General features: G+C 43.9%; 2 protein-coding genes across 4 annotated transcripts; one reads left to right on the top strand and one right to left on the bottom strand.

The window, feature by feature from the left end:
• Positions 1–13,960: 13,960 nt before the first annotated feature.
• On the bottom strand, positions 13,961–96,958 carry BANP (BTG3 associated nuclear protein). 3 transcript variants are annotated; one of them, XM_083370213.1, is made up of 13 exons: positions 96,888–96,958; positions 87,209–87,337; positions 86,339–86,433; positions 84,334–84,533; positions 75,073–75,195; positions 74,452–74,627; positions 64,369–64,608; positions 57,042–57,209; positions 52,031–52,161; positions 48,617–48,688; positions 46,809–46,853; positions 19,591–19,734; positions 13,961–14,787 (listed from the first exon to the last, which is right to left on the bottom strand). In XM_083370213.1, the coding sequence occupies exons 2-13, from the start codon at positions 87,276–87,278 to the stop codon at positions 14,716–14,718; spliced, it is 1,536 nt and encodes a 511-aa protein (XP_083226339.1). In that variant the 5' UTR covers positions 87,279–87,337; positions 96,888–96,958; the 3' UTR covers positions 13,961–14,715. The 3 variants fall into 3 exon arrangements, with proteins under 3 accessions (XP_083226339.1, XP_083226340.1, XP_083226341.1); XM_083370214.1 differs by having other exon boundaries at positions 48,617–48,679; XM_083370215.1 differs by lacking the exons at positions 86,339–86,433; positions 87,209–87,337; positions 96,888–96,958 and having other exon boundaries at positions 84,334–84,748.
• A 7,174-nt stretch (positions 96,959–104,132) lies between these two features.
• Positions 104,133–113,187, top strand: CA5A (carbonic anhydrase 5A). Its single transcript, XM_083370377.1, has 7 exons — positions 104,133–104,370; positions 105,820–106,017; positions 109,586–109,704; positions 109,961–110,056; positions 110,519–110,581; positions 110,812–110,967; positions 111,764–113,187. The coding sequence occupies exons 1-7, from the start codon at positions 104,256–104,258 to the stop codon at positions 111,971–111,973; spliced, it is 957 nt and encodes a 318-aa protein (XP_083226503.1). The 5' UTR covers positions 104,133–104,255; the 3' UTR covers positions 111,974–113,187.
• Positions 113,188–115,042: the final 1,855 nt, after the last annotated feature.

The raw sequence follows: 115,042 nt of genomic DNA, 5'->3' as shown, positions 1-115,042 counted from the left end.
GTAGCCTGCCTTTCCTTGACCTCTCCCCTCCACTCTGCCTAGGAAATTCCAGCAGGCAGAAAATTTGGTCAGAGGGTCCATCTCGACAGCCCAGCCTTTGCCCCCCAGATGTCTCCAAAGTATTTCTGAGATGGTCCAGAGGAAGACAATCCAATAGACCTCCAATTTCAGAAAGCCCAAGATCCTGAAAAGGCTCATTAATCCATCTGCCTCTAACTCTCCTCTCAACACCTCCATGTTCTACACAGCAGAATCAGGTTGCTTCCTAGATTTCAGGGGACTTCCCTGAGATTTGGGTGTTCACTGGGATCTTGGCAAGAACCGCTCCGAAAGGAGAGCCTTGCTTTCCACGCTAAGCACGGCCTCAAGTTTTTCTATCGCGTTTCTACACTCCAAGGGGAGAGTGTGCCATTCAAACTGTCAAAACAGTGCAATAATTATTATAAACTATTATGCCACAGACCATCAGCCATCCCTCGTTAAAACAAACACAGGAAATGATCTTACAAGCAAGCCGAAACCTGTTTTTAATATTCACCTCGTTTTAGGGGAGGGGATCTTCCTTCTTTCTTGGGTTTGCAAAATATGGTCCTCGGCGTGCCTCTCTCCAAGCTCCCTCAGTGGGCTGAGTTTGGAGGGGCAACACAGAATACAGGCAGTCCTCGACTTACGATCACAGTTGAGCCCAAAATTTCTGTGGCTAAGTGAGACAGTTGTTTGGCGAATTTTGCTCCATTTTAAGACCTTTCTGGGCACAGTTGTTAAGCGGATCACTGCAATTGTGAAGTTAGTAACACAATTGTCCCAAAGGTGTTTTTTTCAGGAGGCCACTGGACCTTCTTGTTTTTTTTCTTTGAAGCCGTTTTGCTTCTCATCCTAGAAGCTTCTTCAGCTCAGAAGCTTCTTGGAGGAGAAGAGAAACGTCTTCAAAGAAAAACAAGAAAGTCCAGTGGCCTCCTGAAAAAAACACCTTTGGGACGACCATGACCTGGATGGAGGATGGAGAATCTCCAGAGACATTTAGTAACACGGTTGTCAAGTGAATCTGGCTTCAGTCAGGTATGGAGGGCAAGCATAGGAAGGGAGGTCTGGCAGAGGGGGAGGGACGGTCAAGGGCAGTCAGAGGGAAGCGGGAGCCAGCACTGCAAGGACGAAGAACCACCTGGCTTCAGGGACTGAAAGGTCTTGTGCAAGAAATTATCAGAAGCTTCTTTATCTCAGCTTTGAACTTGATGACCATCTTCTTCGAAAAAATCCACCACGTTGGCTAGGAGCAACGTTGATTCTACAGCTGCAGACCATTTTTTAAATAGGAATTGTTGAGACCAGAATGTTGGATACAAAACTGTAGTGTGCACTTCCTTCACAGATTTGGAGCCTGCAGAGTTTCTCGGGAGGAGAGCAAAGAGGTATTTCTAAGAAGAGATGTTATGAATATTTTGGACACATGGAGAACGAACGGCGCAGCAGTCCCGTCTGACCTCTGTAAGGAAAGTAGAACAACGGCTCAACATTCCAGAACATTTATGGGACTAGCAGATGTTCTGCAGGTCTGCCACTGACGGGCTGAAGCAGTTTCTTCTGGACTTTCTAGGTTCACACAACAGTGTGGATGCTACCTGATCTTCCAAAATGTCTAAGCACGGTGGAGAAAGGTTGGAAACTGGCCAGACTGAGCCACAAACCCATCATCCACCTACTTCTGCTGTTGTCAGCTCCTAAGATTTCTACAAGTCCTCCTAAGGTTTAATCAATATTTGGTTGTCTATTCCGCTAAAAGCCAATCAGAATCGTTACTAATTCTGTTGGGTAACAGATTCCCAAGCATTATTCAGTAGAGAAAAATCAGATTCCCATCTATCTGAGAGCCCTTGACTTATCTGCAAGTTTTGGAGCATGCCTCTTGAAGATGAAATGGAAATGATCCTTTGGTCACTTAAGAAGCTGCAAATGAAATACATAACAAATTAAGTCCATCTGTCACTGTCAGCTGAAGTTCATCCTCAGAGGGCATGCATTCCAATTTCAGCAGTCCATCAAAAGAAGCAGAGAGATTTATTTCCAAGCATGCTCCAATTTTTTTTTAAAAAAAATAAAAATAAAATAGAGAGACCTTCGTGTGTACAATGGAGAAACAGAAACAGCATTGTCAGTGAGGTGGAAGGCTGCGGAGGAGGCACACTGGCTGCCCTCAGCATCCTCCGATGGAAGAGATCCAACCTTCCAAAAGGTGGGAAGTATCCAAAGGCAGGAGAATAAAGAATAGGCTCCATCTTTACCAGCCTCAGTTGATAAGCAGGAATTAAAATGGGAAGCTATTTTTAATAAACGTTAGGTCCTTTATCATGGTTCTGGAGAGGAAGACACAATGACTTCCATTTTCCTTTGCTACTTATTTTATTTTTGGATATATCATTGGGAATGAAGCTACTAGGGTCAAAACGTGCTGCCCAAGAAGGACTGATTTATTTTGGGGAAAGAATATGTTGTTGTCTCCTAGCAGATTACCGTCTGGTATTCGTGACTTTGGTTGGATACTGTGATTCAGACAGCCGGATGTCATTCTACAACAGGGAAAAATTCCTAACAACATTTTGTCAGTAGTGCAGGAGACTGGTGCCATTAAACCTGAAATTCATGCCTATGTACGTGAGTCTTTGTGATAATCAATAGAAGAGAATGAGCTTGGTGGTTTTCTTGCAGATGTTTCATGACTCAACCAAGGAAAATCACCTGTGCTAGAAGGAAGTGGGGTTCAGGAGTGGAAGAAGAGGAGGAGGGGGATGATTGTGGGGTCCTTGGTGCTCCTAGAGCTTGGCTGTTTGCTTGCAGACCTTTCATGACCCAACAGGGAACATCACCAGTGCTAGAAGGAGGAGAGGTTTGCAGAACTGAGAAGGAAGAGGAGGACTACGGGATCCTTGGTGCTGTCCGGGCATGATCATTTACTTGCAGACGTTTTATGACCCAGCTACTTATAACATCTGTACTAAGATATTTAAGATAACCATTTAGCCTTGTATCAACAGGGTTCCAGCCAGCCAGCCAGCCAACTGCATTTGAAGTAGATATTTCAGCTTCCAGGCTTAAGGTCCTTTGACTGCCTGCTTGCAGGAAACCTGAACGTAGCCCTTGTGTCAACTTTTGAACTGCACTGGGAAGGGAATCCAAAGTACAGAGTCTCATTAGTACCAGGTTCAACTTCAAAAGAAATATTTCATCCTAAATCACGCCAACTGAGCAGAATAACAAAATGATGGAAACGGAAATTCACCTAAGCTTTTTTTTTTTTAAGCGTAAGAGGTTGTTAATCAGAAACCGCCACATTTGACTTCAGCAATGAAAACGTTTCCAAGACAAGCCATCTGGCTAATCAATAATACATGCATAAAAATGTCTTTCTTTCCCACACAGGAACAAGGAGGAGGACAGACCAGGTTGAGCAGAACTGATCTTTGTCTGTCTTTGCTTTGTGGAAGTTGGGTAATGCCGGTCATCAAGAAGAGAGGAAGCATCGCATCTGTCCACACTGGGCTTTCCGGTGTCTGTCTCAGCCTTGACCTCTTTGCCTGCCCAACAACAGAGTTCACCTCTCTTGTGTCAGAAAGCCTTGACTAGGTGCCAATAGCATCATGGCGAGAGCTGGGGGATTAATACTGCAAGGTCCTTTGGGAAGGGAGATCTCCAACTTCTTCTTCTGCCTTCCATCAAGTGGGGATGTCAAGAGAGGAGAAGATGGGCTTGGTTCGGTTATGTGAGTGATTATTTGGACGCGGCTGCTTATGGGGGCTGCAGCGTTTGGAGAGGGGGGGGGACCAGCAGATTCCAATAAAATTGCACAAGAAAGTGAAGCAGCAGCCAAGCGAGAAGAATCAATTTCATCTGCTCGGTATTTTCAATGCTGTGAAAGGGTTCAAGCCTTCCCCTTTCCTTCTGAAGACCCCACCCTGCGCCCCGTCCTTGTGCCAAGGTCTAAAGCAGCTTCACAAACACGGGGAACAGAGCCCAGCAGAGGCACCCAGGCCTGCCGTATTTCTCAATGGGGTAAAGCAAGGAATCGCATCCAAGAGTCTTCTGCTTGTAGGACCCTGCAGCTGAGCCCTCTTTAACTCTACTTTCTCATCTTAAAGGAGAGAAGAGCGGGCTTGCATGATGTTCCTTTGCAACATTATCCTGGGGATTTTTCATTTTAAGAAGGCTGCCTTGAACTTAAAGCCATGGACCAAAGCCAGTCCTTGGGCAGAGCGTCTCACCTATTTTACAAGCCAATCAGGCTCAGAGTTGAATTAATGGTGGCTACTGTTTATCACCACCAAAAGAGAGAACACAAAATAAAGGAGTGAAATCTGAGAGATCACCAGGATGAGAGATGCGTTACGGTCCCTGACAAAGAAGAACAGACATTATTTCCAGACAGAGATTTCAATGGAGACAAGAAGATAAGAATTGGAAGCTGTAATGCCTGTGGTCAGGGAAGCTGCCGAGAGGGGAACTTGTGAGGGCAAGGAAAGAGTCGGGTGCCAAACACGTGGTCACCTGCTGTGACAGAAACTGGTGGAAATCGAGCCACTCATTAATGCAAGGATGGGCTGAGTTGAGAGCCAATGCTAAGATGATTCAGGAACACTCAGCATCACGGCAAGGATTCTAAACAACAGCCAAGGGATCCTGATCCATCCTTGAAAACAATGATGGAAATCTAGTTATCTTTGCTTTCAGCTGGGCTTGGCTTCCATCGGTTAGGCCAATGTTTTTAGACCTTGACAATGCTAAAGGAAGTGGCCTTCAATCACAGAATGTCCAGCCTGGGCTTGGAATGAAGCCAGAAACCCCTCTAGATTTAGGTTCTCCAACTCAACTTTTCTCATTCTGGGTGGGACATAGGCCCTTAATCAAGCGGTCTCGGACTCTAAGGGCATTTGCCGGTAGTGGCTGGCATGTACTTTCGTAAAATATAAGGTAGATCTCCAGACAATCCATGGTAGGTACATTAGTACCAGTAACAAAAACAGAGGCAACATTTCCAAACTGCGTTGCTGAAAAACAAGTAAGTCACTGAAGTCACGCATCGAACCATCCATTTTTATGTAGGGTAATGTATAACTCGAACATTAGACAGCAGGCTACTACGGCTAGTTCAACAAATCTTGGATAAATGAACATGCCTTAGCCTTTTCCATCTCTGCAACTCATGGCCAATATTTAAGGGGGCAGCACAGACATCGGCACGTATCCACTTATTTCTAGAAAGCAAGAAATTTTTAAAAAATATATCAAAGAGCACCAGGTCCTCCAACACCCAACTACGCAGAAGGAGTCTGAGAGTTTTGCCACTTTCAGTCTCCTCCACATTTTGTGTCCAAGCTGATCAAGTGTTTGGCATTGTAGAGAGGGAAAAGGTAAATATCCTGACAAGCCCACATCATTAAGTCCTCCTCAGCAATGTTTACACTGACCCTTTTATAAGCCTTTCGCTCTGAGCCAAAGAACGGAGCCAGCCCAAGAGGATGTGGAAACACAACCCAGCTCACTCCAAGAGTTTGATGAGCCTCAATAAAAACGATATCTAATCAAAAACACCTCAAGTGTGACTGCAGCTGGATTAGCTGGGATGGAGAACACAACCTGGAAGACAGTTTTCTACGCTGCAATGTCCAGAGACTAGCCCGGGGCTTCAATCGAAGGAAATCAATTAAGCAATGAGGGTGCCAAAGAGAAAGCCACAGAGCATGACCAGTGAATCCGGGCAGTCACACAAACAAAGACACAACTTCAGCAGAATTCCTAGGACCAACAAAATTACCGTGCAACTCTATTGCATGGCCCAGTTGCCAGCACGTCTTGTATAAAAGCCAGAAATGTGGCTTGCATCTATGGAGGCAGCCAGAATTGTGTGAGTAAATGTGCAAGGCATAGTTGTGACTTGGAAAGGTTGTGCATCCAAGTTCAGATATGTTAGAGAACCAAAGGATTGCACTAAGCCCAGCCACCATCCCTCAAGGCGTCCCAGAGTCTGCAGGCTTGATGCCCTACTCAAGACGATCTTCACCATGGCTGCCTTCAGCATCTCTGTTGCAATGCGGAAAAGTGGTTACACACCCGGCCATCCTCGGCGCACAACTTTGTAGGACAGTAATATGTGGATGTCATTGTTGCCTTTCGCGTGGCTTCTCCCTCATTCCAATTTTTGCAAATCAAAGCCAACAGTTCTAGTTCAAGACATTCTCCGCTTATTTTCTGTAGTTGCACCCAGGCAATAATGGTGTGCGGAGTCCTAACACAAAACCCAGTCCATCTGCTGGTAGCTCAGCTACTATGAGAAACATGTACTAACCATGAGTTATTCTTGGCCAGAGACAAAGCCAAGAAGGTGGCTTCACTTTGGCAGTCTAGAGTTTGATCTGGACACAAGAAGAAGTCCTAATTTATATGGCTGCTCATTGGTGACCTGGGTATGAGTTGGGTGGCCACCTAAACTCAATAAATACAGTTCATTGAGTGACCGTTTGAAGTTACAATGGCACTAAAAAAGGCGAGTTATGACCGTTTTTCACATTTATGACCGTTGCAGCATCCCCACGATCATGTGATCAAAATTCAGATGCTTGGCAACTGACTCATATTTATGACATTTGGAGTATCCCAGGGTCATGTGATCCCCTTTTGCAACCTTCTGACAAGCAAAGTCAATGGGGGATTCACTTAACAGCTGTGTGACTAACCTAACAACTGCAGTGACTCACTTAACAGCTGTGGCAAGGAAGGTCGTAAAATGGAGCAAAATTCACTTAACGACCATCTTGCTTAGCAACTGAAATTTGGGGCTCGATTGTGGTCGTAATTCGAGGACTATGTGTAATGCCAACAAGCCTCTTCGGACCCCTTTTTGATGCAACCTCGATTGTGGGACATTGAGATCAACGATCTTAAAAACTTTATTCCCCGTTCATACCTTTATGGTGGAAAAACATGTCGCTTTTAGGGAAGGGCGCATCACAGGGCTGCCAAGGTAGGGCAAGGACTGCATTGAGAAGTAAGATCTGCTTCTCCCATGCCTCATGTCCTCGTTCTCATTTATTGACCTATATCATCATTTTAGCCCTTGTCTATCCACTGCAGGAGGAAGGCCTCTTCCGCATCTTTCCAACCTGATCTTTCTTTTGCCAAGTGGGCCCACCATACGTGCTGATATCGTCGCTCCATCTTGTTTTAGGTCCCTTTCGTGGATGCTTTGGATCAAGTGGGATCCATTCTGTGACTGCCTTGGTCCACCTGCCCTCAGTCCTTCTTGCTATGGGACCAGCCTGTTTCCATTTCAATTCTTTTACTCGCTTGAGGATACCATATACTTTTGTTTGTTCTCTAATCCAGAGGACTCCAGGGACCGGTTCCGTGGAGAGAGGTTTTTCCACGGACCAGAGGGTGTGTGGTTTTGTGTGCTGCCTGCATCCCAGGGATGGGGCTTTGCTTGTTTGTGCGGCCCAGTTGCTGGCATGCCACGGCCCGGTACCGGTCCACGGACCAGGGTTTAGAAATATATATATTTCTAAACCACTCTTCTTCCTCATCTATCCTTATCCACATCAGGGTGTGTGTGGCATTTTATTAACTGCTAATACCCAATACAGAAGCTCATTTGCATGGCACATAATCATTAGATATGCTCTTTAATATGATCTCTACCCCATGACATCGATAAAAAGCCATTTGATCTGAGAAGCTTCCCACCATGACTAACCCATGAAACGGATTCATTGCGCCTTCTCCATACGTACAGGGGGGAGGGAGGGAGGGAGGGAGAGAGAATGCGTGCCAAAAATGCATAACTAAATAAATATTTGGGAAGAGGACCAGGATAATTGGGAAAGCCTCATTTCTTACAGACCTGTCTGTAAACGCTCGATCGCGGAAAGTCTGTCTAGCGCCACACGCACGAGAGTAAGCGCCACAAAAGACGTCGGTGTTGCCGCTTTGCAAATGAAGGACAAAAGCATGGAAAAGTTGGCTGTGAAAGGATTTTTCCTCTAGAGTTCCTGCAGGAAGTTTTGGGCTGAGACATGCTTTGATTTTGACTTAGATGATGGATCAATCCAGCAACTGAAGTTCACAAATCATAGGTTACAACATTGTTTCTCAACCTTGGCCTCTTGAAGATGCGTGGACTTCAACTCCCAGAATTCCCCAGCCAGCATTGAAGTCCACGCATCTTTAAGAGGCCAAGGTTGAGAAAAATTGGTTTACAACAAGTGGATTTAAGAAGCAATGTTTTGGTGACTACAAATGACATCGGACATTTTTTTAGGATGCCAAGAATCAGACGAAAGACCTCAAATAAGTAGAAAACACCCCAAGCAGAAATTTCTTACTTTTTCCTGAGGACGGTGAGGAGATGATGTATACGCTTATGCTCATTTTTGTTCTTATCCCATTTCAACATGGTAGGCCATTGTGTTATTGACTTTCATCATTTACAGCAGAGGAGGCTCCTCCCAAAATTTAAGGGGCTCCTATGTGTCCGGGGTGGGGGCGGGCGAGGGGGAATGGCTCAGAGAGACCTCAACCCTACCCTCTGTGCCTTGGGTGTTTTGATTGACTATTGCAGAGTGTCCTACAAGCTGCAGCTTGTGCAATGTGGAAGCTCAACTGTAGAAATCAACTGGGTTAAACTGGCTTTTGCATTCTGGCTTGTTGACTTAAGAATTAACAGTCAATTTGTATCATCGCTGCAGATGGCAGAGCTTTTAAGTTTGGGGAAGGCATTTGTTGCTTTTCGGAGCTCCGTTTCATTTCCATCTGGATGGAGAGTAACACAAACATCGCATTGTAAATAAAAGTAAGAGCTTCTAAAATCATTTGGAAACATCTCACATCCCCATGACGGAAACAGATGCCCCTCCTGAGTCTTTTCCTGGCCACCCGCCCCCCAAGAGAGACCACACCGAAGGAAACCACCCCAACCATCAATTTACCTGCTTCAGCGCTGGCTCCCCGTCCCCCCCAAAAAAAAACATCTTGCCGAAGTGGATGGTCTCAAGGGAAGGGTGGGAGAGAGGGATTTAGGCTCGGAAAATGTGACTGTCCTTTTGGTCTGTCTACCAAAGCTTCGTAATGGAAAACAGGCGCTTAACGCAAGCAACATGGAGCATGGAGGAGGGAAATCAAAACCAGGAGAGAGAGAGAGAGAGAGAGAGAGAGAAAGAGGGAGGGAGAGAAAGAGGGAGGGAGAGAGAGAGAGAGAGAGAGATATGGAAGAGAGCAATGATGGGAAATGGGCAGAACTTGGTACAATCAGCTATCAGGAGAGGCGCAAGTGACAACTCAAATTTTTTTGGGGGGAGGGGCTTTAAAAGCAGGGTGGGGGAGGGGCAGGCGGGGAGAATCCTCCCATGGAAACCTGTGTTTCCCTCTGGAAAAATATTGTGGGAGGGATAAAAAGCGATAAAAATGTGGTTTTGGGGGGGGGGGTTTGGCCTTATCAAGCAAAAGCAGCATCTAATTACACACCTTGGCTCCATACCAGGAAAACAAACGTCTTTAAAAAACACAAATGCAGGAGAATTTCGGGAACCAGCACAGACGGCGTCTGCCCCTTCTCTTATTCCCAATACGAGATCCTGCAAGATCTTGACCCTTAAATGACCAAAATGGTCAAAAACCCCCGCAGCATCCTAGACACATTAGCACAAGCCTATTCATTTTTTGTGAAGGACTGTTACTTCCTCCAATCCGAAGGAGGGGGTTAAAACACCCCACCCCCCTTTCCTGCTTAGTCTGCCTGGTTCCTGACACTTCAGCGGGCTTTACCTGCCCACTTTCCGGTCTCCCTTTGCAGTTTTAAGGACTGTCCAAACAATCCTTTGCTCTGGCTGAATGTGGAAGAGAGCGAATGGGTTTTTTGGGGGGTGGGGGGAAGCACCCTGCGATTAAACTCCATCAAATGAGACAAAACAGGACAGCTTGCAGAATGAATTGGCTTTACATGATGCCAAAACTGAACCACAGATAGCTCCGAAAGTGGCCCCTGGAAATGTACTGTTCAGAAACGAAAGCATCCATGCACTCGAGAGACATTTGGGCAACTCAGCCTTGGTGCGCGTGTCTGCAGGTGTGTGCATTGAGGGGAGATGCTTCAGCCCCTTTCCTTCCATAGGATGATGAGAGCGAGATTTCCCTCCCTCTCTGGCACGTCTTTTGACAGCACATCTCCATCACGTTCCCCCGCCCCAAGTCTGAAAGAAATGCCTTGCCGCCATCTCCCCTTCCGAGGAGATGCCGGATCTTAAGCGGGAGACTTCACCCCACAGAGCTGCAGCTGCAGCTGTAAACCCCCAAACCCAAATACAGCCAAAACCATGTGGAGAGATGGCCTGGATACTCACAGATTAGGGGCCTCTGATTTCCACTTTCTTTCTCTTTAAATTCTCGGCAGGTGTCAAGGGACGGGGGTACCGGATGGTGAGAGTGTTTGCACAGAGGGCGAGGGTACCAAAGTTTTGTTCTGCAGCCACATGCCACAGTCTCCACGTGGAAAGCTGCTTCTCCGTTGCTGGAGAGGCCCGCAAGCTGCGAAAGGGAGCCTCGCGTTTTCTTTTGCAAAGCTACTTCGGAGACTGACACGTTTCCTACTCACCGGAGTCGGAAGTGATGGCATCACATATCTCTATCCTCAACGGTGCTGCAGCCCTCGCTGCTCCTTCGGCAGACTTCCTTTGACATGGGAGCCCAGTGCGGCAAGGAGGGTTGTGACGTCCACCCACATCTCTCTGCTCTCAGCTGGAAGGTCTCAAGTTCCAGAATAGGGATTCCCTTCCTCTTTGCACATGTTTAACCCTCTTTGGGCTGGAAACAAACAGGAAACAGCCTCTGTCGATTTCGGAGGAGGAGGAGGAACCGCTTGGTGAGAAAGGACCAAGACATTTCTGCTTTGCAAATTCCAAATTCCGCACTCCAAGATAAACTATTGGTTTCTCCTCAGTTGGATTAACACAACACGTTTAATTGGGTTACTGAATTAATCCGTCTTCTGCATTCATATATTAAATCGAACCTTAACGGGGCTAAATCAGCTTTGTTCTCAAATTACATCATAAGTCACCAAAACCCAAGGTTAGCTTTTTATACAAATTCAGCTTTGAGTCAATGCTGTAAACATAGTCAAGCATCTCAAGAACTGCCTTGAAGTCACAGCAATTCTCTCCCCCCCCCATTTTTTGCAAGAATCAAAGGAACAAAACCACCTCCTGTCTTTGGGGATCGTGATTTCTGCATTCTTGTTTATTTTGCAGCATGTTTTGCTGCAGCCTTTGTAAAACTGCAAGCTGGTATAAGGGAACTCAAGAAATGCGGTTGTAGGAACAGGTCCCAGAGAAGAAAAAATGGGAGTTGGGTAAACTCCAATCCAGCGACAGGGTTGCAAACCCCACCAAGGTGGGGAAAACATATATATCTTTCCTCACAGATGTGTTTCTGTAATTCAGGGGTCTCCAAACTTGGCAACTTTAAGACTTGTGGACTTCAACTCCCAGAATTCCCCACCCAGCCCTACTAGTAACTTGGTTACTTGGTTTACACAATACGGGTGGGACAGTAGCAGATTTCCCACAGCTGGATCACAAACCCTCCAAAGTCCATCTCAGCCTGGTCTGTTCTAGATCGGTTTCAGGAAAGAGAGAAAGGTTTAATTTTGAAACAAAGAAATTTATTTCCTTCCCTTTCCAAAAAATGGAATGATTAATCACAGAATTAAGGGGAAAGTGCTGTGGAAAGAGAGAAGAAATGCCAGATGACCATATTCTGCTGTAACTTTCTGAATCTTGCAGGGAATTTAAAGATGGTCATCCCATTTTTAACCGTTTTCAAGATTCTGGGATAGCTTTTAAAAAGTTTTCTCCAGGTGATGTCTTAGGGAACCTGTATTGTGCCTTGAGCCTTGAGCCTTGGTGGAGCAGTGGGCTAATGCCTCCTTAAGTAACACCAGCTGCCTGAAATTAGTGCAGGTCCGAGTCCCACCAGGCTCAAGGTTGACTCAGCCTTCCATCCTTCCGAGGTAGGTAAAATGAGGACCCAGATTGTTGGGGGCAATAAGCTGACTTTGTAATAATGCCGCTTGGGGTCTGTGTGAAAGCCCTAATAAGCAGGCATATACATAGAATGAAGGCTACTGCTAAGCTTGTAAGCCGCCCTGAGTCTTCGGAGAAGGGCAGGATATAAATGGAATTTAAAAAAAAATAATAATAAAAAAAAGATATAAGTTGAGCCTGGTGTTCTTGGTGCAACACTGGTTTTCCCACAATCACATCAGGTAGTCAACATTTCATTTAGTGACCGTTCAAAGTTGCAACATCGCTGAAAAAAAGTGACTTATGACATTTTCCACACTTACGACCGTCGCAGCAGGCTCCTGGTGACACGATCACAGTTCAGACCGTCAGCAACTGACTCACATTTACGACGGTCGCAGTGTCCCGGGGGTCACGTGATCCCCTTTTGCGACCTTCTGACGAGCAAAGTCAATGAGGAAGGCGGATTCATTTAACAACCGTGTGACTAATTTAATAACTAGTGATTCGCTTAACAACTTTGGTAAGAAAGGTTGTAAAATGGGGCAGAAGTCACTTAACGAATCTCTTGCTTAGCAACAGGAGTTTTGGAGCTCAGTTGTGGTTGTAAGTTGAGCAGTACAGTGAAAACAACCTCTTGCTTCCATTTTAAAGAAGAGGATTTTGAGTCGCTGGGGAAAACGGCAACGTCCAAGATCAAACAGGAGACTGGAAACCTGGCAGATGGAGGCTCTTTATCTTCTCCTCCTAGATTAGAGTCTCTATCAATCTTTCAGATTTGCTCAGTCTGGTTTCTCCATTTGAAAACAGAGTGATAATTTATGACTGAGCACGGTAGGGGGGAAAAATGTATCCCCTGCCAAGCCCAGGACTTATTTTCCTTCGATCAAATAAATTTTCTGCTTGATTGCAATTTCCTGCATTTATCTGCAGTTAAAAACTTAAGCGTTTGCACAAAAAGAAGAAAAACCATCTTCTAGCCAAACTGCAGAAGACAACACTAAACATTCCTGAGATGTCTCTACAAAGGGGCTAAACTCTGGCCTTCCGGTGCCCAATGGGGCTTCGCCAAGCAGGGATGTCTTCTTTGCAAGTTGCCACCTTTACACCGTGGCTTCCTGTGTGAGAGTTGCTGCCAATTAACCGTACTACTAAAACAGCCTTGCTAAAGAGTTGGGTTGCCCCAACCGAGCCTACTGGCTCACTCTTGTCCATTACGAACGCTCTCACCTTCCAAAGCCTCATTTCCCAAGATGCCTTTGCACGCGTGCCTACTTCTTGTTTAGAGAAAAAAACAAAGCCAAAGCTCCTATTTAACAAATTGCCTGGGGAACTACAGAAACAAGAATTGATTTGGAGCCCAAGTTGGGGATCCAAGCTTTTCTGTATTTTCTGACTTTGCATTAGGGCATCTCTTGCCATTTTCTTGTCTTCTGGAAAAAAGGGTGTTGGAAGCGCAATGCCCTAAATTAGGGTTACCCTTATCTAAAAACTCCCTTTTCACGACCCTATAAATCTGGAAGGACAAATAAACCAGGATAACCCTTAGAACTGTTTCTCTCCTCAGTCTATTCTCCCCCACATGACTGGTTCTTCAGAGAGGAACACGCGCAAAGAGAAGGAAAGACCCTCAAATCCTCCTTGAAGGAGCACAGAAACGATCTAATGTGAGGCAGAAAAATAAGTCACGTAAGTTATACCTCTGTGAGACCAGGCTGAAGCTGCCATACCTAAAGATAAAGCAGGTACATAGGTAGGGTGGACAAAGTCAGGAATTTTGTCTAAAAGAGCCCTTCGGGGTGGTACTTACGGAAACACAGACAAGGAGGTCATCTGAACCAATAAAGATAAGCTGCAGCTGGCACCGTGGGTAACAACAGCTCAAGGAGGGATTTTCAAAATGATCTTCATAAATACACATTTATTTTGTTAGAAATGCATAATTACAGTGGAGGATAGTAGTTTTTCCCCTTTTAAAAAAAGTAGTTGCAAGAATACCCACCCCCCAAAAGAGGCAAAGTTTCTGTTTGTATGCTTTTTCTCTCTCCTTTTTTTATGATTACACTGAAACAAGAAAACCAGCAGCAAAAGAAGCTAACATTTATGATCATGGGCCTGCCTCCATCCCACTTTCTTTTTCCCCCCAATATCATCTCTCTCTGTTATTATAAACATAGCAAATTAAAAAAAAACTCCTTTCAACAGCAAAATATATTTGCACTCTTGATTCTTTCTGAGTAACAAGGTAGGCATTTGAAGAAAACCCCATCTCCCAGAAGATGTCTAGGGATAGTGGCAGAGATGAGTCACAGAGAAGTGGTGGTTCATTACATCACTCGAAATAGTTGGGTTAATGAAAGTTAGCTAGATCTCGCCTCCTGCAGGGCTGGTTTGTTTTTTTCCTCGGTTAAGCCACGTATCCTAGGAGCTTTGCAAAGGAGTGGAAGGATGGCAGTTCCACGGCGCCACGTTTTGGTCCAAGCAATCAGCGTGTGGCTCCATACAAACCAGGTCAGAGGAGACAGATCACGCTCGTATGTACAGGAGGTGTCCAGGAAACATCCTGCGGCTGAGCAGAAGCAACGAACTTGCTCTGCGACCGGAATCCTTAGCTGTCGTCCATGAGCTGACCTAGTGGCGGACGTGTCCCCTTGTCCTACTGAATCTGAATGGCTCCGTGGTCTATTTGCATGTCTGGCTGGATGGCTGAGTGAAGGGAGTCCGTGTTCTGAGAGAGACAAACAAACAAACACACTAGAGTTTACCATCGGATGGCTTGGCTGCCCCTTCGGGGGTGATGGCTTTTGGCTGACACCCTGAATAAGCAACAGCACCCTAAATACGGTTCAATTGCCATTAAAGAAAGTATTTCCATGCTGGGTCCGAACCAAAATCTCCATGGTCCAGCTCTCTACCACCCAACTTCGGCTAGCCAGACACCAAAAAATGTACTAATGATAGAAGTCTGAAGCAGCTTCCTTTATTTATGATCTGCGTTGTGTCTCTGCTGAAGAACACATCTCCCTCTGAGTTACTGCCGAGAGAGAGAACCAAGAGAGCAATTGGTAAGAGTGATTGGCTACTCTTTGTGACACTGTGTTTGGACCTGCTCTGTTCCTCAGGAACTTTGCTTTAGATCAGAGGTCTCCAAACTTGGCAACTTTAAGACTTCGGGACTTCAATTCCCAGAATTCCTCAGCCAGCCACGCTTGCGGAACAGCTCGGAGAGTGAAGAGGTGATGGACAGGACAAGCACTGGATCCTAAACAAGCGGATGCCTTCTTCTCTCGTACACTTTCCTAGAGGAGCCCACTAATTCCTAGTTAGCGGTCCCACAGCTGAGATTAGCAGCCACCCTCCCTGCATCCCGCCAAGCAGTCGCCTTCTACTCGGAGGGCAAAGAAAGAAAGGGGCCACATCACATTTTATTAACATCACTTTGAAATATAATCGCCTGCTTGTTGTATCATCTAAGGCAAGTTGGCGAAGTTGTAGGTGGCGCCAGTTTGCTTCTGCTTTTCCTCACTGGCTGCTCCGTGTAGAAGAAGGCTAATAAATGGGCACATTCTGACCACGTGGAAGGGGAATAATAAGATTACTTCATCTCCTGCTTGTGTACGGTTCCCTGGGCAAAGAGGTGAAATGGCCTACACTTCCGGTCTGGGGGACAAATGCCAGGAAGGTGTCTTGGTGAAGTTAATCACAAGTAGTCCTCAACTTGCAACAGTTCATTGAGGGACTGTTCAAAGTTACAGCGGCACTAAAACACGGGACTTATGACCGTTTTCCTTACAGCCACTGCAGCATCTCTGTGGTCACCTGATCAAAATTCAGCCGCCTGGCATCTGACTCACACTTATGACGGTTGCGGCGTCCCAGGATCATGTGATCCCCTTGTGCGAACCTCTGACCGGCAAATTCGATGGGGAAAGCCAGATGCCCTTAACAACTGTGTTACTAATTTAACAACCGCCGCGATTCCATTAACCACGGCAGCCTAAGAGGTCATAAAACGGGGCAAAATTCACTTTACAAACATCTCCTTGAGCTACGGAAATTTTGGGTTCAATCGTGGTCATTAATTTGAGGACTACCTGTAAATAAGACATCATTTTTCAGGCTCGGAAATTCAAGATGAAACCGCAACTGTGGCTGTTATGAGGTTCAGGAGAGGCCCTCATCCCACAAAGAAACCGTCCCATGGCAACTTTTCCCTCCCAGGCACTCCGTTCCCTAAGACAGAGGTCCCCAACCTTTTGGGCGCCAGGGACCAGTTCCGTGGAGAGAGGTTTTTCCGCAGACCGGAGGGCGTGGTTTGTGTGCTGCCTGCATCTATCTCATGGATGGGGCTTTGCTTGTTTGTGTGGGCCGGTTGCTGGCATGCCACGGCCCGGTACCGGTCCACGGACGGAGGGTAAGAGGCTCCCTCCTGGGCTTCAGTGCCTTGGAAGCCCCATGTCCTCCCCCTGCCCAGCAAAGCCACAAAGGCTTCCGGTCTGAAGAATTCATGCTGGCACTTTGGTGTTATGTCCTCGGCTCGAGTGGCTTCCCCACCCTCTCCCTTCTTTGTACCTGGAAAGGGGCTGAAGAGAACAAAGGATAAAGGCTGCTCTAATAGCCTTACTTCCTCCGGTTTTATTGCCTGAGGAATTGGTGTGATTTATAAAGAAGAGCTGGCTGCGAATTCAGAAGGCGAGTCTTTCTGCAAACGCTTTGAAATGAATTACTGTCTAATACTCTTGACTCTCCTGCCCCTAATAATGTGTTATTACAGATTTGCAGGTCGTCTCCATTGCTCTTTTTTCTCCCCCCAATACACAACTGACTAATCAGAACATTTACAAACGCCGTTTGTGTGCAGCTAAAATATAACGCAACACCTGGGGGGAGGGGGGAAGGAATCGCTAAAATAAATAGCTCCTTCTCAAGGGCTGGGTTAATCATCCCACGTCTAACCAGATGTGGAAGGTTTTCCGAAGGGCCGGCTTTAAGAGGAAAACATTTCCGCTCGCACCAATTTCAGCAGAAGGAAGGAAAAACAAATCTTGGGTGGCACGCCAGTGTTATTACTGTAATTTAACATGTCAGGGAGCATTAGAGGGTCTGGAGGGGAAGAATGCAATCAGTGCACGAAAATAAACTTCAGCTGAGGTGCAGCCTGGCACCCTTTGTGCCCGAGGCACTCTGCACTGGCACTGCCTCCCAAGCGGGGTACTTGCTAGCCATCCAAGGACCTAATCTGGGTCCAGCCTCTGCTGCTCAGTAGGCTGGGCATCAATGTGCCGAACACCCGAGGCCTGGAGGATCACACCACCATCACTGGGACCACGGTGGGATGTCCTTAGAGCTGACTCCACCCAATCGGTATTGAGGCGTGACGAGTACTGACTTTACTCCGTACTTACGATCACAACTGAGACATTTCCGCTGCTAAGCAAGGCGGTTTTTAAGTGGGTTGGGTCCAATTTTATGACTATTTGTCACATGGTTAAGTGAATCATTGCAGTTGTTAAGTGAATCACGGAGTCATTAAGTGAATCTGGCTCCCCCGATTGACATAAGCCAGCGGGGAAGGTCACAGATGGCAGAGCCCCGAGACGCTGCAACCGTCGTGAATATAGGCTGGTTGTCAAGCACCTACATTTTGATCACACGACCGTGGGGATGCCGCGACTGTCGTAAGCATGAGGACCACTTGCTAAGTCGCTTATTTCAGTGCTGTCGTATCTTTGAACAGTCACTAAACAAATGGTTTAAGTTGAGGACTCCCTTCATCATCCAGCGGAATGAAAGCATGCCAGCGTCTGAGCTGTGCAGTCTTTTCTGACTAGTACGGAGCTGTGAGCTGCCCACAGAGTTTCGTGTAACTCACAGGCCTAGCCCTAGCCCTTACAGCGACTGGACCTGGTCTGGCCAGGGATAACTGGATGCTTCCAGCTGTTTGCCACCTGGACATGAAGCACAGGAAAAAACAAAAGATGCCGCGATGTTTCTCCCGTGCCCTTCCCCCTCGCGCCATCCTTAGACAGCCGTCCTTTTCATAGTTCTGGGTTCCTTGTCACGCCTCTTGCCTTGCCTGCTCAGCAATCCGCCCGGTCAGCTCCAGCCCGCTTGTCTCTAGCCTAATCAGCAGTTTGACATGCTCTCATCCATCTTTAAGGGCCAGCATTCCTTTAGCTTTATCTGCAGCATGGTATAAATCTCTGTGGTTAACCACAATATTAAAAGCTAACAGGGTGCAAAGTGTCCGAAAGAGAGCAATTCCATCCTGGCTGCCAACAGATGTAAAGATTTATCGCCGGGCTTGAAACAGCAGCTCCGGTTCAACATAAGGGAGAAGAGGAAAGATGAGATGGTGGGCAATTTGCCTCCCGACTGAATTCAATGGGAGGAAATGTGCGGGGAGACCCAGAGGGCTTTAACCAGGAGGGCAGACGCACTAAGTCCAAGGACAAACAAGATGGCAGCATTCAGGCCTCTCAGTCTCCTGTCCTTGCAGAGTTCCTAGCCAGCCGTTCAAAGTGAGGGGAACTCGGGGGGAGGAGAAGGGAGATTAAAAACATGATAGATTCACCCTATCATTTCATACGGAGCCACAGATCGTGGGATGGAGAAAAGGGAGGGAGGGAGGGAGGGTTAAAGGGGGAAATGCATATTTATAGGGGAGAGGGAACGGGGGGGGAGTGTGTGTGTCTCCGTGTGCGGACAAGAGGGAGGGAAGGACCGCCAGTGCCAGGACACTTGGGGCCCACCGAGCTCCTGCTCCTAACAGGTCCCCCAACCTCTAAGGTAGAGCAAGGCCACCTAGGAAGTTGCACCTTGTTAATGTTGCAGGCAGGAGAGCTTGGAAAACAGAACGTATAAAGGGTGGGACTAATTTCTCAGTTCTGCCAGGAGGTCTTAATGCTGACAATGCTGTGAGAACACACATGCCAGGGTTAGAAATGATGGTTGTGAAGAAAGGAAGACGAGGAGGAAACAAAATAAGAACGCTATGTAATTGTGAGCTTCCTTCACATGCCCTGCCTGAATATTGCACAATTCGATTTTTTGGGGAGCGCCATGTACAGTTTGGTATTTCAGTCTGACTTCCAACAGCCTTTCTCAGCTCTGTTGAGTCAGCTTCAACTACAGATTCCAAAATTCCAAGGCTAGGAATTATGGAGAGCACCACGTTGGGGAGTGCTAGCTTCACGGAAACATTTGAGAGCAGGTATAGTTGCATTGGGCTGTGATGACGCAGGGGTTAGAGTGCAATATTGCAGGCTAACTCTGCCCACTGCCAGGAGTTCGATCCTGACGGGCTCGAGGCTGACTCAGCCTTGTATCCTTCTGAGGTCGGTAAAAGTGAGACCCAGATTATTGGGGGCAATGTGCTGACTCTGTAAACCGCTTAAGGAGGGCTGTAAAGGTTTTAACAAAAGGAGCTGACGCATTTAGAAGAACAAAAGAGAGTGCTAGGTCTTGTGTCATGGAAGCTGTGAGATCCCTCTGCACATTCCCCTTTCATGAACAGGAATGGTCTACGCACTGGATTAGCAGCGGAGTGATCTGTCACTGGGGCCAGCTGGACGTACTGGACCTGGATATCGCTACCCTGAAGCGGGGATCCATCGACACCAGCGGCTGCAGGATCAGAAGAAGCAACTGCAATCAGCTGGGCACCTTGAAGCACCTGTAGGAAGGAGAGAGATTGAGAGAGGGGGAGAGAGAGAGACAGAGAGAGAACGCATCATCAGTGGGTATCCTTGCAAAGTCGTGCCACACAGATCCGTGCACGAAATTTCTCTTTACCCAATCGTCAGTAAAACTACTGAATTAAACAAGATTGTCCAGAAAGTATCAAAGAAATCACAATATGTTTATTTGTCATAACGTTCACCTTGGAAGGAAAAAAAGATGCATTCTTCCCACCTCAGTGGGCACCACCTATTCCCCTTACTTTTGTTAATGTTTTATGCTGTTTTGTTCTTAAAGCTGGTATATTATACCTGCCCACATTAGGTTTTTTAACCAGGTAGACTGCTGGCTGGGGAATTCTGGGAGTTGAAGCCCTCTCACCTTAAAGTTCTAAGGTCGAGAAACACCGCCTTAGATTTTTAAAAGCCAGTCTACCAATCAGGTTAGTAGAATTTGTGTAAATCAGCAGGAAATATATATAAAATATAATTTTTCCTTCTCTTCTGTCACTTACAATTGCACAAGTTTTTAACAAAAATCCGTCACCTAAATTTACCCCTTTCCCAAGTATTTTAAAACTTGGTCCAAGCTCTGAACTAAGCGAATATTCTTAGACATCTGCGTAAACAATGGCTAATGGCCACCACTGCAGAAAATAACCCAGCTTCACACTTTTTCCATTGACTGTATCTCTGTGAGTAGGTGTTGATTGTATCAGCCAACTTTTATTTAAATTCCAATAGGCCAGGAAGATTATTAAACTAGAAAATGGAAATCCAATTTCCTTTTATGGTTTTTTTAAATAAAAAAGAACATGAACAGACTGTCATGGTTCCGACAGATGAAACTCTTCAAAAGAACTTCAAGGCGTTGTTTACCTTAAAGAATCTTTTATTCGAGAAACAAAGTATCGACATTACATAGTCCAAACCAGAAACTAAAGTCCCCTCCCCTGGATACAAACTAACAAAGCACAATTCCCTCCTCCAATAACAGTCATAAATCACATTCCCCAATTAGCTTGAAGCCCGGGCTTTCTACCCAGCTCTCCAGCCCACCAAAACTCTATCAACTCTGGGCCCAATGACCTTGGGTTCCCACTGCTGAGTTATTATTGTTATGACTAGCTGGACTCTCATCCACATCCCCCCTCCCAGCATCAACTAACTCTAAAAGCAATAGTGAAAAATGGCTGCATTTCCATCTGTTCTCAAAACAAGAACATCCGATGTTAGCAGCGTTGACACAGACTCTCTTTTGTGTATAGGCCAGCAAAAGAAGCAGTGTAATTGTGACCCTTAGTTGCACACTCTCTTGCCTATGGAGAGGAAAGGTATATATTCTATAAACCAGGGATGTCCAACTTTGGCAACTTTAAGCCCAGCCTGAACTGAGTGCACCACTGAAGGATCGGGATGAACCGCCTGGAGAACATTTATCTAGGTGCTCACCGACTTGACTGCACATAACCCATCAATTGTATTACTCCCATGGAGGATCTATTTTTCCCCTTTGAATGGCCAGGCGCCTAAAGAACTGAGTGTGTGGCAGAGGTCCCTATGGTCTGGAGCACAGTCTTTGGAGATCTGCAGGGACTGTTTAAATATTTTGTTGAAATACAACATTCCAGAGCTGTTTGTAAGCACACAGAAGACATAACAAGAAAAATGCTGAGAATGGCTTATAGATGTCACCCAGCCCCTTCCCTCCATAAAACGAATTTGCTTGCTGGATGAAGATTTTTACTTTTTTTTTTAATGGTTCAAGAATTAGGGAGCATGAAAAGCAAACCCATCGGAGAGCAAAATGGATGGAGTAGGGAAGCCTTCTGGCTGAACCGTGGGATTGAAATGAGGTTAGAGGAGCAGGGATCATAATTAAAATAAATTTAACCCAATCTGGGTCGGTCACCGGGACCAGAGGTTTCAGATTCATGCTGGAGCCCATCCTCAAGGAACTTCTCTGTGTGCTCTGGGCTGTTTTCTGTGTGGTATTTATATGGTGCCTGTTTGTAGCTTTCTAGACGTAGATTCAGTCATTAACTTAATAGCCAGCCATCGACACCCCAATCTAAAAAGCAACACACAACAGATTGGATCCTGCAGCATTATCCTGGGACATGCTTATTTGCCTCCATTCGTAAAACAAATCTAATTTATTTAATAGCTTCCATTCCAAACTACCATCTTGCCTGCAGAGTTATTGAACTAGATAAACACATTGGTTAAAAAGAGAGTTCCTTCCCCCCCCCAAACTTGTTCTTTAAAAAGAATCTGGGGAAAAAGCCAATATAGTACTATCCTGCGTTGTTTTCAAATGTTCTTAGTCAAAGCACGGGCCAGTCCAGTCCAGACCACAACTCAGTATATTTGCTTTCTCTCCAGCTGGCTCAACATCACCTTTTTATCAACCAACAAACAGGATCCAAAAGCATCGCTAACCAGCCAGGCAACACAAATAATCTCTGGATTCAGCAAAGAAACTTATCACAATTGCTCTTTCCTTTGCTCTTCATTACAAAGACCAGGGGTCTCCAAACTGGGCCACTTCAAGGCTTGTGGACTTCAACTCCCAGAATTCCTCAGCCAGCTGAGGAATTCTGGGAGTTGAAGTCCATAAGCCTTAAAGTGGCCCAGTTTGGAGACCCCCTGATTTAGACTATCTAAATGTATTTTCTACCATCCATAAAACCTTGCCATAGGTCTGAATTTTTAAACTTCTATTGGCAGGTCATCTCCGAGCCGCCACATTTGCAGAGTGACCTCAGGCTTTGCAAATGTGGAAAGGCAGCTACTGAATTCCCTATCAATTTTTCTGAGCAACATTGGATCAAAAATGGGGAGAACGGTAGCTAAACCTGCCAAGATGTAGCAGCTGACTGTTATTGCCATTTTGCATATTTGGGGGGGGGAGACAAATGAGTGAAGATATCCATGACCCATTCCTCCCCCTTCTTTCCCCCCCCCCCAGTCCATTTACACACAAAAATGCAATTTGCATCCCTTTCCCCAGCTTTCTTCCATTTGGGACAGAAGCAGGCAAGCTTTGAGCCTGCACACTGGAGCCATTGCTGGCAGTGCTCACCTAAATTACTTAACTGTTGTTAATTTTAGGGCTTGTAATTTTTTTATGCTATTGTAAGCCGCCCAGAGATGCTAGAGAGAGATGGGTGGCGTATACATGTAAACAAACAAACAAACACATAGGTTCTCCTGCTTGAGCAGGGGGCTGAACTAGAAGACCTCCAAGGTCCCTTCCATCTCCATTCTATTATAGGGTTTATCCCAGCCAGTCTGGGAGGCGAATCCCACCGTCTTTCCTTGTCTTGCAAAAGGTAAAGTAAGTGTAAGGTTAAGAAACTACAGCAGAGGCGCTTCATTCAGCTGTGGAGCACATGCATCTTTGCACACTCTGCTCTTGTTGTGAGAAGACGACACACCTGTTTTGTGAACTTTGCAGCCGCGCACAAAAAGGGACGTTAGTGATACTGGGAATAGCAACCCAGAGAGACTCTCACTTGGCCGCCAGGACTCATCCTGCTTTAACAACTTCCATCTGCAACGTCTATCTCCCACTTCATTATCATTCCAGGGGGAAAAACTATTAAAAGATAGTAAATTTTCTTCCCTTTCTTGTGTCCACCCATTTTTTTCTCTCCAAAGGCATACAGCTTCCAACCTCAGTAAATTCTCAGGTCACATTCTTGCTTCCTCAACATTTATTGCTCGGGGTTATTTTTCCGGAATCCCCCTTCTATATGGCTTACTCTTAACACTAAATATTTTCCATTCCGGAAAGTCTTTTAAAAAGCAAAAACATCTTCTCTTGAAATGGACAGATTCTCCCAAGGATACCGTGAAATAGGCTTTATTTATTGCTATTTGGGGTATTGGTGTGTTTAAGCAATTAGGGCTGGACAAATCCTAGGAGGGAGAAATATTATTTTCAAACTGGCTCTGAGTGCAGAATGGCTGTTACCCAATCAGTTGCTGCTAAAATTCCGCATCCTCTCACCCAGATAATGAATGCAGAGCATTTGAATGAAGAAGCTATAATAAAAGAAACAGGAAAATACAAACTGCCAGTTAGATTGGGGAACCTAAATGTTTGATAGCAGAAATGTTCTTCAATGAAAAACAGCTCTCGCTGTTAGTAAGATTCATGTGCTGAATCCACAAAATCCCCAAATTTAAGTTAAATGACCGCAACCCAATTTCTTTCTCTCCCCTCCCCCAAAAGAGCTGCCCTGAAATAACTGATAGGTAAGTGTCCAAATCCAGGAGTTGGGTGGGAAACATCTGTGACACAATGAAGCCAAAGGACTGAAGGATGACATCATATTCCAAGGTCAAGAAAAGGGGATTCACTTTGTATATATTTATATGCGAATGCCTCCTGAACCAATAAAAGCAAATGACAGGCTAGGCCTTCGTGCTGTCTTGCTAATCGGCCTCTTGAGAGAAATTCTTGATTAAATTAACTTCATCGGAGTGCAAGAAAGGGGAATGCCTGCCAAGGACTGTGCAAAGTTGGGAAGGGAACATCTCATCGTCAGAAACCAATTACATATTTGATGGGAAGAGAGAAGGGGGGGCTCGGAGCCAGGTCTCTGTGGGTTGAGGCCAGTTATTAGGGAAGGGCCTGGTTGGACTTCTGTTCATCGAAGGAACAAGAAAATAGAAAGCAGAGTTACCACGCCAGGGTTAAAGCTCGGCTGAGACCCAGCGAAAGGTAGCTGACAAGAATCCCAAATTAAGATCCAGGAAATGTGAGGATTGAATGTTTGCCAACCAAGGGAACTCACTGGACTTTTGGCAAATTTAGTTTTCTCTAGATAGTTGTAGCAAGGTTAAAGAGTTCATTGCATAGTTCCAAAGTAATTTCAGGAAAAGAACTCAAAGTGAGTAATCTATTTAAATATATCATCTATCTATCTATCTATCTATCTATCTATCTATCTATCTATCTATCTATCTATCCATCCATCCATCCATCCATCCATCCATCCTTTTATCTTTCCTCATTCTATTTTTTAGGAGGACCCAGGTTCTAGTATTAAGAGAAGAGAGAAAACCATCTCTCTCTGCTTCTCTTTCCTGTGTATTTTGATATACCTGTGCCATGTCACTTCTTGCTCTCCCATGGTCAAGGAAGAACGTGCTTCAGCTAGTTCCACATTTCTTATTTATTTATTTATTTTTTTGCTTTGGAAAACATCCACTTTGTGTTTATCTTTTCCTGCTGGGCCTTCCATAAAGAAATAAAAGCGCCTGTCATTTGTTGAATCTACTTAGAATCCAGTAAAATTTTTACAATCTTATTTTATTGACCTTCAAAGGGCCACTAGAATCGCTTGGGTACAATGTCCTATTTTGCAGTCCCTGAGTTTACATTCAAAACATCCCTTCTTTGCCAAATTCCATCACTGGGGGCTGGGGGACACAGAAACAAATAGTAAAACTAAGTGAACTTTACAAATGTTTTAATTTATGATATCACTCGCAGTAGGAATTTTTCCAAAAAAGACTTGCAAGCAAAATGTGATTTTTGTTGCCAAGGTAACAAAACATTGTTGTAACGCCAAGCTGCAAAACTTGGAAACGAGTAGTACTATGAATGGAGAAAAGGACTCAGGCCACTGGAGATCTTGCAGGATAATAATAACAACAGATTAGTAGACGGTCCTGATACCCTTCCTCTTTCATGATCAAGATAGATGGGATCGCACTGACTCCTGTCCTTTCTACTTCAGCAATTTCATCATCGTCCCAATTTGGATTTTAAGAAACAAGCCAGCCTGACTGACCAGCCACAATGTAGAGTCAAAGGACTATCATATTCCACAAGACAGATTTGGCTAAATATGAGCTGTTAGAAAAAGCATCAACGCAGCAACACACCCATGTTTCTTAAATCAAGACACTATTTGTTTTTCATTAACAAACATTTTACAACTCTCTCTACCAAGCTGAAGGAACGAGCCAGCCAAAGTCCACTTTCCTCTTCTTATCCTTACAGTGTCCTGCATCAGTGTTAACTTTCTCTACCGGCAGATGAAGGCTTTCTTGAATGCTGCCCAGATTCTTTATGGGAAGCCAAAAGCTATGGCGTGTAAATCTCAATTTATGTTGAAGTTCTGGACCTAAAACTTTTCATTTAGAATACACATCTGGTGTACCCGGTAGACTGCCAGTTCTATAACTCCATTGAATACCCTCCTGAGAAATCTGTAGCACCAGAACCCAAAATAAAGGCAAATCGTGTCTATTTAAATTTGAACAATGCTTCTCAGCATTTAAGCTCAAACTAGGTTTATCTTTTCTCAGGGAGGCTGTATCAATGAAAATAAACCTGAGCCGCATCATCCATAAAAATCAGAAACGGAATCCAGAAAATGTGTTAGCAAAAGACAGCAAAAATAATAATGTTTGTCCCATGGTGCTTTTTCAAAAGGCAACTGGACGTTGTTTTTGTTTTTCCTCAAAGACATTTCGCTTCTCATCCAAGAAGCTTCTTCAGTTCTGACTGAATGGTGAGAACTGAAGAAGCTTCCTGGATGAGAAGCAAAACGTCTTCAAGGAAATGCAAAGACCAGTTGCCTTTTGAAAAAAACACCTTTGGGACAATCTTGACCTGGATGGCTGAGAAACTCCATAGACATCATTACTGAAAATGAAAGAGGGGAATAAATGCAATGCAAAATAAAGCATTTCCAAACCAAAATTGACAATTGCTAAGGATCCCATTAACTGAAAATAAGTCATCCTCTGCCGGCCTCAGTTTCCCATATGTGTCAGACAATATTATGGTGCTTAAAACAATTATAGCTCAACGAAAATTAAATGCTATTCATTTGCGGTTCTGAAGTTTAAGGATACACTTCTTTTTTAAAAAAAAATAGGTGATGTTAAGAATTAAGAATGAAGGCCAATCTACGTGTCCCAGGATCGAATCTGGGTTGGTCCCTGAGTTGGTCACTGGGTTGCTCCAGGCCATCCTCAGGAAACTTCTCTCCTGCCAGAATGTGTGAGGTGACGTTCTTACGTTCTCCGTGCGCTGTTTCCAAAGGGTTCTGCTTTTCAAGAACGGAAGGGATCATTTCTGCTTGTTCCCTTGTTGAACATTCATGTTTTCCTTGGTCTGTCGAAGGCTGCCTGCACGAAGGGTCTGGCTTCTGGTGACTGCCGTCTCTGACATCTGGAAGGCGTAATCATGTTCCACCTCACAGAGTGGCAAGAACAAGTACAACACTTCATAAAAGGGCCTCAAAATTATACTGCTACTAATTGAGCATATGGCTCCTGAGGAAATTCCCCATGCATGAAACTCTCCTTTGTAGTCCACGGTTTTAGTACTAAGGCCTCTCGCAATTTTGTGAATATTTGACACCTGGGACCTCCTAGGCAACTGTGATTATTTTAACACTGCATTTCATCTGCTTCCATTCCAGCATCTGCTTTCAATGTGCAGCATGGATTCAGGGATGATTTCTTTTCCCTATTCGCTCCACCAGATATTGCAGTAACTTCTTTCCTTGTAATTGGAAGAAAACGACATAAATGTGTCTGCCCAGGTCAGTGAAGATTCCCAGTCATCCAGGTAGTCTGTAAGTTGAGTCATGGATTTCTTTTCTTGTTGGTTCGAAATGTTTCGCTGCTTATCCAAGGAGCTTCTTCAGTCTGAGCAAGATGGTTAGGGGGACCCCATAGGATGGTGTTATCCATTCAGTCGTGTCCGACTCTTGGTGAGTCTGTGGACCTGGTCTTTCCACATCTTCTGATCTTGAGCTACTTCTTTGACTTGTCCAATGCTCTGGCTGGTGTCAGCTTTGATGGTGCCCGGCCACCATGTTCTTTGATGGCCTGGTTTCCTTTTACAGCTAACTCTTCCCAACATAATTGCTTTCTCCAGTGAATTCCCCGCATGACATGGCCAAAATAAGTGAGACCCCATATATGTCCATCTTGATGCCCAGAGGACAACATAAACAGAGCCAAAGTAGGGCAGAAGAGAGTAGGATGACTTTGGTCAATCAGTTGGCTAAATACAGCCAAAGGGTTTGAGGCAGAAATGCAAGACCTTCACTAGTTGAGTATGTAATCCTTTCCAAACACTGAATGAAAGTTTTTTTTTAATGTACAACATGGCTGACACGTACATATAGTATATGCAATGCAAACTATCTGCCTTTCAAACATCTTTGCTAGAAGCAACATTAGCAGCCACATAATGTAGAATTAGAGTGACCATTTTCTTCCATTAAGAACTAGAGGATGCACAGAGATGTGTGTCTTGCCTTGGAAAAACCTAGCTGTAACTAAGGCTTACAAAGAACACATTACAGAATGAACCTTTGATGACCCCTGATATTTCTGCCCTGAGTTCCAAACTTGCCCAAGTGTTAATTCCCACTCATATACAAACTTTCTCTCTTTCTGTGCAGATAATTGTGCTTTGCTCCCAGTGACATTTACTGTGTTCTCACAAGGGCCTGCTCCACACTCATTAAATGCTTTCTTTACAAAGAATGCCTTTGATAGCAAAGCCAAGTTGCACGAATTTGAAATGCTTTTAAAGTAAGGTTTCAACATGGAAAAATAAGACCCTCGCCTTTGACATTCAAGAATTACTAGTTGATCAAAATATGCATAAAATACAGACGGGATGCAATGGAGGGTGACAAAAACAGACACAATTGGTTGGCAGAAAAAAGGGCATTCTGGATGAGTTTCTCTGTATTTTGTCCAGCAAAGTAGTCCCAGCCAGTTTTATTTCTAGACCTGGAATTAGGAATACAAATATACCACAGATATATCTTCACGTTTATGAATATGATTGTGGATTATTGGGTTTTTTTTAAGTCATTGTCCTGTTGATGAATTTTTGCAAGATTATTTCAGGTTATCAAACAGAAGAGTAATAGATCCTACACTGAGATTCCCAAAGAAACTTTCACTAGCTGTGGATCTAGGAAGCATAATTACACAGACTATGGTTTATAGGAAAACTATGATGGCTATTAAGAATCCACTAAACCAGATATGTTAAACTTGCGATGTCGCACGACATATCGGAGCTTTTTCACCATTGCCGGCAATGGGGTGGGCGCGGTTTCTTCATGACGCATCCGGGCATACAGGCCGGCAGTTTGACACCCCTGCTCTAAACTCACCGTGACCAAGGTTTCCTGATCTTATGCCAGATACTTGTTACACTTAGCTGACTTCCTTATCTCCATATCTCCATATCTCCCTATCTATCTATCTATCATCTATCTATCTATCTATCTATCTATCTATCTATCTATCTATCTATCATCCATCCACAGTAGTTCTTTTTGTAAAGTTTAGAGCAGAGTGCAACTCACTATTCCTGTTGTTAATGCCCCCATTTTAGGTTACTCTAGTGTATAATCTTCATAGTGCAACTCACTTCGTTGCAAAAGTTCTCTGGTTTATAAGATTCATTTTGTGTGTGTGTGAAAGAGAATGGACAATTAGCAATGGACCACTAAATAGAGATTATTGTATTTTTGATGGATGATTAAAGAGACTGGGCTGAATTTTAATTTGGTGTTGTTCAGCTGAAATCATGTTAAATGATTTGTTTTTGCAGAATTATTGAGCTGGACAATGGTAAATACTTAAATTATTAAGTTGAAATGCTGGAAATCTTACACTGTAGCATATTTTAATGAAATTGATTCTTTGTCGCTAGAAAGTGCTTTTGCTTTGAAAGGTTGTATAGAAATGCTGAAATAAATAATGGGATTTCATTTCAGTTGAGCAATTTCCCATAGGTGATTAGAGAATCAGCGTCTCTGTTGTTCACAGGCCTGCGGGCAGCTGTTGTAAGTCTGTTTGTTTGTTTTTTCTGGCATGTTTGTTTTTATCTCAATATATTTGATTGCATTTAGGATTCTGTAGGGAAAAATGAAACATTTTTCTTTGGATCCTGCAACTGCTAATTTTGCCAAAGGGAGGGAGGAAGGAAGGAAGGAAGGAAGAAAGGAAGGAAAGAAGGAAATGAAACAAATGCTTGACAGAAAATTAACCTTTAAGAGAAAGCGAGAAAAGTGCATTTTAGATTTTGGAGAAAATGGATAGCTGTGGTAAAAGAACCTTCAATTTCTTTTAAGTGGGCTGCAATATAGTTTTCTAATTTGGTGGGCGGGTCCAGATAGGAAGCTGCATTCAGAATTGATCCAAAGAGCCATGGGTGTCCTGCCTAGGTCTGATTTCACGCATCATGCTAAGCCAGAAAAAGTCTTATTTATTTATGGCTCAAAATAAAACGTAAACCATTCATTATGGCTTAGGCGAATTTCACGGATCCTCTCCTAACGTAGCCCACAGATCGAGGCCTTTGTAACTGGCAAACGAAGTTGATCATCCAAGAAAGAGACCAACCTTCTGACGCTCATTTTAAAAGGGTTATTCTAGAGGGGGATCCTCAGCCTGGGATCCCAGGACAACAAGTGACCCATTAAACCAGGGGTGTCCAACCTTGGCCCCTTTATAACCCGTGGACTTCAACTCCCAGAGTCCCCACGGCTGCCCACCCCTGCATTAAACCAAGGTTCCTGATAGGGCTCTAAAATTTCTCAGAAACTCTGATTGGACGTAGCTGAGACGTAAACAGCCTATGGGAAGGGGGAAAAAGGAGGAAGTATTCAAAGTTGCAGGATCCAATCTGGGTTGGTCACGGGGACCAGAGGTTTAGTCTGCTGAGCTTTCGGACTTGGTGCCGGAGCCCATCCTCAGAGTATTCAAAGTGTGGATTATTTATTTATTTATTTATTTATTTATTTATTTATTTATTTATTTATTTATTTAATTATTTAATTGATTTTATATACCACCCTATTCCCAAAGGACTCAGGGCGGTTTACAGGGCGAGTTAAAACAATACAAATAAGTACACTTTAAAATAGAATTAAATAAGACTAGCCCACAATTAAACAAATTAAAATTAAAATAATTAAAATTAAAATAATTAATTAAAATTAAAATTAAAATTAAAATTAAATTAAAACCCCCTCAGTCCAGACCAGCAAGATCAAACAACCAAGTTTTAAGGTCCCAGCAAAACGAGCAAAGGTCTGTTTTGTTAAACAAAACTTAAATAAATCATGGTTTTTCATGGTTTTTGGATAATACTCTGTAGTTTCTGTCCATTAACCCCAAAGGTAGGTGGCAATTTTTCAGGTTCTTAGGGAACATTAAAAATTGAGGCAGATGCAATTGTTTGCAGACTTAAAGCCTATTTGTGCACTCTGGCTTTGCAATCAAGGACCGCTGAACTCAGGTGAACCTGAGAACTAAAGCTGTTGGTATGGTACTGCTTTTATTAGATCTCAGGGCTGATTCACAATTCTTCTAAAATAGATCCAGGACATTTTGCAGAGCAAGCTGACTGTTGCAATATGAGTTCTGGACTCAGTGCCTTTTGCGGAAATGCTGGCAGCATTAGTGTGCTGGCTCAAAAGAGAGCCCCGTGCATCCCAAAAAATACCCATAAATTTCAGAAAAGGCTGGCCAGAGAAAAACTGAGCCTCCCCTTCCCCATGCAGTAATGCTGATTGATTTCATATGTAAGCTAGATCATCATACCTTAAAGGCTTGTGGTCAACAGCACACGCAGGAGAGTGGTCTGATGCTGTTGGGTTTGTTTTAAAAAGCATTTGGAAATGGGAAAGGAAGATTTCTCTCATACTGAGAGAGCAAACTTTTCTTTATAAAATAAGTGATGCTTGTGTGTAATCCCTAATACTATTTCTTTCCTTCCTTCCTTCCTTCCTTCCTTCCTTCCTTCCTTCCTTCCTTCCTTCCTTCCTTCCTTCCTTCCTTCCTTCCTTCCTTCCTTCCTTGTAAAAATATCCTTAAAAGTCTATTGAGATTCTCATTCATCCAGGTCATGGTTGTCCCAAAGGTGCTACTGGATTTTGTTTTTCCTTGAAGATGTTTTACTTCTCATCCAAGAAGTTTCTGAATGAAGCTTCTTGGATAAGAAGCAAAACCTCTTTAAGGAAAAACAAAGAAAGCGAAATGTCTTCAAGGAAAAACAAAGAATGTCCAGTTGCCTTTTGAAAAAACACCTTTGGAACCTAATGGCCTATAAACTTCACTTTCCAGATTCCTTTCCATTTCTTTACCTCTTCCAAGCTATTACATCCAAGTGAGGTGGGAAGAGGTACCGAAGGCAAGAAGTACAGAAAAAGGGAAGGGGGGGAGGGGGGTCTGTCTGGAATCCGAAAGGGATATTATTTCCATTACTGAATGACTGAATTTTATGAAAAACGTAATATTCTTTCACACGCACTCCTTCATCTTGGTGAGCAAAATGGGACAGGATATAATAAAAGCCATTGGAAAGGCCTCTTGCGCAAGATCCTTCTCCAACACAATAGCCTTTCCTTTCCGTGGGTCCTCCCCTTCTTTCTTATTTTTATGGGCTCCAACTGGCTTCCAAAACACACTGTCTCCCCTTCCTCCTCCCGTCTCTGCCTCCTGATAGGACAGCGGTCCCAAGTCGCCTTTCCATGTCTCTCCGATTTGGCCTCACTCTGCTTGCCTTGCAGACCACGTCCATCCCTCTACATTTTTTCTCACACATTTTTCCTGATACACCCTCAGGCCTGCCAGAGAGGAAAACACTATGGCTGAAAGGGAGCCACTAGGAGGGATCAGACAAACTCTTGGCAGGGTGTGAGAAATAACAGGAACTTGCCGTGACTGCAGGATTAACCTTACACTCTACTGGGCTTCATCAACTCCCATCAGATCCTGTGAATATCACAGTAATTCCAAGAAAGCCGAGGAAAGCAGACATCTGATTGGAAATGCTTTCTCCCTCTTCGTCTACACTGTCCCTCTAGGAATATTTCCATAGCCTTTTTGCTGGCTGTGTCTGACACAATATGGTCTCCCCAGATCCTTCCTTTCAAACATGCTCTTACTTGGACAAGCCACTGTTCCTCCAGAGACCACGATGTACGGGAACACTGGAGTAGGGAAGTCAGGGGCCGCATCGCTGTTTTCTCAGCCAGGAGTGGGAAGCATTTTTATTCTGAATTAATGAGAGTGGGACGGGATTTTCTAGGGCCTGCGTCATGCCCACATCTGTGGCACAATTTCTGTCTGTGTGGCTGGGATCTCCTGCCAAGATGGCACCATTTGAAATGGCCTTTTTCTCTTTTCTGCTGCTCTTTTGTGAAAATAGGCCACGCCACCCACTTGGCTGCCTGACCCCACCAATTGCTGGCATTATTCGGGTGACATGGAAACCCAGCCTCCTAGGACTGGCAGCCACCCTAGAGAAGCACTCGGGAAGCAAAATGGCATCTGAGAACACGGAAGGAAGCCTGGTGAGCTGGAAGGAAGCGCTTCAACCACCAAAGCGACATCCAAGAAAGAAGCTCTCAGACTGGAAGAAGGGGCCAAATCTGAGAGATACGTGTGCAGATTGAGCAGCTTTTTACCCTGGGCTTCTATGGTTCCTCTGGATCAGCTCTACTCCTGCTTCTGAGTTCCAGGCACTGCATAACATATGACCCGCGGGTTGAATCTAGGCTTTCAGAAGACAACAAAGGGATGATGAAACATATTTCAGCCACGCTGTATTAAATCCTTATCTAAAGGGCAAGATAAGGATTTGAAGAATAGCAAGGGTACGTAAGCTGTGCATGGCCATTCAAGAAAGCACACTGCGAACTCTGCTCACACTCAGTGAAGTTGCCAAATCAAACATGAAGAACCTTTCGTGCTATTTAAGCAGCAAGGACTTTATAACCCAACTGACAAGGTGTGTCCACACATTCTGAGAAGCTACAGCAGAGAGTGGGGCAGGACGGAGACACGTCCATGTAATCCACTCCGTGGAGAGGGATGAGAAGTTCACAGGCAAAAGTATTTCTGCTTTTTTTTTTTAATTATCACAGTAAACCTTTGTCTTGAAGAGAAGTAGAGAAACTGAATACCTCATATAAATACAATGCGGCGGGCAGGACATGGAATGTGAAGAATAACAGTATTAAATTTTTACGATATACCAACCCATAGTTCTGTTCAGCCTTTTGAGCAAGTCAGTCCCGCTCTCCATCCCTGTTTTGTTGTCCTTTGGGGCTACATAAAAACGAGGGCCAAAAACATGAGACAGAATTAAGACAGGACTCTTTGGGCCAATCTTCCATTTCACGCTCATCTTTAACATGATTTTTCTGGGATGTTTTTTGAAGCTGATCTATCCCCAAACCCTTCATTTATACCTTTCTCATCTCCCATTAGTACTTTCCATTTCTTTGAGTAGGGAAACGGTTTGGGGTTTTTTCTTGCAGGACTGATGCCTAGATATACTCCAAGGCCCCTATTTTGTTGTGCCTCCAACAAAAGAAATGTTTTACAACGATAAAAATATGTACAATGGAGCAGATTTTCCCTGGAGTTGTTGACCTAATAAAGATCAAAAACACTACATCCACCCCACCCCCCAAGAGGGTCAAGAGAGAAAAAAAAGCTATGAGAAAAAAGAAAAAAAACTTTTGATTAGGCAAATCGTATAATCATCTCCGTTCTTATTTGTTCCAGTGTGTATGTTTTATTTCCAGTATACACTTCCAAGGATGGTTTTAAAAGCCAGTGGAAATGTTTTAACCTTGTTGTAAATATTGCAAAGAAACTAGGTTATGTAAGGAAGAATCTTAGATTTCCTCAGTCACCATTTTTTTCTGGTTTGGAGGATTCTCTCTTAGATTTATTGCCCAAAGGAAGGAGTGGGCCAAGGATACTGGGCATATCTCCATGTATCAGACAGAGATTTTAATCATCAAGAACAGTTTTTCTAAGCTGAGAGAGATGAACTTCGATCGCAAATGTTTGTGGGATCTGGCAAAACTATCAACCCTGTTTCCAGGTTTTAGATTAGTGATAGTTATCTCAACACAACACAAACTGGTTTCAAATTATGAGACAGATCCTACTCTGCAGGACACGCAGAGGCTGTGTCCAAGCTGATGCGGTCCCGTCCCAGTCTAATCAGCTGGACAGAGGTTAGTAATGAGAGATGACAGGAAACAACATGAAAAGAGCTTGACAACATGGTTGAACTAGACTGTATCCAAGAATGACACAGCTCCTTACCACAACACACTGACTGAACGAGGAAAAACAGTCAGACCAGCAAGGAAGCTTCATAATAATGGAGCCCCCCCCAGCCCCCCAAAAATCACCTTCTACACTAGCGGATCTCCAAAGGGGTCTTTGGAATTTGTCCTTCTCAATGTGGTCACAGCCAGTTCTAGCAAAGTCTTGTGCTGATAAACAAGGTCATGTTTTATGATACAGGAACATTAAATGGGCCCCTCCGATATCAAACCCAGCATTGACTTACAATGCGAATAATTGACAGGCACGACCCAAATGAATTGGCTAACCAGAGGCAAATAAAATTAAGAATTATTAATAAAAGATTAGTAAAAGAAGGTTCCTGCTGAGCTATTTTGCCCCCTTAATTGATCCATGCAGTTGATAAGGTGGCAGCTGGAGTTGTTTCTGAAGTTCAGTCCCAAACCAGGCAGGCTATTTGCTTTAGGAACTCTTAAAAATGGCTTCGCGGGTGAACACCCAGGGACTGCTAATAAAATACAATGTAGAAACGGCTTACTTGCAAAGTACAAATATTAGCACAACTTTAGTGCTGCAATCCTGACTTGAAAAAATATTGTTTTAGAGAAAATGTTTGAATTTCCATGGGCCCAATTGCTACCACAGCCTGAGATGCTAGGCTTACGGCAGGCTTCCAAGACAGATAACTTGCCAGTTTCTGCAGCCCCAGCCGTGTGGAGGGGGACAAGAGGGGGGACGAAGAGAACCCCCACTTTTTCTGCCCAAAAGTTCCCTTTCCCCCATACACTGAGCAAACATGCAAGCGTGCATTTGAGTCGTGATCCATTTCTTGGAGGAAGTGGGCAGAAGTAGCCTTTGTCTCCATTCTGACCGTGGTAAGAAAATAGAAGTAAATAAAGGTAAAGGTTCTTGTCTAGTCATGGACAACTCTAGTGGACGGTGCTCACCTCTGTTTTTTAGCCGAGGGAGCTAGCATTGTCTGAGGATGCTTCTGTGGTCATGTGGCCAGCATGACTATGCACCAAGGTCCATAGAAAGCTCTTACCTGCCCACCCAAGTGGTATCTATTTATCTACTCGCATTTGCATGCTTTGGAACTGCTAGGTGGCAGAAGCTGGGGCATGGAACAGGAGCTCACCCCATCGTATGGCGCTTGGTTCTTGAACCCGGGCTTCCAACTGACGAGCTCAGTGTCTTTAACCGCTGAGCCACCATGCCCCCATAGTCTTAAATAGAATATTAAATGGGAGAAAAAAATCAATACCTCACCCAGTGCCATTGCACTGGAGAAGCCAAGTGCATTCCTCATATCTAAACAGGTTCCATGATGGACCTTTGGCTTCCCTTGATTGCCTGTGCAGCTCCATCCATTGAGATTCCTTCTTTGCTGGGATGCTTTAGAGATAAGGGCAGATCTTGAGCATGTGGCCTTTTTGCAACCGCAGAACACCCCAAATGGACGTGATCAAAGGAGTTCGAAAAGGGAAAAGCAAATCGCAGAGAAACACAAGCTACATGGGAATGACCTCATCTATGTTTGACTCTGCTCCTGACCACTGCTGACATTTATCCCTCGGAGAATGCAGCCCTTGAATGTAAACATTTTTCTCACTACTTCCCTACGGTTGTTGCAGCTAACCCTGCTTAACTACAAGCAGGTGGGTTTTGCGGGCCTAGGAATGAAAGGATGTGTGGCTGTGGTGACACTCTGCTGGATCTTCTTGACTCTAGGAACGGACCTTGCTCTAACCTTATGTGCACTCCAGTGATAAATCACAAGCAACTTGATAGTCATAAGAGTATTCAACCTGGGCATTTTTCTTTAAAATCCAGCCTGTGATTTTCAAAAAGCCAATTTTTGCAATATCAAATAAAATATGGAGCTGCCCCTTTCATCTTTGCTTATTCCAGGAGGATAGCAAACCCAGCTGGATCTCAGACTGTCATTAAAAAAAAAAGTTTTACAGCCAGGCAGCCAAATGTCTAAAAATAAAGGAAGAGTTTGCCGCTGGAGGATAATTTTTAGGATCCTGCAATGGGTAGCAGCTTTAGAAAAACAATCTGTGAAGAAAAATAATGCTTGGACTGAGGACCACACAGTTATTGTAAAGCAGCAGTTTGCTTTTTCCCAAATGTAATGCAAACTGGCTCCCATGAATATCTGTTGTGTAAGAGTCCCACGCTGTCAAATGCTGTTTGTTTCGATAACTCAAGTCCACATTCCAATGGCTACCAACAGTATATATTTGCTGCTGTCATACAAGTAAATATATTAATAAAGAAAGCTAACTTTAAAATACAGTTCACAGGTTCCAGAATTACCTTGATTCAGAGCCCAAAACTTTCTCCAGTATACATATGGAACTGCTGTACAGGGGGTCCACCCAAAAGATGCTTCCACTAAAAACAACATTCAAAGAATTGGGGGCCGTTACTGAGGTGACATGATTGGGCTGGACAGTGAGGTGCTTTCAGATATTTTAACTGTAAGTCACAGTGTGTGTGTAATGTCACTGATCTGTAAATTAGTATCTCTCTCTCTCTCTCTTGAAAGCTCAGATTAATTACACAGAACTGCCTGATTCACGTGGATTCAGGCTCTAGGCTTCTGTAGGGAGTGGAAGAGCAGATTTATGCTGCAAACCTGTATTCTCTATCAAACTGATAATAGATGCTCCCTCCGGCTGCTGGAGCATTCATATTTCCTAATTTGGAAAACTTTATGATAAAGATATCCTTAAGGCATGGTTTCCAGGGTATCTGAGGAGTCATTTCTCCCCATTGGAACTAGCTCACCCCATTCATTCCAGGGGAATAAGCCTACTTTTGATCCTGTCTGCCAAAGAATCTCGGCAGGCAGGATCCAGGAGACGAGGCTGTTCTGCTGTGGCCCCGGCCCTCGGGAATATTCTCCCGCTGGAGGCGAGGTCTGCCCTGACATTCCTGCCCTTCCAGAAAAGCCTGAAAACTTGGCTCTGCCCCCTGGCCTGGGTCTGCTATGATGGGGGTGGCTGATGGGGTTGACAAGATCCTTGTCCCAAGGCCTCCCATCGTCTTGGTTTTTAGTTTTTCTATTTTCCTGTTTTTTTAAAAAAAATTGTTGAATTGCCTTGAATTGCCTTTTCTACTTTTGATTATATTGTCCCAAAGTCACTATGTCAAGTGAGATGGGGCGGCATAAAATAAACAAACTGTCTGGAGCAATGGATGGTCATCATGGAAGACATCTGATGGCGAGTTTATAGCGTTGTAATAGTCTACTTTCCAGCTGGAGGATGGTAACTGTTGAACCCAGGTCAATAGGCAACAGCTGTGAGAGGGACAAAGGAATACAAATGACAGTGCTCTTCCACTCCAATTTTTGTAAAAAGAGGCTTCATGTAATCATTTCCTACAGTGGCCAAGCTGCTCCATCCCAAAAGTAATCTTGGCCCCCACAGGTGCTCGATTTTTGTTGGTCAAACTTTTGTAGTTTATGACAGGAAGTCTCAAGAAAACTTCCTTCCTAAGTTTACTGAAATGCATCCAAGACAAATTTGTTTTATTTCAAGGCAACCATCTAAACAGCACTACAAAAGAGGGCTCTGTCTCAATATGTAGAGAGTCGCGTTGCATCAACACGTAAACTTTCGCAGCACTCCAGACAAAATATTCAAAACTACGAATGTGAAAGCACGGTGCAGTTTTTTTGCTTCACTTTTTTCACGGGTAAAGCGATGGAAAATCTGGCAGAATAGGGAAAATGCTCTCAAGCAGCCAAGCACACACTTGGTGTGCAGAGGCTCCGGGTTCAGTCCAAGGGTATGCAGGGAAAAGGATCAGGCAAGAGAGATGGAAAATCTGTGCTGGAGCTGCAAAAGCCATCGCCAGTCAAAAAAATACAACTTTCAGGGCGGAACCCTGAGCTAAATGGAGAAATAATCTGAAGAGCCCATTTGTCTTCATCAAAGCATCCTAAGCATCACTCAACTATTCCTGCCCACCGTCTATTTCTGATAATTTTGTCTACCCCAGTGTTTCTCAACCTTGGCAACTTTAAGATGGGTGGACTTCAACTCCCAGAATTCCCCAGCCAGTGCACAAGCTCCCTTCTACTGATCTGATCCAGACAATACATTCAGTGATGGGTGAACCATGAGAAGAGATTATGGTTGGCTTCATGCAGGCCATACGCTACGCCATCCTGGAGAAAGAGCTACGATGCCTACAAATTTTGGAAACCTTTAGACAGAACAATGCAGAGGAGAAGCTGGCTGTTGCTGAAATTCTTCAAAACTAGTGTAGCATCTTCATGCCATTCCAAGTAGACCCAAAGGTGCTTTTTTTCCAAAAGGCAACTGGACTTCCCTGGTTTTTCCCTTTGAAAACATTTCACTTCTCATCCAAGAAGCTTCTTCAGTTCTCGTGGGGAATGGAAGGGTTTATGTCCTTTGCAGTCATCTCCTCTGAAGGTGGGTGTTAGCTCTCTGAGAGTCTTTGAGGCCACTTGGGGGTTTACCTGTATCCTCAGAGTCACCTGAATCGATGGGTGTGGAAAAGTTCTTCAGTCAGAACTGAAGAAGCTTCTTGGATGAGAAGCGAAACCTTTTCAAGGAAACCCCCGCAAAAAACTCCTGTTGCCTTTTGGAAAAAAGCACCTTTGGGACAATCATGAAACTGGATGATTGAGAATCTCCATAAACATTTTAATTAAACTGTCATCAAACAGTCAACTAAAACATGACAGGAGTTTAAAAAATAAAATGGGGCTGGAGGTTTTTGGTTTCCTTTTATACAGAAATATTTTCAAAATGTTATAGAAGCACTAGGAGGAGAAGAGAGGAAGAGACATTGAAATGATTTATAAAATGTTCATTATTAAGTACGCTACGTAGGAATGAAATAAGCACTGTTCTGCAAGAAAAAGAATGTTGTCGCTTTGCCCTCTTTTGGCAGAGAAATAATTTTAATACACAGAAATATTTTTTTTAAAAAAATGAACAAATAAACAACAGTACATCAATTAATATAATCCTAGTATGTCTAGCTTGGCAAACAGCTGAAAACTGATGCCCATCTTTCCTCTCAAGACAAATGTGTTCCTCATTTGCAGAATGTTCTATTATATTTTAATTAACAAGAAAACATTTCCCATGTCTCAAACAACCTCCCCTGCTTTAAAAAAAATCCCAATTATTTCATGAGAAGTATTATCCCTCGAGTTTCTTGGATGTTCCAATCAGTTTCAGGGTTTGTCGACTTTGGAAATTAAAAAGGTGAAAGAAATTAATTGGAATATGTATGCTTTTATTGGCTTTGAAGAAAGCCGCACAGTCTTTTAGCCAACGAGGTCAGTTGCTAGTCCCATGACCACTTGAGACTGTAACCACCATAACCTTGCATTTGCTGCACGTCAATACGGATCAACAAATCAGAGACTAATCCTAGATAAATTTAAAAAAAGCCTGCCTTCCTTCTTCCATAGCTTTCCTTTTCTCTTTCCCTCTTTCTTTAATGCCTTCCTTCCTCAGACTTGTCTCTCCCCTCCCTCCCTTCCTGTGCACTTGTCATGTGCATCTGTTCTGCCATTCCTCACTGAAATTTTTCCACTGTATCACACAGAATCACAGAATAACATGCTATATAATAACACAGGCAATGCTGCATGACGCACCCAAAATATCATAAAGTCGTAAGTTGTGTGGGATTTTCTATACGAATGGTTGGGAAGTAGCAAAATTAGCCCAATTATCTTAGCACTGAAGCCTATCTTAAATCGTCACCATGAGCATCCTCAAAATCCAGACGCCCTGGCACAACAGCAACAAAAATGTGGCAATTGGGATTTGGGCCCCTGTAGAAGCCACATCAAACATTAAAGGAGCACAAGACAATGGCAAAAGCAGAGAATCCGAAAGCCAACCGAAAAGCCTCGTTCAGGCCAGGGGTTCTTCACTGGTTACCTGCTAAGCCATTTCCAGGATCTAAAACGTAAATCAAGAAAAACTCATAGAAGGAGAGATTCAGGTGCTCACTCCGCCTTCCTGCTATATCAGTAAAGCAGCAGCCAATGGATGGGTCCACCTGCACAGGTCAGATACGGGCAAAGCATCGGTGCTGTTAGACGAGTGCTAAGCAACCCCACGGTGGTACAATTCATAACAGTTTAGGGAAATAATTGGATGTGCCTCTGCCTCTTGGAAGCAATCCCAGCCTGAAAAGATTAGAGTGCAACGTGTGCTCGGGTGCTTTCTCATGTGAAGAAAGTAGGGAAAGAGGACAGCCAGGCCAGAATCGCTAAAAAGCATGGGAAAGTACGGGGTCAGCTGCAAAGGGAGTTAAAAAAGGGAGGGGGAGATCCAGAAGTTGAGGGGTTTCAGTCTTTGGGCAAAAAGGAGAGGAGCTGCACCTCATTACTTAAAAGTGTGGAGGGTAATGATCATCTGATCCTCGCAAATGATTAACGTTTAAGAATGAGAAAATCCTGCCAGCACACACAAAAGATTGCTTAGAGATTTCCCAAGAAAAATACAAACGGACAGTTTTTATTACAAGAGGGGAGCTTTTATTACACGCACACATTTGATGGAACCTGGGCCGAGAAAAGCACTTTGGAAAGCAAAGAAAATGATTTTCCATTCATTTAAAAGATTATTGTGCCTTATCACATCTTGCCTTATTAAGTCCACGGCGATATTAAAACAAGGTTTGAGCGAACAAAGAACAGAACAGACTTCATAGGAAGAAGAGAGCTTCAAAGTACTGTTAATATTCCTGGTTGTGTGAACGGGATTTCTACGGACCGATACGCCCGCTCAGTACAATGCCCCTAAAATGACAAACAAATTAGCAAGCGATTATCCCTCTCCAAAAAGTTACTTATTCTGCCACTCCGGAATATTCCGTGCGCTTTGGCACTCAGGAAGCTCACCCAATTAAGCCATCTGAAAGATAGCAAAAGCGCTTAGACTTATATGCCACTTCACGCTACTTTACAGCCCTCTCTAAGCAGTTTACAGAGCCAGCAAATGCCCCCCAACAATCTGGGCCCTCATTTTACCGACTTCAGAAGGATGGAGTCAACCTTGAGCCGGAGAGACTCAAACTGCCGAACTGCTGACAGTTGGCAGTCGGCAGAATTAACCTGCAATGCTGCATTCTAACCACTGCGCCACCACAGCTCCTTAGATAGAGAGCAGTGAACGCTTTCTGTGGAACTAGCTATGTGCATCTAGGAGAGTTTCTGCAGGGCACGTGGAAGAATGCAGGAAGTTTTCTTGTTCATTAAAAACAAAATCTGTCCCATACGTACATATCTCAAAAGAAATGTGGAAGATTAGACATCTTTGCCTTGGGGTAAAAGATACTTTAGTAAAAAATATTTGAGGTGACACCACAATGAATTATGGCTTGGTTCTGCCTTCCTAGAAGGCTGGGGCTGGGTAACCTTTGAAGCACAGACTTCGCCAGTTAGAAAATGTAGTGACTGTATTTTAACATCTTTCTGGCATCAAAAAGTTACCAAGAAATGAAAGTAGGAAGGTTATATAGGGAGAAAGAATGAAAACAAAAATCATAGTTTCTCAAAACATGGTTCCATCGTGTTTATTTGGAAGTATTAAGATGTAATTAAGACTGGGGATGGGCTTAAAGGTTAATAAGATTACAGTAGTGACTGCGATTTTTCACTTTGTGAAAAAGTGTTACGAACATTTAAATGAGAACCTCTTGGTGATTTTTAAGCCATCAAGGGGACTGATGGGATTACACTGCCAATCAGGTCTCAAAGAGCAATAGAAAGACTCTGTCATACAAATCCTTAATCCTCATTGCAAAGGTTTCAGTAGAAGAAAAACCAAGCAGTAAGGACAATAGGGTGGTTATCATAAAAACAGAAGGCAACTGTTGATCTCTGGAACCAGAAGTATCTATTCCATCTAAAAAAAAAAGTCCCCTCTTTAATACGTGTCAGCCTATTTACCGCTTAACACCCTCGCCATCTTAGACCAACGACCACGTTAGCTGAGGCTGATGGGTGAAGATCAACCGTATCCACCAAGACCTGCTTGTAGTACTACTGATACTAATTTCTATGCTTTGGCACTTAAAAAAAAGAACAACTTTTGGATTTCCAGTGTATAATATTTAGTGGCTCACTTTGTTGTTCTTCTAACCATCTTGTTTGTTTCTGAGTCTCGATTATTTAAAGCAGATGTTCTGAAACAGTGCACGGCGTAGCTGCTGCAGAAGTGTAACACAAAAGAGAGACACCATCTCTGTGTCTGTTGTGGTGGGAAAAATCCCCTTCTAAAGGCCTCTGTCCTTTTAATATGAGTTAGCGTACCCCAAAAGATCAGAAGAGGTCCAGGATTTGTCTTCCTAATTACCTCTGCCTTTTCCCCAAATCTCAAACAGTGTCCCCACCAAAGATTTTTTCCCCCAGCAGTGTCCTCAGTTGGACCGAGAGACCTCATGTCTATCTCATACCCAAATATTGGGTCCAGAGGCCCGAGATGAAGCATAAGAAATATTATCATTTGATTACACTGCAGAGGGTCAAGATATTATTATTACCCCTCTATCTGGATAGGAAACCAAACATACGCGGTGCGAAAAGAGAATGAAAGCCACTATTATTTGCATATTGAGCAACATCACTATTTTCTTAAAAACACTGTTAGCTGAAGAGGTATGCTATTCTTTTTCTTAACTGCCCCATTAAGAAGGCATTTGGACAGATATATTTAATATATTGGTTCTTGGCTGAATTTTCTTCTGGTGACTGTTGGCATGAGTGCATTCCACCAACACTGCCATATTAAAAGATGTTTAAGTTTTCCAGTTTGGGGAAATGGTTGCCTACACGCTACCGAAATGTGGGATCTGTAAGAGGACACCCATTTTTAGGACATAAAAACAGAATGACGTATTCTTATAATTCTTGGACGCTTATCCTCCTGAACACTCACTGCTAGAACCTTCCATATACATGTTCCTCCAACTTCATTATTTATAAGTGATTTTTAAACTGCAAAGTTTGAACTGTTTAAGCCCTGTAACCTAACACTTTTCTGAAAGCCCATGGATGTTTTTGAGTGTCTCACAGGACTGGAGGTCAAGATTACCTCACTGGACAGAGGAAAAAAAGCAGAACGCTGTAGCTGAATAGAGCCGTCTAATCAGATACTCTCTGGTTGAAGAAGTTTGGGGTGGAGTGTGCTGATCTTGAATTAAATAAGGATAAACACAGAGTGTCCTTGCGCCAAGGATCTCCACAAGGAGGCTGCTACGTTCATATATCACTGGGGCTTTTTGTAAAAAAATTCCTGTAGGATGTTCGATTTAAATCTGATAGCCGTACACTATTGCACAAGCAGAAGAATAAAACAGATATTTGTGTCCAGAAAGCAATTTCAATCACAAGAAAGAAGTCTGGTTGCTTTTTTCTTTCTTTCTGAACCCAAAAACTATTCCGAGTCCATGCACTATTTAAACTTTTATCAGTCCTTTGCATCAGCCAAATCAGATTTCAAAAACGCTGAAGCTGGAGTGGGGTTCCCTCCCCCCAGCACTGCCACAAGCCCTTGACTCAGGGTCACGCCAGATCTCAACTGGACTCCAATCAATTTGATGGATTCTGACAATACTAATAAAAGGCAACATACAAGTTGGAAGGAAGAACACGGATCCATGTCATGGAAAACTCAGACTGAAGTCGGGCTGGAAGGAGATTTCCCATGAAAAATTGGACCTCTGCGTAAACAGGCACGTCTGCCTCTTGGCATGAGCTAATTAGAAATAAACACAGATTAAAATGAGTTGTGCGGTGATGGGGATATCAGCAACCTTTGGTGGGGGGAGGCCTTGGGGTGGTTAGTTTGGTTGTTATTTTTTCGTTTGCCTTTCCCTAAAATGCAGATTGTCCTGTAACCAGAAGTGAACAGGGATGTTCCCGACTGAGTGGTGAGGTCACTAGAACACACTGCAAGCAGTCATTGACTTACGACCACGATTGAGCCCAAAGCCTCTGTTGCTAAGCAAGACAGTTGTTAAGTGAGTTTTCCTCCATTTTATGACTTCTCTCACCATGGTTGTTAACTGAATCACTGTAGTTGTTAAGTTGGTAACACGGTCATTGAGTGAATCTGGTTTCCCCATTGACTTTGCTTGTCAGAAGGTCGCAAAAGGAGATCACATGACCTCCCCCCCCCCGGGACATGACAGCTGTCATAAATAGCCAAGGTTCCAACAGAGGATACGGCTGTTAGGCTTGGTGCCACTTATTTCATTTATTCAAGGGTGGCCACCCATCTCGAACAAAATCAATGAAAACCAATTAGAAACCCAGTATAGATAAGTGCTCGACGTACCACCATAATGAAGCCTGTCCATTACGGTCGTATGTCATCAGTTGGGTCACTCATGTGACCAATATGATTTTACAGCCTTAAACTAAAGCTGGCGGTTGCTTCTTACATTGAGGTTTTGCCGAAAACCAGAAGTAGGTAATGAGTAAAATGCAGACATTTCTGAAAATCCCTCCATATTTCTCAACCTCGGCAACTTGAAGAGGGATTTAGACTCCCAGAATTCCCCAGCCAGTACGCTGCTTGGGGAATTCTGGGGGTTGAAGTCCGCCCTTCCTCAAGTTGCCGAGGTTGACAAACACGGCTTTAGAGGAAAAGAGCTGGAGGAGGAAAAAGAGCGGGAAATCAGAAGAGAGAAGAAAGCAGGCAGTGAGAACAAAATCTCTGAGGATCTACCGCTATTGCCAAAATCAAGCCCCTCCCGTCATTCCGTGGACTCTCGTCATCTCTATTAGTTCAAACAGAAAGTTTAATTATTTCTACATTTCGGTCTTCCTATTAAACATGGACCGAAACACGGAACGTCAAGCTAATAGAACCCATGTGGAGAGTTCCTCTGTCACCGCCCTGGTCTAGCATGCCAGAAAAACAAGACATCAGTCCAACAGAGTCACCCAGACACAACATTCAAGGAGGCAAAGGCAAGGCTGAAGAAAGAGCCACAGGTGATAGACTACGACAGACTGCGGCATTTGGAGACTCTTGGGAAGGCTGACGCTGGGGGCAGATGCATGAAGAAAGCCAGATTGGTCCCGGCTAGGAACCGGGAGACTGGGAATTCTAGTCCCCCCCCCTTAGGCATAAAAGCCAGCTGGGTGACTTTGGGTCAGTCACTCTCTCTCCCAGCCCAACTCACCTCACAGCGTTGTGACTGTGGGGAAAATAAGAGGAAGGTATGTTGGATGTGTCCTCTGCCTTATTTGTAAAAATCATACAGGTAGAATATAAATAAACAAATTTAAGATACTTTAACAAACCTAAAGTACATCATAACTGATGTACAATCTTAAGACAAGAAGGCAGAAAAGAGACATCCCCAGATAGTCTTTGGAGAAAAAGTGGACTCCTCACCACCAGATGCTGTTGGCCATCAGGATTGGGGTAGATGTTGGAATGAAACCTAGAGGTCAACTGCTTTTAAAGCAAAGGGGCCTGCCCACCCTGGAAGAGTGGGGTCCGAGCATAAGCAAAGGGTCTTCCGATCCACAATCCGAACCATATCCCCATATGTCTAAGAGAGAAAGTGTCTATAGTTCCTGGGAGGTGGTGGAAAATGTCTCTTTCTCACAGTGCTTAAGTCGAATGCCTGCTATCCACCAACGTCTCCATGTCTGCACATCTCTGTCCACGCCGACAGTGTCAGATAAGAAAAGAGCAATGTAACACAATGACAAAGAAGCCAAAACTCCATGAAATTTAAGGTAAACACACACAAGGATATTATATAAGCATGTTTGCCAGAAAATCAGCTTCTCATAACCCTTCCCAAAATTAAAAAAAGGTTCTATTCTGCCCAGTTTTAGGAAATTGCAAGAATCAGATGGTTTGCATTAACCAATGGCAGCAGAGCTGAAACTTTAAGAGCAGCGCAAGAGCCCTACCTGGCCGTCTTGCCCAACGTGAACCTGGTGGATCTGCAAGTTACCCTGTGAAAGAAAGAAACGTATTTATTTAGTTGATGTAACTGAAGAAGCTTCTTGGATGAGAAGTAAAATGTCTTCCAAAAAAAAAAAAGCAAGAAAGTCCAGTTGCCTTTTGGAAAAGTACCTTCCGTAGACACTCATTTAATGCAAGTGATTTTTTTTACCCAAAACAAGAGTTCTGCTCCTATGAAGAAAATTATGCTTTTGCAACGTTAATTAGAGCTGTGTTGGGGTATTCAAGACAACTCTCCAATTCTCTCTTTCTTTCTCTTTCTATGCCAAGACTTTTAGCAAGGAGAAAAAGGACAGGGCTTCTACTGCCTCTGAATATGAAGGGGCTGCTGTAGATAACATTTAAAACTTGCTAAACAATAAACAGGACAAGCTTTTCACATGCTAGCCATGTATCCTATCTGCAGATGTGGAGACATTCCTGAATTTAAAATCTCTCTCAGCCTAAAATTAGCAGAGCAACAGGGTATCCTTTTGGCCATTCCAGAGTCCAACTTTCTGAATGGGTAAAACGTCTGCAAACTTTAAAGTTGGTATGTCCATTGTGGATCTTTTCCTTTAACTTGCAGGCAAACAAAAACTGCATTAAGGAACAACAAAGGTGTCAGTTCTTGGAGAACTTTCTGAATCTAGAAGTATGAAGAACGCAGGGGAAAAAATCCATTTCATTGTAATATCTCTCCAAAACCTGAGTAACAGAAAAATTAATTTCACCTAAAGAATATTCACACAGAAGATAAAATTTGCTATAAACATGAGGCTGTCAACAACTACTTTGGCTCCATCCAAGAGACTATAAATTGGAATTAGCTCCTATCCAGATGTTATCTATCTAAGCTGGATAAAAGATGGACCTGATCCTGCTTCCCTTCACATCCAAGGTTACTCCCTCTGAAGTCATAGGGGTGTGCAAACACAGTCGTTTCTTCCTGCAGTTTGCATTCCTTGTGTTTGTCTTTCCTTAACACCAGGAGATCCTCAGTCACTCTGGTTAGTTTGTCCACCACCTCAGGCAGAGTTTGAAATTGTGTGGCATGAGGGCTTGTTCCGACATTTCTTATTCTCCTGCTTTATCTTTATAAACAAAACACACACACTAGCTTCCAGACAGAAACTCAGGTAGTCCTCAAGTTACTGATTCAATTTTACGACCGTTTTACCGTGGTCGTTAATTGGGTTGTAGTAGTTGTTCAGCAAGCCACACGGTTGCAAGTGCAAACCTATTTTATCCACAAGGCATCTTTTGACTTTTTTTGCGGCGAAAGGGCAAAAACAATTGCAAAATGTGATCGCGTGAATGTGGGACACTGCAACCGGTTGTAAATGAGAGCTTATTGCCAAATGCCCAAAACGCAATCACATAACCACGGAGGGTGATGTGAAAATTGTAACTTCAAGGGCAGGTTGTAACTTTTTTTTGAGTCTGTCGTAACTTCAAACGGTCATTAAGCTAGGTCAAGGACTGCCTGTAATATAGTTCAGCAGAAATAATACATTTAAGCAACAAAGCATGCCCGCTACTCATTATAAAATGTGCATAGCTCAATAGATCAGCATGGATCTGACACATAGTCCAACATCCTACTTCAATTTAAAATCAGTGAGGAACTACAGGTGCATTTGAACAGGAGGGCACTGCTCTTCCTCACAGCGTTACACATTCCGCTTAATGCTTCTTGTCCTTTCCAGCCACATGGAAGAGAAAGGACTCTAGATCACGTTTTCTCCTTCCAGATAGTCTGTTGAAGGCTCACCTCGCTGTCTTGCGTGATCTGGACCTGCTCTCCTTGTGGCACCTGGGCTATGTGGAGATGACCCTGTGGGATCCATGAATTTAAAAAAGAAAGAAAGAAAGAAGAAACATGAGAAGCATTAGTCAAAACCTTAGGAATACTGCCAGCTTAAAACAATAATGCTCAGTGGTGGAAGAAGCAGGCACAAAGAAATCAGCATTTCTTGCTAAAAGAGAAGGAAAGCTCACTTCAGGGAGGTACACAACTAACTTTGTTTACTTTTTATTCTTTTTTTTATTTTATTTTTTACTGTTCTCAGTATCCAGGGATTTTCTAACTCTGGTGGTAACAGGAAAAGTATAATTAACATGTTTGTTGAAAGCTATAGTTGTCCTCCTGCTCTACTGCTGGGAAAATATCCACTTGGATATAGCTTGAACCTTCCTTATTCTCCTGAAAAGAAGGATGAAAAGAAGGACTAGGGGTGACATGACGGCCGTTTTCTAGTATCTCAGGGGCTGCCGCAAAGAAGAGAAGGACAAGCACCAGAGGGCAGGACAAGAAGCAACAGATGGAAACTGATCAAGGAGAGAACCAGTGTAGAAATAAGGAGAAATTTCCTGACAGCGAGAACAATTAATCAGTGGAACAGGTTGCCTTCAGAAGTTGTGGGTGCTCCAGCACTGGAGGTTTTCAAGAAGAGAGAAGGCATCCATTTGTCGAAAATGGCATAGGGTCTTCTCCTGCTTGAGGGGGGGGGTTGGACTAGAAGATCTCCAAGGTCCCTTCCAACTCTTGTTATTCTCTTATCCCTACCCAAAGCGTTATGTTCTTCAGGGCAGCCTATCTGCAGAAGCACCAATTGCATTCATGTTCAGGGTTTCCATCGGGCGCTTTAGACAAGTTCTGCTACAGGTGGATTTAACCTAAAGTCGACTTTGCTTTTTTTGCGGCAGGGGCTGTTTTGAAAAACAAGACGCCCCTGAAATTCGGACACACTACCCTCTTCTCTCAGATTTTAGTCTAGTGCTGAGCTCAAAACAGCCCCAGTCCTCAGATCTTTCAGTCAATCAGCTAGAAGGGATCTTGGAGGTCTTCTAGTCTAACCCCCTGCTCAAGTAGGAGACCCTCTACCATTGTAAAAACCTCCAGTTGATGAAGCCCCCACAACTTCTGGAGGCAAGCCGTTCCACTGGTTAATTGTCCTGACTGTCGGGTAGTTTCTCCTTAATTCCAGCTTGCTTCTCTCCTTGATGACTTTCCATCCATTGTTTCTTGTCTTGCCTTCTGGTGCTCTGGAGAATAAGTTGACCCCCCTCTTCTTTGGGGCAGCCCCTCAAATACCGGAATAGTGCTATCGTGCCAGATCTTTTTCTCTGCTGGCTGTGTCCAGTTGAGGTTTCTATGCTATATTGTGGAGAGGCGCGCAAAGCCATTCAGGAGAGCAACATTCTTCCACTTGGGTGGAGAAGACAGTTCCCTGAGAAAAGATAAGCTTTTCTCTGCCGGTGAATCATCCTCGCTTTGCAGCTGATCCTGAGGGAAGTTGTGCCAACTGATGAAAGCAGAGAATTGCGCCTGGATGGCTTAATAAGAAGGATGTGATAAGATCGCTGAGTGGCACAACTGCTGCCTGATTGAAAAAGGGGGGGGGAAATGGTCAAGGGAAGTGGGGGGAAAAATTACACCAATTTGACTAAGAAGAATTCTTTTGGGCTCATTTTGTGCTGCTGGGTAGGAGCCCAAGATTAAATGTATCCATGCGGAAGTCTGTCAAAGGCCTTCTTTTTCTTATAAAGCACTAAAAATTTCACATGAATTTCAAAGACATACTGATCCTCCTATTTTAAATAGTTTCATTTCCTTTGGAAGGAAACTGTCTATTTATAGCGGCGAAACAGCAGGACCAAATATCCAAATGACAATAAGACCACAGAGCCAATCCTGGCTGCAATTATAAGCAAGTTGCCTTCCCTTCCAAATACCAAATCTTCATCGGCTTTTAGAGAAAAGTTGGCGAAATGACCTGCTTTGGTTAAAAAAAGGGATTGTGCTGTTTGCAAATTAAGGGGACTCTTTGAGAACAGCCAGAAAAGGCAAGTTCTTCTATCTATGTGTCCCTTTGCATCCCATAAACACATAAGTTCCACATACAGAAGCTGAACCACCTGCAATTTAAAACATGAAATATTAAATGGGAAAACATAACCCCAAAACCCGTACTAAATAGGAATTGCTGTGCAACAGCAGTGGGAAAGAGTCTGCCCAGATTGTTGGATGCAAGGTAGGAAGCAAATAAATTTCATAAATAAATGATAAATAACAAGAGTCATTGTTGTATCTTTATTATGCCGGACTTTCCAGATGTGTCTAGTTGGTTACTGGTTGTCTTGCCAGCTGCTGCATTGCTATGGGACACAGAAAGCCAAAATAGGTGAGTCTTTTCCCTTGGTTTCACCTGATATATCATTAATGTTCTTAGATTTTTTTTCCCTTTTATCTCTCCACCCAAGAAAGCTCTGGAAAGCTTCTCTGTCTGCTTGGCATAGATATGGAACAGAAGCACGATTGAAGTAATCAAGAAGTGATCTTACCCAGACTTTGAAGGGGAATGGATTAAAAATAGGTCCTGGGCTGTGACAAAAAGCCTAGTTTGAGTTTTGTCGGTTGTCTTGGGCAGATAGAAAAGGTCTAAATCAAGTAATTTTCAAAAGGAATCCTTCATATGCACAAGTGGAGATGTGGATGAATGATACTGCCTTGAATTTTAAGACAAGCTAATCTTGTTTGCAACCGATCAAGAACTTTTGGGTTACGGACCCCAATTCCAGCATTTCCATGCCCTACCGGGAGGATCCTTTAAAAAAAGCCTGAGTAACAGCTGAAGTGCCACACTTCATGTTTAAACTTCCTGTCTTCTGTATCTTTTTGGGTCAAAGTGTTAACTTTACTTAAACTTTTTAAAGAAAAGAATTTAATGCCAATGTTTATAAACTGGGCTTATATACACAAATTTAACCAAATACACATGGAAGAAATTCAGCCAACAGATGTCAAAAAATTCTTCAGAAAGCACTTTGGGGAAAATGAAGGCAAATGGATTGCCAGTATCACTAGGGAGAGACTTATGTATAATCCATCAAGACTGCATCCTGCACGGGATGGGACAATGGAAAGCAATGATCGGCATGCAAATTCATGCGTGCATATACGATGACTGCAGAGACTAACTTCAATGATATATTTTTACATGCACACACACAGATCAAGGACCACACCAGAAAACTGATTTTTTCCAAAACACATGTGGACATGCCTTAATTACATAAACCTTAGGAAATCATATTTTGGGAACAAAGGAAAAACTAAGTCTAAACTGCGTGAGCCTAAAGCAGCAGTAGAGCACAGAAGAGACAGTCAAGAATGAATACTTACTACTTGAACTTGGCCGTCCTCTCCTATCTGGTGAATCTGGACTTGCTGGGCGTTGGCCAAAGCATAATGAAGCGCCTGTGGTTGGTTGGCCTGAATTTCATTTGGGGCCGACACTGTGCTTTGCGTGCTCTCTAGAAAACAAAGAGAAGTTCACGGGGTTTATCACAAAGCTCCCCACCTCGGGTAACACCCAACGTCCAGATTAGATTTCTGCAACTTGAAGCATTCTGAGAAGAGAAGTCTGCCCAGGACTGGAGAACAGTAGGCTGGAGAGACGTAGAAAGTCATGTCATAACCACTGCTGTGAAACAGAAGTGATCCATCCTTTATTATAAAAAATTAAGTGTGAACCTTACTTAGGTTACTTATTAAGTGATAACCTGCATTATTATTGAAATCCAGTAATAACATTGGCAACGTCTTTTTTAGGTGTGTCTGTATCTGTGTGAGAGAAAGAGATGCACACGTACCTTGTAACTCCCTGGCAGGAGTTGAATTTTTTTTCCCCCAGCTTTGTTTTATTAACCTAAAAATGGTTCCAGATTAATTAGCAAAGTTTCCAACTGGGAAAGCGGGACTTTTCCCCTCGGCCCTAACCTTCCTTTTCAGTTCACTGATTACCTTGAATCCATCCAATTGTGACTTCACTTTTCCAATGTGCTGTTCAAATGTTTTCTAGAAATTAACAGTTAATCTGGAGGTCCAAATCTATAGTTCTGAATATTATTTCTCTCCCCTCGCTCTGCAACCGAGGGCCAAACTCACAAACACAGCTGAATGAAGGGCATCAAGAAAGTGACTAATTCTTCAAAGAACTATCATTTTTGAAAAATCCATTTATTTGAATAGCTAGATAAGGAAAAGAGGGAAAAGAAGGCAAGGCTTGGTAAGACCTCATTTGCCAAGCATGAGCTACTTAAAGTGGTCTATTGTAACATTTAATTCTCTCATTTTGTTTCAAATATGTCTCTGGTCGTCTTAGATTTTCAAAACCTTGATATTCCATATAGGTAAGAATAAGCTTTGCGATTTCATCCACACATCTCTGGGTCTGATTCTTACTTTTTCTTTTTATTTCGATGCTTGCGGACAAGACAAGGTGGTTATGAATCAAAGCAATAAAAAAAGGAATTGCTTTAAGTATCCAGCAAACATCTCCTTCCTCAGGTTCACACTACATAAGCTCACAAGCTTAGGATCCATCTTCAATTAGAAAAATGGTCCCCCGGGTGCCTACTGACCAAAGCAGTCCCAGGATGGATGGATGGACGGATGCTTTTGAGTAATAACATCGGAGCAACCTTGCATGATGTTTGTAACAGAACAATACAAACCCGTATTTGTCACTGACCAGCTGTTTCCTTACAGATGTTAAAAAGCTATTTTTACATCTGCAAAGTTAACCAAGAGATGCTGAATACCACAAGCATAACACTCACACAAATGTCACACATCCAACAACGACATCTCTTGGGAAGCAAGTTTGCTTATAAACAGAATTTTTCAGCATCTGGCTGCAGTGTCATGACCTCAGATAGGAAAGGGAAGAAAAGGATTTAGTAGGATCTAAATCCCCAAATCATCATTATCATTCAGAGATAACCGCCAGATGCAATACCACTTTTTTTTTAAAAAAAAGAGCTGTTCATGCATTATTTTAGTATAAACAGAAGAGAGAGAAGAATACACCCAGAGATGTAGACTGCCAACAATCTAACCTTCTCTTTTTAAATAATAATAATAATAATGTTCAGGTGTTAAGAGAATTCATAACTCATATGAGGACCGTGAGTTGATCATGGGTTATTCTGTAGGAAACCTAGGTTTAATCATATCCCAAAAATTCAACCTCATGCCCTAATGGCGGTGCATGTAATAATTTTGATAATTTGTAGCATCATTCCTTCATTCCTTCTGGGTAGGTGCTGGATATTTAGAATAATCGAACAATTGCTCAGTAAACTCTGGTTCGAAAATGAGGGAATAACTAAATGGAGAAGGAAATCTCTCCTTAATTCTAGGTTGGAGCTCCCTCTGACAAGCTTCCACCCATTACTTCTTGCCTGACCCTCTGGCGCTTTGGAAATTAGGTCGACCCCCGCTTCTCTGTGACAGCCCCTCAAGTACTGGAAGGCTGTCACCACGTTTCCCCTAGTTCTTCTCTGTGATAGACACCTCTCGCCCCCTCAGTCGCTCATCGTATGGTTTAGTCTCCGGTGCCCTAATCATCCTTTGTTGCCCTTCTCTGCACTCCTCCTAGGGTGCCAACATCGGGCAAACCTGAGGCCACTCTATCGCATTCTCCTCGTCTCTCCATGTGTTCAGTTTTTATTGGAGACAGAGGGGTTGGCGGGCGGAAGAACTGAACTTCAGCTGCTAGAATAGCTACAGGGAGGGGAGCAGGCTTTCAGAGAAATTCTGGAATGTTTAAAATAACACAGGGAAAAGATAGAAAAGATAGCAGACCCGGTTCCGACTGCTCGAAAGGGGATCTGGGAAACCAGCGCCAGTCTCCCCCCCCCCATGCCAGCTCCTTGCCACCCTCATCTGGAAAACCATGAAGCCAAGGCGCACGGAGAGGCCGAAGCGTTCCTTCAAGCACAAAGCGCAGCCTTTTTTAGAACTGGCCAGGGAGCCAAAAGAAATGTGGGGAAATTTCATTAGCGACCACAAGAAACTAGTACATATTGTGACAGTTGTAAAGCTGCTCAGCCAATTAAACACAGAGCAGCCTTAATTGGTGTCTTGGCGTTGTGGGAGGAAGAAGAGAGACCGAAGCTGCTGCCAGGCAGGCAAAATTGCGCTCTTCTCTTCAATCTCTGCTTTCTGCCCGGAGCTTGAAACTTTTTACAGTTCAAAGCCACAACAGCATTGGAAAAAAGTGGCCTGTGACCATTTTCACACTTACGACCATTGCAGCACCCTGGGGTCACGCGATCAACTGCAGTGATCCACTTAACAACTGAGGCAAGGTCATAAAATGGGCCAAAACTCACTTAACGAATGTCTCGCTTAATGACAGAAATGTTGGGCTCCATTGTGGTCATAAGATGAGGGCTACCCGTAGAATTTTTTCTTCTATGTCGTCCTGGAGGCAAGGAGTGACCCAAACTTCTTCCCCTGGAAAATGTTATCCGCGTAACCTGATAGTTGCCATTTATCCGAACAGTAGTAATTCACACTGCTCTTAAAGCAGCCACCCGTGTGGCTGGGAGTTTTCTTCTGAAACCTTTTTGATATCGTCCTTTCTGAACCGAAGTGAATTAATTTAAACAACAGCTCAGTTGTACTGATCTGTATCTGTGATTTTCACTTTTCTAAACAGCAGTGGTCTCAACCCCCCCTCTTTCTTTTCTTGCTAATTAGGTTTCTCAATGAAAGGTGTAGGGCGGTTTTCTTAAAGAGGGCCTGAAGCTGGAGAATCTCATATCTGTCCCTACTTGGAACCAGGTTAGAGTTCAAAAGAACTACAAGTTTATTTCCTGCTACTTACTCACAAGAATCTGAACTACTAATGGTCAAGGCAAATTGGCGCCAGATAGGGGCCAATGGACTTCAAGGGGGGGGCTGGGCTCCTACGGGGTGTAGAGACTCCAAACCAATAATGCATTTGACCCCACACCGAGACTCGGCCTGGTCCTCTCTTACAATGCTTAGATGATAACTTGGAGAGACCCGATGGTCAGCGTAGGGGGTCCTGGACCAAACACGCCAGCGACCCCACTCCCGGGAGGGCTGGTCTGTGGGACGCAGGGCTTGATTTCTGATGGAGTACGCCCCGGGTCCCAATTTGCCTATCTTTAGCGAGCTGGTAAGGTTGCCCTCGTTCCTTCAGTTCCTTATCTTCCAGCATTTCTCTTCCAGCCAGTTAGCCTGAACTTCTTGTGACCAGTTTGGACAGGGAGGAAGAATGGTTTAATCTGAAATATTTTGGAAATCTCATTCAGCCTTGGAAATGAGCTTGCAGGAGAACAAAAGAACTGGTTGAGGTCCAGTCCACAGAGCAAATAAAAGGCATGCATATGAGCAATAAATGAAAAATAGTTATCCCGGCGCACGTCTTTGATGTGGACTGGGACCCAGCCAAACGGGTCTCTCGCCAGGGGAGCCAGGATCTTTCATCCTCCTGTCGTCTAAAGGGAACTTCACTCGTTTGCTAGCGGAATGCTGCATTTGGAGCCATCCGACCCTGTTAACTAGCTGTGAGGAGACAGGAGAGAAAGCGCTTGCGCCCACGTCGGAACGTCAGCCGGGTTTTGTTCCAAAGGGACCCGTGTCCCAGTTTGCCTTAACTGACTGAATGAAGATGGCCCACGTCAAGAGTTCTTTCTCAGAACCCTTAAAGCCGTCGCGGTCTTTACCCCAGCTGAAGGAAGGTTTAGGGAAGGGGTGCCCGGTGTTAACTTGCAAGCGTTGGCATTTCTTTCCCAACCTCCCCTGAGAGCTAGGGTGAGAACCGCCCTCTGCCGAACTGAACGGGGCGAGAGGGCAGCGCCCGTAAAAGTGGGCAGAGCTTTGACTGAACTGTTATGGCTGCCATCTTGGCCCTTTTCACCTCACCCTGTGGACATTCCAGGGCAAGGGTGCCGAGACAGGTGGTCCTCAACTTACGGCCTTAAACGAGCCTCAAATTTCTGTTGTTAAGTGAGTTTCACCCATTTTACGACCTTTCTTGCCTCCGCTGTTGTGTGAATCACTGCAGTTGAGCAGTTAGTCATCCGGCTGTTAAGTGAATCTGGCTTCCCCTTTGACCTCGCTTGCCGGAAGGTGGCAAAAGGGGGATCACGGGGACCCAGCAACGGTCGTAAGCACGAACCGGTTGCCAAGGGTCTGCATTCTGATCACATAATTTGGGGTTGCTGCAAAGGTCATAACTGTGAAAAACGGTCATAAGTCCCTTTTTTCAGTGCTGGCCACTAAATGAAGTGTGTAAGTCAAGGACCACCTGTGTTTAAAAATGCGCCCTAGGACAAGGAGGCTTCACCTGGATGGGAAGGGGGGGAGGCATTACCTGAGCCACTGTACGAGGAAGAGGAGGGTGTCCGTCGCGAGAAGCTCTTTACGGCCAGACTTTGGCCCCGCTGCTTCCGCCGCCAGGCCGTCCGGCACTTGGAGTCTATGCTCTGCTTGATCCGGTACCAGTCAGACTCGGTGATGCCAAACTTGTAGAAAAGGTGACCTGTGGGGCAAAAGGAAATCCACATTGGATAGAAGACTCCGGCAGCTGGCAAGGTTTGAATCACACAGGCAGTCCTCGACTTATAACGGTCCATTTGGTGACTGTTCAAAGTTACAACGGCGCTGGAAAAAAGGGACTTCTGGCCGTTCTTCCACACTGACATCGGTCACGTGATCGAAATTCAGACCCTTAGCAAATGACCCACATTTATGTCGGTCACCGTGTCCCAAGGTCACGTGATCCCCTTTTGGGACCTTCTGACGAGCAAAGTCAATGGGGAAAAGCGATTCACTTAACAACCGTCTGACTAACTTAACAACCACAGTGATTCCCTTAACAGCCGGGGCAAGAAAGGTCACAAAATGAGGCAAAACTGCTTAATAAACATCTCACTTAACAACAGAAATTTTGGGCTCAGTTTTTGGTCGTACGTCGAGGACTACCTGTACAGTCTTCATCAAGCAATGTCTGGGCCATCTAATCAAGCTTCATTGTGCTTTATACCACTCTCTGGGCGGTCTACAGAGCCAGCGTTTTGCCCCCAACAATCTGGGTCATTTACTGACCTCGGAAGGATGGAAGGGTAAGTCAACCTGGAGCCGGTCAGGATCGAACTCCTGGCAGTGGTTATTAGAAAATCTTCTTTAAAGCCAACTGAGGTGAAAGGTTGAAAACTACGTGTTATAGAAGAGGCAGCACATTCTCCGTTTTGTACTCTTTGCCTTCCTTGTGCACTATGTCTTGCAATCTTATTAACAGACTGCCAGGGACTTTGGAGGTCTTCTAGTCCAGCCCCCAGCTCAAGCAGGAGACTATATTCTATCCAATTCAGCAGAACAGCATTTCGTCTAACTGGCAATCCACTTGGAAGCACTAAACAGGAAGCTTTGGCATTTCAAAGTCACAGAGATCCTGCCAAGGTGACACTCTGGGAAGGTACCAGGCCTTCGTCCCCGGAACCTGCTTCCTTGATTTCAGGTTTATTGAATTGTGACCATAAGCAAAGAGGAAAACCAGAGTTGTGGTGAGGAGCCAGACAACGCTTAACTATGCAATGCCACCCCCAAGCCTGTTTACCCCCAAGCAAAACACTCTGGCTTCAGTAGAGCTCTTACGTGCAAAGTCACCCAACTCTCCTCCTCCTTAAAATGGGCAGTTGGTTGTCTGCACGTGGCAAGACTGAACAGATTAACAGAGAGCCCTTTGAAAACCAAAGGCAAAAGGTAGCAGCTCCAGTAAAGAAGAGAAAGCGTTTGCAGGGGAGACCAGCAGTATCACAGCAAGGCTGTGGTTCTCCTCTTTCGGGGCAACTGGCCAGCGAAAAAGCTGTTTTTCTCTTCAGGGCGCAAGGTAGGCGCAACTCTCAAAACACTTCAGCTGCTTTACGCTTTCTTCTGAGAGTCTGTCAGTCCCCAATTTCAAAGGACAGGGGCCCGCTGTCTTAATGACCAAATAAAACCTCTTGGTGATTCAGATATCAAGGGCTTTCAAATGCAGCATGAAGGCAGTGCAAATCTTGTTACTATACTTAATCTAACACGTCAGAACAGAGTTTGACTGTTGGAGCTGTACTATAAGAAAATGCACGTGAGATGAAGTTCTGTTTTTCAATCCGTTCTGCAGCGCCAAGTATATTGGCAGTTTAGTACCTAGTGCAAACTATAATTTTCTTTTCAGCACCGGCAATGAAAAAAAAGCTCCAGGCTGTTCCCACAATTGTGCTTGGTGCCTCCACAGTCCGATTCAACAACTGGGAAAATCATTACTCCCTCTCTAATTCTGAGTCACAGTGGATGTCTGGGATATTCTTAAAATGATGATGGAACATTCACTGCTGTACAGTAGTGAATAAAAATTGTGGACCTCTGAAAATATGCACAGAAAATTGGAGAGAAGAAGAATTAAACCTCCAACGTTAGAAATGGATGGTTCTGCACGACCCCCAAGCAGCCCTGAAGCTTGCAAGCCCACTGGAGACGAAATGGTTATTCTGCACGTATTAAACAAGGCGCTTTCAACATTTGCAATCGGGAGTATCCAGACCTAACTTGCAATGTTCTTGTTCTCATTTAATGTAACTGAATCGCTGATTTATGGCAGCAAGTTGAAGCTCAACATTTGGAAAGGACGCTGAAAAAGCATTTCATTAAAAGAAGAAAGCTGGATAATGGGAGGACCACGTTGGTTTGGAACAGTGATAAAATCCCAGTGTTTCACGCTTTGTGAGTGTTATAGCTTGCATTATATCGAAATGGCAAGCCGGCAGCTTCGTTAGCTTAGCTCAATTTCTCATTAGAGCTCATCAGGCAGGGACTGTTTTGAAGAAGCTCAACAGTTTTCAGATTTAACACTCGATTCAGATCCACGCTTAACATTAGCAATACGGGCCTTGCAATGTGCAGCCCACGCATCGATAGCTTTTATTAGCAATTCTCGGCTTGAGGGGAACAAATATTTTGCAGCCGATACCAAATTAAAACGCAAGGCAGACTAGCCAGAAAATACAACCTTGTCTTTAGAATTTACCTTTACCCCCGAATTCCCCTCCTAATTTGAGCTTTCAATATGACAAACGCCCCGAGGTAGCAGTTCACACAGGAGGTCCCTAAGCCTTCGATGTGCTGAGCAAAACAATGAAACCTGAGTGGTCGGATTAAGAGAAATCTTTTAAAGAATTCCGCCTTTTCAGGATGCGTGATCTCAGCTACTTGAAAATAAATGCCGCTGCTCCATCGCCGTCCAGAGCCGGAGTGGACGAGCATCCCTCTCTTTCACGCATGGGGACCTTCCTTTGGCGGAATAACTCAGCTGGGTGAATCCCACAGCTCCAGCTGACACCCACGCTTGCTCAAAAATTAACACAGGTAGTCCTCGGTTTACGACCGCATCCGAGCCCAACGTTTCCCTCGTCCCCACTTGACGACCTGCAGTTGATCAGCTAGTCACACGGTTGTTAAGGGAATCCGGCTTCCCCCGCTGACTTTGCTTGTCGGTGGGTCACAAAAGGGGGGGTCCCCTGACCTTGGGACGCTGCAACAGTCGTTAAGTATGAGTCAAGGTGCCAGGGGGCTCAGTTTTGATCACCTGACCCACGGGGAGGCCACAAGAGGTCGCAAGTGTGAAAAATGGTCCTAAGTTGCTTTTTTCAGTGCCGTTGTAACTTTGAACAGTCGCTAAATGAACTGTTGTAAGGGAGCAAATCAAGGGAAAGAAACTGCTGGCAAAGCTCAAGCTGTCCAATTCCAAGATGTTCCCCATTAAGTCCATCAAGGTCAGGGGTGGGCAACTATGGCCCCTTTTACGACCTGTGGACTTCAACTCCCAGAATTCCTGAGCCAGCTATGCTATGAATTCTGGGAGTTGAAGTCCACAGGTCGTAAAGGGGCCACAGTTGCCCACCCCCGATCCCGATGCTCTGCTTCCCCATCCTAAAGTCAGCAAGCAAGGGCAGTGGCAGGTCAGACCAAGGCTACCGGTGCTACCTTACAGGGTGTGTGTATTTCTGGGAAAATTGCTTTGCCAAGAAAAGCGTATTTTTTGTGTTACAGGCTTTGCACTCTGCAGTTCAGTCCACCAACGTTTTCGCTGTCCTGTTCTCCTCTCCTGAGAAGATATGGTTTCCCAACCTCTGCAGATCGCAAGCCTTCGGATGAAGTTCATCTTGCGCTAACGAGAAACAGAAATCTTCTTATTTTCCTTGTTATACTGTGATAGGTTTGTATAATTTGCTTTAGGTTGCAGCCCTCTGTCTGGGCTATTTTAAACCCTGATGGGTTCCAGATGAAACAGGCCCTATTGCTGATGGATTAAGCTGATAGTAGGTTTGCAGATGACAGAGCCAGACTACCATATTTTCTATCCTTGTAGGGATTAATAATCACATTAAAGGAGGGTTTTAATATTATGGCTGCTTCTGTGCCCTTCTGAGAAAGGTTCTCTCTGTATTTTTGCCCAATTTTAGTCCCAAACAATTCCACCCTAATTCTGCTTGCTCTCCCCTTGCCTCCCAACGCAGCTCTTCTCTGCAGGACAACGCTTCCATTTCTGTACAGAAACAAACAAGCTCTACTCTATTGCTTTTTCTCCAAAGCATTTACCATTTATTTCTTTGGACTGGGGGGGGAGAGAGAGAGAAAGAAAGAGGGAGACAGACAGACAAGACACTGGGTCTGGTTTTTTTTTACTTGTTTGCTTAAGGAAAGGAGCTTTTTGTCCTCCCTGCAGTGTGTCAGCCCAAGGATGAGTGACTGATATCACAGCCCCTCCAGTTCATAATAACTGGACACCAATTCTCTGCCACTGAGAGACCCTTGGGTAAATTGCCCAAGGAAAAAAGGCAGCATTAAGTCCCAGGGGAAAGATTTGCTGGAATTCCATATTCTCTGGCAGCACAGTGGGAAATGTCCTATCCTCCCTTGCTGGCCGTACTTTTATCTGGCTCTAAGCCAACGCTGGACCTTGTCCTACTTATTCCAGATAAGAAGCATTACCCTTGCTCAAAGTCATTAGAAATTATTCGGTTGGAGAAGGGTACATTATTCACAGAACTTGGCAGATGAAGGAACTGTTAGTCCTGGAGTCAACCCCTTTCCTGTGTCTTCCTTTCAGTTAAATAAAAATAAATCAGTTCCGAGGAATATATTTGTTTGCCATACTCCCCCTCAACCTTCCTTCTGGACTTTTGATAGAACTCAACCGACATCGACAAAGTCTGTCTTGTTAATACACTAACTTCAGTTGATATTAAGAATATTGGGCAGAAATGTCTAAGGAACATATTTGTAGTCTTTGTGAGAGAGTAAAACTATATTTTCAGCAACAAAAAAACCCTGCTAACCGTTGCCTATTGGATTTCACTACTCTACTCTAAAAAATGTTTCTTTAGTAGCCTTAATGGAAAGAGTCCTTAACCATCCAGTTTGCCTGAATCCTGCCTTCATTGATCAACTGCCCATTATGGAAAGCAACCGAATGAAAATATACATACACCTCAAAAGATTAATAGCTTGTGGGAAAGCTTGTGCACAATATCAAGAATTCTTAATAAGCATATTTCCCCTCATTTGGAAAGTGCGGCTGCAGAATATTGTATGCTTTTCAAAATATTTTCTATTAAATACAGATTTGGTTGGGGCTTTTTTCCCAGAAAGAGAAAAGGATCAACAAGGATCTTTCCACTGACGGGTTGAAAGACGAGACTTAACCAAAAGGCAACTTGGCAATCCTGCAGTGTGGCACTGGGGAGGCGGCCTCAGCATCCAGGATGAAAATTATGCTCTTCCACAGGTTATCGGAGAAAAGGTAAGTGGGTGGTATATTATTCAATGGGTGGATTCATCAGCGCTTCAGTTCAGACATCAGCGTAACCTGTGGCTTCCCCAAAACATGACTTCTAATCCATACTGTGACTTAAGCTTCCAGAGAGAGATGTATGGTTTAGATCAACTGACTTGCTTTTCCATCCTTTCAGTATTAATCTTCATAAATTCATAACCTCTGGAAGAACACCAGTCTGAAAGCCTTTATCTCTGATCGTGAAATGTGGTTTGCCATTCCAAGCATCACAATGGAATAGACTAAACTTGATTAACAATACTTTAGAGCGATACTTATACAGAATCGTTGCTGTTCCTTTCTCACATAACACAACTCTGCTGGGTCACATTTAAGTGTACCCATACGTAAACGTGCAGAAGGAGACTCTCTTTAACCTTCAAGGAGACCTTTGACATTTCCTTTGAAAACCAACTGTTCTCAACCTTCTCTTACGATCAGTAGATTTCCATCCCAACCGACAACCGTCAACATGGGGTGAGCTGCCTTATCATCACCACTGGACAATGGGGGGAAAGCCGGGTCATCCCTGAATTTATTTATTTATTTCTTAGCATGCAGCAGCATGGAATAAGGAAATTGTATAAGACCAGGCATATCCAGACAGCCCACCTGAAGGCGAGTGGCATCGGAGACTTTTAAGCTTTTTCTAGCTTAATTCCATAACTGCTTCCTCAAGAAAGGGCCTTTCTTCCCAAGGCAGATCCCTCCGCTTCCATGACCTGCTGGAGCAGTTCAGCCACCCGGGTAAACCCAAGCCCCAAATCCAATTTTTCACATTCACTAGAGGAAAGTTAAGCATCTCCTACCTACCGTATTTATCCCTAGAGGAATACAACCGGAAACCTCGACTCTTAATGGTGATGAGGCAGGCTCAATTCCTTATTTTCAATAAAATTATACTTTTCCCAGCAGCAGCAGCAAAAATTGCCCTACTCCTAGGTGTTTCGATAGGATCAAGAGCCAACCTGTGAAATGTTGCACGTGCAAAACAAAAATAAAATGAGCTGGTCCTGCTTTGGAAAAAGCATCCAACACAGCCAGAAGGAAAATATTCTCTCTCTTTAAGAGTTGATCGAAACCCAGATCTGATCTGTGTCCATCCTGAGTACTTTTGTACAACATCTCTATTGTAAATGCGCCCGTTATTACTATAAACATTATTATTTCAATTACTTTCTCCATCAGAAATGTCAAGAACACCTGGGAATGTTCACTCACAGCAAGCTGAATTCAGAGTAACATCCTGAACGGAGAACAGGGATGGGAGGGCTTTCAACAGGGGTTTCCAAGGGTCTGATCACCCTAATTTAGCCACAACTTATAAAGAAGGTAAGAGAATTTCTGCCTGGAGATAAGGAAGAAAACAACAGTAAAGCCTTCAACCCCTTTCCGAAATATGCAGCTCAGCAAAACTGGAATGGGTCAACTGAACATTGCTTTGGAGTACTTTCCCCTGATTTAAGGATTTGCAAAGCAAAACCATCAATTTCGGATGCTTCCCATTACAGCAAAGGGGAAATTGTTGGGTAATTTTCCTAGACTGACAAAACGTTTGTGTTAGAATACAGCTGTATAAATGCTAAGGTTGAATCTTCCACCCAGTCAAGCCAAGTACATCTGTGGGAACGGATTCGGACTGCGAGATGCCAGAGCAGTTCCAGAAGACAGTAGCTACACCTCACCATCGAAACAAGACTGCCGGCCACCCCTCTTGGCCACCCTCTCCCAAATTAGTCGCCCCATGTTTGCCTCTCCGCTATCTAGGTTTGAAAGAAGTGCTTACGGGGAGAGATCTCAAGGCCCAAGGAGAGCCAGTACTCACAGCGGATGCCGTAAATCATGAGAGGATCGAGTTGCTTCTTCCCGTGCTTCCCTTGCCCAGAAAGGTTAGAGATCGCCTGGATTTCTCGATGGAAAAGGTAATCAAGCAACGTCAACGCCATCTTCTCAGCCGTCCGGCAATTGGTGCTGATGTGAAGCATGTCCGCCGGGGTGATGGGGCAACGCACACGCATCTCGGGATTGTTTTCGTCCCCCAGCCAGGTCCCGCTGGGATAATCCTCTAAAAAGAAACACAGGTGAATAGGGTGCTTTGCTCCTCACCGAGATAGTAAAATTGCCCTTGGCCAAAGTCTATGTCGCACAGACTGGGCTTATTTTAAGCAGGCGAATAACAAAAAGCCAGAAAGGAAAAACCACTCATTAAGTACAGGAAGTCCTTGACTTACAGCAGTTCATTTAGTGGCCATTCAAAGTTACAACATCACTGAAAAAAGTGACTGATGACCATTTTTCATACTTCCGACCATCGTAGCATCCCCGTGGCCACGTGATCAAAATACAGATGTTTGGCAACTGGCTCGTATGACGGTTGCAGAGTCCCAAGGTCATCTGATCCCCTTTTGCCACCTTCTGACAAGCTAAGTCAAAGGGGGGAAGCCGGGTTCATTCAACAACAGGGTTACTAACTTATCAACTGCAGCGATTCCCTTAACAACTGTGGCAGGAAAGGTTGTAAAATGGGGCAAAACTCAACTAATGTCTCACTTAGCACAAGTTGGGCTCCTTCTAGCCCTGCAAAGGCCCAATTTGGACCGAAGAGGAAATCAGGGTCACCTGCTACACGCAAGAATCATAGGAGGGTGAAACTCACATATTCTTTTTTCTCTTTCCTGGTTTTCTTTGCAACCTCAAGAACCCCGGAGAATTTTGTTTCTGCATCTAAAACAAGCCACTGTTCCTTGTGACATCCAAAATTGGGGGGGGGGGAAAACAGATCATCTCAATTACAATTAACGAAAAAAAGAAAAGCGAGACAGGGATAAAAACATTTTATTTTCCTCTCCGTGAATTCAGAGGATCTGGCCAACCCGGAAGAGGAGAGCCGAAGCCAAGGTTCTGATCTAAGAGACCCACAAAATTGCCGACTCACCCAAACCCAGAATATAATTACTTCTAACTGCCTAATTAAGGAGTCTTCAAAGCAGTAAAGATGACCCAATCATTTGCTGATAGCCAAGGAGAATCAACTTGTCATCTCTCTGGATTGAGGCCACAGCAGTTATAACAGATTTAAATCCTGTATACGTTTAGGGTGTAGATGTAACCACAATGCAGAACCATCAGTGTCACCACCTTCCTGTTGCCTTGTCCAGAAACACTCAACTGTCTGTTATTGACTGAGTCAAAATAACATTAGCATGAACTTGCCACACTATTTAGTTTCTTCATGTCAAAAACACTGCCTTTGATATGAGGTCTTTCCTAATGGCTGACAGAGATCTGGGAAGAATTACCAAAGGATCAAACTTTTTTTCAAAAGTGAAAAAAGCCCCTCTCAAACTACAGCATGATAGAAGGCCATTTTTTTGTACTCAACAGGGAACCATCCCTTCAGTATTTCTCTTCTCCAAGGATAAGAAAGAAATTCTAATCTTCCTGGGTAAGATTAATACTTTCCTTGGGCTTAGCTTGGAATAAACAATTCTGAGTATTCATCAAAGACACACGGGACATCAGAAGAAGAATGCCTCCAGTTCTGCTTTCAATGAAGCATCATTCATCACATCATCATCACACAGAAAGAGCAAAGTACCTAAATACCAGCCATTCAATATAACCACCTTTATGGCATTCTTGATGGTCTTGTGGGCCTGCGGCATCAGCGCCCTGATGATGTTACCTATTTGGGTCATGAAACGTGTGCAAGTCAACAACCAAGCTCAGGGTGCACCAAGGACTCTGCAGTTCAACCCTGAGCTACGAATATTCCCTTCTGTTGGAAGATTCACATTTCCCAAACACAAGAATATGGAGCGCATACAAGTTCCTCTCCATCGGAAATCTGGATCGGACATTTTCTGTTCTCATCTCTGTTCCTTTGTACAAAGAAAACAATTTGTTCTACCGAAAATCCTTTGCAGATACATCACTTTTAATATTCTTTAGCATGCAAGGCCAGTGTCCATCTGCCGATTTAACACCCAGGCTGCTACTTCTGCAGGAATATAATATCACTGCTTGATTCTTTGCCAGTACTATATTTTTTCATTCCATTCAACATCCTTTGAACCTACCTGGTAGACAAGAAGCAGGAACAAGAACTCTAAAAACAAAATCCCTCCCAGGGTGCCATCAATCAACTCTGTTAAACCAATTGAAAGTACACTGAACACCTTCTCATGTTAATATTTAGAGAATTAGCCAGTTGTGTTTATCAAACACCTGCACGATGAACAGAAATGGTAGAGCCAGATAGCTGCATCAAAGGCATATTGAAATAATAAATTGCTAAAAATATAAGCCCTTCTCTCTGGAGCAATCAAGCAAGGAGGGTTTTCTTAACATGTGTGTTGTGTACATCCATCAGTTGACTTGGCTTTCAGCATGTGAGGATGGGAGAAGAGACTCCAGGGACTGCTGAAAATTAGCTGCCAGAATTGTTTAAGAAACCCCATCAAGGCTTCTGGGCTTGACCAAATCAATCTCCATTTGGTTCTTTGGTTCAATTATTCCAAGTAGATACTGAAATCTTTTTTTAAAAAAACTCTACTCAAAACTGTGTGTGCCTCTGTATAAACTAGACATATAGACACACACACATGTAAACTTTATACCTGCATTTGATATGTTTCCTAGGATACCCACTAAGCTCATGGAGTTGCCAACTGAATTTAAAATACATTTCCTTCGTTTGCGAACCACATCAAATAATGCTGATTTCAAACAATTGAAACATGTAAATTCCTTTCAGCTGCTTCCTTCAAAAACGGTTCTGATTCCTCTTCCTTTTAAAAACTGCTTTTATTTAGGCACGACACTAGTAATAGAGAGCTGCACTCTTTGGGGACACGTGTGGTAGGCGCAGGAGAAGCCGTGCTTGCTTTTCTCCATTCTGTGCATGGAAGAAAAGCTTTATTGGCAGTGAAACAGATTCTGAATCAGACAAAAAACCCTCCAGATTTTCTGAGAAAGTCAAATTCAGCTTTACTGTTTCATGAAACTCTGCTATATGGCTAGAATCTGGAAAAGCTATGTCAGTCGAGCCACTCACTCACGAAAGGGGATATCAAAATTGTTTCCACAACATGTAGGAACCAAGGGAGGGAGGGAGGGAGGGAGGGAGGGAGGGAGGGAGGAAGGAAGGAAGGAAGGAAGGAAGGAAGGAAGGAAGGAAGGAAGGAAGGAAGGAAGGAAGGAAGGAAGGCCAAAAGCCAGTTTACTAGAGAAATCTAAAATCCTAAATTCTCCTTCTTCAAACTTGGGATAAGCATCTGTTTTGTAACAACCTCCAGCGTCGCCGCAGGGATGGCAAAAGAGCTGCTCCAAACCATTTCAGATTTTAGGCAGCAATTTTGAGAAGCAGACAGAAAATTGCTATGCCTGCCTTATGTAAGTTGTACTTATCTAATAAAAGCTGTATTTACTTGCAAGCAGAAGACCTAATTTAATTGCATTTTCTGCTTTGAAAGAGAGCGGGAGGGGGGTACACACCAATGTGCCCTAAATAAATGGAGCGTCACTGTTTGTTTACTCAGGATATCTTCCCAGTGGAAGGCAGAATTGGAGAAAAAGGCCCCTTTCCTCCAGGGGAAGCTGGGAATTCCCAACTCTGGGAATTCCAGAGAAGCACAGCCAATACAGGTTGACTGAGAATTTGGGAGGGGGGAGTGGACAATACTGGTTCGTTCATCTGGAGGGTCCCGCATGGGGATGCTGCATATCAGCCATTCTGTCTTGCCATCGCTAGGACTGCTTCATTGATCAAATTATGATTTATCAAATTATAACAATCTAATTATGATTTACAATCAATGCAAACCAGAAATTTGGTCCATCTCCAAACTCAATATTAAAATGTGTAAGATTGGGGTCCCATTTGCTTGGGGTGCTTCACAGGGCTATTTCATGGTTACCTATGTTGTGTGTTCATACTAAATATCCTTTCACAGTTAAATAGCCCTGTGAAGTTCTACAAGCAAATTAGACCCAATACTAGGAAGAATTGAGCACACTTAAGGAATAGCTAAATTCACGCTGTCTTCTTTAAGCATTTCTTTTCTTTTACATTTCCCAGTCTAGCCTGCAAACCCACAATTTTCCGATGATCCAAATGCTAACCAGACCCTACCCTGCTTGTTTCAAGACTGGCCCCAGCCAGCTAGGTATTGCCATCATTGTAAGAACATTTTATTGTGGAAAAAATACTGGAAAGTGACCTATGAAGAGCTGTTGGAAAATTCTCTAACCAATTTACAAAGGGAGGAATGAGATCCATTCCCTGCTAATCCATGACCAAATTAAAGTGACACTTTGAAAAAGTGAAACAATGCAATGCCGAAGTTAATTCCTTCTATTTCAGGAAAATGGTGACAGAATGAAGAATGCTCGTTAAAGAATGCTCATTAAAAATTAGAAAAGACTGAATATTGCAACTCTCCTGGAGCAGAGGCGTCCAAGAACCGCAGAGAAAGGAGTTCTATTACCCTAGATGGGTTGCAAAAAAAATTTAAGCATGAAAGTGGCAACTGAAGAAACGATAATTACAGAAAGATGTATCCAATTAGAACTAAACAGAATGGAAAAACTAAGAAGTAAAAAATTTAAGAGAGAGAGGAATGAACCAAGCAAATCCTGTAACACAGAAATTAGCAAGCAATTAGTTTTCTTCATTGTAACTATGAAGTTGGGTCTGCAATCACAGGAACACATGGTGGGGTCACCAAGATAGATGCCCTGGGTGCAGAGCGCCCCCTGTGGAGAAGATTCTGATTGTCTGAGGGTGGCTTGACCACTGAAAGGGATACCACCTCTTTAAGGATCTGCAGGTCAACTGAGAGCTGCAGGTTTGAGCACATTCTAGCAACATGGTCCAAAGATCTTCTCCATCTATTTTCATCCTTTCACATGGAAAGTGAGAAGAAGAGACCTCTCTGGATGCTGTCTCCATCCCAGGAGACAGGACAACCTAAATACCTGTGATAGGAGATTCATGCAGGTGTAAACAGCTCTGACCAAGACAAACATCTTCTTGTACCTGTGTGTACACTTTGCACCTGTGTGCGTGTCTGGGTATATACAGTATATCAATCACGCTATACCCCTCAAGGTAAGCCATGTTCTAGAAAACATAGAAGAGGAGATGGAAATCAAACACAATAACCTACATTCTTTATACTTCTCGTGTTAATTTTTCCCCCTTGTCCCCCCCCCAGACAATATAAATGCTTATCAGAAGATCTTGGAAGAAAAACGCAGCGGGAGAAAGCAGCTTTATTTCTATTTGAGGTTCCTTAGGCTCTATGCTCGGGGCTTACTCATTCAAATCTCTGCAGGTCAGCTGAATTTTATCACTTCGTTTAGTCTAAGAGCTTTATTTATGCAGCATGAGCTCGATAAAAATATCAATTTTTATATGTGAGGCATTGAAACCCAGCGTTGGGCTTGTCACCATGACCGGCAAGAAGCTTTGAGACAAGAGATTATGACAGCCATGACTCCTTTCTGTGCCTCCCTTTTTGAAGCTGGACCTTTGGACAGCTTATATGAAGAGAGGGGTTTCCACGTCCATAATTTATGTAAGCAACAGTTGCATATTTGCTAGAGCCCAAATTCAGAGATGACAAACTATGAACGTGCGTAATAGGAGCATCTGGACTTCCTTCCATATTTGATCTGACAGGTCCTGAGCCAATCTGTGACATGTATGGTTAGATTCTTTCCTTCACTGTCTAGATGTAAACATATATGGGACTATTTGCATAACTGAATGTGTTTTTGTTGTTAGCTGCGAAGTCGTGTCCGACCCATCGCGACCCTATGGACAACATTCCTCCAGGCCTTCCTGTCCTCTACCATCTTCTGGAGTCCATTTAAGCTCACGCCTACTGCTTCAGTGACTCCATCCAGCCACCTCATTCTCTGTCGTCCCCTTCTTCTATTGCCCTCGATCTTTCCCAGCATTAGGCTCTTCTCCAGTGAGTCCTTCCTTCTCATTAGGTGGCCAAAGTATTTGAGTTTTAGCTTCAGGATCTGGCCTTCTAAAGAGCAGTCAGGATTGATCTCCTCTAGGACTGACCGGTTTGATCGCCTTGCAGTCCAAGGGACTCACAGGAGTCTTCTCCAGCACCATAGTTCAAAGGCTTCAATTCTTTGGCGCTCAGGCTTTCTTATGGTCCAACTTTCACTGCCATACATTGCAACTGGGAAGACCGTAGCCTTGACTATACGCACTTTTGTTGACAGGACTGAATGTGTTATACAGGAGCAATTTTTAAGTGACTCCATTCCCACACAACAATCCCTTCTCCACAGTTAAATTCTTGGTCCCAGCAAAAGTAGAACTTCTACCTCAAACTCTCATTCCTGGTTAAACGCCTGAACATTCGTGTTCAGCAGATTAGGAGACCTTCCCTTGATTTCCCCAATGCAGCTGATCCAATTTCTACCATAATACTGGCTGCTGGTTCACTCAGTGTGTTATCTTTGGCCAAGACAAATTGATTGCTGGGGACTTGGTTGTTTTGGATGGTTAGTTTGTTTGTTTTTACATTATGGAGATGATTTATGATGATGACAGATCTTCAAATATGATCAAGAAAACAAATCCAAGAAAAATGATCTCAATCTTTGGAAGCTGGGAACCATAAATTATTTTGGCAGAACAGTGTCACTCAAGGGTTTCTAAGCACATGTAAAAAGTTACCACCAAATGTTTGGGAGAAGGAGAACCATGGCATTCCTGGGACAATGGAAATCATTTGCAGGAAAATGGCTTAAGGACACGTAAGGAAAGTCACACAAGAAGGGGAAAAGTTAAAAAAAAAAGGCAAGGAAAAACCAGGGAAAACTTTGCTTGAAGGAGTCCCCAAAACCAATCTGTTTGGTGTTCAGGGAACTACTCCTTTTTCATTCACCTGGTGATCTCCACAGATTATCTAGATAAACATTTATAAAAGAAATGCAAAGTAGGTGAGCTGCTTCCTTAAGTGCTTAGCTTAAATCTAGGCTTCTGCTGATTGAGGAGGTACCTTGCTGCTCTAGTGTGTCAACAGCTGGTCTCTTTCTCATTTTATCAGCAAAATGTGAATACCACCACGAGTCCGAGAAGAGCACTTCCCCTGCTGAAATGAGCGATTATTTCAAGCATTGTGAATTCTCCACAGATGGGTGTCTAAATTGCACAACTTTCAAGCATAGATGCTTATATAATTGCCAGGTTTGTCATCCATAGGCCTGGAATCAATCTGAAAGTACAAACTGCAGCATTTGATTAACTGTCACAGGCTGGCCAAGTTTGTTTCTGAGAACACTAATAACTTTTCCTATTTTCTTAACGGTTTTTTGTTGATCACTTCTTGTGAAAATTATTCTTACTAAACCAATCACCATTCACTCATTTGCATAAATGCAGCCAAGACGTGAACCAAAACTGGAGAAGCCACACAAGCTCCGTGTCACACAGAAAATGCTACACTCTTTAAAATCCCGAAAGAAAACTTTTGGAATTTGAGGAATAAGTGACTGCTGGGAGTTCCAAAGCCCTGACATCATGACCTAAAACGGAAGGCAAGATGATCTTAGGCATAAATGGACAGTATTGCCTTGCTTTGGCCCAACAAGAAGATAATCTGAAGCTCTTTGATTGCCCCATGCTTGAGGAAAGCCAAAAAGGTTGCAGAAAATTAGGTGATTTAGTACAAATAGACATTGCCTAACATCTCTCAAAAAGGTGAAGAAAGAGCTCTAACCATCAGCAAAACTCAGAAGAAGACATTTAAATTCAAGTGAACCAGACTGCTTTCTAAACTTATACCATGACTTTATTAAAAATTTTCCTGCTTAAAAGGCACCGCTTCGGACTGATCAATCAGGAAACTATATATTCTCAAGTCTTTTCCTTTGGTTAAGCCTAGCATTTATATATACAATAATCCTATTAAAAAGCCAACATCTGTCAGCCTGTAAATGTGCCAACAAATTATGCTGAAAAGGTCAGGCTGCAACGATGTCTTTTTTACTACATCAAAAACCACTTCCCTTAAATAAACAGCTGAGAAAATTACTCAAAATTATTGGCTATTCTATTATATATACTGGAGCGAGGAGTTTTCAACTGTTGTCCAGCACATACACAATTAAACTACTATTAGGTAATGATTTTAGTTTCCATTGGGAGACAGATAATCCCATTTACATCTGAATTTTTGCAAACAGAACACACTCTCCCACAAATTCTATCAAGTTTTATTTATTGCTTTAAGACTCTTAAAGAATGAAGAATTTGAGTTGTAAATCTACTGTTGTGCTTGCATTCTTTAAGAGGGAAATAAAAGTGAGCTAAGCTGAAGGGAAGCCCTCCAATTTTAATAAATGGCATCTCTTCACCCACATCTCCCTGCTTTCTGTCAAAAAAATTAGTCTCCCCTGCTTTTTTTTACCTAATTGCTTGACGGTTCTTACTCAGAATTATGATATCTTCTTCCCTCTAACAAATTCAATCAACAATGTCATCTTAACTCTGTATTTTTTCCACAGCTGTCTCTGCGCTGATCTTTTACTAATGTTTAATTCTGAAGTATATGTGAATTTAATACGCATCATAAAATGAGAGGATCATGAGACATATTCCAAATGGTTGCATTCCAGCAATGGTGATTTTCAGAGACTGGGAGGGGGGAACAGAGGTTGAAAGGGGGGAACATTGGAAACTGATAAATTGCTGACAAGGCTATGGTGTATACAATACATTTTTGATGGGAATTTCCTGTTTTCAAAAATATTGTTTAGAATTGCCAAAGTAACTGTTTACTTTCAAAAAAGTTCAAGCTCACCAGAAGGGCATAATAAGTTTCAGCAGGCAGTCTGCTGGCATCTTCCGTTGCTTCCTAAAGAAATGCGCTTCTTTCCACGGAGCTGGGGTTTCCAGCACGGAGACGTGATTGCAGAATCAGAGCAGTTTTGGAAGGCTTCGTGTCTTTTTTTTTATTTTTTAACTGCAAATGAGCACTCTTAATTTGAGGCTCACAAACTGCCCTGGAAATGAATTCTGTTCTAAACACACGACTCAAAGATCTATTTAAATCAATGTTTCCCAACCTCGACAACTTTAAGATGTATGGACTTCAACTCCCAGAACTCCCCAGCCAGCGTGGGGAATTCTGGGAGTTGAAGGCTATACACCTTAAAGTTGCCAAGGTTGTAAAACACTGATTTAGATCAATAACGGCAAAGAAAGCTGAAGCCTAGATTTGTCCCCCACCCCATGTATATTAAAATATTCAACTGGAGTTCAACTCCAGTTACCCTTGGACACAACTTTGCAGTACTCTGGGCAGCAGGATAGAAGTGATTTTTCACTCTCTCCTTGTGGGAGGCCTCTACTGCCTCCCTCTCCTCTCTACACAGCCCAGGAGGCTCCTGATGGTCCATCACCCAAAGCTGAGCTTCCAAGCCCAGACAAAGCTGATGTTAAGACAACATGCTGCTTACAAAATCTCCTGCTTCATACCCAACAAAAAACAGTATCTGAATGAAATCAAGACTGGGGGGGGGTCTTAGCTGTTCAATTTCAGAAGGGGTTCTGGAAGCCACACCTAAATGTTTGACCTCTCCATGTAACCCTAAGGTTGTGAGTTTGATTTAAGGACAAATCGGAGTCCTCTGCCTTAATGCTCTTCCATGACCTCCAAAACCTTTACTGATAATTTGGAAAATGATAGGACAAAATTTTAGACGCCAGTGAAAGACTTTTTGCAACACAGAAACAAATCAAGCTACGTGTGAGACACCAAAGAACTGCTTCCTCTTCTGAGGCAAACAAAACATGGCATTTAAAAAAAGACCTAAGATTAAAACAGCTCCAATACTGGGACTAGCCCAAAGATTTCAAAGATGATTTGCTTACCTTCAGAATTCAAGGTAATAAGGGTGACGTTGTTCCCGATATTCTGATTTCCTAGCTGGCCGCTGTTTGAAACCGAATCACTGGCTTCAGAACCACTCTCTCCGTCTTCGTTGTGGCTATCATCATGCCCTGGGACTTTAACCACAATGGTGTTCTGCCGCCGCCCGGGAACAGCACTGAGGAGGAGGAGGAGGAGGAGGAAGAGGAAGTCACAGATTTGTGCCTCTTTCTCTCCAGCTCAGATTGGCTGACTTACAAGAGCCTTGGTGGCACAGTGATTAGAATGCAGTATGGCAGACTAACTCTGCCCAAAGCCAGGAGTTTGATCTTGACCGGCTCAAGGTTGACTCAGCCTTCCATCCTTCTGAGGTAAAATAAGGACCCAGATTGTTGGGGGCAATGTACTGACTCTGCAAACTGCTTAGAGAGGGCTGTAAAGTATACATCAACTGATCCTGGGGGCCAAGCCAAATTCAAGCCAGTTTCCCACATGGCTCCAAACACACGTGGCCTTAACTGATTCTTAACTGAAACTCAGGAAAGCCACTGCATGATTTAGCTACCTGGAGCAAGGGTTTCCTGTGCATGCAGACAGAAAGAGGGAAGAGACTCATTACTAACTTGCTAAGGATATTTTCCAGTGAATCAGCTGCTCGGCTTAACGGCTCTTCCTGGCCCACCATCTTGGCTACAATCGAGTTCTGACGGTCGTTGTTGAGAATTACCGTGGTCTGAGGGACAACGCTGCAAAGAGAGTAAACCGGGAGGGGGGGAAACGGAATAAACGAGATTCAAAAAAGCTCTTTTGCCATGCATTAACTCACACCTGGCAGTTTAGCAAGTTGCTCCATGGAAAGTGTTACAAGCATGAATTTGTGGAGAGGTTTCCCTCTTTTCGGTTTCAAGGCTGTTTGTTATGTATTAAATGCAAAAGCTCATAATCCATTATACCCTGAACTCTGTTCCATTTGTAGAACTCATAACTCTTTCAAGAAGCTGACTACTTCAGTAGAATTATGTAACGTCCTCTGACCCCTGGCAGAATTATTCCCTTTTTTTTGAGCCAGTTCAAACTGTACAGGGGGAGAGGGGAAAACTTAGTCTACTAATTCTTGAAATCTAAGAGTGATTCAACTTCCTCTGTTGAAAATAGACGGCCTCTTTTTCCATTCACTAAAGGAGCTCCACTGTGGGAATAAATGAAAATGCTTTTACTATGGCCTGTGAGGCAATCCTTGGTGACCTACTTCATAGATTGCTCTAAAGCCAGGCATCTTGGTTTATGGCTGGGTTCATTTGTCACTCTAAGCCAAAGTCAAAGAGAGCCTGTTATGGTCTAGGATAATCCAACATGGTGAAGCCAAAACACGTGTGGTTTTAGTTTTAGCAAATACTAGTTCAAGGATGCTTAGGCAAGCAAACCCTACTGCAAATGCAAGAATAAGCTTCTGCATTCCTTCAAAAAAGGGTCAGATTTCACTGTGCATCCTGTAAAGTGGATAGAAAAACCCCTCATTTTATTTTTTATGCCAAAAGGCTATTTAAGGACACATTTACCAGCCTTATCTGCTTCATCAACCTCTCCAGTTCCAACGGTAGGGTTTTATGTGGCATTTGTAACCCTCATATTGCCATTTCTTTATCAACCCCATCCCTCCATCATGCAGAATGCCTGGCTCACTTTCCCAGGCTGTCACTTTAAAGAGCCCCCTGAATAATTCATTGCAATGAGGGGTTCCACAACATAATTAATGGAGAACTCAGGCTTTACTTCATTCTGTAGTTTCCTTTGAGTAGAAAAAAAATCTCCTCCTCCTCCTTCCTTTTTTCTGGACCATATTTAATCAACTTAATGAAGAAGGTCCTTGATAGCCTCCATGAACAATTACTTAAGAAATACAAGAGGGTCTGGATTCTCAACCCTGCTGAGAATGCGGGCTGGCTTTCCCTGCGTTGTTTCTTTCCCCAACCATTGGCTAAACTGCTGCTTTCTAAAGGGACACCGTTGTGTGCCCCAATTTCCTTCTTCCACTCAGCCTGGCAAGAAGCACGCCAAGGGACTGGAACTACGTGCAGGATGCATCCCCTTAGAGCTCCATTTGTACGAGCAGAAGTGCCAAGATTCAAGCAACTATGGAAGCTCTGTGGACAGATGAGCTTCTAAATGCAGCCATTGATAGACACGGCACGTGCTGGATTCATTAACGGCTCCAAGGGGAAATGATTTTACCCGAAATGGCTCCAGATATTAATACCTGAAGCTCAAGGGGGAGTTGCAGGAGAAGACATTAAGCAGCAGCTAGGAAGAAAAAGCGTCTGTGTGCGTGCGTATTAAAGGTGTGTCTGCGTGCAACTGGCATGGAGTTTCGCTGGGCAAGTGTGGATAAGAAGAAGAGCAGGTTAGGATAAAGGATCCAAATTATTTCATCTGCAAAATAGCAGCGGTGACTCTTGTTGGAGATATGTCTATAACAGACGGAGTTGAGCTGCTTCTCAGGAAGATGCAGCATTAACATGATTATTTTTTGTTTCCTCACAGCTAGAATTCAAAGAGGTTCCTCCTAAACAAGCCATGCATAAAATCTTGAGGGGAATAACAAAATCCCAGGGTTAGTGTTGTATGTACAAGCATGATCAGAGTTGGCTAAGCAGCAACATCCGGAAACTAAGAGAGGGAGGAGCCGCAACCTTCTAAAGCAAAATTTATCATGCCATCCATGAAGTTTCAGGCAGCAGATCCTTCCTGAATGATTTTATCTAGCGTCCTTAACAAAAAGTCCTGCTGCCTGAATGGCATCAAGCAACAATCAATGTTGCCTTACGTGCACAAGTAGCCTTTAGCTGTGGACTTTCCTATTTTCTTTTTGTCCTTCTTCAATGCCAGGCAGGGCAAGACCTCAGATTAGCTAAACACCAAAAGTCCAATTCGTCAAAGCAGAAACCCGAAAGGCAGGAGAATAAGAGAGTGCAGGGCTCCGTCACAGCTCTTCAATTCAAAAGAGCTTAAATCTAGAGTTTGCAGCATGTCTGAATCCAGCAGGAGTCAAACTGCACGAGGTTTCTCTTGGGAAGGGTGAAACGCCTCTGTTTGTCGGCTCTACAGGATTCCAACTTGCTCAGATTGGGTCACAACCGGGTATATACATTTTTTTCTTCCACCAAGTTCAACTGTGGCCAAGTTCCCCCTTCCTGAGCAAGTCATTGCAATACAGGATGGCTGAGGAGGATGCAACCCACGTTCATAGGTCTCTTTGCAAACTGTACTGTGAAGAATGTACCCCAGCCTCTGTCCAATATAAAAAAGAACATTTGAACGTTTTCAAATATTCAAAGGATAGTTGCACATTGTCTACATACAGCAGAATGTTAACATTTGTTTGCTAAACGGAAAGATGCAAATAGTTAAGCGGGTTAAAGAGAATTAGTATTTGTCCTGCCTCTCATCAGAAGGGAAAATCTTAATCTGATGGATGAGGATGTAGTAACCTTGATGCTTTGTTTGCAGGGTCAACAGACTGCAGAAAGTGTGGAATCTTCTTACCACCGTGTTTCCATTTTTAAAAATCCACCAAGTATTGGAAAATCAGTTTGAACTACTGAGGCTCAGCCAACCCACACTATCTGTGACCCAGGATAAAAAAGGTGATCACGCTCGAGACAAGAGACATTTTTCATTCTCCCACTGAAAAATACAAAAACTTCTGTTGACTCTGAGATACTAATCGCACATACTTTTAGAATTAGTTATATTCCTATGTTTAAACATGGGGAAGAATTCAAAATAAATCATCGTTTTTTAAAATGATTATTTTAATAAAATGATTATTTAAACCCTGAGCAAAGTTATTAATTTCTTAGGGCTTTGGGGATTCCAGTATATTTTTTTAGGTATTCATATCTTGGCCTCTCGTTTATTTTTCACCAATAGATTCCTTCCAGAGGTGATTTTAACCAGGAAAGTGTGTCTATGACTCATCTCCACCACCACTAGCTTCCCGTTTTTCTTAGCCAATGACCTGGGGGGGAATAAAGAGGGGAGGATTTCTGCCCCCTTCTCAAATGAACTGCTCTCCTCTTCCTTGAAATCATATTAAAAGCTCCGAGGAAGGAGAAGGGCAGGAACAACCAAACAGACATACGTTCAGGGGAAATCAGCTGACATCTCACCTGCTCCAAGGTAAATGTTCAAAAACACCGGGCAGATGAGCGTTATGGAAAAGCACAGCATGGAAAAACTGAGACCGGCACGCTGGCTCTACCAGGGTCTCAGATCAATGGATTATTTATAGAAATACTCCACCGGGTGAAAGAGGCAAAGGAGGGGCAGCATCTGGTTTCCAATGAACCTTTGTTCCCAGTCGTGTAAATATAATCTTATGTGACTTCGCATGAAGAATGTTAACAGATGCCTTTTGCTGAAGATGATGGACAATTCTAGTTATGTCTTAACTGGAGGTTGTGTTTTGCATTTTCTTATTTTATTAATTGTCCTTCACCGTTCGGTCACCCCACCTCTATGTTGTACTTCCCCACCCACCAATCACTGCACTCCGCAACTATTCCAGCCACACACACACACACAAATATATACAGCTTACAAATCTTCCTTTGCGCTCTGTCATTTTGAGGAGAGCTTTGGGGACTCCAAAGTGGGCCGGGGTTCAAATCCTTCACAACATACAAGAGTTGGCTAGCAAGTAATCTCACCTCCCCTTCGCCATTCTGAAATTTAGCCAGCTTCTCTCATGTCACTGGCTCATACTGGACAGATGAGGATAAGAGGAGTCTGGAGAGATTTTTTGCAATTAGCAAACTTGAAGCCCTTCAATTAACATTGGTCTGAAGCCAGAGATCAGCAGCAAACCACATGGACATTTGGCTGATTGGCCTGTTCCAAAACAATTCTTTGTTGGGAATGACGCCCGACCACCTTTGGCATGTTGAGTTCAACTTAATGCCTTAATCTCTCCCAAATGAACTCAGTGGAATCCAGGACTCAGTCGACTTTTTAATGCTGAATTTCTTTAAAACACACATGCCTTTATACTACAGACAGGGATCTTCTTCAGCCAAATATTTTGAATAAAGGACAGATGTTGTGTATTCAAGATCATCTGGAAAGCCTCATTAGCAATCATATTTATGTAGCATTGGCAATGCCTCATTAACAACTACATATACATGCACCTCAATTCTTTCCAGGTACAAACTCTCTATACTGTAGCTTTTGTTTCTTTAAAGCACCACGGTCTGTGTCAGTTAACCTTACTTATGAGTACATTACAAAAGTTAGCACCCCAAAGTTGGGATTGTCAACCTGATTTCCCTAACTTGTGCAACCCTTTCAGTTCTCAGCATCAAAGAGTCAGCTTTATATATAATACTTTTCTGCCCTCTTCTGTCTACTATAAACCAAACATGGGAAATGAAGTCTAATTGCCTTTTGAAAAAAGCACCTTTGGGATGCTCATAAGAACGTTTTAAACTTTAAAAAGGAAAACTAAATGACTATAGGTCTGCTGGGGTGCATTGCACAGAACTGACAATGAGAAAGGATTGAATAAATGAACTCCACGGGGGGGGGGGAGAGAGAGAGGAGAGAGAAGAGAGAAAGAGAGGGAGGGAGGGAGGGAGGGAGAGAGGGGGGGAGGGAGGGAGAGAGGGGGGGAGGGAGGGAGAGAGAGAGGAGGGGGGTAGGTTTATGTTTAAGGTTACGGCATCACAATCTTTTTGATTCATGGAAAGTAGATTCTGAATGACTGGAATGGAATGGAATCCATTCTAACTACCAAAATATTGTCTTGTTTCTTGCTTCTGGGCCCCAAAAGCATTCCAGCTGGCATGTCAGAGACCGACAGCAGAATATCTCCCATTAATCAAAATCCAACACACCCAATCTACAAATCATCAGAACAAGTTACACTTCGTATCACCCAGCTACACTTAGGAAACTCACACAGACCGCGCTTTGGAGGGCCGCAGATTGTCACTACACATCTTTGATGGGTGACTGCCTAAGTAAGCACTGACTAGATAAAGTCTGTAAGTGACTCTCAGGGACACTTGGCTGAACACACATAAGTTATTAACGTCTTTTCATGGCAACGGATGGAACAAGTTTGCCTTATGGGCAGATAAAATCTGAGCAGGAAAGGATGTGCAACTTCCAAACAATTCTCTTAGTCAAACAGTCAAGTCTACAGCTCTGATGGGCACACAGAGATATTTTTAGACTCAATGTCACATTTCAAAATAGAGAAAGCTCCATGTGGCAGGAGAACCCAATGCAAGCTCAAGCTTCAAAAATTGGTATTGCGGGAAGTGTATTTTAATACCTAGGAAACTGCAGGCAAGTGCAAATGCTCTTTCAGGTTGACTAATGAAACTTAAGACTCCCTGATAGCTCTGCTGGTCTTGTTAAATGCAATTCTGGAGCTCTGCTCTCACCTAGATCAGGAAACTTTGAAACTTAGCAACTTTAAGAACTGTGGATTTCAACCCCCAGAATTCTAAAAAAACTAGCACACTCGAGTTGAAGTCCACAAGTCTTAAAGTTGCCACGTTTGGAGGCCTCTGATCTAGATGGTAGTAGGTAGGAAAGGAAGACTTCTGGAGATACAGGATGGTATTCTAAACTTCCGTACTAGGAAAAAATTCCTCTCAAAACTCCAATGTGATGTTCTAAATTTGTCAGTGAATGAGGACCTTTTATTAGGCAAAATCCAGCTGATAAGCAAGCAATTAACTCATCTTTCTAATATATTCCTCCTTTCGTGCCCTCTCGTTTATAAAGGTCAGGGGTGATATTAAAAATCAGATTGGATGCCAACTTCAGCACAGAAATCTGGACTTCTGGTTTTGTTGCCAAAATAGTGTAGAATCCCAATGGTTAGTCCTCTTCTAAATATGAAAGATGTAAAACTGAAACAATTCCAATTAGGATAAATGTGGCGTGAATTAAACATTTGTAGAGGCAATTATCTCACGGCTCTAGACTCACCCAAGGAAGCAATATTTTTTCTTGTTTGTCATCCGTTTACAGATTACCAGCAAACTGATAAAATCAGTCAGAAGAGATGATGGAGGGCAAGAAGTGATGTGTCTAACGAACATCTGCCTAGGGACTGCGTTGGTGGGCCATTTTGGTGAAAGGTTGCTTAGGAAAGTCAAATCTATCAAGCAGAGAAGCCTGACTTCACCATTCTTGCACCGTGGCCCAAAAACCTGGACCAGAATTCCCAGATCATTAGTCTGGATGCCACAATGCATTTTCTAACCCACTGTGATGGCTACGTCTGATGTCATGCTGAAGTGAAAAGTCCACATTCTTGCCAGTTTCCATGCTGGAAGAAACTTTCAGCATATTTTCTTGAAGAGTAAGATAACTTTAGAGCCAGACTCCTAAGAAATTAAAGACAACCACGGCCAGAAAAATTTATGGGGAGAACAGGCAGACTCAAGGAGGAGGAACAAAACCGAAATAAACGAGGCAGAGCTGAAAATTTAATGCGTATTTTTGAAAAAATAACCCTAAGCAGATATACTGTATATTGTTTAAGAGCAGCATTAACCCTTGCAAAGGCTGCCACAAGGGTTCGTCTTTAAGACGCTATAAAATTCTCGGCTGATTTTGCTGCAAAGTAACAAGGTTATTTTTGTTTTCATCTCACTGTATCAATTTAGCAGTACAAATAAATCCATCACATCTGTGCCTTTGAACTCACAAGGATGCAGACTTGACTAGCGAGACAGAGAGAATACTCGGGAGTGCAGGTTATTTTTAATCGTCTCTGCTTTTTACTTCAGCCTCACACTGTTTGCATTTTGTTTTTTTGGAGATAAGTTTCTTCCAGCTGTACACTTGTGACCTTATACCGGGGGTCTCCAAACGTGGCAACTTTAAGACTTGTGGACTTCAACTCCCAGAATTCTTCAGCTGGGGAATCCCCTACCAGCTGGGGAATTCTGGGAGTTGAAGTCCACAAGTCCAAAAGACCCCAGCCTTACAACATGCTTCTTCGTCCTCTTTTCCCCCCACAAATGGTGATGGGATCAGGCCACCCTCACTCCCTGTGCAAATGAACTAAGCGAGATGAATGAAAGGCAGACGTTTCTCTATCAAGGCTCTCCAAATGCTGTTTATAGTTACCATTGCAAACCTTTGACCTTAATGCACTGGTGTCTTTATATCCTACGAGATGAAAAATTCAGACATGTTGGAAAAGGGTTGGAAGCAGCTTTCACAGACCGGCCTAGTGACTTTGTGGCATGCCACATGGAAGAGAGCATGTCATATATTGACAAAAACAAATATCCAGGAATTTTTCAGCAGTCCAGCCACTTCCAGCTATTTCTCTGCTTTTATAAATGGCGATGATCAAGAAGTAATACCAAAAATAAAAAATGTATTGCCGTCATACTACAGACTGGGAAACCAAGCTGAAAAATTGGATGATGCTTTTGAGATGTGACTTCTGTCTATTTCTCTGCAGCAAAGTTGAGTTGCTATCTAAAAAGAATAACATCTTAGAAGATAAAATCCCTAATCAGTTTATTCACCACAAGGCAAAGCAATTTAGGACTGAATATAAATCTAAGGAAAGGTTTTTGAAAATATTTTTCTTCTTCTTCACCCCATCTTAGCATTGTTTTGATTTTACAGAGAATGTATTTCTATTTTCTCCTTTGGAAACTTTTATTTATAATAAACTCTTTGTTATTACACTAATGATAAATGATGAACCCATGAAATCACACAGCTGTTATTGGCAGTACAAAACCAGAGCAAGACTACACATCATTATTTATAATATATAGCTCATCACACAAAACTGTTCTATGCACCTAGGGGGAAAGCACTTTTCGCAAAAATATTTCCCTTGGTGAGACATAAACAGCTTCAGAATAACCATCAACACTTCATTAGGCAAAATTCAGCCCTGGGGCACAGACTAAATCCATCAAAGATGCAATCAACTCTAATTACTAAAATCTGTGATAACACTCACTGGACATATTTTGTTCAGTTTCTAATGAAGGTCTATATATCAAAACACATTTTCAGCAAACCTATCAAAGACAAAAGCAAGGTAGAGATTTAAACACACTCCCATAGAAGAGTTGGCATAAAAATAACCACTTTTAAAAAGTGTATCATTATGCTGATGTTGACATACCCTGCCATCTGCTTTCTATGAAGTTAAAGAGAAGGATTTTAGCTGGGTTTGGCTGTTTGGCTTTGGTTTCATATGTGTGCACCCAGCCACCTTTTCTACAAATCCATGGTTAAAACAAACCAAGATTTAGCACTCGAAGTGAACCTGCCTTAAAGGTTATCTAAAATAAGGAAACTGAAATTCCAAATATTTTGCTTTAAGAGAAACAAATCTCTCTCTATAGGAAACTGTCATGATTCCAGTTTAAAAAAAATCAGTGATTTCCAAAAGAGAGGGTAAGTCATATTCGACTATGAATATATTCACTTTTTCCAAGTTGTTGTTGTTATTGTCCATAAGCAACTCTTCATAAAAAAGAGGTACAGTGCTGACATGGGAAACCACTCCTGCACTGCTGCCAAGAAAACAAGGTGGAGGTATCCCTATAAAAGTGCCTCTTAGCCTGGGCGCTAAAGTTGTGCGGACTTCAACTCCTAGAATTCCTCAGCCATCCCCTTGGAGCAGCCAAGGTTGAGAAATGCTGTGCTATAATCATGGAGGTTGAGTTTGACCCAAGGGAGCCTTTACCAACATTTACAGAGCATCAGTAGTTAGAGCAGGGCTCTTCAAACTTGGCAACTTTAAGACTTGTGGACTTCCAACTTGCTTGACTGGGACAGATTGATCAGGAAACAGCAGGCGCACGCAATGACACCCGGAGACTTACCATCTCACTTTGTTGCATGTCTGGGTTGCCCCAAGCGGGGATCCTGCCACCATGGGCACCTGAATGGGGCTATGTTGCTTGTTCATGACAAGGTCCAGTTTCTCCTCCAGAGACTTGCAAGTTGCATCCAGGGCTAGCAGCTTGGCTTCGATGCTATCCAGTCGTAGGCATATCGTCTGGTTAATGGAGTACAGGAAGGACTGGGGAAGAAAAGCAGCAGAATGAGCTGGATGGGATGAGGAGGCCGTGCTTTGTGCATAGGCATCTGCCAAGGGCACCAAGCAACAGCAAAAGCACACGTATCCCCAGAGCCTGTCTGGGGTCAAAACAGTCCTTTGATGGACTAGCCAAGGGTTAAAGGGCTCTCCTGCATTCTGGGAAGAGAGTCTTTGAATCTGTGGTGGCCCCAAATCAAGAATCTGGTGGCATCCTTTCCAACAAACACATTCGATTCAAGGGAACGAAGCCCACATTGTTCCAGTTTGACTATTATTTCAGCTGTCATCCTGGAGCTATCTTCAATTCAAAGGATCATTACCTGCTCAAGGGTTTTGCCTTGGGTATTTCTGGAAACAAAGCTGAAAAGGAGGGATGTAAACTCGCTTTAAGTTCTAAAGCGTACCTAGGTGATTATGGGTCTATTTTTTTTATAAGCATTCCACTCAAAAAAACCATGAGATAATTATATACAACAAAATATAGATTTTGCTTTGATTTGAACCTGGATGGGACTGGGCTTCTTTTAAAATACTTCTTGCGCACACCCTGGTGGACATGATTAAAATAAACTGAGTTCAAATTACCTACAAACTCTGAAGATGAAACACACAACTCTAGAAAACATCTAACTGTATTTTAGACTGTTTTTCATTATAAGTCAGCAATCTCTGAACTTAAACCGAAAGTTTTTCTAATCTTCTCAGTGGAAATTCTGCAGAATAGTGAAGATTCGTGTTAAGCATATTGCTCAGTTACATAAATGTGCAATAAATACATTTTATTTATCCTTTTTTAATTAAAAAGCTGTCAACGCAGCCATAAGCTTCATTGTTTGATACAATCAAAATTTATTTAGAGTATATATATGGAAGATCTTAGTAATTCTCACAGAGAGTAAGGGACAATACAGTTATTAACTGTGAATCTTCTCTGATTCGTGGAAAAATATTTTCCACTATTCAGTCAGGGGTTTTCCCTAATTATGCTAACATGATTTCCGCCCCCACCCCCCCACCTATATATTCTTGCATCTGATATACACTGGTAACTTGAAGATGGATTCCTGTGTCTTACAGTGATAATATGTGCCAAACGTATTCCTTAACTTATAGGAACTATAATAGTAAGTTGTGCCGGTCACTAAGCAGGTTATCAGGTGACAGAATTTTATGACTTTTTTGCAGTGGTCATTAAGCAAAACACCCATTGTTAAGCAAACCTGCAGTCACTAAGAACACACTGGTCGTTAAGCGAACCCCCTGTCCACAATGGCCATTTTTTGCCAGAAATCAGCAAAATGCTGGTTTGCAGCAAAAAAAAGTCATAAATCACCGTCACATGATCAGGGGAGACAGCAAATGCTGGTTGGTTGCTAAGGGCCCCAAATAGGAGCGTACGACCACAGGGGGGACTCGGCCATCGGAACTTTGAATCTGGGTTGTGAGTACCTTTTCTGAGGTTCGTCGTAACTTCAAACTGGTCGTACGTCGAGGACTCCCTGTACTAGGGAAGAAGCCTCAGACCTTTCCATGATAAAGGCTATCTCAGATCTTCAGGACCTTTGGCCAACTCCAAACGTGGCCTCCAAATGTGTTGGCCTCAAGGACACGCAGTGGCCCCTGTGGTTCAAATCACCTTAAACGGCCATAAAACATGCCTATATCTATCCATCATTAGCTGCATTGTGTGAGCAAGCATGTATTTTATTTATTTTTTATTTTATTTTATTAATATTTATATACCGCCCTTCTCCCGAAGGACTCAGGGCGGTGTACATGGCTACAACCTTAATTGACGGGTCCTGACAATTGATTTCTATCCGCTGCCGTTTCACAGGGGGGTCTACGTCTTCGTCGGTCACTTCATGGTTTTCCAAGACAACTGCAAGCCCAAAAAACAGAAACAAGCAAACCATTTTCAGTAGCTCCATCAAAGGCCCTTGGTTATGGAATTAAAAGGAAAAGCAACACACTGGATGGGAAGAAGCGTCCCAGAAGCTCTGGGAAGTGCTGGAAAATTCTCCCAAAATTTGTTTTCACAGCCAGCTTTACCTGTTAGTTACAGCAGTTTTTCCCAACTTGGCCACTTAAAGAGATGTGGACTTCAACTCCTAGAATTCCCCAGCTAGCCCTGCTGGCTGGGGAATTCTGGGGGTTGAAGTCCACATCTCTTAAAGCGGCCAAAGTTGAGAAATACTGACTAGATTTCAGCAGTGGATCAGCAGCCAGATGTTTGAGACTTTAATTTCCTTGACAGCCCATCCACCATAGACAAAGAAGAGCTGGGATTATGAGAATTGGCCCAAAACATCTGGGGGGAATTTAGTTTGGAGAGCGCTTCCTTAAATAGGTTTGATCGATGGGGCCGTCCTCTTTGTTTACAGTAACTCATCCGCGTGCTCCCCTCTACTCCTAGTATAAAGGCCATTGCTATAGGGTCCATTGCCTTGTTTACTGTCTTAAAACAAAGTTAGAACAAAATACCAGATTTTCAGGACAGGTGGAAAATTAGAGACAGTGAAGAAACCTAATTGTGAGGTTGCCACACTGTTGTTTTACTCAGCCTCAGGAAGAAAGAACTTTTGCTACATCTTTAATGTTCTATGCAACACATACCATGAAATACACAAATTGGGCGGCTGGGTTATTTAACATACCTGGATGATCTGGGTTCAAGTCCTCCACAGCTATTTGAACTACATCCGCTAAATCCTGTTCTGTCATCATTCAGAAACAGGGCGTAGGGCTGAACTGAAGGAGATCCGTCAGTTCATACAAATCTGATTCTGCAAAACATCAAAAATGGTGGTCTCATGAGGACTACCCTATTCACGACCTGTCAACCAGCACATAGGAGCTTTTTGACAAAAGGAGCATACAAACGAGCATTTTTTACAAAAAGAAATGCCCATTTGATCTTCAAAGCATAGGGGGATTTTGTTTTCCTGATTGCTTTGCACACAATAACAGGGACGGGCAGACAACAGCCCTTAGCAATTGCAGTCTGCAGCTCAGACTGACTAGATCAGGGGTCTTCAAACTTGGCCCTTTTATGACTTGTGGACTTCAACTCCCAGAATTCCCCAGCCAGGCACGCATGCCTAGCTGAGGAATTCTGGGAGTTGAAGTCCACAAGTCATAAAAGGGCCACGTTTGAAGACCCCTGGGCTAGATGCTAACCTGAAAATGCCCCAGTTCCACGCATACATATGCAATGCAGGAAGAGATAATGTTTCTCCGTCAATTTGTTGTGAGTGCTGACTCCAAAGCACATCATCGTGACACTAAATACCACTGTACAACTGCAGTCACCTTCGAAGACAGTCCTAAGAGATGAACAAACAAGAGCTGATTTCCTCCAATGCCTGCTCTTTAAATGATCAGCGCATTAAAGAAATCTCAATCGTCGTTTTAGTATAAAAGTGTAAATCTATGTATGCCCAGGCAGCAGTTAATTTTGACAAAATCCAATAGTTCCAGGACTGAAATCAGTTTAAGTTACAGTTTCAAAAAAGCAAACTTGTTCTTCTGTTTTAGAAGTATTTATTACTGGTGCAACATAGCATATCTAAATCAATGTATCCAATATTTGGTTTGTTATTGTTAGGATTGTTTTAGTCCAGATTCTCCTGATGGTTCTGTGGTTTTAACTGTTTGTGTGTGTGGAATCTGCCAGAGTCTGTATACTGCAGCACTGGGGGCATTTCTAGAGGGTTTAGATATTGTTTTTTCTCTCCTGAGCACTGCTATCTCCTGGGCTATATTGTATGACTTACTCCAGATTCTGACACTTAGCAGAAAGCAAATTTAGGTGAGGATGATGGGATTCAACCTATCTAGAAGACGGAGCGCTGGAGAAAGCTGTTCAAGATGAACCAGAATGGAGAAGAGATGGCAGCGACTGCACCCATATTACACAATTACCCAATGCCCTGGACTTTCCTCTGTTTTTCTTTGAAGACGTTTCCCTTCTCATCCAAGGAGCTTCTTCAGTTCTGACTGGAGAAGCTTCCAGGATGGGAAGGGAAAGGTCTTCAAGGAAAAACAAAGAAAGCCCAGTTGTCTCTTGGGACAACCATGATCTGGATGACAGAGAAGCTCCATTCTCAGCTGGAGACCACTGTCATCACGTCTTTGGGAGAAAGCTTCTCAGGATTAAAATCAACGTGAGCATCCAGCTTGGGGTAATGTTGAGACTTTTCCTCATTGGATTAAGATCAATGCCGTCATGCTGAAGTGGTTTTAGCCGCCACTGATTTCATGAAAGTTAAGCACCCTAAAACAGACGGGGCTCAGCAGCGCTCACGCTGGATTGGATTATGTCTCCTCTCTTTAGCGCTTTAATTCATGCTTAAACCGCTTGTTTACTGTACTAACGAAAAAGTATTCATAGCAGAACAGATGAAGAAATCTATACGGACACGTTTATGAACTTATGCAGAACTACAGGATCTCTTTCTCAGCCCAAAATAAGACTCAAAGTGCATTCAGTTCGAACAAAACAAGTACAATTCAGCTCCTGCAATACTGAATTCCACTTTACACCCAAGTATTTTTAACAGTGTTCTTCTGGGATTCCTGTAAAGGACTGCTGCGAGTTTTATCAAGAGAAATTCCCAGATTCCCCAACTGATTTTAAAATACTGAAGCAAGTCACATCTAAATTTGTCCCAGATATGGGAAAGTGGAATGAGACAGAATCGGTGGGGAACACAACACAACAGACTGATTGGGGTTATTTTTTTCTTTTTTTTTCCTTTTCTTTTGTTAATACCTGGAGCAAAATACCATTGACGAGAAAAATCTGATTTGTCTCTGAAAGGCCAATGCCTAATGAAGCCAGCTGAAGCCAGCCATTTCTCCCTTCTTGTGGTCCAGTCGTGGGGTGCAGTTAGAACATGCAAGTGAAGAGTAACTGACAGGAACATCTATGGCAGGGGTCTCCAACTGTGGCAACTTTAAGACTTGTGGACTTCAACACCCAGAATCCCCCAGCCAGCATGGCAACTTTAAGACATGTGGACTCCCAGCATGTGCTGGGTAGAGAATTCTGGGAGTTGAAGTTCAGAAGTCTTAAAATTTGTCAAGGTTGGAGACCCCTGATTGCTTCGAGCTTCCCAGCCAGCCACGGCAACAGCTGTTCATGGGGGGGGGGGAGAGAGAAAAAACCCTTTCTAAATTCTTCCCAGTGAGGACACCGCAAGATATTGAATTATTTATTCAAGAAAATCTGCTGCCAAGAAAGATTCATTTGAAATTCGGATCACCGTGAAAGGATTAGGGCCGGGTTCGCGCTGGGGCCCGACTGATCTGGCAAAGGACTGAGGGCATGTGGTTGCCATTTCTCTCCTTTTGGCAAATTCACTTTGCCGTTTCTCAGAAGTCTTGGGCGAGGGCCAGCCCTCTCATAATAAAGCAGCTGTGCGCGGATTATGGTTTCATCATGTCACGAGCTGCAAATGCTGTTGGAAGCTCGGCTGAGCCTGAAGGAAAAGAATCTTTCGGTCCATAAATTAGGGAGGGGGACCGGCCAAATCAGTTGGGCCCCCCACACACACTTTTCATCTTGCTTTGCTCAAAAGGAAACCAGACTTGTGCACAGACTTTATTAACACAGGTAGCCTCGACCTTGCTTGCCACAATCGTTCAGTGAATCGCTGCAATTAAGTCAACAGCCCTGTCGGGAAGTGAATCTGCTTTCCCCACTGACTTTGCTTCTCAGAAGATCGCAGAAGGGACACGGCAACCTTCGTAAGAATGAGTCAGTTGCCAAGCGGCTGAATTTTGATCATGTGACCCGGGGGGGGTGGTGCTGCAATGGTTGCGTGAAAAACTCTCCTAAGTCACTTTTTTCAGCGCCATTGTAACTTTGAATGGTCCCTAAATGAACCGTCGAAAGTCAAGGATTGCCTGTACTACTTGATCTGTTTTCAAATTCAGGTACTATGTGGAGCTGGGTTTTTACCATGCCATTCTACAGATTAAAGAAGTGAGCATAAGGACAGATTTTTGCCCCACAATGACCAGTTTTTAGCATTAAATGTGACACACACACCCAAAAAATAAAACGATGGCCTTCCTAGGTGGATCAGGCCAAGAAATCAACTCCACAGGAAGGCTGGAACTATTTTATTGAGATTGGCTACAAGAATAAAATCCTGCAGACCTCATCGTGCTGCACCTCCTCCCCTTTCTTATAGTCTTGTGAATTAGGGAAGAGTCTGCCTGAACTGCTTCCAAATATTATCTATTTGTTGTGGACTTAAAATATGTTCCCTCCCCCCCTTCTCCCCCCTCCCCCCGCTGTCCTGGCAATGCATCCTGCATCTCTCCATCCAGGTCATTTTCCTTATTCTCTGCATAAAGTTTATTGCTGTTCACAATGTTCTGATTAATTCTGTACATCATGCTAAGCCATACTTTAATCACAGTAGGCTAAATAAATCAAACTGGGGAGATTCACAAACCCTGCTAAGTCATAAAACCATTGTTTAGAAATCACAGTCACGAGTTTATGCAACACACAAACGTAAATCCCATCTGGGCATGGTGCAATGGATGAATCCAGCTACCATGTCTATTCAACTAGGATCTGCTTCCAAAGAACTCACATTCCTATCTCTTTGCTGTAACACAGCCACGTTCAAGTATTTTTGAGTAGGAAAAAATACATCTCAAAAGCCTCATGGCTCTGGAAACTAAGTCGAGTTGGATCCAGTTGACGCTTGGATGGCTAACCTCTACGGAATCCCAGAACGCTACATTCAGAAACCCCAAACTCCCAGAATTAGGCAATGGCAAAATGTCACAGATGTGTCCATGAAATAAAAATCAACTCAAACGAACTTCGTATCATGAGAACCTTATTGTAGAATTTTTACTGGAATCCAGGAAAATCTGCTTAGTTCAATCTTTCCCATCTGGCAGGTGCCTTTTGAACCTTTTTGTAGAAACTTCAGAAGAACATTATTGTTTCTTGGTCCTTTATATGGGTTTCCTTATACCTAGAATGCAAGAACCAGACCCAAATAAAGGACCCACCTGGAACCTAGGTGCTAGAGCAGGTCTATCAGGAGTCTCTTTCAGGAAGCTCATAAACAGACCATCGATGCAATTGCTCCTCTTGTAAAGAAGCCTTCAGAAACTGCTAGCCTGCTGGGATCTAACCCAGGGGCCTCCAACCTTGGCAACTTTAAGACCACGCTGGCTGAGGAATTCTGGGAATTGAAGTTCACAAGTCTTAAGGTTGCCACGGTTGGAGACCCCTGATCTAAGCCATCGACTACTTCCCTTGTTGGATAACTGAAACTTCTCAAGAACTTGCTGGATGTGTTCAGGTTTTTCCCTGCCAACCTTCTTGCTCAATTATATCCTAATTCTAGTTGGCAAAAAGTTACTGGGTGATTATTAACATAAACTTTCTTCTGTTGTCTGCAGAAATTGATATGTGGGGATAGATTGATTATGGGGTTGATTCCACATAGTTTAGGACAGGCAAGAATCTTCTTAACTTTCCAATGCATGGATGGTTATCTGGACAACTTTTCCAATATGCCCACCCTGATCTGGGGCAACAAGCAAGGTAACTTTGGTGTATTGTGCAAAACAGAATGAAAACCAGATCTTCCTTTGCTAGTCAAGCATGCTTGGTCTGTTTATTAAATTACTAAAACTATTTAGGAAAAGCATTTCCTCCTTTTTCATGATAGGATTATTATGCCTTGCACATTTCGCTTCAGTTTGATAAGTATGTGGATTGTAAACAACTAGGTTTTTCTTCCTGAAAATGACAGCTTTGTTACAGATATTCGTATTCCCTCCATATGTTGCTTCAAAGTGACAAAAATGGCTGATGAAGATGATGATGAAGACGATAAACTATCAAGCTCTTTGGCTTTTATTTCAACAAAACCGTAAATTATTTCAGTTCCTTTTAGGTGTGTCCAAAAATGAACAACAAATGGACCAGAGCTTATTTGCAAGCCATCAATTATCCATTCCTTCCAGGTTTGTCAGTTCCCAAAACATAACCGAGTAACATAAATTAGAATAAACTGGAAAAAAACACCCACTGGCTTCAATGGAACCAAGTCTTAGGTCAAAGTTCTGAACCTAGTTTTAAAGCAATGGTCCAATCCTATGAAAACTGACACAAATTCTGCCACTGCTTTATGTCACCTCTTTGGCAGAACTGAAAGGATTGCTTACATTTTAACTTCAGGGAAGTTGTGGCAAAAGGACATCTTAATCTGTGTTAAAAAAAAAAAGGATTGGGGTAGAATTGTAAGTAAAAAAATTAGGTGGTTTCTAATGCACCTTCCGCAGAGCAGAGCCCTGGACGTGTTAAGTCCACAGTTCCCAGAATTTCCAGCCAGCGCAGGCTATTTAGGAGAAAAAGCCAGAAACGAAATCCGTTAAACAGAGGGCATAATAAATATGCTCATCTGTTGCTTTTGCAGGAAATACAGGAACGTTTAAAAGCCGTGTCTTCTCCCAAGTTCTTTTACGAGAAGGAGTAAAACCACAACTGGCAGGAAATCCAAAGTATCAGTTTATTGAGGATAAAGAACATTAATGTTTCTTCTATTTCTTCACAGCATAGATTCCTAAATCTTTGGTGGTGATAGCCTGGATTCCGAAATTATTTTCCATTCCCACATCGCTCTAATTTTTGTCTGAAAAGCCATCTCCTTTGAAGAACAGAACGGCCAAAAACTTCAGAAGATAATAAAATGGAACAACCTTCATTATCTTCATTCCAGAATTTTAGCATCATAATCCAGAGATCAGCCACCAAGACAGGAAAGCTGCTTTGGCTGCTCTAAAGTAAAAACGCAATGAAGTCGGACTAATTAGAAAGAGGCACCTGTCAGGATGCACAGCCTTTCCTGGTATTGAAAAAGAACATTTATTTAAGTGCATTAAATTATAGCTCTTTTGTTCACTGAAGTGTCTTCAGAAACGCATCTTGCATGTTTCTGACACCGCAGATATTTACTGCATTAAATAAATCTATAAATCCTTTTCCAGTAACAAACCCAGTGCAAACAGGAATTAGATAAATCTTAAGAATATAGTATCTTCCCGCCTCATTTGTATTATTTTGGGCAGCAAATGTTTAACCAACTCTTCCATCTGGGGTCTCAAATGTTTCTCTCGATTCCAGCAGCTCCCAAGGTTCATTTACAAACTCTGCGAGGCCAGTTCTAACTTTACCAACCTAAGCTTGGCTCCCCACTGGAGCTTTTAACCCTCCGATCTAAGTTGATTGATCCCATACTAATCCCCTTACATGTAATACTGATTAATAAGAGCTGCTTAATTAAAAAAAAAAACAGGGGCTCAAGGGGAGAATGTAAAGCTTGCTCTTCAATTCCCCCCTCAAATTCCCCCTCCAATCAGCAAATCAGAGTAAAGATGCTGACACGTCACAAAAGTCCTGCTCAGAATCTGCACAGCTACTTTGAGCAGTTCAGATCGGAGGGAGGGGGGGGGGAGAACGCTGGTGCCCAACTTGCCTGTAATTGTTTGCAACCCATTTCAAAAAATCCACTCATCAATTACAGTATACCTTTGTCCAACTGATTTTACATACATCCTTAAAACCAATTACGCAGCACAGCTCTGAGTTTAAATATTTATTGTGACCAACAGTTGCTTTCCAGCAATTCTCCTAAGAGAACAGAAAAAAAAATCCCCACAACCAAAGGGGATTTGGAAGCAGTTGCTCTTGTAATTAGTCAACTGGGATGCTGGTTTTGCAGTGCTATCAAGTCGAGGCACACACCAGCTGAAATTGCTGAAGGAGGGGCACCGCCTCCTGTTTCTCACTCTCCCCCCCCCCAGCATGTAATGATCCATTCTGGTGGCTGCTGCAGCCACTGCAAACTGCAAGCGCTTCATTTTTCCTGCATAAGTGAATGGATGCAGCAAGAAAGAAAAAGAGGGGGGAAAACAGACTGGAAAGACCAGCAAGAAGGAAATATCCTGACCTGCAGGAAAGGAATTCTACTTTGGCCTCTTTTCCAAAGGATCAGAGAAAGCTGCCTTGTAACTTTACAAGAATGGGTAGAGCACCACGTGTGCCCCCTTGAAGATATGTGTTTAATGAAAAAAATAGCAACAGAGGTAGTTTCTCAATCTGTTCCATATTTAGAGAGATTAGTGGATGATCCCATTTATGCCCAGAATTTCCAATGTTTTACCAGCTGACTTCCATTCAGTACGACTGCTCTGTGCAGCTGGTCCTTCTGAAAGACAGGCAGGTCATTTAGAGATCAGAGCCCCCCCCCCCAATAATTCAATTATCATCCCTGAATGTGCCATTTCCACTTTCCTCTGCTGCTTCTCTTCGCCTGCCTGAAGTTACCGTGAAAGTCCTTTTCATTTATGCAAACCTATGTATCATTCATATAATTATGCAGTGTTCCGTATAGCACAGCCACCTACAAAAACTTCCTGCCATTTTTTGCAAATGCAGCTTATGGAAAATGCCATTTAAAATGCTCAAATTTCATTCAGGCAATCCAAGCAATATAAGTAGTTACGCATTTAATTAAAAACAGCCACTCCTGTTTTGAAAAGATGTGTAGTTATATGGTATAGACTTCGGTGTGGCCAGAAATTAAATAAAACTAAAATAAATCGCTTGGATTAACAATCACACACTTAATTCAGAAAGCCAAGCCTAACTCCCAAAGAAGTAGGTATCTATTTAAATTCTTCTGACTTGATGGAAATTGATATTGTTCTGGATATGCAATGTATTTTTCATTGCAATTTTCTCTGAATTGTGTCGTATCGTTCCATGTGCTAGTAGTTCCAACGCACTCGCACATTTCTTGCACGCAATACATATGCAGTTGCTCAAGTTCAATCCTTTGATAAGATCTCATTTTGCTTCCACTAAAGCAGGTTGTACAACTTGTTTTCATTAGTTGTGTGCACTACTTCAAAGCATTCTGCTGTCCAGAGGGCTAAACTGATGGCCAAAGTACTTCTAAATGTTACTGATTTCACAGTGATATGAAAACATCAACGTATGTTATGTAAACACTCATATGAAGTGAAAGAACCATCACGTACACTCAAATGTAATGCCTGCTGCTTATTACAATCTTTGTTATAATAGTTCCTTTTACCTTAAACTAACTGCATACAATGTAAGTTTTCGAGGACTCCAGCCTATTATATATATGGTAATAAACGGTACACCGTGCTTTTAAACCACCCAAAGCTTCTTTGTTCAGTCTATACTGTTATGACGTGTTTTAAATCTCCAGCACTGCAACGGGACAGGAGCTCGTCCATATTTTCTTTAATTCCCTTTACAGTACTATTTTATTGTCCTGAATGCCCCTGCTCAGAGAATTGTCATACATGCACACAGTTCATTCACCCAAAGAACGTTTATTATTAAAGCAGGCTCCTATTTCACCAATTCGATTCACGTTTAAGATGCTGGAAGAATTCGGGTCCTTCAAGAAACAGTCAACTGAAAGGAAACTGGATCCTGCTTTGACCTCTGCAGGCACGCAGCCCTGTGCCAACCCTTCTCCACTGCCTTTCCCTCCTTTGCTCTTCCCGTTTTCTGTCCCGGTCTTTGCTAGACCAGCGTTTCCCAACCTTAGGAACTTGAAGATGCGTGGACTTCAACTCCCAGAATTCCCCAGCCAGCTATGCTGGCTGGGGAATTCTGGGAGTTGAAGTCCACGCATCTTCAAGTTCCTAAGGTTGGGAAACGCTGTGCTAGACAAACCACTGAGAGCGGCTGAGAGAGGGTGCGGCTACATGACCTCGAACGCCCCTTCGACCCTTAATTTCGGGCTCCAGTTCTAGCCCTTGCTAAGAAGACATATTTGGGGAGGGGGGCTCCGTAATCTCTCATCTACCCACCCGAGCACCAATCCCCGTGGGGGGGACTGCAACTCCCATCATGCCCAGCCAGGAAGCCGGAGCTTCTCCCCCACCCACCCACCCCGGCCGGCCGGGCGGGCTGGAATCCGAGCCCGGGTGCCGCCTTTGCGGCCGGAGGCCAGGGCTGCGCTTGCTGCGGACGATGGGAGTTGTAGTCCCCCGCCGGGCCTCCCGTCGAACGGCTCCGCGTCCGCGCAGGGCGGGGCGAAGGGGTGGCGCGGGGGGGGGAGAGGCAAAGTCTCAAGCCCCGCCCCTGCGCGCCCCGCCCCCGCCCCCTCCCGCGCGGCCCGGCGGGCTGGGCGCCGTGAGGCGGCCCGCGCGAGCTCTCCATGGTCGTGAGGGGCTGAGCCGGGGCCGTCCGGGCGCCGCGGCCGAGCAGCCGCAGCCGCAGCCGGGAACCCGCGAGAGAAGCGAGGTTACCGTTTGCCTTGCCGAATTCTCGTGGTGTTTGGCCGGGCGGCTGCGATAATGGCGTCCTTCCTCGCGAGAGATCCTCCGGAGTCGCCGCTGCGCAGGCGCGCTCGGCTAGCGCGTCCCCAGCCTTAAGACTCGAGATGGCGCGCAGGCGCGCTGCGCACGCTTCCCGCCCGGGAGCCGCCGGCGCGTCGAGAACCCACCCGGCAAGCAGGGCGGCCGGAACGGCCTCGAGACGAGCAGGAGGACTCGGAGTCCCAGAGGGCCTTGCGCGCGCGCGATCCCTCGCTCGCCCCGTGCATGCTGGGAGTTGTAGTACACCATTTGGGGGAGAAAAACCGGCGGGCTGCACGGAAGCGAAGGTTTCCGCTGCAGATCTTAATTTTGGTCGGGGTATCCTGTACCAAACCAATAACATGTGCACCTTCTCAGATAAACCAATATTTTTCAAACTTGGCATCTTGAAAAAGGGTGGACGCCAACTTCCAGAATTCCCCAGCCAGAATGCCCCCCCCTTCCAATTCAGCAAAGTTGGGACTAAAAGTGTTTCTGCTGTTTTGTACAATCGTACATGAGCGCATCTAATAATGCAGGCAGTCTGATGAACAATGTATTTTACAATGTATATAATTACCAGGAAGCAACAGAACAGAATTTGGAGCAGCTTAATTGGCAAAGATGGCACTTTGTTCTTTTAATATACATGCAGAGCACATCATGAGAAGAAATCGAAACGGTATTTAAACAGCTGGGAGAAATAACCAGCTCAGATTAGGTGATGATGCCCATGGATGGCTGTAAAGGAGGATAAGCCAAAGAAATAGAAATTAAAGTGGAAGAAGAGTTTGCAGAAGTCAAGCCTGTTGCACAATGTTTAAAGAATCAAGTTTTGGTCAACAAGCAACACAAACCCGATACAAATAATTGCAGGGCTATATCTTCCAGGCTCCAAAGTTCTCGGTTTCTAGCCAGGAAACAAAGATATCTGAATGTGACAATAAATGTCCTTATTGTTGGGACTATAATCTTGCCAGTTTTAATATGTAGCTCTAAGTGGTGGACCCTCAGAAAAATTGAAGGAAGAAAAACTGGAGGCTTGGAATTACACCTTGGAGCAGTAGAAAAACAAACCACCCAGTGCATGATCAAGATTGCTCATTGAAAGCACTAATGATGAAGCCGACATTTGATATTTTCAACCCTTCGTGCAAAGTCATCAATCACTGGAGAAGACTTGGATGCTTTGAAAATTCAAAGGCCAACAGAGAATATGGCTAGTCACCATATCTACCGTCTATCTACGTCACCATCACTGATGATACAAGGAGCGGTTTACATGGGCTCAAAGAAGTCATGACGGATAGTCCTACCAAAATTTTATCTTTCAGGCCACCGAAACTTCAATAAAAATGAACAGCCGTTCTATTCCTTGATCTCTCTTGGGCTCCCCTTAAATATCAGGGCAGGGCCTGCTAGTTCCTGCCTACCAGATTGACAGAGCCGATGTTTTGAAGCTTACGTTGTCCAGACTTGGTGTAATCAGTTTAGGGCCTTTTTTAGGCACATTCTAGCAAACTAGTCTATAGTTTATGGTAAAAATTAACTCTCTGTACATACACAGTTTCCAATAGTAGAACAAAGGTTGCCTCTCACAGTTTATAGAAGAGAGATGCAAGATCCCTAATGGGCTCTGGGGGTCGGTTCCTTATTCCTGGAGGTGGTGAGGATGACTTTCTTGTCCTTGAAGGTTAAGATCCTGCTAAAACCAGAGGAAGTAGCTACCTCTTGCCCCTTGGCGTCCCAGGGCGGCTTTGCTGAATGAGACCTATTTGCAAGTCAGCAGATCAGATATCACTAATCTCACAATTGTTTCCCCCATCATGGGTGATCTCTCCCCTTCCCCTCTTTATAGACTCAGTGTCCTTCATCTGTAAAATGCTTCTGTGAACAGGACACCAGAACAAATATTGCGGTGTTTTAAAAGAAGATTGTGCAAAAGAGGAAAAAAGAATTGCCCGTTCAGAGTATTCTTCGCAATCCCAAAATTCTTAGGAAGGAGGAAGGATGACTTGAAGGTGGGTACTTTCTCAGGGACAAAAAACAGCTCAGAGCATAAGGAGTGTCATCCTGCACCAGAACCTAAAATCAAAAGAGAATAGAGGGACAGGTTGAAATTTAACCTTTTTCGTTTTGGCAATCCCTTTGCCCCTGACAGGACATTGCCACTGTATCTGTCAATTTGAACGGGGAAAACATTTTTTATTTTCTTTTAAAAAAATGAATATATTTCTTACCAGTCTAAAAATAAGGAACTTGACCCATTGGAGCAAAAAGTTGAAAATTGCCTGGGGACAGTATCTGACACCCCGAAGATCCTGCAGTTTGATCAGCTGCACCCATAAAAACAGGTATGCTTCCTGTAAGTATCCAATTTTCTTATCCTTTTCAGGAAGATTGTAATTTAAACCGTTGGTGTTTGTGTGAATGGTATCAATAGATGTATGTTTCTGGTAGGAGAGAGCATTTTTATGAAATCAGGGCAGAAGCAATTGTTTTCATTTGCTTGTTTCCTTTTGCTATAATGAGACGTTTTATATTGTGACCAACATTTACAGTGAGCAATCGTTTTCGAAAGCAATTGGAGAATATTTTTTTGTGGGGGGGAGAAAGAAACAAAGGATTAAAAAATATTTCCCTTTTTGCCTGTTGCACTAGATTAAAATATTCTGCTTTCCGGTTTGGTGGATGGATTTAAGCCAGCCAATATTTTGCACATTCTAAACCAGGTGAAAAATCTCAGGTCAAGTGGTGACAAAATATCAAGGGGTGATTGAAAATATTATTTGTCTCTAAACCTGGGCAAAATCATATGGGATCTACCCCAAACTCAGCCTTTTCTCTTTTCAATGTATGCTTTCCTGCTACAAACCAGCATTACCTAACAAGCATCGCAGGGAACAGAGTTAAAAGACAGCAGCTAAGCAGTGCTATAACCAACCATGCCTTCGGGCAAAACGATGGTCTTTTATTTATTCTGGCTACTTTGGTACACCTGTGGTCACGCTGGCATATCAGTTTTGCTTTTCCACTCAATGGAAAATCCTTTGGACCTCTTAACGTATTAACCAAGTTTGTACAACAATTGCAAGGGGCCCCCTCAGCTTTAGAAACCGGAATTTCCAGTTAGATCAACAAACATTTTCAACAGAGGAAGATCAACTTGTCTGGGTTTCGAAATAAATACTGGTAGATCAGCTATGGATCATTGGAACAAACAGGATTTCATGAATAACACAGAATAACAGAGATGGAAGGGACCTTGGGGGTCTTTCTTCTAGTCCAACCCCCCCCCCCTGCTCAGGCAGGAGACCCAATAGCATTTCAGACAGGTGGCTGCCCTGTCTCTTCTCAAAAGCCCCCAAGATGACATAATTTTCAGATATAATTTATAAGACATAATTTTTCAGGTAAAAGCAGTTGTTCTGAACATTTTTTAAAAAATCCCATAAACTGCATTTAGCCAGTGCTATTGTTTAAAACCCCTTCATGGATTACTGCCTTGTCGTGGCGAAGGGGCTTGCGTAATTCAATGAAGGACTCACTGGAGAAGAGCCTAATGCTGGGAAAGATTGAGGGCAATAGAAGAAGGGGACGACAGAGAATGAGGTGGCTGGATGGAGTCACTGAAGCAGTAGGCGTGAGCTTAGATGGACTCCAGAAGATGGTAGAGGACAGGAAGGCCTGGAGGAACATTGTCCATAGGGTCGCAATGGGTCGGACACGACTTCGCAACTAACAACAACAACAATTGTTTAAAAGCTTCCTTTCAACCAAGCTCAACTTCTTGTAACTTTGTGAATTTGACGTAGTTTTCTTACTTAGCAAGAAAAGGGACGTTAACTTCTTTAAGGACATTTTTTCTGAGTAACTGATAGCTTTGTGTCCCATCAAGAGCCAAGAAGACCAGTTTCTATTTATCTTTGAGGCTGTTAGGAGTGTTCAAAATGTCACAGAAAAAGGACACAAACTTTGGAAAACTCAGTTTTTCATCTGATGCAAAAAAGGATGATCAGAAAGGCAGGAAAAATTGAAGCCAACTGCAAATAATCACATCCTGTGGTTTCTCAGCTTCTTGCTTAGCCCGTTGCAGTGACAGCCAGTTCTGGATTATTCAAATAACCATCATGAAGCTAAGCAGGCTTGGCACAAAGAGATCCAAGTTTCATAAACCCATTCCTGTATTCAAAATGCAGTATATAGCCAGAGGTACATGAGGGTGAAACATACTAGCATTTCATATTTTACTATCCCTGGGTTTTTTCCACCAGGACCGCAATCACTGCCAAACTTTTTTTAACATGAATGCAAATCCACAGGAAATTTTCAGTCAGTTTTTCTCATCTAGAACAACAGTATGACTCACACAAGTAACTGTGGACATGTTTTTCTCCCCTTTCTTGGCCTTCTCAAAGGATTCCTAAAACAGATTCCAAGAGTCATTTAAAAATATAAATGAATCCTTTGATTCCTTGCCCTACTGCAATTTCAACCAGGTTATTAGCAAAAAAAAGATGGGCTACTCCACTCCATTTCATAAATAATTCCAAGAGATCATCTCCTGATAGTATGGAATCATCTTGGCTGGGGAATTCTGGGAGTTGAAATCCATATATCTTAAGGTATGCTGGCTGGGGAATTCTGGAAATTGTGATCCAAGGTCAGAAAGGCTGTGCAAAGAGATTCCAGCTGAGTGTTTCTCGGCTTTGGCAACTTAAAGATGGGTGTACTTCAGCTAGGAATTCTGGGAGCTGAAGTCCACCCATCTTCAAATTGCCAACTTTGAGAACCATTGCCCTGGGCAATGGGATGCTCATGCAAAAATACGAAAGGAGTTAAGCCAGGGGTCCCCAAACCTGGCAAGTTTAAGACTTGTAGACTTCCAACATCCAGAATTCTCAGCCAGCCATGCTGGCTAGGGAATTCTGAGAGTTGAAGTGCACAAATCTTAAAAGTTATCAAGTTTGGAAACCCCTGAGTTAAGCGGTCAAACTTCTTCCTGCAGGAATCCTCATTTATTCATTATTTGGAGATTATACATTCCATTCAGATTCTCGAGGCTTAAACCTCCATGGAGAGTTTTCATAACAGGCTAAAATTTGAGAAGCAACCTCACCCAGATACCCTCTCTATAAAGCGGGCAGATCCAGCAGTGCCAAAGGACTGGAACGGGGTGGGGTGGATGTGTGCCCCTCTCTAAAGTCTGAAAAGGCACACGTTTGCGTGGTTACAGGATGCAGAAACCAAGAGCCATCCAGAATTGCCTTATTTGCCTTCTGTTTGGGGCAAATTGCCATGGAGGTTTTGCCAGCTCAGCCATGGAGAAAAAGCCCTTTTGCCAGTAGGGAGTGGTTTCAATTAACCTTTGCTGTGCCCATAACCTATTCTCTCTAGCCTTTGCTGTGCCCATAACCTATTCTCTCTAGCCTTATCTGTGCCCATAACCTATTCTCTCTAGCCTTTGCTGTGCCCATAACCTATTCTCTCTAGCCTTTGCTGTGCCCATAACCTATTCTCTCTAGCCTTTGCTGTGCCCATAACCTATTCTCTCTAGCCTTTGCTGTGCCCATAACCTATTCTCTCTAGCCTTACCGGGTGTTCCAAAGCCTTTGCACTTTAAAAAAACTGCCTTAAATTCTTCTCTTTTTTCCTCCTGTATTTCCACCTTCCAATCTAAGCATTTACTTGTCTTCACGTTACCCTGGAGCCTCAGCTGATTAGCAGTGGGAACCAGCTGAGCTTGTCCATCACACTAAGCTAAAAGCCATGGCTAGCAAACCACGATGGATGTGCTCACACAATAAACTACATGAGAGTCTGGTTCAGATAAGGCCTCCTATAATAACTTGGCTTCTATTTTGTCATTGTAGTTTGGCTGTGTACAGGTTGACATTATTGTGCAAGCACTGTTTATTTGCTAAGGATAAAATACGCGCCACGGGTGTCAGACTGCAGTTGTGTGCTGCATGCAGAGTTCTTTTAAAAGCCCCAAGGACAAACTGCCTTTTAGAAGTGAATTTTATATTTTTCAAGGGTATCCATGAAGTAAAACAAAGAAGCATTATTTTACTAGACTCTAGAGCAATTCTCTCAACCACTTGGAAGTTGTGTGGATCGCATCTCCCAGAACTCCCCACTGAGCTTGCTTCTGATTTCTGAGAGTTGAAGTCCAGGCATCTTTTAAGTTGCCAAGGCTGAGAAAATTGTACCAGATTAAAATAAAGCAGCTCCAGTTTGGCTCTATCTGTACAAGACATTATGTTCCTATGGCAATCTGAACCACATCCAGTAAAAGGGGGGGGGGCTAAGAAGTGGCCTTTTTGCACATGAAATGAGTGTGGAAGCTGCCCTCTTTATTGTCCAAGATGGGCACAGAGCCCGGGCAAGACTTCCTGTCCATGGACAGTATTGTCCAGCTTATTCACAATCACAAGTGAGATGCCCTTGGAATATAAAATTCCCTGAAGCTCAAGCAAGTCAGCCCTTCACGTAATGGCAGAGTAAAATGATTTATTTAGAGGAAAGAGTCAGAAATGCTGATGCAGGTTCTGCTTTTAAGAGACAGGCGTTTTTCAAAGTTTATTTCAATAAAATCAGGCTTGAGTGGTGGCTGTTTTTAAAGGCTCCGCGAATCATCGCCCAACCGCACAATCCCCCCCCGTTGTCGCAAAAAGGGGGGCAAGAGAGAGCAGCAAAGAGAAGACACCCCCCCCCCAAAAGGAGGAATTCTATCTCTTAATTCACCCAAACCAATCTAGCCTCTTGTGGGAATGGGTTCTCTGCGGATTTGTAAGGAAAAGTCCCGGCCAGAGAAAGCGCCGCGGAAGGCAAAGTCTTGTGCATCAGCGCTTGAAAAAAAAAATAATAAACTTGTTTTTCCAGTCCAAAGGTGGCCCCGTTGTCTCGGGCAGGGGTCTCCAAACTTGGCCACTGGAAGACTTGGGGATTTCAACTCCCAGAATCCCCCAGCCAGCCTTCGCCGTTGAAGCCCGCACATCCTGCAGCAGGTTCGGCTTCGAGGAAGCCCCTTCCAGCCGGGGTCCCGCGTCCAGCCGGGGAGGGCTCCCACGACCGCCCGACCGGACGGCTGCGTGGCGGGGGCGGGCTGCCTGCCCACCGCCAAGAGGGGCTGGCTTGCGTGCGGGGGGCTTCCGAGAGCTCCGCCCGGGGAGCCTCCCTGGGGCCGGCAGGAGGAGGAGGAGCCCGCGGAGGCTGCCCGCCCAGCCAGCCAGCCGGAGGCTCCGCGCCGGGCTCGGGGTGGTCCAGGCGGGCGGAGCGAGCCGGCGCAGCGCCTCCCGGAACCGGCCGCTCGCCCCCATGGCCCGGCTGCTCCTGCCGCTGCTCCGCCGGGCGCCCGCAGCCTTGGCCGGCCGGGACGGGACGCGGCGCTGCAGCCTGGGCGCCTGCGCTTCTTATCGCCTCCGGGACGGCGGTGAGTGGCCCCCGGGGGCTCCTCTCCCCCCCTTTTACTTGCTTCCCTCCCTCCCTCTAAGCCAGCGTTTCCCAACCTTAGGAACTTGAAGATGCGTGGACTTCAACTCCCAGAATTCCCCAGCCAGCATAGCTGGCTGGGGAATTCTGGGAGTTGAAGTCCACGCATCTTCAAGTTCCTAAGGTTGGGAAACGCTGCTCTAAGCAACTCCAGTTTGGGGCATCCGGCAGGCTCCCCCACCCCAAAGTTTCCCTCTCCTTCACCCTCTTTAATAACGCCCCCCCCCAGCGGCTTAGAAACGCCAGAGGGCAGAAGGGACGGGGGTGGGGTGGGTGGGAGAGGTGATGATGGTTTCCGTTTTTTTTCTTTGGGCCAGTTGATGTTGCCAAAAGATCAGGAGTTTGACAGCACCTCCCCTGCCTCGCCCAGTTTGTCCCAAGGCAGAAGGCCATTTCATCGGAAAACCTTTTTCCCCACCAGGTCCTCTTACCCTGCCCCCCTTGAAGCCCCCCCCCGCTTTTTTCCAGCCTCCTGTGTTTCCCCTTTGCTTCTGCTGGGGGTGGGGGGTCTTTTGAAAACCCAAGGCAAACCCCTTCCTGCCTTTCTCCGTCTCCAGGCAGCGCTCCTCCTCCTCCTGCCTACTCCGTATCCCAGATTCAGGCTATTTGCGCAGACTTGCCTCCAACGGAATAGGGTGTTCCCCTGGCAGCTGGCTGTGCCACAATTCAGCCTCTGGAGATGTTTTAATGGGAAGGATCTGGATGCCCGGTGCTGCCCCCACTCTTTGTTCACCAGGGCACTGACTCATTTCAAAAGAAGAAAAAGAAACTCGTCAAACTCATCACCCAGAGATAAGTGGGAAGTCAAGGAAGAGAATGGCCCGTAACAGGATTTTATCCTGCTTGGGATGGGCGCCGGTGAGTCAATGCCCTGGTTAGCAAAACAAAGAAGGCAGCGTGGAAAAATTGCATGGGCGTCGGTGGAGCATTCCACCCTGTCTCCCTGAGTTACAAATGCAAGACCACTTGAAAACTTAATTGAAATTATGCTGAGTTTCTCCTCACCCTACGGAGCTGTTATTCTTGGAGAATGAGAACTTGGAGGCTTCAGCTAAGGCTGCTCTTCTTCAATTCCTAGCTGCTAAGACTTTGAATGTTTCTTCAGTAGCCATGTTTCCGCCCATCTTAAAAGTATGCTGGCTGGGGAATTCTGGGAGTAGAAGTCCATCTCAGACGTCACGTGACGTCGCGCAACATATCGGGGGCTTTTCACCATTGCCAGCAATGGGGTTGGCGCGGCTTCTGGATGATGCATCCGGCCCGCGGGCCGGCACTTTGACACCCCTGATCTATCTTATAGCATGCTAGTTGGGGAATTCTGGGATATGAAGTCCACGCATCTTAAAATTGCCAAGGTTGCTAAACCCTGGTCTATACCTTCTCCTCCCAGTACACCCTCTCTGGCAGAGCCCAATCACCATCCCAGGAGGCAGCCGCCAATCTCCGATTAATATCCAGTGGAGAGACAGCGTTTATGACCCTCACCTGAAACCGCTGGAGATAAGCTATGATCCAGACTCTTGTCTCCACATGTGGAACAACGGATACTCCTTCCTGGTTGAGTTTGAGGACTCTGTGGATAAATCAAGTAAGAGCAACTGAAGTTAAGGTGTGCTGTGCAGAGGTGGAACATAAAAGCAGTGACTGGAAAAGGAATTTGTGGAAGTTAGGAAAAGATTTCAAAATCCAAATAAATCTGAAAAGTGTAGTAGACACGGTCACGCTTAGGGGTGTGTAGATGTACACTTCACCATCATATATTTTGGGGGTGGAGTTGCTTGTGCCCCAATTAACAGGGAGCCGTGTAATAAAGCAGATGGGTCTTTCTTTGTATGATTCCCCAGATTTGTTCTGCCTGCTAAAATCCACTTCCAGATGCAACCTAGCCAACGTTTAAAAAAATATTTATTATTAGGGCACGCTTCCAAAACCTCTGATGCCCTTTGTTCAGTTTTTAACCTTGCCTTCTGCAAAGTACAAGATGCCATCTGAGTGGTTGCATAATATGTGTTCTCTGTTGAAAGCTGTTTGGGCCAGCAACCTATGTTAAGGGAAGGTAAAAGCCGCTTATCACCTTGACTCAGCTGACAGATAAGCTTTCTGAATAAAGCACCTGAAAGGATCTAAAAAGATATGGCCTCCCTTTTTAACAATGCCTCTTCTGGTCTCGGGAAATATTTTATCTGCAAGGAAACCAGTACCTGGCTAAGCTTTTCATGAATCTTTCTTTCTTTCTTTTTCTTTCTTTTCTTTCTTTCTCTTTTAAAGAAAGAAAAAAGGTCAACTTTATGAGCTGACTTAAACAATGGCTTCTGTGCTTCTACAGCTATGCTCTTTCCATTAAATAGGAACAGTTCTACACCAGGCAGAAATTAAAAGAACCCCTTAACGGCTTAGCACAATTGTAAGCCTATCTAGTCTGTGAATCAGCGTCAGGCCTCTCAGGTATTAAATCCTGCTCTGAGGAGTGTACCAACATAAGTGCTGCTCTGGATCTGAAAGCAAAACGTTGAACTGACAGGGTGCAAACAGAGCATCGGTCTGCAAACCCTTTCAGCAGCCGTGCCTGTTTCAGGGCTTGCTGTTTTTCGCAGCTCTGTGCTCCAGATAGCTTGATTCTTTTGTCTTTGAATCCAGTGTGTGGCACATCCCAGATTTTTAGTGGCCTGATGTTGCTGAACTACAAGTCCCAGCATCCCTCATGCCGGCTGGGGCTATTGGGAGTTACAGTACAGCAGCACCTCTTCCCACGCTGCGCTTCAGTTCCTGCAAAGAGAAATGCCACAGCGTGACAGACTTGGAAGAGCTTTCCAGTGCCGTTTGTCCCCAAATGGGATAACTTTGCTTGTCTGCTTTTGGGGCTCTCTCAATCCCCACTTCTACCCCTCTCATTCCCTCAGTCCAGCACGAATTGCATTATGTAGATCAGAAGTTCCGGACAAAAGCTGAACCAATTTCTTCCTTTGCAAACTTCCAAGAATGCTTTACTGCAGTGCTTCTCAAACTTTGGCAACTTTAAGATAGTAGACTTCAACAGCCAGAATTCCATGCTGGCCAGGGAATTCTGGGAGTTGTAGTCCACACCTCTTAAAGTTGCCAAGTTTGAGAAACACTGCTTCACAGTACCCTTTTTCTTTCTTTTGCGTTTTTTGTTGTTTTTCGGAAACATAAATGATTATATTCACTCTTTTTTTCTTCTTTTAGTGCTGTCTCCTTTTAGTTTTGGGGGTCTCTCTCTCTCCTTTCCTTTCTTTCTCCTCGCTTCTGCTCTTCAAGGAAAATAAAATTAGAGAAGAGGAAAAGTGGATTAAAGCTAAAGTTGAAAAGGAAAGACAGTGCAGGAAGGTAAGTCAGTGGGCACAGAAACAGGACACTGGGCAAGATGCCCCCATATTTGTAGCCAGGATGAAAGTAGATTGGTGGTGGGCACAGGGTGGCAGCAAAGCAAAGGGACGAATATCAAAGTACGTGACGGTGGTGTGCTGGCGTTCTTGCCATCTGGTGACTGGTGGGAAGTGTAGAATAGAACGACATTGTGGCTCATGTATAGCAGAGTTACCAAAATGAGAAGTTTCATCCCCAAACGATAGAAACCTTGCAGATTGCCAAGGGCTTAAGCCAGCAAAAACCACACACCCTCTTGTGACTTCCCCCACCTTAATTAGAAGCTCAGAATCCACGTCTGGTATTTGACCCATCAGGAATGTTGCTCGAGTCTGTATTTCAAGTTTTTTCCTGGTTCTGGGTCAGATCTGAAGGTAAACAACCGCATTTTGCAGTGCGCATCCTTCAGTCTCCACCAGAAGGCAGTCGCGCCCAGCCCTTTCTGTCAGTCTCCGGTCAAAATGGGAGGAAAAAACAGGAAACGGAAAAAGGCTGTTTTGATTCTGCCAAGCTGCTGAGAAATTGTATTAGACTTTACAGGACTCGGATATTCTTTTCTGTTCCCCGAGATTTTAACTATCTGACAGAGGCAACTACTGTTGGAATGATAAAAATGGATTTGTAAGACTGTAAAAATTTAACCCTTCCAGATTTGCCTTCTCGTTGGAGAAAATGTTAGGTCAGAGAGTCTTAATTTGGCCTTTTTGCTTAAAACATCACTTTTTCACAACTGAAGCTCAGTCAGCTGCCAATTTCCCAGCCAAAGCCAGGACTGTATTATAAAACTGTTGCTGCAAAACTCACTTAACAAATTTCTCACTTGGCAACCTAAATTTTGGGCTCAATTGTGGTGGTAACCCGAGGACCACCTGCACTCACCCTGCACTGATTCTGTGCTTAGAATCGTGGCGCCCAGGATCCTGCTCACCCGAACTGGACACTGCAGCTGGCCTGGCTTTCCTAGAGGCCGATCTGGTACTGGGCTCCGAGAACCTTTCTGGTGACCAATGTTGGTCAGGAGGCCAGAAATATCCCTGCAAAGATCATGGATCAATGCAGGCTCTATCTTTAGTTCCCGGGGACGTGAGCGTCCTTGTGCTGCTTCTGTGAGCCACTCCAGACATGCTCATTCACCAAAGCAGAGGAGATCCACGGCATGTCAAGTACATTTTCTCCTAAGACGCCGGAGTTTGTTTGAGTGAGAATTGGGTGGTCTCGGCCTCACTGAGCTAGAGCAGACCGGGGGTTGATTTCCTCAGAAAAAGCTACTTTACTGAGATGGGCTCTAATACAAGGGAAAATGTATTTTAAAACTTTTCAATAAAAAAAAAAGAATTTTGCAAGTCAAATTGTGCTGGAGGTCCTTCCCCCCACCCACCCCCTTATACTCCAGTGAATTGGGGGGGGGTGTCTGCCTGAACTCTTCCCAATGTTATTTCACTGCTTGGGCTTCAAACACGTCTCAGCCCCTTTTCCCTAGGCAACTGTGCCTGCCCGTTGCCATTGAGGTCCCCTTCCTGATTCCATGCAGGTGGGCACCCAGTCGGCCTGTTTCACGTCCCCCACGCCAGTTATCAAAATTAGGCAAGTGCAGCATCTGTTCCAACTATTTTTCAGTGCAAAATGATCGTGTGAGCCCCAAACGGCCTTTTAACGGTTTGAAACCAACGCAAACCAGCAGTGCAGAATCCAGGTCCCAATTGTGAATGACGTGGACCACTCCTCTACAGCCCCCCCCATCCCCCTGAACACGTGCCTTTTCTTCCCGGCAGTCATAACTGGGGGTCCCTTGGAGAACAACTACCGGTTGAAGCAGTTCCATTTTCACTGGGGAGCTGTCAACGAATGGGGCTCCGAGCACACCGTGGACTGCAAGGTGTTCCCAGCGGAGGTAAGAGGAAGAGCTGGTGAAGACCAGCAGGGATGCTTGCAAGGCGAAGGAGGCGATGGGGGTCTTCCCCCAGCCCTGCAGGGGTGGTCCGCAGAGATATTTTAATTTCTGAGGAAGCAGCCTCTCATTCTGCACTCAGGAACCACGCAGTTCTTAACATGCCCAGCGGTTTCAGAGCTTTGCAATTGTGGCTCTCTGGAGCGGCCCGTGGACAGCCAGCCGCCCACAGCATTATGCTTCTCCTTGCTCCTTCCAGCTGCATTTAGTTCACTGGAATTGCTGCAAATTTGGAAGTTTCGAAGAAGCTCTAATGGACGAAAATGGTCTGGCTGTCATTGGAGTATTTTTGAAGGTATGGCGATGGTGGAAAAATTGAAATGTTCCTGTTATTCCTCCCAATCTGTTGCTGTTTTTCTTACACAATAAGCATCATTTAAGTAACTGTGTTTATTTTTGTTCCTTTGTGAATTTGCATGCAATATGCTGCAATAATAGCATCAGAATATAATTTGGCCCATTTTACAGACAAACACAGGAAGGAAGGTGTAAATAGAGACAAAACAGACCTGTGGGAAGGAAATGGGAGGAGAAGACCAACTCCTTCAAGCAACGGATAAGAAGTTTCTCTACAGAGAGCCAGTGAATTTATTTAGGGTTTTTTTTTCTTGGGTGGTCTTTCAGAGAAGCCGTTCGTGGGGAAATGGGTGGGATCAGGAGATCAGACACCCGTTGCCCTAAAGTTTATCAAGGAGCAAAGACGTTATTGGTGCAAAACCTTTAGATCTGAATCCAAACCTTATCTTTGCTTTGACAGCTTGGAGCCACTCATAACGGTCTGCAGAAATTAGTAGATGCCTTGCCCTCCATTAAGTACAAGGTACGATGAAGGCTGGGCTCTTTCCTACTTGCCTGGAATGCCCTGTCTACTCAAAGGAAGCAGAGGGCCGTCTTTAAGTCCTTGCTTCCCAAAAATGGAAGAAGGAAGATTCAAGTACAAAACTGGGTGGGCACACAAGGGTTTTTTTTAATCTATGTTTCCAAAATCCACAAAGGTATTTCCAAACGGCTGTTCCAAACTAACCATTTGCTGTTGATGGGATTTCTTAGGATTCTCTGGTTGAACTTGAGGAGTTTGATCCTTCCTGCTTGTTGCCTTCATGCCCAGATTATTGGACTTATTCAGGATCTCTGACCACTCCCCCACTTTCAGAGTCGGTCACCTGGATCATCAAGAAGAAAGCAATTGAAGTCGATGAAGACCAGGTCTGTCAAATGGGAACCAGACTTGTGTTATCAGATTTGAGAAGGTGGGAGGAGTAACACCATCCAAAATCTTGCTTAGGCAGTAATATATAGATAGGCTTCACATTTTTCACCCAGCTGTGGTTTATTTCAACCACAGTTTATGGAGTAAACACAAGTGGTTTGATCTGTGTATAAGGGCGAGTCATAAACAACAGTTGGTTTTGTACATCATGCCAAGCCCTGGCCAAACAAGCGATATCACGGCTTTATCCAGGAGTCTCTTGTGGAAGAGATGGCAAAGTAGCCAGGCTGAAATAGAAGATGAGCTGAAAATTTATCCATAGGTGTGGTTCCTGCTGAGTCAGTTTTCCCACTTTTAACTACGGTTCTTTTTGCAAAAGTACCACAAGGTACTTTTGTGTGGATAAATGGAGGATAGAGGATTGAGCTGGTTTGGGATCCGCAGGATGAAGAGAAAAGAACACAGCTGGATGTCCACCGTCCTGGCTGGTGGTGACCGGCACTCTACTCTGGCATATCTAGATTGGGGTCGGCTAGCTTAAATATTGCAGTTGCCTGGATCTTGAGTGGGGAGTAGTTGAATCTAGAGTAGAACTCCTGGGCAGGGTAAGAACGCAGAAAGATTAGAAGTCCCATTACGTCCCACAGACTTGTCCCCCATGCCACAAAAGCTTTTGTTGAATTTGAAGGTACCTGTTGGCCAGTCTTTCCAGGAGCTCTTCAGAGCTGCAGACTCCAGAGAAAGGGAACCCAAGAGAAGCTCACCTTCTCGCTCTCCCTTCCTCCCCCCTAGCTCGAGGTCTTTCGGATGCTGCTCTTTACTCCGGATGGAGAAGACGAGAAGAGGATGGTGGACAACTTCCGTCCGTTGCAGCCCATCATGGATCGAACAGTCCGCTCATCCTTTCCAAAGCACTTCTGGCAGGACGTGGAAAAGCCCTCGGAGGACCAGATTTTCCATGCCCCCCAGCAAGCGCCCCTTCGTGACAGTCTGCAACTTTAAGCAGCTAAATGTTACCTGTGCCTGAAAAGTAGTTTAGCATAAAGCTGGGGCCGAGAGATTTCTGGTCCCTTGCTCTTCCAGAAGACTGCTCTTTTAGCGTGAGAACCACTTGGCCTCCAGTCTTCTCCCAGTAACAGTTCAAAGCACCAGTTAGGACTCCAAGCCTCACCTCTACTGCCCAGGTGTTTCTCCATCAGCAGATGCTCCATTGCAGGAGCTGCACGGTTGGGCAAGGCCTCTCGGAGGACCCCTAAGGAACCAGGCAATCTGCAAAGCAGGACTGTTCACCGAGAGAGGTAAATTTGTACAATTTGGCAAGGGCAGGCATTGGTTTTGGGTTTCAAGCTACTTTGACCCAGATGCCAGGATTATAACAACCTGAATTGCCAATTGTTCTGGGAATTATAGTACTAGCACACCTGAAGGCCATTCTGTTGCAGAAACCTTTTGCAGATGACCTAGTCCTTATTTACCTCTAAAGGGTGGTCTAACTTTATAGCAGCTCCTCTACTCCCCCAGCAATTTTCCTGTCTCAGTACATACAAGAGGCTGGGATAATTTGGGATCTAGGAAACAAGAGGAAAGCTTTTTCTGCATAAAGCAGCAGATATGAACAGATTTCGGGCTATGGAACAACCAGGCTCGCTTAGAAGGAAATACCTAACATAGGCACCAAATACGTTACAAGGAAACATGACAGGATCCATTTCCTGTCCTAAATATGTGTACTTACTGATGCATAAAGGCTGCCAGACGTAAATATGGATATTTCTTTCATTCTGTAGCACTTCAGTAGCTTAAAACAAAAAAAAACTAGAGCCTGCACAGTGCCTGATCATGTGGAAGACAATCAATCCACTATCGCAGCCTGCTAAATCTTCCGTTGGGATTATCAGTGCCATAACTGATCAGGGGCCTTCAAAACAGGAGGTCAGCTGCATCAGAGGACTTGTATGTGAAGAAGCTTAACTTGTGTGCATCGGAGCAGAAGCAAATCAACAGCACTTTAAAAAGTAGACTTACGGCAGCGTGGACTTTCCTGGCCTTTCTGTTTTTCATATCAGAGTTTTATATCTCCTAAGTCCTTTTTCCTCTACATGTAAAAGAATCATTATAGGGAGGCCGAGAGATTGATGGATCTATTCAGTGTTTATGAAAACGGTGCAGAAAGGAAGTTTAAGCTGTTATGCATCTTTATAATAAATATGAAGTCCTCTCTCTCTTTCACTCTTGTCCAGAAGTTATTTCAGCTGTATTTGCCCTGGGAAAGAGGAAGGAGGGAAAATGAATTGTTTCATTGTGTGGGAAGTGGCAACAACTAGATAAAATTTTTCTCCTAAAATGCATTGAAATGGAAAAACAATACCCTACTGTTTTGACTGCAACATTTGTTAAGGAATAATGTGACGGCTCATTATGGTCTCTCGGAGTGCCGGAAATGTGTCCTCTAAACACACACGTGCTGTGTTTTGAAGGCTGTTGTGCTTGCCTGTTCTTTCCAGACAACCTGTAAAGAGACCCCTGCAAAATCATCTGCAGAGTAACTAAATTCTGCAAATTGACAGATTTCAAAAACGAGAGAGGTCTAAGGGGAGATCGGGGGGGGGGGGATGGGGGTCTGTTGAACACAGCTGGCATCTCACACTTCATTTGCAGCAAAATATCTTGACTTCAGGAAGCTAAAGGGTGATAACGGCCCAGAGCAACATTATGAACTTCTCCTGTTCACTAAAGAGGCAGAAAAATGAACACAACCAGCATCGTCTAGCTTTTTTGCCCTCATAAGGCAGCTCTTGGATTTCCAAATTCTATTGAACGCCTCTGGTTTCCTTAAGTAGGTTTGGCAGAGATGTGCAGGAGAAAAAGAGGCTCGCATCTATACTGTCCTGCAAAAATTGTGCCTTGAAAGATGTCTGAACCAAAATCTGTCCAGATGAGCCGAGGACCAAAGAGACAGCTAAGCTACGGTAGAGGAGCCCTTCGTGGTTGACCCGCTCAAATGCTGTGGGGCTAGCGACTAGCTTGCTTCTAGAAGAAGCATGTGTTGTTTTCCGAAGGCTGTGTGGGAAGTGACTTGTGCCCTATCTCTTGACCTTGGAACTAAATCCCTTTGATGTGGCAATCCTGCCCTCGCCTGGGCTTTAGCACAAGGAGCTGGTCTTCATAATCAAATCCCCTTAAAAGGTTTTGAGGCCGAATGCAGAGTAATAACGGGGAAAGGACTCAGAACATATTTTTTACACACTCCAAAGACCGGTATGCCCCGGGCCCTTGGCATAGCGGGCATGAAGGATCCAGGTGGGAAGGAGGAACAGAAGGCTGGCTTGGCCACCAACTTGCAATGAGAATCCGCGAAAAGCCTTGGCAAGCAGGTATCATGTTCCAGTTGAAGACAACAATCAAGCAATCCATCCATTAAGCAGAAAACAAATCCTTCATCAAGGAACTGCTCAGCAGGAAACCACAACCCACCAAGATGGACAGGGCAAGCCACGATAGTTCAACAGGGAACAATGCTAATCTCCATTTCCGGGATTAATGTTGCTGGCTTTGTGGGCAAAGAAAGGTGAGTGCAGTCGGTGTGCGCAGAGGGGTATCCTATTGCCAAGGAACATGTTTTGTTTACAGATATTTTGCAAACACGGACATTTGGGGCAAGGGCCGCTAGAGGGCAGAATCCGACAAGGACAAAAATAAAAAACAGCCAATATATCCCAAAGTTTATTTCAGGCAACCAACATCTCCTTTTATTTTCAGGTTACGTGATCTCTGTCTGCTAGGTTGTTGTTGTTGTTTTCCCACCTGCGCATCAAGGACAGTTTGGGCCATGTCAGCTCCACGGTTAAAATTATGCACTTGCATGTTTGTTTACGTTGTAGGAGGAGAGATGGAGCAGTCTGTGTTGGTTAAAAAAAAAGATAGGGCTGGGCTGGCACCTTTTTCCAGCTAAAACAATTTTGTTACAAAGGCAGAAGCTTTGTGGGGCTCATTTCATCAAAAGGGTGGATTGCTGGAAGGTCTCAGAGTCTCTGGATGGTGAGATGGGCGGCATATAAATTTAATAAATAA

The sequence above is a fragment of the Vipera ursinii genome, assembly GCF_947247035.1.
Source record: "Vipera ursinii genome assembly, chromosome: 10".
In the NCBI taxonomy this organism is placed as follows: domain Eukaryota; kingdom Metazoa; phylum Chordata; class Lepidosauria; order Squamata; family Viperidae; genus Vipera; species Vipera ursinii.
This window is presented reverse-complemented; position numbering and strand designations above follow the sequence as displayed.

What these genes read in the sequence shown, in the direction of transcription:
- CA5A (XM_083370377.1), top strand. Translation starts at nt 104,256, where the DNA reads ATGGCCCGGCTGCTCCTGCCGCTGCTCCGCCGGGCGCCCGCAGCCTTG. An exon ending in GCAAGGTGTTCCCAGCGGAG is followed by an intron (nt 109,705 to 109,960) that starts GTAAGAGGAAGA and finishes TGCTCCTTCCAG; the next exon opens with CTGCATTTAGTTCACTGGAA. An exon ending in TCATTGGAGTATTTTTGAAG is followed by an intron (nt 110,057 to 110,518) that starts GTATGGCGATGG and finishes TTGCTTTGACAG; the next exon opens with CTTGGAGCCACTCATAACGG.
- BANP (XM_083370213.1), bottom strand. Translation starts at nt 87,278, where the DNA reads ATGATGACAGAACAGGATTTAGCGGATGTAGTTCAAATAGCTGTGGAG. An exon ending in CTTGAACCCAGATCATCCAG is followed by an intron (nt 86,434 to 87,208) that starts GTATGTTAAATA and finishes TTGGGCTTGCAG; the next exon opens with TTGTCTTGGAAAACCATGAA. An exon ending in GTCAGGACCCGTCAATTAAG is followed by an intron (nt 84,534 to 86,338) that starts GTTGTAGCCATG and finishes TTTCTTCCCCAG; the next exon opens with TCCTTCCTGTACTCCATTAA.